Source organism: Fringilla coelebs (assembly GCF_963513975.1).
Source record: "Fringilla coelebs genome assembly, chromosome: 26".
Taxonomy (NCBI): Eukaryota; Metazoa; Chordata; class Aves; order Passeriformes; family Fringillidae; genus Fringilla; species Fringilla coelebs.
Window position 1 is genome coordinate 1774383 of NC_140052.1, and position 119231 is coordinate 1893613.

Consider the following 119231-nt stretch of genomic DNA (forward strand, 5'->3'; position numbering starts at 1 on the left):
CGGTGTGACTCCCTTGCGTGTCTTTCAGAGAGGGCATGCACCAACCACTGTGGACCCCTTGCCTTCTTGCTGCAAGCAAGGATCTCCTGAAGGGATGCTGGAGCAGGAGTCTGCTGTGCAGGTAGAAGGGGGGAAGGGGCGCGTTCGTCGTGTTGCAGCGGGCTCTAGGCCCTGCAGAGAGCCTGGAGCTGCTGTCACCAGACCTCATCTGCCACTTCAGTTCCATCTCAGCGTCCTCCATGCGGGGCTGTGCCCAGCCAAGCTCTGCAGGGTCCTGGGGACACCCTCAGGGCTGCAGCTCGCGGTCTCCAGCCCAGCTCGGTGCGGCGCAGACCGAGAGGCGCCGTGGCTCTGGCCACAGAGCTGCTTCATTTTGCTTTAAATTGCTGAAGTTCCATCTTCCCCTGAGCGATTTGGAGAGCAGGGCTCGTGCACACGGGCTCCTCCCTGCTGACAGAAGTGTTTATGGAGCGTGGCTCAGGCATGACACTCACTAAACACTGCCCAGCCTGGCAGCCCTCCCCAGCCCTGACGTGGGTTACCATAATCTCCAGACTGCAGGCAGGAGCTTCCTTGTTGTGCTGCCCTGCACAGCCAGGTGTGTGAGTGCTGATAGGGTCAGTCCAGCTGCTGATAAACCTCTTCCAGCCTGCTGATGCTGGCTTTGGCTGCAGCATTCAGCACAAGTGGGTTGATGAGAGCTGCAGACCCTCCTGTGCAGGGTGAGCTGACCTCCTCCTGCAGGGATGACATGCATGAATTGCCTGAGGGTGAGTACTTGGGCACGGTCAGGGGTTCCTTGGGCAGCAAAAGAGGAGAGGAACAGGTCAGCTGGTGTACATCAGGGAGTTTAGCTATATTCTGGCTGGGAAGATGAACTCCAGTCCAAAGAGAATGCCTCTTCTCCCCAAACAGCTGCTAACTGGACCTCAGGCCAGCAGGAAGGCTTTGCTGCCCTTCTTAGGTCATTGGGAACCTGCCTAAGGTCACCCTTGGAGCCAGTGGCATTGAAACCAGGTCCCTCTGTGCTGTATTTGCCTTGTCCTTCTCACCTCTGCTTCTCTGGGAGAAGGGAGGTGCCCCAGGTGTTGTTTTTTTGCAGTATTGAGGTGGTAAATGTCGGTTCCTGTGTGGTCACCTTCCTGCCCTGGACAGGTGCACAGGATGGTGTTTCTCTCTCAGCACAGTGCTGTGCTGGCTCTGCTGAGGAGCAGGTGGCTGTGCTGCAATGGCTTTGCTTGCATGTCCTCACCAGGGATCTGCTGGCAGAGATTTATTACCAGGCCTGTGCTTCTGGTGCTTTTCTGTCAGTGCTTTCTGCCCTGCATGGCTTCCAGAGGCTGCACCCCAAGCTCTGGCCAGGCAGAAGGCTCAGGACAGTAAATCTGGGGTAGCCACAGCAGAGGGACTGTGCTGTGCTGCCCCCAGCATGCAGATCCTGCAGAAAGCCCCTTCTGAACATTCTGTCCCTGCAGGGAAAGCAGGTGGGGACAGTCCTGCTGGAGGAGAGGTGGGGAATGAGCAGGGAATGAGTCAGAGCAGGCTGCAGGAATCAGGAGCAGTTTCCAGCAAAGAGAAGGAAGCTTCTCCACAGGGCACCAGGGCAGATCCTGATGGTGGGGTCTGGGCTGCAGCACCTCACCTGGGTGCTGGCAGAGCCCAGGTCAGGCTGAGGCTGCTCCAGAAGCTGTGTCTTAGTCCCAGGCTGGCTCAGAGCACGTCCCTGATCCCCCCCTTGCACTGTCAGCATGCTGGAGCCCTCTCAGCTCCCCAGTGTTGATTGCACAGACCTGCCTGAACCGTGTCATGGTCCAAAAAAGGCAGTGCATCAGGAAAGGAGGGGAGAGAGAGCCATTGCTCTGCTGCTGCATCTCTCTCAGCAGCTGTAAATGTTGTGATGTTATTGAAGAGGTGTAGTGCCTGAGCAAAGAGCTCTCATGTATTGTCTTCAGTCACAGCCTATATATTTTTTGATGAGGTAAAAATAGCTTTTCTTTTTCAGGATATGCAGAGAGCAGAGGCTCCTGCTAACATCAAAGGAGACTGACAGCTTTCCCCTGGGTGTGCGTGGCCTCAGCTGGCAGGAGCAGGAGCTGTGTTAATTCTTGCCTTGCTTTCACTCTGCAGGAAAGGAAAGATGTTCTGCTCTCCTTTTCCTGTTCAGGTCTCTGGACCAGCCTCTGTTTTCACTCTCCACTGCTGCTGGAGGCCCAGCACTGTGCTTCAGAGGGAAAGTGATAGTTTGCAAACGACAGAACAAGATCCTGAACGTGTTACTCAGAAAATCCATTAGGCAGCAGGCAGGGGCTGCAGGCTTTCACAGAGCTGCAGCCCTCCAGGGGATCCTTATCAGGAGCATCAGTCTGCTGGGTAGGGACATCTCCTGCTGCCCTGCTGCGTGCAGATTAAGCTGTTTGTGATATCTGCCCTGCTCACAGCTCTGAACCTGCCCCAGCTGAAGCAGCCAGCAAAGGGGACCCACGAAAGAAGGAGGCAAAGGGCGATGCAGATGTCTGGAAATGCTCAGCAGGGACTGAGTGAACCTTTACCCTGACCTGAGGCAGTCCAGAGCTGCCTCTCCTGTTAAGAGTGCACAAAATTGGGTTTTCCAAAAGCTCCTTGCTCCTGATTATGTAACGGTGGGGGATTGTGCATGGTGGAGAGGCCGGCACTGGAAATCTTGCCCTCTCTTCAGCACTGGAAAAATGCTAATTGACAGATTGCTTCCCTTCCCATAAACCTGCCAGGTGCCCTCTTTCCCTCCTTCTTTTGCTTTGGGATTTCTCCTTTGCCAGTTGTGCCAAATTCTTCTCCAGCTCAGCCCTTTGCACGGGAGTGTAAACAGATCTTTCACTTCCTGCATGCCCTGATTCACCTGCTGCAAGATGGTTGAGCTCCCCCTTTTCTTCACCCTGCTCTGGGGATCTCTGCTGGGTGTAGCAGCCACCAGCCCTCTTGGGGCTGTTGTGGAGCCTCCACTAAGCAGAAATGAGCATGGACAAAGGGTTTACTCAGGCTGGTGCATGAAATGAGAGCAAACTCACTTGGCAGATGCCTTCCAGAGATGACTTCTCGTGCCTTGACTCTCATCATGGCTCCTATTAAGATCTGCAGACCTGTGCTAAACCATGTGGGCAGAGGTGAGGGTGATGGCAGAATGGGACTTGGGCATGTGGGTTTCTCTGTCTCGAGTCATGTGGGCAGGGGTGAGGACGATGAAAGAATAGAATTTAAGTGTCTGGTTTCATCAGCTGAATTTTCCCAATGCTTTTGCTTTTCTCTTTCTCCTGGGTTCGCAGTCTCTGCCTGTTCTCTGTGTTCTGCTGGCTGAGTGCCTGAGGCTCTGCTCCCGTGGCCTCTCTGGAGATGCTGTGTTCTGCTGAATGCTGCCTTCTCCTCAGAAGGCAGAGACCTGCCAGCAGGTTTTGTTTCTGCTGCAGGGCCCGTTGAGAGCATCCAGTTTCTGTGAATACAGATAGGAGAGAAAGTTGCTGTAAGAGACAGCACAGCTTCTGCTCCTGAGCACCTGGAGCTGAATCTCCTGCCTTCCCTGACTATCCCATGGGGACCCTAAGTGTTATCCCTAACTGCTCTCAGTCTTAGCAGCTCTTTTAGTGTGTTTTGAGGACTGACAAATTCTTCTCATCTGATGAAAAAGGATTGAGGTTATCACACAATTGTGTGGATGACATCTGCAAGGCGGAGAGTTCCAAAGGAGCACTGGCTCCAGAGACATTCCTAGGCTGGACAGTTCCTTTAAACCAAACCACTACACTGATGTGAGGTTTTGGTGTTTCTGCTGGAAATGATGCCTCAAAGGTGAGGATCATGCCCACTGCTGGACACAAGCCCACATGAGGAAGGAAGTGTCCAAGCAAATGGCGAGGGCTGTTGCCCTTGGCAAGGGTTTGTGACACATCCTCAGCTGGCAGAGCTGACTTCAGGCTCCAGGACACTGGCATCAGCAGCTGGAAGTGCCTGGATGACCTCTGAGATGTCAGCTGGACCTTTCCACAGCATCTAGACAGGATGCAGTACATGGCTGGGTGCCAGGGTTAGGGTTTGCTCCTCACTGCCAGCCCTGGGGCTCCTTGGCTGTTGGCTCCTGTGTGCTGCCCAGCCTTGCTGGACCTCCGTGAGTCTGGCTCAGCTGGGCTGGAGAGACGAGTGGGCAGACAGGGTAAAGAGGATGTGTGTGTGTGTGCCAGGCTGGAGTGGTGTGGGGAGTCACTTCTTGACTGTCTCTGTGTCCCAGAAAGCACCGTGAGATCAGCACGAGCCCGTTTGTACTTGGAAATCACCGACTCACAGCATCCAGCCGCTCGTGCAGAGCGGGCTCCTGCCAAGCGTGGGCACCTCTGATGCTGAGACCCTCCCTCCTGTTATCAGGGATGAGCAGCAGGAGCTTGTGGGAGCTCCTCCCTGGGTGTGAGCGAGGAGAGATTAGAGCAGACACACAGCAGGCTCACAAACCTCTGAGTGCAGCCCTTGAACTCCAGCCTGAGCCCCTGGTTTGGCTTCTGCTTTGTTTGGCCATGGCTGCAGTGCAATGGGCTGGTGTGGTTCCAGGCTAATGGAATTATTGCTGTGAGAGAAGGAGGACACCTGGGAAAAGGGACAGAAGAAGCCTCTCCTCAGGGCCAGGAGAGGGTGTCATGAGAATAGATTGACTCTGAAACCAGGACAGAGGGAAAGGGAAAATTTAGATTGTCGGCAGATAAAGGGAGATTTTTCCTGAAGGAAAAGAAAGGGAAGGAGAGTAGAAGCACAGTCTGATGTGCTGTCCTAAGTTTTTGACTTTAGAAGGTCTTGGAGCACTTAACAAAGTCCTGATCTGAGGCTTCTCTCTTGTAGAATTGCTGGCAGCAGCCTCCTGACACTTCACAGCCAGGATGTCTGCGAGTCTGTAGAGCATGACGCCGGTGTTTGGGATTTAGCAGGCACCTAAGAGTGCAGAGGTGCACAGCAGCAAGTGAGGCAGATTATTCTCTCCCCTGGAATATCTCCTGCCTGGAAAATTGCTAGGAAGGCAAAGCAGAATGGAAAGAAACTCTGCAAAGGAAAACCAGCAGAGGCAGTTTGTGCAGCTGGGAGCAGCTGCAGTGGGGCACAGTGTGTGTGCACGAGGCAGGGCTGTGCTGAGCTCTGTGCCTGTCTGGTGGTCAGAGCTGGGAAATGTGTGTGTCTGTGCCTGGGTGAGCTGGGATGGTGCTGGCTGGGACCTGTGTGTGTCTCCTCTCTGTGTGCACACCTCCTCGTGCCCATGGGGTCTCTGCACTCCTTGCTGCTCTGAAATTCAGGAGGTGGCAGTGACCCAGCCTGTGCTCCCATTGCCCTGAGCGGTGGGCAGGCAGTCCCCTCATGCAGCCTGACATCAGAAGGACAATATGACAACTTCACCATCTGAGCAGAGCTCTCCCATCCCCTCTGGTGGGATGTGTGCTGGGATTGCTGCTGTCTGATGCCCTGCACCTCTCTGTGCATCTCTGGAAGGTACATCCTGAGCTTGGGGAGCAAGAGGCAGCACGCTCCAGCCTTGCCATGCTCTCCAAGGCCTCTCCCAGCATCCAGAGGGATGGAGGGAGCCCCAGGAGTTACCTGTGAGGTGCCAGGCTCCTGGGCATATCTGTGGGGCTGCTTTTCCTCTGCTCTTCCTGAGGTGGTACCTGCAGCTCTGACCCCCTCCCTGCGCTTGGCAGCAGCCGTTTGCTTTCCGGAGGTGGCTCGGTATTAAATATCCTGTCTGACACAATAATGGAGAGAAAATGAACAAATTCCATTAGCAGTTGGCCATCCCTGCAGGGTCTGCATTGGAGAGAGGACGGAGCCTGTATTTTTAGATAGAATGCAATGTAACTTACTGGCTCTCTCAAAGCTGGGGAGTAGATAACCAAGGAGGGAGAGAGGGGACACCAGGCTCAGGTTTCAGCTGAAGTGCCGGGCTATGGCAGCACGAAAGGGCAGGTCCTGTCCAGACGTGGCTGTGAGTATTCAACACACTTCTCCTTCATGCCCACAGAGACCCCTGCTTTGCTTTTCTGCTCGCTTTCTGCTTGTAGGCTCTGCTGCTGGGTGTGCTGGGGCTTTGGGAGCCCCTCTGCTGCAGGGCCACGTAGAGTTTTGCCATTTAATCTTCAGAGCCCCATGTGTGTCCCACGGATGACAGAGCCTGGCTGAGCTGTGCTTCGATTTTCCAAGGGTTTGCTGCCTTGTCTTCGAGCCTGACCTGAGAGGCTTCTAGCAGTGTCTGGAGCTGGAAAAGCTCTTTGCATTCAGCCTGTTGCTTGAAGCTGTCAGTGTTTCCTCACTGGACCCCAGACAGCGTGCAGAGCTCGGGGCGTGAATGCGCACTGCTGAGCACAACGCTGCTGCTGCTGCTGCTGCCTCTTGCAGCTGATCCCTCTGAGCGAGCAGACCCCGAGGTGCTGCCTCTCCTGTGCATCCACAGCCTTCCAAGGGCTCTGCTGTGAGCCTGGGGGCTCTGCTGTGATCCTGGGGGCTCTGCTCTGAGCTGGGGGCAGGCAGAGCCGGCTGGCACAGGAGCTGATGAGATCAGCACGTGTTGGCCCCGCACGGTGCTGCTGCCCTCCAGCTCTGTCCTTCTGACCCCACAGGGGCCGTGGCACCATGCCACCCTGCTGCTAGCCTGCTCTGAGCTCTGTGCCTGGCCCAGCAGCGCCAGGTCACCCTCTTTGTGGGCCTTACCTCTCCAGCAGGGAGCCTTTCTCCCTGGTAGGAGCGTCAGGCAGAAAGGATGAGCTGGGGAGGCAGATGGAGGAGACCAGAAGGCATCTGAGGTGTGCTGCTCCAAAGCCTCAATTCAACCATCTGAGACTGCAGAGAGAAGGGAAGAGAGGAGCCCTGAACCTCTGCTAATTTAGATTGTCAGCATCATCTTCCCTACTACACCTCCAGCGCTTTTATCTCTGGCTGTGTTGCTTCCAGCTCCTGTCCAGGAGCTCCCTAATCCTGGATGCTCCTCTGCAACCAGGCTGTGGGCAATACAGGACAGCTTGGGGTGGCAGAACAGAAGCTCTCCTAGCACAGGAGGTCCCTGATGTAAGTGGCACAAGAGAGGTTCTGGTTTTCTCTGGGAGCTGAAGACAGAGGAGCGTGTCCTGCCCCCGTGCCATGGATGTCTGGTGGTTCTGGGCTGCACAGAGCCCTTGGGGCTGGCACATTCCAGCTCCAGCCACCAGCTCAGACTCACAGACCCACATCACTGCATTTCCACCCTTCTCCAGCTTCCAGTGAGCCATGCCATTGTCTCCATTTGCTGCCTCACACTGCTAAGTGGTGTTGCTTAAAGTATTGCTGTGCCTTGCCTGGGCTGGCTGTGGTGTAGCGGGGAAGCACTGCCAAAAAAGAGAGTTGGGAAGCACTGCCAAAACAAGAAAGAGTTGTGACTTTCCCAGCTGTGAGAGGCTCAACTGGGGCTGTTGGTACCCAAGCTCACTGCTGCTGCTACTCAGGGGCTTCTGGAGGAGGGTAGGGGTGAGCTCACTGCAGCTCCATCAGTGCAGCCCAGGCTGCAGGGGGGTTTCCTGGGCCAAGGGAGGCTGTCATGGGGGCAGGAGTTCCCTCCATACTGTCCCCAGAGTGTGACAGGATGAGCTGCAGGCCTTCTGCCCCATCATCTGGATGCTCTTTGTTTTCAGTCCAGGTCCCAGCCCTTCTTTTTCCTGTCTGATTTGGGGCACCTCAGCCTGTCCCAGCAGTTCCCACTGTGGCTTTCCTGGCCTCTGCCTTTTCTGCCTGGTCTGTGGAGTTGTGTTCTCTGCAGCTGAAGTGAAGAGTTGACCCAGTGCTGGTGGTGGGGGAGAACAAGGGGGCTCTGAGTTTCATGCTTTCTCTTTTTGTCTCCAAGGCTGATGCTGCAACCAGTTTCTTGAGAGCTGCAAGATCTGGGAATCTGGACAAAGCCTTGGATCACCTCAGGAATGGGGTAGATATTAACACCTGTAACCAGGTAGGTGAAACACACAGGGCCTCTGGTACTATCACTGGTTCATTGAAAATGTGGCTGTTGTCTTTGGGGCCAGGAGGGCAGCAATAGCTGTAAAGGTCTGGGGAGCCTGGATGTGCTGTCTGGAGCATGGCAAAGGACACTAACAGGTAAGCAGAGAGGGCTCCTTTAGTGTGACAGGCAAATGGGACACTTGGAGGAAGCTCAGCTGCTTCTCAGAGGGCAGAGCAGATGGCTGTGAAGAGCAGCAGGGTGAAGAACATCACAGAAATGGCTTGGGGGGGTTCTTCCCCTGGCCTGCAGTGCTGCAGTGCTGAGGCTTTTGGATTCCCAGGAGCTGCAGTTTGTCACAAGCAGGGAATGTTTGCAAAGTGCCAGTTGTGCTGGTTTGGGAGGTGCTGGGCAGGGGGAGCCCTCCTCATGCTGCACAGAAATAGGTTTGCACAGGAGCAAAGAGCTGCAGGCGCTGAGGAATTGTTTGCACATCGCCATCAGAACATTTTGTGTCTGTGTGGCTGCCAAATGCGAGTGGCTGAGCCTGAACTGGGGCAGATGCTGTAGGGACAGATTCAGGGGGCTGGGGCTGAGCAGGGGGGGCAGCCAGGCTGGGCTGTCCCTGCTTTCTGGAGCTGCTGGGGAGGCTGACTCAGCAGGGAGCACCAAGGCACTCATCTGTTTCAGCACCAAGGGAAGCTCAGACCTGGTTTGTGCTGCAGCAGTTCCTGGGGACAGGGTCCCACAGGGCAGGCAGAGTGGATATTCACTCATTTCCCTTTGCAAGGCCAAGAGGAGAGGGAGGATTTCTACATCCACTGGTGCTGTGATGCTCTAGCCCAGAGGGGTGTGGGGCTCTGTAAAGAATTACAGCAGGGTGACTCATCCACAAGCTAAAGATGATGGCTTTGAACTTCTTCTTCACCAGAGAGATGGTCTGCCATCAGCTGTCTCCACTGACTAGCTTCAAGCCCTGTTTCCAACCAGATTTCTGGTGCTGCTGAGGGTATTTCACACTCTGATGGAAAGAAATGGCTACAGCAGCATGAGGCTCTTCTCTCAGTGATGTCTCTGCCATCTCCCTCTGGTTAGATGGCACTTTGGGGTTTCCTTCTGAGGAATATCAGACCTGTGGGAAAGGTCCAACCTCACATGTCCTGTATAGAATAAAGAGGGATATATGTGGTCAGACCTATCCCACAAGTCCTGTATTCTTGCTCAAGTTCAGAGACCTTGACATGCCATCTGACCTCCATCCCGCCGATCTCACCTCCTCCATCGCTGCACCCGCATCTCCATCGAGCTCCCTCCGTGTTCCCAATCCCAGCATGCTCCCATCTCATCCACGAAGAGCTGCAGGACTGAGGATGAGTGCACATTGCTGCCAGGACCCTCACCAGCATCCTGATGGCACCTGGGTGCCCAGGAGATGGTTTTTGTCGAGGTGGCCAGTCCTGATGGGCAGCCCAGAGTGGGTCCCTGCTTTGGGACAGGCTGTGTGAAGCCTCTGTGTCATTCTGTAGGGCTGCATTTGTCACATTGATAATCTCAGACTGGGATTTCTGGCAATTATTTGCAGCATTTAGTGAGGAAAATACAGCACCTTTCATATCATGCACATCCTGTGGCAGTTTTGGGTCAGGATGAGTGTCTAACAACACTCCTGTCAAGCCAAAGCAAATGTGCAGAACAGCCTGTATTGCTCCTGGAGCAGAAATACCAATGGGCCAGCAATGGAAACAGTCCTGTGTGATTGTTGCACAGCTATTTGTCACAGCTTTAGAGCATTCAAAAGGTTATTTATGAATCCTTTGCACAAAAGGGCTTATGGGCTGAGGGCAGCAGCTGAGCATCCGTGGTCTTGCTCTCCATTTGTTGGTTTGGGTGAGTATAACTGAGAAAAAGCCTGCATGCCTGTGGCCACTTATCACTCATGGGACATGTGAGGTGTTGTTATAATCAGTGATTATCTCTATGGGGTTGTGTGGTTGTGTCTCTGTCAAAGAAACAAAGATGGGCTCAGTGTAGCCAGCCCTGCCTTTCAGGGTATTACAGCACATCCCCTTCATCTCCCCTTGGCAGCAAACCTGCTGTGCTTGAGGCTTGATGGAACTGTGGGGTTGGGGTGGTGAGGAAGCCTGTGGGTTTTTAGGTTTTTGCTCTTTGTGCTGTGATCAGAGTTGAGCAAAAGAATCTGTGACTCTTCAGCTATGATCCTGAGCAACTGGTGCTTTCAGTGAGGAAGAGTGGGAAACTTTTTTGCAGTCTGACAACACTCCTGAAGCAGTTCTGAGTTTAACTGGAGTGTTGAGGGCTGGAACTGAGCCTCCCTGGGCATTTTTCTGCTCCCCTACCAATATTTGGGTGGGGATGAAGCATTTCAACTCCAGTCAGGAGTTGAAACACGTGATTGGAAGGTGGGGTACTTGGGCAGGAGCAGGTGTCCCTCTGCCATGCCCCAACACTGAGTAGGGGTGAGTAAATCCAGCAAATCCACCTGGGAGAAGAGAGGGACAAGGAGAAAAAGTGGCAGCTGAAAATGCCTGCAGGTATTTAACCTCTTCTCCAGCAAATATCCCAGCCCTTTTGTTCACAGCTGGGAAGTGAAGAGGGTGTCAGAAATAACAAAGCAGAAGCTGTCTTAGTAGCCCTGAGGATGCTGTCTGACCTGGCACCCCTCCCTCTGACAGCCTGGGGATGCTAAAGGGGCATTGGCCAGTCAGGTTCCATGTGGAGGAGAAAGGCAAGCTGAACTGGGGCAGAAATGTTCCTGAGAAATCACTTGAGCTCTTTGGGAGCTTCCTGGAGCCTGCAGAGCTTAACAGTGACCCAGCCAACAGCTTCTCTGCACTGTTTGCTGCAGCTGAGCTCTGGGGGAACAAAGCCCACCATGGGCTGCAGAGCAAGGCACTGGTGGGCAGGCTGAATGCCAGGGAGAAGCCAGCTTCTGGCCTGGAGGCTCACAAACCACTGGGAATTAAATCATTAAATTTGGCTGCTGCTTGATAAAGTCATTGTCCGAAGCAGGGCTGCTCACTGCACGTCTGTAAAAGTTTGAGGTTTGTACGTGCACTCACACAGCAGCTGGGGTGCATCCCTGCTCTGGACTGTGCACAAAGCTCAGCTCTGTGCTTCAGGTGTGAAAAACCTGACTGTGAGGAGGGGAACCCCGTGGAAAGTCACTTGAGGAGCAAAGGCAGGAGTTGACAGAAGGGATGTGCCACGAGCAGGGAGGACTGAAGCAGCTCCTGTGCCTCAAACACAAAAACACTGAGCTGTGGTGCCACCCATCCATAGGAAATTGCCTGTGTGGGAACCTCCAGCATTAGTCAGCAGCCCAGCCTTCAGCTGGGTGAAGTTTTCCTGGCAGCAGGGAGCTGCTGGTGGCACCGTGGCTGCTGTGCTGGGTGGCACAGCTCGAGGACAGGGCAGTCACCCCTGCCTGGGCCAAGTGCCCTCAGTCACGTCTCAGGAGCTCAGCTTAGGCTGCTCCCCAGAGAGCTCCATCCCCACCAGATGATGCCTAACTGCCCTTTTTCCCCTTTGCTCCCTGCAGAATGGGCTGAATGCCTTGCACCTGGCCTCCAAGGAGGGCCACGTGAAAATGGTGGTGGAGCTGCTGCACAAGGAGATCGTTCTGGAGACAACGACCAAGGTAAGGAGCAGGAAGCCTGGCCACGCTGCTCACAGCTCTGCACACTGCCTGTGCTGCCAGGCACGCCAGCAGGAGCTGAGCAGTGATCATGCTGTTTGCTGCCAGCCCCCAGAGCCACTGTGCCAGTGGCAGTGCTGCTGGGCTGGGCTCTAGGACCAGGCTCTGGTTTTAGCACAGGCTTGGCATCTCTGGGGGGGTGGGAGGAACATAAACCACAGCATGGGCTTGTCCTGCCTTACCAGCACCTCCTCCAGGCACGGGCTCTGCCCCAGGGCATGTTCCAGCACTGAGATGGCCTCGACACCATTGTCACGAGCCTGGAGAGCTCTGGTGGTGCTCTGTAAATAACATATTGTTCCCTCATGCATCACCACAGCAGGTGTGGCTTTCTCTTGATGACAACGGCACAAGCGAGCAGGGCTGACAAAGGAGCAGCCTCCAGCACTGGCTGAAGGGCTGCAAGAACAGGAGGAGGCTCAGTTGCCACCTCCCTGCTGCTCTCACAGGGCTCTGGACACAGAGCAGACTCTGGCATTCTGCCACACCACCCAAAGGCACGAGTCAGAAGAGCCTGTGTGTGCATTTTCCAGGCTGCTCATCATCCCTGCTCATCTGCTGGCATGCCTTGGCTACCAGGGTGTACACTGCAGTTTTGCCTGAGGACTGCCAGCTCAGCTCCCCCGTCCTCCCCCCTCTGCTCATCTCTCAGTGCTGAAGATGCACAGCACCTGACAGTGCATACAGCCCCTGCTGCCAGTAACTTCATGGCAGAGATGAAATCACTCTCTTCCCTGGCCAGCAAACGGGAAGGGTGGCTGGTTGGTTCACAGCAGGGATGGAACATGGAGTGAGAGCTGCACGGCCTTCTAAAGGTTTTCCTGGCCAGCTGCTCTGGTTGCATGTTTGTGAGCATGTCAGGCTCATCTTTCCCTGGCATCCTGGGTTACCTCAGCCCCTGAGGACTGTTCTGTGGTGTCTTTCAGAAGGGAAACACAGCCCTGCACATTGCTGCCTTGGCTGGACAGCAGGACGTGGTCCGGGAGCTGGTGAACTATGGGGCCAACGTCAATGCACAGTCCCAGGTAGGGTGAGCTGGTCTGGCACAGGAAGGTCTGGTCTGGCACAGGAAGGTCTGGTCTGGCATGGGAAGGCACCATCCTGTGTGGTGGTGGTGTCCTCACCCATCCTGGAGTTGCTGATGCCCTCACCCATCCTGGTTTTAGTGATGTCCTCACCCATCCTGGTTTTGGTGGTGTCCTCACCCATCGTGGTGTTGGTGGTGTCCTCACCCATCCTGGTTTTGGTGGTGTCCTCAGGGTGAGGCTGTGCCCAGCAGGGCTATTTCAGCAGCCCTTTGCAATTTCCCTTGTTCAGGAGCAAGGGCTGCTCTGCCAAACTCCTGAAAAGAGACAAGTGTGCAAATGGTGTGGAGGGAGTCTTGAGGCTCATGGGGACACCAGTGGGGTCTCTGTTGAGGGTCTCTGTCAACACATACCAGCGTGCTGAACTTATCCTGGGAGGGCTCATGGCCTCCCTGGCCGAGCTCTGAGATCTCCAGCAGCTTCTGCAGTTAAACACAACGTGCTTCCTTGGGCCTGGTAGGGCTGAAAGCTCTTCAGGTTTTGCCTGATGGGAGAATTGTCCCTGAAGCTAGGGACAGTACTGGCAGTGTCTCCTGTAAGTTGACTCTTATGAAGCACTGTTTTTTCCTGGATATGTGGAGCCTTGAGCTCCACCTCTCTGTGATTGTCCCACTGTTACCAGATGATTTTTTTTCCTTTTTCACTCCCACAATGGATGCTTCTGCCCCTGTTCACTGACCTGGGAGACTGGGAGTTGGTGGGGGCACAGGTCTTCAAAGAACTCAAGAAACACAAGGAAGAGTTGTGTTGATGTTCGTGGCCCTGTGTTTGCAGAAAGGCTTCACACCTCTCTACATGGCAGCTCAGGAGAACCACCTGGAAGTCGTGAAGTTCTTGCTGGAAAATGGAGCCAACCAGAATGTAGCCACAGAGGTGAGATCCTTGGGGAGGAGCCCACGGCCCTGCTTGTGGGGGCTGCTGAGGGATGCAGTAGCCCCATGGCTGGGTCCTGCCACGGCTCCTGGACTCCCTCCCTCCTCCCTGGCAGGATGGCTTCACTCCCCTGGCCGTGGCTCTCCAGCAAGGCCACGAGAACGTGGTTGCTCACCTTATCAATTATGGGACGAAGGGGAAGGTCCGCCTGCCCGCCCTGCACATCGCGGCGCGCAACGACGACACGCGCACGGCCGCCGTGCTGCTGCAGAACGACCCCAACGCCGACGTCCTCTCCAAGGTGGGAGCCTTCCTCTGCTGTCTCTGGGAGCTCCCCACATCCCCAGGGAGAGCAGCAGCTGAAATGCTGAAACCACCATTTATCTGTGGTTTCAGCAGGCTGGCTGATCCCTCCTTCTTTCCCTAGACTGGATTCACCCCTTTGCACATTGCAGCCCACTATGAGAATCTCAGCGTGGCCCAGTTGCTGCTGAACCGTGGAGCCAGTGTCAACTTCACACCCCAGGTGAGTGCAGGGTGGGAAGGCACTGGGGCACAGAGGAGAGTGCTGTGCCTCCTGTCCATGCAGGGTGCAGCAGCAGCTGCCAGGGCATGCTGGTGAGGTGGGACTATGCAGAAAGCAGCACAGATGCACGGGGAGTTGCAATTAATAACAGCATGAGCCTTTTCTGCTACGGCTCCCTTCTGTTAGAAGCAGCCATGCATCCCTGAAAGCTCTTGGGGACCTTGTTTCCAGGCTGAGGGAGAGCTGGTGCTGTTGCTGCAGGGCAGAGCTCGTAGAACCTGCAGTTAGGATGCCTCTTCCAGACCTGAAGGTGAAGCCCAATCCATGAGCTGCTGCTTTCCTACAAGCTGTAGCTTCTGTCTGCAGCCTGTAGCTGCGCTGCCCTGTTAAACAAGCTGTTCCCCAGTGTTGTCCCTGGGCAGAGATGCAGCTCTCCCTGCCCTCCCTCCTTTGTTTGTCCCTTGCCTTTTTGAAAGAGGAGGGAGAGCTCCTTCTGAGAGACTGTTCATTCCTCCTGACAGAATGGGATCACCCCCCTGCACATAGCTTCCCGCCGGGGCAACATCATCATGGTGCGGCTGCTGCTGGACCGTGGGGCCCAGATAGAGACAAGGACCAAGGTGAGAGCCCTGCTGAGCACAGCCCACCTTCACACAGCCACCTGCCTCCCTGAGCTCCTCGTGCCCAGTGCCTACCCTGCAAACATCCTGCTGGGAGTGGGAGAGGTCTGGTGCACTGAGGGGATGGACCAGCTTTTTTGCTGGCACATACAGAGGTGAGAGAAGGCTACAGAGGTGTGCCCTGGGAGCTGAGCTGGGCTCAGTTTTGCCTAATTTTTCAGACAAGTGCAAAGTCCCTGTTAGCCCTCTGCCTGAGGGAACCCTGCCCTTCCATGCCACACTGAGCCTTGGACCCTCCTCTCTTCCCAGGATGAGCTGACCCCTCTGCACTGCGCAGCGCGCAATGGACACGTGAGAATTGCAGAGATCCTCCTGGACCACGGGGCTCCCATTCAAGCCAAAACCAAGGTACCCAGTGACTGTGACTGGGGCCAGTGGGGCAGCACAGAGGGGTAACAAGCTGTGCACAGTTGCTGGATGGCACCCATGACTTGCTTGGGGTGTTTTTTTGGCCTGATGAGGGGTAAGAAGCTTCCTGCCCTAGCTGGAGTCCTTTGCCTGAGGGCTTCATCCCTCAAAGGGACCAGTCCTGAGAGGGGGATGGCATGGGTACAATCAGCAACTCTTCAGGCCCTTCCCTCCACTCCACAGTGCTCCTCTGTAAGCCTCAGTGAGGGATTTTGAGATTCTCTCTGGTAGCACCCTGGGGAACAAGCTGTCTCATCTGCCCTGGAGTAGTGCCTGGTGTGGCAATGCTCCTCACTCGGGGTCACTAAATGTGGGGGTGTTTGCAGGGGTTCCAGGACCAGGGAAGAGATGAGAATCTTGACCCCGTGTTTCAGAAGGCTGATTTATTATTTTATGATATATACTATATTAAAAGAAAATTATATATTAAAACCATAGTAAAGAACAGAAGAAAGGATTTCATCAGAAGGCTAGCAAGGAATGGAATAGAAAGGAATGATAAAATCTTGTGATTGGCCAAAGAGTCCGAGACAGCCGGACTGTGATTGGCCATTGATTAAAAACAACCAACATGAACCAATCACAGATGCACCGTTGCATTCCACAGCAGCAGAAAATCATTGTTTTTCTTTTCCTCTGAGGCTTCTCAGCTTCTCAGGAGAAAAAGATCCTAGCAAAAGGATTTTTCATAAAATATGTCCATGAAGAGTCTGGGGGTGCAAGGTGTGGTATTCACATGCCCTCTGAACAGAGAGAAGTTGTGAGACAAGCAGAGAAGAAGGAAAACACAATTCTCATCTCGCTTGCTGTGCTAAAGCAGAATGCAATATGGAGATGGTTTACCCACAGTGAGGATGTTTTGTTCCCTTGGCCTGTCAGGGCCAGGTGTGTGTGTGGGACTGTCACAGGACAGTCAGGAGAGAATCAGAGCTGAGTGCAGTTCTGTGCAGTGTGAGTGCAGGGCAGATTCAGTTTAGATGAAATGTACATAGTACAGTATAATAAAGTAATTCATCAGCCTTCTGATGCTGGAGTCAGCTGCACCATTCTCTCTCCCCGCGTGGAGCCACCTTAGCTTTACAGTAGCAAGGCAGGGATGCCTGGAGCCCTGGTGGCCCGGCCCTGAGGCTCTGCTCCCCGCTGCAGAACGGCCTGTCGCCCATCCACATGGCAGCGCAGGGCGACCACCTGGACTGCGTGCGCCTGCTGCTGCAGTACAGCGCCGACATCGACGACATCACGCTGGACCACCTGACGCCCCTGCACGTGGCCGCGCACTGCGGCCACCACCGCGTGGCCAAGCTGCTGCTGGAGAAGGGCGCCAAGCCCAACTCCCGAGCCCTGGTGAGGAGGGGTGGGTGGGCTGGGCTGCTCCAGGGGAGAGGGAGATTCCCTGCCAATGACTGTCTGTCCGTCTGTCTGTCTGTCTGCAGAATGGCTTCACGCCACTCCACATTGCCTGCAAGAAAAACCACATCCGCGTGATGGAGCTGCTGCTGAAGACGGGTGCCTCCATCGATGCTGTCACAGAGGTGGGTGGGCTGAGCCCATCCTCAGCTCTCTGGATTCTACACGTGCAGGGTGGGCAGCATGGCAGGATGTGAGGGCCCTGTTGCTTCTGCCATACCCCCAGCACCTTTCTTGGTGCTCTTTTGTGGCCGTGATCGCAGGGGAACCAGGATGAGGGAAGAGATGAGAAAGTTGACTCCATGTTCAGAAGGCTTGGTTTATTATTTTATGATATATATTATATAAAAAGATATACTAAAATATATATTTTATATATATATACATTAAAAAATATATACTAAAAGAATAGAAGGAAGGATGTCATCAGAAGGCTGGCTAAGAATAGAAAAGGAATTAATAACAAAGGTTCAGACTGACCGAAACAGTCCGAGACAGGTGGACTGGGATTGGCCATTAATTAGAAACAACCACATAAAACCAACCACAGACCCACCTCTTGCATCCCACAGCAGCAGACAATCATTGTTTCCATTTTGTTCCTGAGGCCTCTCAGCTTCTCAGGAGGAAAATTCCTAAGGAAAGGATTTTTCATAAAACATGTCAGTGACACTCTTTGCAGCTCAGAACCGATTTTCCAGAAGGGCAAGGAGATGCAGGGGAGACAGCAGCTCCCTGTGTTTCCTCTGCACTCACCTGCCAGACTGGGGACTCAGATTTTGCCTGTGCTGAGACTGCCCTGGGGAGAAGGAGGAGGGGACAGCAGGAGATATTGCCAAGGCCACAAGTCCCATCTTGGTTTCTGGCCCCTTTCTCTTCACAGTCCGGCCTGACCCCCCTGCATGTGGCTGCCTTCATGGGACACCTGCCCATCGTCAAGACTCTGCTGCAGCGTGGAGCCTCTCCTAATGTGTCCAACGTGGTGAGTCCCAGCCTGGCTGGGGCTTTGGGAGCTCAGCTTATTGGGGTTCAGCAGGATATCCTGCACCCTCTGCTCACCTGAGCAGTCCCTGGTGCCCTCTGCTTTGTGCTGGCACAGGGAAGCAGCAGAGGTTGCAGGCACTGCTCTCCTCTGTTCAGAGCAGAGGAATGACTGCAGGAAGGCATTTTCCCTGCTTTGACCTTACCCCTTTATCCTGTCTTTGGTGCAGAAAGTAGAGACTCCTCTACACATGGCAGCCAGAGCTGGGCACACAGATGTGGCAAAGTACCTGCTGCAGAACAAAGCCAAAGCCAACGCCAAGGCCAAGGTAGGTGCAGAGGACCTGTGTGATTATCAGCTCTGGGAACAGCTGGTGCTGGGTCTCTTTGCTGTCACGTGCCCGGGGCTGTGACACAGTGGGAGCAGGGCTGGGATCCCTTTGGCATCACAAGAAGGGGCTGGTCTGCCCAGACAGCTTCTTCGCCACCCTCACAGGATGACCAGACTCCTCTGCACTGCGCTGCACGCATCGGCCACACCGGCATGGTCAAACTCCTTCTGGAGAACAACGCCAACCCCAACCTGGCCACCACAGCAGGGCACACGCCCCTGCACATCACTGCCAGAGAGGGGCACATGGACACAGCCCTGGCCCTGCTGGAGAAGGGAGCCTCACAGACCTGCATGACCAAGGTAGGCTGCTGAGCCCACTGCTGGGGAAGGCACGGCCCAGCTGGGGCCAGGCTGGTGGCACAGTGTCCCTGTGGCAGGAGGGGCAGCCTCCTCCTGTGTTGCAGCAGGTGCCAGCACTCTCTTCATCTCTGCCACCCTGTGATGGGCTGCCTTTCTCCTCAGAAAGGATTTACCCCTCTCCACGTTGCAGCCAAGTATGGAAAGGTGGATGTGGCAGAGTTGCTGCTGGCACATGATGCTCAGCCCAATGCAGCAGGGAAGGTGAGAGTTGCTCCTGAGGGAGGAGTGGTCTTGTGTGGGGAGGGGCTCTGTCTCACCTGTCTGTACTCCCTCCCCCACTACAGAATGGCCTGACTCCACTGCACGTGGCTGTGCACCACAACAACCTGGAGATTGTCAGGCTGCTGCTTCCCAAGGGGAGCTCCCCACACAACTCAGCCTGGGTAAGTCTGGGCTGGGATGTGGGGATGGATGCGGGGATGGATGCGGGGATGGGGGGATGGATGTGAGGATGGGGGGATGGATGTGGGGATGTGAGGATGTGGGGATGGATGTGATGATGTGGAGATGGATGTGATGATGTGGAGATGGATGTGATGATGTGGAGATGGATGTGGGGATGTGGAGATGGATGTGGGGATGTGGAATGTGGGGATGGATTTGGGGATGGGGAGATGGATGTGGGGCTGTGGGAATGCAGTGTGTGTCCAGTGCCTGCCAGCCTGGGGCCAGCCCTGCCCCTCAACCCTGGCACTCAGGGAATGTATAAGGGACTGATCATCACCTTGGGATGTATAAGGGATGGATCATCCCCTCTCTCGGTGTCTGCTGCTCATGCCTGCCTGTCCTCAGAGCACGTGGAGCAGGCAGGGAGCCAGGCAGGTCCTGTTCCAGCAGATAGGCTGTGTCAGGGATGGTCCTGCTGGCAGCATGGTGGCTGCTGCGTGGGGAACGTGTTTCCATGGCAAGTCCTGCAGAGCAGCGCTGCAGTCTGGCAGTTTGGGAAAGCACAGGCAAATGTTTGCATGCAGCTATGAAGCAGTGAGTCAGAAAACCCACAAGCTTGTGAGAGTCACCCTGCTCTGCCTGAGCATGGCGAGCATCTCCCCACAGAGCCCACCAGCAGGCGCCTTGCTGTTTGCAAAAGCTGCATCCTCAAAACAGCCAAGTGGCTGCTGGTGCCAGCCCTCCCCATCTGGCACTTCCCTCTCCCCTGAGCAGACATGCTGGTGAGAGGAACGGTGGATTTGTCTTTCCAAACGAGCTGTGGGGCTGCTGGGAGATAAAACCAGCACTGGGAGAGAAAAGAAACAATGGGAAGGATTCCACTGATTGACGAATGGAAAAAGAGATTTGCTTTTACAAATAAACTTTAGGGTTGCTGAGAAATGAAATTAGACATTGAAAGATGAAAGAAAGAGTGGGAAAGAAAAACCTCTAAATTCAGTAAGAATTAAAAAGAAAAGGGATGTTTATTTTTAGTTTTCCAAAAGTGGCAGTGGGTTGGAGGGTGACAGTGCCACCTCTCCAATGACACTGGGCAAACCAACTGTCCATCAAATCTCTGTTCCTCCATAAAAGAATGCCAAGCAATCAGTTATTTACAGAAAGTGTGTGAGAAAGTTTGTTACAAGAATGTAAACATCAGAAGGCTTAGAAAATCTAAAAAAATAAGGGTGATGTCACACCCTGTTGCAAAAAATTCGCATGTAGAGAACTCCAGGACAGCCCATACCAGTCACACCTGAAGCAGGTGGTCTTTGAAACCCCCCTGCTGACTTGGCTTGAAGAGTGAGTGGGATTTGGCATCAGTGTCAGGGCTGGTTGCTGTCACAGAGATGGTGTGGGGAGGGCATCCCTGAGCTCTGCAGGCAGCTCAGAAGGGCAGGCAGAGGTGGGATGGCACCTCCTGCCCTGCCTGGCAGGGCTGAGCGCTGCAGTGAGCCCCTCTCTCCCCGCAGAACGGGTACACCCCCCTGCACATCGCTGCCAAGCAGAACCAGCTGGAGGTGGCCAGCAGCCTGCTGCAGTACGGGGCCTCTGCAAACGCCGAGTCCATGCAGGGAGTCACTCCCCTGCACCTGGCTGCCCAGGAGGGCCACGCCGACATGGTGGCGCTGCTTTTCTCCAAACAAGCCAACGGCAACCTAGGCAACAAGGTGAGCTGTCCCCGAGCATCCTGCCGGGCTGGGGGCAGACAAGCCAGCAGGGAGCAGCGGTCTGGAGGGTGCTCCAGCCCCTGTGCCTGCCTGCCTGCCTTTGGGCGGCAGTGCACTGTGCCAGACAGCTTGCCAGGAGACCCCAGAGGGTCTCTGCCAGGCTGGACCTGCAGTGGTGGCAGTGCCACCGTGCTGAGACCTCCTCTCTTTGCAGAGTGGCCTGACTCCTCTCCATCTCGTGGCCCAAGAGGGGCATGTGCTGGTTGCTGATGTCCTGGTGAAGCATGGAGTCACAGTGGATGCAGTGACCAGGGTAAAGTAGTGCATTGACCATGGCTTTGGTGGAGCAACCTCCAGGCTTGCTCAGGGAAGAGCATTTATTTTCTTTTTGTGCAAGAGACTCCCTTCTAGCAGGCATCCTTACCATTTTGCCTGTGTCCTGGGGACTTTCCCTCCTCTTTCCCCCCACCTCTCTGGAGGGGTGATTCTTGCCTGCTCGTACAGCTCACCTCTGTACCCACAGGTACAGCATGGTTTGAAGCCCTGTGCTTTGGTCTTGGGCTTTTGGGAAGCCCCCACATGTGTGCCTCATCCTTCATGCACAGAGGCACACCTGTGGGATGAGCATATCCAAGCAGAAGGGCAGTGAGCAGTGCTGAGGGCAGACAGAGACCTGGTCTTGTCTTTCAGATGGGCTATACCCCGCTGCACGTGGCCAGCCATTATGGGAACATCAAGCTGGTGAAGTTTCTGCTGCAGCACCAAGCAGATGTCAATGCCAAGACCAAGGTACAGAGGTGTCCTGAGCTCCAAGGACCCTTCTGCCATGGGAAAACGTGGTGGTGTTTGCAGGGGTCCCAGGACCGGGGAAGAGATGAGAATCTTGACTCCATGTTTCAGAAGGCTGATTTATTATTTTATGATATATGTTATATTAAAAGAAAATGATATATTAGAACTATACTAAAAGAATAAGGATTCCATCAGAAGGCTTGAAAGGAATAAAAAGGAATGATAACAAAAGCTCGTGACTCTCAGAGAGTCCAAGCCAGCTGACTGTGATTGGCCATGTATTAGAAACAACCAACATGGACCAATCAAAGATGCACCTGTTGCATTCCACAGCAGCAGATAATTATTGGTTTTCTTTTCCTCTGAGGCTTCACAGCTTCTCAGGAGAAAAATCCTGGCAAAGGGATTTTTCAGCAAATATCATGGTGACAGGGTGCAGGGTGATGGGGAAGCGGAGCTGTCCTCATGCTCCAGGCACAAAGCGCTGTGTGTGAGGCATTTCTGGGGGCAGCAGCCTTCCAGAACTGATTGCAGCATCCTTTGTCCTCCCCTGCAGCTGGGCTACACCCCCCTGCACCAAGCAGCACAGCAGGGCCACACGGACGTGGTGACGCTGCTGCTGAAGCACGGCGCGTCCCCCAACGAGATCAGCACGGTCAGTGCCGCGCTCCCCTGCGCCTCTCCACTCTGGGGCGAGCTCAGGCAGCTGCCTGAGCCGTCCCCTGGCTGCTGCTGACCTTCTTTCCTCCGTGCACAGAACGGCACCACTCCCCTGGCCATCGCAAAGCGCCTCGGCTACATTTCTGTCACAGACGTGCTCAAGATTGTCACAGAGGAAACCGACATCCCGGTGAGCCCCTGGGGGCCAGGAGCAGGATGCTGTGGAGGAGGGATGGGGCTGGGAAAGGTCTGCAGCTGGGTGCCCAGCCCAAGTGTGAGGAGTCAGCTGCAGATAGCTGTGCAGAAAATGCTGGCTTCTGAAATAGGGGTCTCCTCCAGCCAGGTCTCACAAGTTCTTGGAGGTCTATTTCTCACCCAAGATAGCTCAGCTACCTCAGAAGGCATAAAATCAGCAGGATGGCTTCTGTGGTAGAGTTGGAAACAAAAAGGTTTTAAAAAAAGACAAAATAACAAAACTCTTTGCAGAGAAAAACCGACCCAGGTGCAAAAGGTCCTTGCCCCTGGTAAAACACCTCACAAAAGCAACTAGTTTACTTATTCTCTTCTTTTTCTAGTAAATTGCTCAGGCAGGACTTTTTGGCTTCTGTCCGATTGGTCATCCTTAAGTTTGAGGGGAAGTCCCCCAGGTCCTATGAGATGTCTTTTTAGACAATTGAGGAGAGAAACTTCTGGGCTCATTTCCTCTTCAAGGGGACAAAGGACAGTTCTGTCACTCAACAGGGAGCACATTCCTAAAGGTTTCCTCTTTTCCTCTGACTCTGCTCTGCTCCCACAGACTGTTGGCGACAAGCACCGCATGAGCTTCCCAGAGACTGTGGACGAGATTCTGGACGTGTCAGAGGATGAAGGTGAGGGGTGGGAGTTGGGTCACACCATCCCAGAGATGTGCCACACGGCTGGGTCAGCGTCAAGGGGCTGGCACTGGTGTTCCTGCTGGAGCAGGGACACCCCCAGGCCAGGGAGCTGTGTGGGCCCTGCTGTGGTCTTGCAGAGAGGATGAGGGAGGCCACCAGGCTCCTGAGGTGGCACCTCCTGCCTTGGGTGCTTCCCTGCACTATGCAGGAGGGATATGTCTGGACATCTCCGTGACCCCATGCCCCAGGGGCTGTGCAGAGAGCCCTCGGGCATGCAGAGCTCCCACTGTGCCTTGCTCAGGCAAGGAGGGCACCAGCTCCCAGCCCAGCTGTAGCTGGTTTGCTCCTGCACCCTCCCACCAACACCTCACTTTTGCCTCTTCTTACTTTGCAGGCACTGCTCATGTCACAGTAATGGGTATGAAATGTGTCCCCTGCCCCAGCTCAATGGCCCATTTCACCCCATGGCCACTGACCATCCGCACGCCATGTCCATCTGCTGAGCCTTGCTGCTGCTCGGGGCCATCCCGCCCTGCCAACCCCTGTCCGTGCTGCTTGCTGTGGTGTGACTGCATGAACGGGCATCCTCCCACTCAGGAGGACCCTGACTCCCCTGTCAGACCCAGGAACCCGGGACTGTGACAATCCCTGGTGTCCCTCCACAGCTGCCCCACGCCATCCTGGCCAGAGCAGGGATTAACCCGAGAGCTCAAGGGTCTCTGTGCTGCTGAGGCCCCCTCCCCATCTCTGGGGGACTCTGTCTGCTGCAGGAAGTGCTGGCCGCCCTCCCACAGGGTGCTGGCCAGAGCCAAACCCTGATGAGCTAATTAGCAGGTATTAATGAGGCCAGTGGCCAGCATCAGCAGAGCTCCGTGCCTCTGTTAGTGTTAGGGCAGCCCCCTGCACCCCCCGTGGTGCCCATGTCCCTGTCCCAGGCATCAAAGGCATCCCCTGCAGTGTCTGCACTGCTTGGTGCTGTGAGGAGGAGGATGGTGAGCAGCCACATTTCCCAGTGGCTCCCACAGCCCCTGTGCCACTGGCCTGCCCTGCCAGCAGAGCCGTTCTGGCAGACAGCAAAGCCCTCCCAGTGTCTGGCTGAGACCCAGGGGCCAAGAGTGTGTGTGTGTGTGTGTCCAGCAGTGGGAGCAGGGATGGGAGCAAGGGCTGGATATCTGTGTTCCCTTGTCCATCTGCCTCTGCTTGCTGAGCCAACTCTTGGTTTCAGAGGAAGAGCTGATTGCACCAAAGCCCAAGACACCTGATCTCAGAGAGCAGGAAGGCAAAAGAGAGCTCCTGGAGTTCATGACCACAACGACACTGGAGCAAACGTAAGAGACACTCTGTGGTGGGGAGGGAGCTGGTGCAGGGCACAGGACCAGCCTTGTGCTGGGCAAGGGGCACATGAGGATCCGGGCAAGGAACAGATCACTGAGCCCTCAGCAGCTGGCACAGCAGGCAAAGCTGGGCAGTGCTGCTCCTGCACCAGGGCACGGGGCTGCTGCTCAGTCTGCCTTTGTCTAGTGGCCCCAGGGCTCTGAGGGGATGGGCAGGGACTGAGGGACCCTACCCCTTCCATGGCTGTCACTACCCTCTCCTGGCAGGGTGGAGTCTCCAGCTGTCCTGCAGGTCCCCTGCGTCCCACCCGAAACTGTGGTGACCAGAGCTGAGGAGACTGAGCAGGTAGGACCTGTGGAGACAGAAGCTGAGCAAGTCAGCCTGCTGCATGCACCCTCGGTGTCCCCACAGGAGGTGAGCATGAGAAACAGCCTGCCATGGCCTCCCCCAGGCATTCCCTGCTGGGGCAGCTCCCCCAGCCCCACAGAGCTCAAGTGTGTGCTGGGTAAAGGGCATTGACCCGGTGCTACAGGACTGTCCAGTGAGGACTGTGTCAGGGTGGGCACGCTCAACACCCCCAGACAGGACTCTTTGCCCACAAGATCTCTTCCCTGCCTTCCCCAGCCCTCCAAAGAGTTCGACGAGGACTCCCTGATCCCCAGCAGCCCCGCCACGGAGACCTCAGACAACATCAGCCCGGTGGCCAGCCCCGTGCACACAGGGTGAGCGCCCAGCCCGTGCGGCACACGCCTCCTCTGGCTCACCAGCTGGCTGCAAGGTGCCCACGTGCCCGTGCCTCTGTGCCCTGCAGGTTCCTGGTGAGCTTCATGGTGGATGCTCGTGGGGGCTCCATGCGGGGCAGCCGGCACCACGGCCTGCGCGTGGTCATCCCGCCCCGCGCCTGCGCCGCGCCCACCCGCATCACCTGCCGCCTGGTGAAGCCCCAAAAGCTGCCTGCACCCCCACCCCTGGCTGAGGAGGAGGGTCTGGGCAGTCGGATCATCGCTCTGGGACCTGCTGGTGCCCAGTTCCTCAGGTGAGCACAGCTGGGGAAAGGGCAGACTGCACCCACACATCTGGGTGCATCTGGAGGGCTTTACCATACAGGGCAAGACTTCTGCCTATATCTGCTTCTTGAGGTTGCCAGGGGAGGGATCCCACCTCCTGTGGGGTGCATGGGTCATTCAAGAGTAATAGAACAGAAAAGCCCTGAGTGGCCCTGTCCTCCCAGGTGCAGAGCCCTCTTTGGCAGAGAGAGGGAGGTCTGCAGTCCTCCTTCCCCAGGGCCACCTTGCTCCCTGCACACTCTTGTGGCGGTTTGTGGGTGCCAGTGGCCTTCCTGTGCTATCTGCCTGCAGCCCTGTCATCGTGGAGATCCCACACTTTGCCTCGTATGGGCGTGGAGACCGCGAGCTGGTGGTGCTGCGCAGCGAGAACGGCTCCGTGTGGAAGGAGCACCGCAACCGCTACGAGGAGAGCTACATGGACCAGCTGCTCAACGGCATGGATGAGGGTGAGGGGGCCAGGAGGGTGGGGGCTCCACACCTGACAGCTCCCTGCAGCCTGCAGGTGGCCTGGGAGGTGGCGTGGGGCTGAGTGGTGTGGTCAGTGGGGCGCGGTGGGGCACTGAGTGACAGCCATAGGCTTGGTGTGTAAGCACTGAGGGACATCCACAGGCTCGGTGTCCATCCAGTGACCACCAAGTGACAGCCAAGTGACAGCCACAGGCTCGGTGTATGAGCACTGACTGATGGCTGTGCTGCCCTTGCAGAGCTGGAGAGCCAGGAGGAGCTGGACAAGAAGAGGGTCTGCCGCATCATCACCACCGATTTCCCTCTCTACTTTGTGGTCATGTCCCGGATTTGCCAGGACTGCGACATGATTGGCCCTGAGGGAGGGTGTTTGAAAAGCACACTGGTGCCCATGGTACAGGCCACCTTCCCAGACACTGCTGTCACCAAAAGAGTGAGGCTGGCCCTGCAGGTGAGCCTCAGAGAGCCTGGCCTGGGGCCCAGACATGCTTTTGCAATTGGGGGTGGGCAGCAAGCCCATCCTGGGGAAAAGCCATCCCTGATGCCCATCCTTGTGCTACCCACAGGCACAGCCTGTGCCTGACGAGTTGGTGACCAAATTGCTGGGGAACCAAGCGACCTTCAGCCCCATTGTCACCGTGGAGCCCCGGCGGAGGAAGTTCCACCGCCCCATCGGCCTCCGGATCCCACTGCCACCGTCCTGGAAGGACAATCCCAGGGACAGTGGGGAGGGTGACACCACCAGCCTGCGCCTGCTCTGCAGTGTGATCGGTGAGGCTGCGAGCTGCTCTCCGTGGGAATGGGCTGGGCTGCCTCAGGGGGATGCAGCTCCAGGGAGCACAGCTGCGGAGAAAGCAAATGCCTAGGGGATGCAGAACCCTGGGCTTATGGAAGGACAGTATGCTCACCCTTGCTTTCTGCTGCAGGAGGGACAGCCCAAGCCCAGTGGGAAGATATAACAGGCACCACAAAGCTAGTCTACGAAAATGAGTGCGCTAATTTTACCACCAATGTGTCTGCCAGGTGAGTCCTGGGCAAAAGTGGGCCCATCTGAGGGTACCTGGTGCTCCTTGGGCCTTTCTATAGCCTTTGGCAGGAGAAACCCCTTACCCCTGGCGCTGTGCTGCCCTATTCCTACATGCAGGGTGGTTTCCTCTAGCTTTGAGACCCCCCTGCTGCCTGAGCAAACTTCAGGAAACAGTCACGACAGCTAGGTGTGCAGAAGGAAGGGGGCCATTATTTGTACTTGGCTTGGTCCCCATCCAAGATGAGGCTACACCTGTGTCCAGAACTCTTGGGCCTTCCTTTGCAGTCCAGTTGGCTGCTGAGTGGGGTATTTTCGGGGTCCCCCAGATGGAGGAGGAACGATGAATCTGACCCCATGTTCTTAGAAAGCTAATTTATTATGATATGATATGATTATATGATATGATAAAAGAATGCTATACTAAAACTCTGCTAAAGAATAGAGAAAGGATACAGACAGAAGGCTACAAAGAATGATAATGAAATCTCGTGACTCCTTCCAGAGTCCTGATGCAGCCTGACCGTGACTGGTCATTAAGTAAAAACAATTCACATGTTTGATAAACAATCTCCAAACCACATTCCAAAGCAGCAAAACACAGGAGAAGCAAATGAGATAATTATTGTTTTCCTTTTTCTCTGAGCCTTCTCAGCTTCCTAGGAGAAAAATCCTGGGCAGAGAGGATTTTTCAGAAAATATGATGGTGACATTTGAAGGGGGGTGGGGGGCAGCTGCCTGGTGCCACTGCCCAGCAGCCCCCTGACCCAGATCTCCTGCAGGTTCTGGCTGGCCGACTGCCCACGCACCGCTGAGGCCGTTCACTTTGCCACCATGCTGTACAAGGAGCTGACAGCCGTGCCCTACATGGCCAAATTCGTGGTGTTTGCCAAGATGAACGACGCGCGGGAGGGCCGGCTGCGCTGCTACTGCATGACTGATGACAAGGTCGACAAGACTTTAGAGCAGCACGAGAACTTCACGGAGGTGGCCCGCAGCAGGGACATCGAGGTTTGTCCCCTCAGCAGCAGGGAGAGGGACGGCAAAGCGAGGGGAGGCTGATACCAGTGGAAGGGGCTGGTCCTGGTCTGGCTGGGAGAGTCAGGGTTACCTGCCCTGTCCAGCTGCTCTGCACAGGGTCTGAGCATATTTTCTGCTCCCTGCCAGGTGGTAGAGGGAATGCCTTTGCACGTGGAACTCTCAGGGAACCTGGTGCCTGTCAAGAAGGCTGCTCAGCCCCGCACCTTCCTCTTCCAGTCCTTCCGCGAGAATCGTCTCGTCATTCCCATCAAGGTAACGTCAGGGTACGAGGCTGAGCGAGCAGGTTGGGCCCTTGGCTGGTGCCAAGGCACCTGACCGGGCTCTGGCACTCAGGTCCGGGACAGCAGCAGGGAGGCCAGTGGCTCCCTGTCCTTCTTGCGCAAGGCCATGAAGTACGAGGACCTCCAGCACGTGCTCTGCCACCTGAACATCAGCATCCCACCCTGCACCAAGGTCAGTGCAGGGTCTTGGCACTCTGCTAGGGGCCAGCGAGGGCCCATCCCTTCCCCAAGTGCAGGGGACAGCCCTCGCTGTCGGCTTTCTTCACCTGCTCCACGTGGCCATGTCACGCCGCTCAGGAGGTGGAGGAGAAGCAGTGGTGTCAGGGCAGAGCTGCTGCCCTCTTTCCAAGCTGCTGACCCCTTGGTTTGTCACCACTTTCACAGGGCAGTGGCAGCGATGAGCGAAGGAGGACACTGACACCGTTGTCCCTGCGGGAGCGATACAGCATCCTAAGTGAGACCAGTTTTGGTATGCAGCCTGCTGGGAGCATCCCAGCCCACTCACCACCTGCACTTGGGCTGCCCAAGGCAGTGCAAAGCTGGGATGATCCTGTCATAGTTGTACTCACAGCAACTTCCCTTTCCCTGGAGGTTCTCTTGGTCCTGCCTAGGGGTCTGTGTGACCCCCAGGGCCAGCACCCCATTCCCCTCACTGCTCTGGCACAGGGCCCTGTGCAGCTGAGCTGTGAGTCCCTCTTCTCCTCCAGGCTCTCTGAGCAGCACAGACAAGGCAGACCAGAAGATGGTTGACATAGCAGAACAGCTGGGCCTCAGCTGGGCAGGTGAGTCCCCACCTGAGGGTTCTGAGGATGCACAACACTCCTGGGAAAGCTGGCACTGCAGGAGGCTGGAAGTGTGCTGGAAGTGGCTGCTTTGCAGTGAACATTCCAGGGCACTGGAGTGACCCTTCCCGTGGCTGAGCACATATTCACATGCATGGCTACCAGCCTTTGTTATCTTGCTGCTCTTCCTTGCAGCCACACATCCAGTGAGCCCACACTTCTTAGCACGAGACCCTGCTGTGCTAGTCACAGCCAGCCTGAGCTGGGGGGCTTCAACCCCTGCCCCCTCCCAGCTCCTGCATGTTCTGCTGTGTGCAGCTGTATGTGGCAGAGGGTCTCTGCACTGGCTGAGCCCTTCCCAGCCTCCCCAGCCTCGTGGTGGGCACCACAAGGTGTGATACTGACACGGTGTTTTCCCCAGAGCTGGCCCGTGAGCTGCAGTTCGGGGTGGATGACATCAACAGGATACGTGTGGAGAACCCCAACTCCCTTCTGGAGCAGAGCATAGCCTTACTCAACCTCTGGGCCAGCCGTGAGGGCAAGAATGTCAAGAGTGAGTAGCTGTGGTGCCCTTGTACAGGCACAGAGGTGGCAGGGCGAGCTGTGTGCATCTCCAAGGACCGCTGGCTGGCTTTGCAGCCGTGGTTCATGCCTTCCCTGCCCACCTGGAGGGCGTGTGGGGCACGGCTGGTTTGCTGACACCACCTTCCCCCTGCAGTTGAGAACCTGTACACGGCGCTGAGGAACATCGACCGCAGCGAGATCGTCAACATGCTGGAGGGCTCGGGCCGGCAGAGCCGCAGCCTGAAGGGGAGCTGGCGCTACTCGGACAGAGACTACTCCCTCTCACCATCCCAGATGAATGGTGAGCCCCACCTTCGGGCAGGGAACGCAGGAGGGCTCTGGGGGCACGGTCAGTGCGGAGATTGGGGTTGGTGTCCTGCCTGACCAGGTTGAGAAGAGAGTGGGCACCAGGCACTGCAGGCAGATGTGGCCTCTTCACTGGGGCTTGTGCTGCAGAAAGCTTGGCTCTGCCATGCTGCTTTCTCAGAAACTCTCCAGGTGGGATTGACATGTGTCCCTTGTCCCAGTGTGAGAGGTGAGAGGCGTCTCTGGCCGTGCAAGCTGGTCAGTGGCCAGGGAGCTCACTGAGTCCTGGCTCTACAGCTGTGGTGGTGTGCCTGGGCTGGCTGCCAGGCAGAGTGGGCCTGGATGAGGGGACACAGCCAGAGTCAGCTGTGGCACACGCTGCTGGGGAGCCAGCACAGCAGACAGGGGCAGGGCTTTGTGCTGCTGCAGCCCTGCCCTGTGGCTCTGGCCCTGCAGCGCTGGCTCATCGCTCTCTCCCTCTCTGTCTCTCCCCTTGTTCTGTTTTCTCAAACATGCCACCTAGTGCTGCCAGGTGCGGGCACTCCTGTGGGTCACTTCTTTTCATCTTTCTCCTCTGAGCTCATCCTGGCCTCTCCTTCTCTCATCTGCCACTGCCTGTCTCCACTGTCTCCACCTCAGCTAAGCCCTCTGGGAGCCGCATCCTGCTCCAGTGACCGCATGTCACCAGGGACCACCCCTCTGGCAGCTGTCATGCTTGCAGGCAGCCATCCCAGGCCTTCTTCTGCTGCCCAGCCCCACGCTCCTTCCCTGGCTGGCACTGCCCTGCATGCCCCTGGGTGCCCATGGGTGAGGTGCCCTTCCTGTGCCAAGGCTCCCAGCTGTACCCTGTGCCTTGGCCGTGGCTGGCATTTCCTGGCTGCCAGGGGAGCAGAACAGGGTCACTGCTGATCTCCAGGGGTGAAAAAATGCCTCAAAGCTGGAAAAGGCTGAGCAAAGCCACCTGCATGGGTGGGGGTGCCTGGCTTGGTTGTGGTTAGTGGATGTGCCTGAGCTGTGCACATGACAATGGCTTGTAGCCCTGGGGACACCAGCGGGGTTGTAAGGCCCTGGCTGCCTTCTGCAGGGCCTTGGGGGTTGCATGGCATGTTCTGGGGCCATCCTTCTCTGCTCATGGTACTTCCAACCCGCTCCTCTGTGCTTTGGAGAGTGTTTGGCTTTGAGAGTTAGTGCCTGCCAGACTTGGCTCCTTGGACTCCAGGCTAGCAGCCAGCCAGCTGATGCTGGATGGGAGCTGTGGGCAGGGGCCAGGGGGTCTGATGGAGCAGGGTAGCAAAGAGGGCACTGTGTCCTGCAGTGTGGATGGAAAATCATGTGAACACCAGGCCAGTCCTCCTCACAGGGAGGAGGCAGCCCCAGGACCTGCCCAAAGCAGCCCCAGGATTTGAAGGGAGGCATGGCAGCGTTTGCAGGGACCGTGTGAAAGCTGCTGTGAGCACAGCCCTGCTCAGCCTGGCCACAGGGGGCTGGGGCATGACCATGGCTGTCCTCGGGGCTGCCATCCTCCCAGAAGCTGTTTCCCTTTTGCCCAACTGTGCTTGTGCGTGCGTGAGGTGGCTGCTGGACATGATGCCTCTGTCTGCCCATTTAGGTTACGCTTCACTGCAGGACGAGCTGCTGTCCCCTGCCTCCCTGCATTACACACTGCCATCCCCGCTGCGTGCCGACCAGTACTGGAATGAGGTGGCCATCATGGATGCTATCCCCATGGCTGCCACTGAGCAGGATGCCCTGATGGAGATGTCCGACATGCAGGTGTGGTCCTCGGGGCTCACCCCCTCGCTGGTGACTGCTGAGGACTCCTCTCTGGAGTGCAGCAAGGCTGAGGACTCGGATGCCACGAGCGAAGGCCGGTTCCCAGGGCAACTTCTAGCAGATGCTCATGGCCCAGACCACATGGGCTCTATGGACCTGGTTGAGGATGACACAGTGGACTCAGATGCCATGAATGGCCTGATTGACCTTCTAGAGCAGGAGGAGGGGCAGAGGCCAGAGGGGAAGATGCCATCTGGTGATCATCAACCAGGGACTGGGGAGCAGGACCCGGAGAGTGAAGTCTCTTTTGTTTCAGTTCAGGAGAAGGTGCAAGCCAGGATCATGACATCACCTACCTTTAGCCATGATGTGGAGAAGAGTGCAGACAGGTACTGCAGCCTGGGGCGCCAGGGTGACCGTGGTAGGGGAGCACAACTGCTTTGCCAGCTACTGCCCTGTGCTGGGCCAGCTGCAATGATCTCCCTGCTTTGCTTGCTTCCCTGCTGGTCTCCAGCCCTGGAGCCCGGGCACCTGCAGTACACAGAACCATGGCTGGGCCTCACACCTCTCTGGCAATGCTCTGGAGGGCTCCTGGAAGAGACCCCCAGTCAGCCAGGCCCTGCATGTAGGTTGCACTTAGGAGAGCTAACCCCAACCTGGGCTGCCTCCTCCCACATTCCCAGTGGCACTGGACCCCTGAAGTCCTTGGCAGCACCCAGAAATGCTCCACGGCATTAGAGTCAGAGCTAGACCCCACCTAGACCACGAGAGCACAGCATGCTCTTGCCTCAGACCCCGGCCAAGCTGTGAAGCTGTGGGATGGGCAGGGAGCATGGCATGGAGGTGGCCTGTGCCTTTTTTTGTGCATCTGTGTGTCTTGTGCTGCTTCTGCTGGGCGCCCAGCAGCGCCCGTGGGGTGCAGGCGTGCCTGCCGGAGCTCGGCTGCTGCTCGGGGTGCGGCACTCCGTGCAAAGCTGACTGCCTCTCTCTCTCTGTCTCTCTCTCCCTATCCCTGTCCCTCTCTGGTGCCCAGGCTGAGGGACTGGAATGCAGAAGGCTCCTTTATCTCCTGCCTACAGGACCTGACAGCGGGCTCCTGGCAGGAGGGAGTCACCCGAAGGCTGCTCCCAACGCACACCACAGCCTCTGGGGCACAGGGCCAGCAGCAAGAGCAGGTCCTGGTGCCAGCCACGGAGCTGATGAGGGTCAGCTCTGCAGAGGACAGCGACTGGCAGCCTCAGCACCCCACAGGAGGCTGGCAGGAGGAGGCCGACAGCCGCTTCTTTGGGCAGGTGAGAGTAGGAGCAGGGGAGTCAGCCCTGCAGGAAGTGGTGACCCTAGGAACGCCTGTCAGGCAGACCAGGTGCTAGCTCCTCAGCTCTCCTGGTGTGTTTCCTGCCCCTCGGGGTGCCTCTCAGCCCAGAATAGCCTGCTGTGCTTGACACCTGAGCTCTGGCTCTCCATTTATAACCCGGTCACCCTCCCAGACTCGTTCCTTATTGAGTATCTGCCCTGGCTGCCAGCCCAACAGCCTGCTGGAGCCAGAAATAGAGTTGGTCTAGGGGCCAGGCTGGGTGGTGGGCTTGATGCCACGGTCACACAGAGCCAGCAGGTACAAGGTGAGGGCAAGCACCTTTCCCCAGGCTGGAAAGGAGGTGGCTGCTCAGCTCTGCGTCACCTGAGTCAGGTGTGATTCCAATGACACCCCAACGCCCTGGTGTTTGCTTCATTTATCCTGTGACCGAGGACTGCCCACTGCCGTAGTCAGGGGGACAGGCTGTTGGGCAGGCTGACAGAGCAGAGGGACAGATCCGTCCTGCTCGCTGCCTGGCCGGGGTCAGGCTGTTGGGCAGGCTGACAGAGCAGAGGGACAGATCTGTCCTGCTCGCTGCCTGGCCGGGGCAGTCCCGGCCACATGACTGCCCAGGACGCTCCACCTGCCCGCTCCCTTCTCGCCGCCCACCGCCGGCGGGGCTGCGGCTGCGGCAGCTGCGGGGAGCCGGGCACGGCGCGGGCAGGCGGCGGGGCGGCATGGCCGAGCGCTGACAGCGCAGCCGGGCACGATGTGGGCTTTCCTGGCCCAGCTGCTGATCGCTCTGGTGCTCCTGGCCTTCTTGCTGGTCAGCTGCCAGAACGTCATGCACATCGTCAGGGGCTCTGTGCGCTTCCTGCTCAAACACGCCCATCGTGAGCTGGACAAGGAGCTCGGGGAGAGCCAGGGGCTGGCGGATGATGAGGAGGCTCTCTCCGCCAGAGTCGTCCGCCGGCGCGTCTTGCTGAAGGTAACGAGCGGGGCGAGCGGAGAGAGCAGCCCCGGGCACAGGCACAGGAGAGCAGGGACGGGGCAGGGCAGGGCAGGGCGGACGCGGAGGCTGCGGGGTGCATGTCAGGTGTGTTGTTCTACCAGGTAAAGCACTCGCCTCCCCGCCCTCACAAGCCCTGATCTCCCTCCTGTTCCTGCAGGGGAATGAAGCCCTTCACCTCCCTGGAGAGCAGGTGACCGAGGAGCAGTTCACAGACGATCAAGGCAATATCATCACCAAGAAGGTGAGTGAGCCATCGGCGGCAGGGGACGGGTAAGGGCACGCCGCAGCCTTTCCCTTCTCCCTCCAGCCCTGCAGCCGGGGCCATGTAGGGCATTGGTGTCCCGCTGTCTTCGGTTACACTGACGGCACTTCTCCAGCTCGCACACCACGTGCGGCTCCGGAGCCGGGTGAGGAGGGAGCCGCGGTGTCCCGGGCTGGCTGTGACACCCAGCTGTGCGGGTCTCCACAGATTATCCGGAAGGTGGTGCGTCAGCTGGGCCCTGGTGACAGGCAGGAGCAGGAGGAGCTGATTCTGGAGGGCTCCCTACAGGAGCCCCAAGACCTGGAGGCTGAGGATGATCACTTCATGAAGTACTCCATCTTGCACCGGGATGGTCTGGGCGCCAAGGTACAGTGTGGCTCATAGCCCTGCCCTGCAGGCAGCCCGCCTGGGCCAGCCCCCAGGGCTCTCAGCACTTCAGCAGGACTCTCTGGGTCAATGTCACCCTCTGTCCTTTCTTCTGCCCCGCGCTCCTCTCCTGTTTCCCCTCTAAGGCAAATCTTGCCCTCTGCGCCAGTCTTCTTGCTTGGTGTTTTCTGCCTGCCAACTGACTCTACCTTTCCCTTTCCTGTCCTTTTCTCTCTGTCTGTCTATCTGTTCACCTGGGTGATGTCCTGCTTCCTGCCCCTCCGGCTCCCTCAGGAGGAGGTGCGAGTGCGTGTCCCGAAACCAGAGGTCTCTGGGGGCAGGATGGGGGCTCAGATAGTGAAACGAGCCAGCCTGAAAAGGGGGAAGCAGTGACCCCTCAAATGGCCTCTTTTGAGGTAACCCTCCCTTTGCTCTTCCTTCTGTCCTGGCTCTCCATGCTGCTGCCTGCACTGAGCTGCTGCTCATGTCCATTCTCAGGGGAAAGTGTGGTGGGGCCGTGCCCAGCTCTTGGCCTGCACAGAGGGTTTGCTGTGCTGGTGGGTGGGCAGCAGTGTGGCCCTGCTGATGCTCCTGGGTGCAGAGATGCTGCAGCCAGCTGTGTGCACAGCACCCACTGCAGCCACAGTGCCGAGGGCTGCTCCTGCAGTGACAGCACACGGTGCTCAGGGGGATGGTCCCCAGTGACAGGGTCACAGAGTGGTTACTCCTGGGCTACAGACAGAGGGATGTCTTTGTCCAAGTCACTCCAGGGACTAAATTTCAGAACTGCCCCCTTCGTGCATGAGCACTGAATGTGCAGCCTTGTGGAGATGAGACCAGCCCTTGGAGCTGGTGCCTCGGAGTGCCCCTTCCCAGGGGTGCAGCTGAGCCCTGGCAGAGCTGTGGGTCACATGCAGGGTGTCCTGGTTCTGTGGGTTCTGTGCCCCTGCCCACAGCACTTGCAGCCATGTGGAGGAAAGCACTGAGGTCTGCTGAAGGCAGGGTGGGGGCAGGCCTTGGCAGGGTGCTGCTGGGGAATTTCTGGGCAGTCGGGATGCAGGAGTGGCAAGTGCAGGAACGTGACCCACCTTTGACCTGGGACATTTCTTCCATTGATCCTCAGCGAGCTCAGAATGACCCCTGAAGTCTTGTGCATTCCCTGATTCCCCTGTAGAGTGGGACCAGGCCAGGTTGAAGGCAGGGTGCTTGGCACAGCACATTTGAGCCTAGCTGCACCATTTTCCTCTGCACACTCACTGCTGGGCTGGCTGCAGCACTGGGGGAAGGTGTTGCATGTGTGCTCCCCAGCTGCCCAGCACTGCCTCCTGCCAGGAGGCTGCCAACTGGGGGCAGTTGGTTCTCTGGCCTCTGTTGTACATGCATGACTCACTCTGTCCTCCCTTTTCTCTCCACTGTGTTAGTGAGCTCTCTGTGGGTGTATGAAAGTCAAGAGGCTTATGCTTGTGGGCACGTGTTCATGCAGACTCTGTTCCCCTCTGCCTGCCCCACTGCCCAGACAGCCCCTGGCTCTGCCTGTTTCTGGGGCACCACTCCTGTTGCTTTGCTTTTGCAGTTTTCCACTGTGTGAAAGTGGCCCTGGGTGTGCACTGGGGAAGGTCTTCCTCACTGCTGGGAGAGTGGGGTGCAGTCAGTCATCCTAGCTGAAGGCTCAAGGCCTCCTCCATCCCATTTCCTGGAGCAGCCCTCCCAGCTGCACTCCCATTGCAGTTGGTGCAGCTCAGCTGCTGCTTGCTGCTCTGAGCAGATGGGGCAGCACCATCAGTGCCATCGATGTCATTAGAGGTGCTCTGTCACTCTCTGACACCCCCCAAAACTTGTCTTATGGCTGCCTGGCAGCGTGGGTGCATGTGGGACAAGCACAGAAGGGGCTCCCCATCCATGTAGCTGGCTGCCCCCACCATTCATCCTGGATGTGCCACCATGAATGCCTGGTAACCCCATTTCTGTGTCTCTCCAGGATCGCACCTCAACACCAAACCACTGAACTTCACACACGTTCTGACACATACCTGAGAGGAGAGGAGAGGAGAGAAGAGCAGAGAGTGGAGGGGAGCAGGGCTGGCTGTACATGTTTCTATAGGCTAATGGCATGATTCCTGTATGAGATATACTTACCGTCCTATCCGCATGACTGACTGACTGCAAGACGCATGAGCTACAGTACTTCAAACAGATGAGGGGCCTCCATCCTTGCCCCGCTGCTGCCAGGAGCCCAGAGACAGCACCACACACCAGGGGCATGCTCTCAGCTCCTTGGGGAGGCAAGAGCTGGAGCAGAAGAAGAGGAGAGGGAAGGAGATTGCACCTCTGTGTGTAGATGCATCCCCAGGTGTGAGCTCCAGCTGCAGGAGGAAAGCTGGGGCAGCATGGCGCTGCTCACCGTGGAAGGAGAGGTGCTTGGCCCCCCTGCAAATGCCTGTGCTGCCTCTGCTGGACTTGCTTCTCATCCCTCCCTGTGAGTGTTGGGTTTTGGGGAGGGCAGCAGTGGCCAGAGGGTGCAAGGGGAGGCTGCAGGGAGCGCGGCTGCCCTGGGCAGAGGGACTGGTGCAGGGCTGCCCTTCCTCTCCCCAGCACGTGCAAAGTCTCCCATCAGGGCAGAGCACTGAGCTCGTTGCTTATGTTGAAAGTGTAAACTGTACAGCAATCAGCCTTGTGTATATGAACCAATAAATACTATGCAAACCCCTAGGGACACTCTAGCAGTATGTACAAAGCACTGACAGCTCTGCTCTCATATACCTCTTCAGGCTGCAGGATGGGCAAAGCCTTTGGAATATGTGAGCAGCTCTGGTGAATGGAGCAGGAAGGCTCTAGGAGTGAGAGGGCAGCAGCCTGCCCCTGTCCTGTGCCCCTCTGCCTGAGCCTGGCCCCTTCCTGGCCTGAAGAGGGGGGGGCTAGAGGTGCAGTCCCACAGTCCAGCCCCAGTTTGTGTTGGCTCCAGCTGGGTTGAAGCTGTAGGCCTGCGCCGAGGTGCTTGGGGCCCAGGGAGGATGTGCAGTGAGAGAGAGCAGGAGGTGCTTGTGCCACAACGTGGGGTTGTGCCTAGCTCTACTCAGCACAATATCTGCTCAGGAGATGAGCCAGGAGCTAGCAATAGCCAGCAGCCGTGCAATACGCACCCCAGGCAAGGGCTTTGCAGGGACCCTGGCCTCCCTGCAAGGGGGGTAACAGCCCTGGATACTGACTCTCCCGGGACCAAACCCAGAGCCACGGGAGCTGCTGCTGCTCCGGTGGCTGCATTTTCTCCAGGTGGAATCTGCCTGAGCCCTGGGGGCCGGGGCAGCCTCCAGGCTGCTCTAGCAGGAGAGCCGTGCTGGGCAGCTCAGAGCTGGGCAGGACGTTGACCCTGTTGTAATACTTGACCCCAGGAGAGCAGGGAGAAGGCAGTGGCACTTGGTCCCAGGTCCCTGACCCTGTGCTTTACCCAGCTGATGTGGGGACCTGGCCTTTGTAGCACAGTGATGTGGGGACCCCCTGCTCTTTCTCCTGGGAGCGGCCACGGCCCCGCTTTGCAGAGTCTGAGTTTGTTCTCTGTGGCCAGGTGCAGAACAAGCGCCCCTCCAGCTTCAGGCTATGTGCTGGTGGCCTTGGCAGGGCAGCCCTGCCTTTCAGTGGGTGCACATCTGCTGGGAGAGCCCCTGGCTGCCCCGCAGCCACGAAGAAGCCTCGCTGCAGCGAAGCGACTGACCCAGCTTAGCCTCGGAGAGCAAAGCAGCCCCTTCCCCGCCCCAAAGTTGAGCCATATAGGCACAGACTCTCCATCCATCACCCTTGCTGCGTACAATAACCTCCCTAGACCCACTGCAACAGCTGACTCCGTAGCATCACCCTAGAGTTGTGTGTGGGTCCAGTGCTTTGGCCTTGTGTATGCCGTAGGGAATGTGCTGTGCTGCAACCGTGCCAGGCACCTGCAGTGACATTGCTTCGCGCTCAGATTGCTTGTAGGGCTGGTAGGGGGAGGCTGCACCCGACATTGAGCCTAGAGAATGCTGCAGTCTGCACACTAGAAGCTTTTTAGAAGTTTTAAAGATTACTTTTATTTTCTTTTTTTAATTGTTATGGAAACAAGCCTTTTGGATCTCCCTGTCTTAGGCCCCGATGTATAGATCATTTCCCTGTACACCAGCTATCAGAATATGAATTAATAAATAAATCAACACAAACAGTGTCTCGTCTCTGCTTTTCCAAACGTGGGGAAGACGGAGAGCCCGGGGCCGGGTCCCCTCTTGCCGGGAGGGCGGGGGCGGCCGTGTTTCTGCCGTTCCTGGAGCAGCGGAAGCGAGCAGGAACCCCCGGGGGGCTGCGGCGGCCTCTCCGGGGGTGGGCGAGGGGGGAAGCGTCCGTGCCACCCCTGCGGGGGCTGGCCCGGGGCTGCGGCGCTGCTGAGACCGCACCGGAGAGCCCCGGCCCGCCCGGCGCTGTCCAGGGTCCGCGCCGCCCCGCGCTCCGGCCCCGGATCCCACCCATCCCGACCCGTCCCTTCCCATCCCATCCCATTCATCCCGACCCATTCCCAGGTCCCTGAATGGTGTCTGTCGTGTCTGTCGTGTCGTGCCCCATCCCATCCCTTCCCTTCCCATCCGGACCAGTCCCTTCCCATCCATCCCGACCCATTCCCGTGTCCCGTCGTGTTCTGTCCTGTCCTGTCCCGACCTGTCCCTTCCCATCCCGTCCCATCCCGTCCCTTCCCGTCCCATCCCATCCCGACCCATTCCCATGCCCCTGTCCCCATGTCCCATCCCATCCCATGGATCCCATCCCATCCCACCCATCCCTACCCATCCCTACCCATTCCCGTGTCGTGTCATGTCGTGTCCTGTCCTGTCCTGTCCTGTCCTGTCCTGTCCTGTCCTGTCCTGTCCTGTCCTGTCCTGTCCTGTCCTGTCCTGTCCCGTCCCGTCCCGTCCCGTCCCCGCCGCCGCCGCCGCCGTTCAAAGCGCAATTTGTCTGGGCCGGACCAATCCCGCGCTGCCGCCGCGCCTCAGCCAATGGGCGCGCCGCCCGCAGCCGCACGGCCAATGGGAGCGCGTTATTCTAATGAGCCCGGCTTTATCAGAGAAATGTTGGCGCTGCCCGAGCCCGAGTTTTGGGGCCGGGGCCGGAGCCCCCCGAGGTCACCGGGCGCTTCCCGGGCTGCCCGGGCCCCCCGTGCCAGCCCGCACCCCAGTGCCAGCCAGGACTCCGGGGCTCTGCCGCCCCCAGGCCGGCGGTAATGGGCCAGCCGTCGCACCTCCGGGGTTGCGGGCTTTGAGGGCCGCCTCGGTGCTGGAGCCATGGATGCCAACCTGCCGGGCACCTTTCTGCTCAACGGCCCCTCGCTGGGCCCCTTCCCCGAGGCCAAGGCGCCCGTTTGCCAGTATTCAGTGCAGAGCTCCTTCTACAAGCTGGGACCCCCCGGGCTGGGTGCCCAGCTGGCTGCTGGCACCCCCCACGGCATCTCCGACATCCTCGGCCGGCCCGCGGCGGCGCCCAACAGCAGCCTCCTCCCCGGCTACCCCCACGCGGGCGGATTTAACGGACTGAGCTCGCCGGGCGTCTATTACGGGCCCCAGGTGGGCGCCCTCCCCAAGGCTGGTGGCGAGTACCTGCCGCGGGGCCGGAGCTGCTGGGCGGAGGCGGCCCCGGAGTGGCGGGGCGGCCGGCAGTGCGGCGGCCGTAAGTACGGGGGGCTCGGAGCGGCTGCGGGCCGGGTGGGTGCGTGGGTGCCGCAGGGGACGGGCACCGTGCGGCTACACACGGAGCGCAGCAGGGCACCTCGCGGAGGGCATGGGCCAGGCTGCGTCTTTTCCATCGCCCCGCACGAGGTTGGCCAGCGGGCTCGCCCAGGACAGCGGGAAGGAGCCCAGTGCTGGAGCTGCTGGACCTCAAATGGTCACAGAACTTTTTGGCTCAAGGGCAGGGGTAGTTCTAATGACAAATAGTAATTCTTTTCCCCCAGGCAGCCGCAGCTGGCAAGGACAGGCAGAGCCCTCTGGCTCACAGGATCTCCCTGTTTTTCAAGCAGTCTCACTGGGGGTCAGTGCCTGGGTGGTTCATGGCAGAGACGGGCAGGACAGCCAGCCCCGGAGCCCCAGGCTGGCAGCACTGCCTTCCTGCTGGGGAGCTGTCAGGGGAATTGCAGAGTATGCTGCTGCTGTCCCAGAGGGTAGGTGGGATGGGTGCATCCGCTGTCCCGTGGGAAGCCCCAGGAGGCTTCGTCCAGCTGTTCAGAACCTGCAGCTCTGGTCCCCTTTACCCCTTTGCAGGTGATGATTTTGGAGCAGATGGGTTAGGCAGTTTGGCCATCTGCTCCTGGCACAGCTACGAGCCAATGACCAGCTATGTCTGTCTTCTGTCCCGCATGGGACACGGGGGCACAGTGCTCCCACTGCCACAGGGCTCTGGGGTCAAGCACTGTTGATAGCGACCCTTACCCTCTCAGCACAACCACTTAGCACTGTCCTTGACCAGGAGGTGCCTCTGCTGGCTTATCCTGGCTCTTGCTCTGTGGGACCTCCACAGTGGGCAGCTCAGCCCTCCTGGGATGGGGCTGAAGCCCTGAAGTAGGAATAAAGTTTTAATTTGGAGAGGAGCAGGTGCGGAGCAGCTCTTTGGTAACTGAGGGCTGGTGAGTGCAGACAAAGGGAAAGCTGCCCAGAGCTCACCCACTTCTCCCTTCCTCTCCTGTAGCCCCCGCTCACTTGGCTGACAGCATCCACAAGAAGAAGCACACGCGCCCAACCTTCACGGGACACCAGATCTTTGCTCTGGAGAAGACGTTTGAGCAGACCAAGTACCTGGCGGGTCCGGAGAGAGCGCGGCTGGCCTATTCTCTGGGCATGACTGAGTCTCAGGTGAAGGTGAGTGCGGCTTCCTGCGCGGCACGGGGCGCGCAGCGTGCTGGCTGCTAACTGAGCTGGGCCCGTGGGGCGCCAGGTCTGGTTCCAGAACCGACGGACCAAATGGAGGAAGAAGAGTGCCCTGGAGCCTTCCTCATCCTCGCAGCGGGCGGGGGGCTCTGGCGGAGAGCGGGCGGCCTCCGAGACCGAGGACGATGAGTACAACAAGCCCCTGGACCCGGACTCGGATGACGAGAAGATCCGGCTGCTGCTGAGGAAGCACCGTGCAGCCTTCTCCATGCTGGGCTTGGGCACGCACAGCGGCTGAGCACGGGCACAGCCTGCCCCTCTGCCCCCCTGCCTGGCTGCTGGGACGGGCTGGCTGACAGCTGCACGGCTCACAGGGCTGCGAGCAGCGCACGTGGTAGTGTCAGGTGCAGCCGTGCTGTCCTGCACGGCTTTTATTGATGAAATAAAGGTCCCAGTCAAGTCCCAGCACTTGTTTCGTGGGCTTGTGGTCCAGGGTAGCCTCGTGAGGCTGGGCTAGAGAAGGGTTGGGGATAGGATGGACGGGGTAGGGTCTGCATGCCAGGCAGGGTGGTGCTGCATGTGGGACAGGAGGTGCCCACAGAAGCAGGGGAGCCCTGGAGATTTTCCCAGGGTTTTCCCTGGTTTGGGCATGTACCAGCAGCAAGAGCTGCTGGTTCAAAAGTCACTCACTGGGGCCTCTTATTGGAAGCTCTTAGCAGCAAATAAATATCATTTATCTTAACAGTGTGAGTGAGAGCCCATTCACCTGTCGGGGCTGCAGGATTGATGTGGCATCAATAGCCCCAGTGTGTTTGCCTGCCAACCTGTTGGGTCCCCCCCTGCTCCGTGCTGCACCCCTGTGCGACGGGGGCTGCACTTACAGACGTGTGTGTGCACATGGCTCTGCACACCCCCTGTTCTGGCTCCCCGTGGCTCACCAGTGGCATGCCAGCTGTGGGTGCCAGCTGTCTTTACCTGCTTAGGACACCAGAGGAGCTCCAGCTGGCACAGACACGGCGCTGAAGGCCGGGCAAGCTTGGCAGTTGTTCAGCCAAGAGCCAGCTAAGTGCCAGCCAGGTGTGAGCAAACACGTGGGCTGTGTCTTGGAAGGAAATCGATAGCAGATAAGGTGCTGCCGGCCCATCAGGCACTGATTAGCAGCGTGGCAGAGGCACGGAAGGGGTCGGAGCGGGGCTGGGGAAGGGCTGCCCCTCCCTGTGGCTGAGTGCACGTTTGGGCCAGCTGGAGCTCCCGAGCCACTGGGACCTTCCAGTGGCCTGAGCACCAGCCTTGAGTGGGATCATTGCTGTGCAACCTGCCAAGGCCCACACTTGGAAAGTCCTCTTCAATCTCTCCCTGGGCTCTGGGCACTTTGCAAAGTGCTCAGTGCCACTTTTCCAGAGCTCAGGGGACTGCTGTCCCTGCACAGGTCCCTGTCCAGTGAGCACAGGGGCTTGTAATGCTCCCCCCTCAGCCATGCAGCCTCTGTGGGACGGGTGCTGGGCCAGCACAGAGCTGATGGAGCCTTTGCAAGGACGTGGGATGGCAGGGAGCACGGTGGCAGTGCCACCAGAAGAGACACATCACTGCCTGTGGACAGAGGCAGCGCTCGGCAGGAGCAGGTTCCACATGGTGGGAGAAGTGAGGGGTTGCTGGTGGGATATTTTTTTAACATTTTCTAAGCTGCCCAGCTTGGCTGACAATTTTTAATGTACTAACTGCCTGGTCCAGTGAGCTGATTAATTGGTGCTGTGGAGATCAATACAAAACAGAAAATTAAAACAATTTTAAAGTGATTAAGTAGTTTAACACCTGTCTGATGCCACGTCAGGGCTGGGAGACAAATAAAGCAGGTGGCAAAGGGCCTGCTGTAGCCAGGGAGAGTGACAAATGGCTGCTGCAGCCTGGCTGCCCTGTGCATCCCCACGCTGAGACAGGACCCCAAAGAGTGCTGATCCACGCAGGGCTCAGCCTGGTGGCCAGCACTGCCCCCCTCTCCTCGCTGTGCTGCCCACCACGGCTCCCCCTTGGAGCGCTTGCTGCTGCAGCAGAGCAGTGCCCCGTCAGTGCTGCGGGCTCAGGAGCAGCCAGCAGCCAGCAGCAGCTCTGCCCAGCCCGTGCCTGGTGCCAGGCAGCCTCAGGCTGTGTGGGCAGAGCCAGGAGCCGTGGGGGAGCAGCACAGGCAGGCCAGCCTGGCAGGCAGATGGATGGCAGCTCCGCTTCAATTCTGCATCCCTTTTCTCCCAGACAAACCCCGTCGGATTTTCATAAATCAAAGCGCCACACTGTTTAATAAAAATTTATTGACTTACAAGTGATTATTTATCAAAAGGCCATTAATAGCAGCTCCGGGAATGATGTGCTACTGGGTGGTGCGTGGAGACTAATAGCAAATCAATGCCAGCATCCGGGCAGAATGCATATGAGGGCTCCTGGCCCCAGTGGGGTGCACGGCTGCTGCAGCCAGAGCCAGCAGCCCCTACCCCGTGGGCTGCCCAGTGCTCCCCCCCCAGTTATTTATGGCTTACAAATGAAATGATCGATACTTTTAATCTAGAGCTAAATTTATTAACTTTCTCATCGGAGAGAGACATATTGACTGGGGGCATGGGGTGGGAGAGCCGAGGAAAGATGGATGTGTGCCTCCTAACCTGTCCAGCCAGCTCCTTGCCTGCTGTGGAGTGTCCTGAATGCTGCTGGGGACGGTCCCCGAGCACAGCAGGGTGGCTGGGCATCCTGCAAAGCTGAGGAGGGCTCTGGGTGTCAGGGACAGGGCACCCAGCTGCAGGCAGGAGATTTGTGGGCACCTGCAGCTGGATCCAAGTGCCTGAGGACATGGCAAGGGGGTGGAGGAGACTTGTGGCCTTCAGCAGTGCCTGAAGGAAATGTCTGTCCCACCCCCAGAGAGGAGAGCTCTGGGGACACAGCCCTTGGTAGGGCTCAGGAGGGGTTGCTGAATGGGGAGCAGGGAAGGAGAGCTTGGAGACCCTGCCTGGGCAGCAGGGACCAGCAGGCAGCAGTGTCCACGTCCCCAGCAGGTGTGTCCCCAGCTGCAGCCATCCACAGCACTGCCTCAGCAACCCACAACTCACTGTGGCTCCCCCCAGCGCTCCCCAGACCACAGCACGGTGCAGGGCTCTTCATCCAAATGGTCCCTGAGCTGGCAGCCAGAGCAACAAAGTTCCATCAGGGAAATAAAAAAGTGCAGGAAAATTCAGATTTAAGGCCACTTACACAGAGCAGCTGTCCTCACCTGGCATGGCAGGTGCCCTTCCCAACAAACAACACTCGAGGTACAAAGGAGGCACTTAGGTAACTGCCTTCTCCAGAGCACTAGAAAATGCAAGCAGGTTTCAGCAGGGAGCAGAGAAACAGCTCTTGCTTGTAAGAGCAGAGAGGCCAGTGTAAGTGCTCAAGTTTGTAGGAATGTAAGGAAAATGGGAAAGTACATGGAGAAATGCTCAAATGCAAGTTGTTTTACCAAATAATTTACTTGCAGAGCAGAAAGGGGCACCACCTTTCACAAGATTTCAGTTCTCGTGCGTGCATGACAAGGTCAGATGCCACTGTTTCCCTCAGGAGACATTTGAAAAGGGATTTGCTGCCCTAGCCATGAAGTCCTGGGCTCTCCTACGCACTCTAGGCTCCCACTACAGCACGTACAGATTCCTCAGGAGCCCCACCTGCCACTCCAGTGACACCTGGCACACCACAGCCCCAGGTGACAGAGGGAGATTTCCAAGGATTATGATCCTTACTGCATCAGGAGCAGTGAAGAGGCTGTTGCTCAGACACTGTAGAATCAACAGTCTGGGTCAAGCTGACAGGAAGGTGGCAAAAGAAAAAGATTTCTCCTGGAAGTGGATCTGAAAATGGCCTGAGACTCACATCCTGCTCCTAAGGGCTTTATGCCTCACACATGAGTGGGACAGGCTCATGAGGATTCCCTTGGTTGTCAAGGCAGCCAATTTCAGCACAGCTCCCCAGCTGTTGTGTCGTGAGAGACTTGTGACTGACACACATGCACATCCCACCAGTCCTTCCCTGGGGCTGCACACACCAGATGGAAGCACATGACACCATAAGAGTTTCATTTAATACTGCCCCTGCAAGGGGCTTCACTGTAACAGTAACAAGAAGGCATCTTTGCCATGAGCTGCCAAAGGCCTAAAGACTCCAGGCAGCAGTAGTGCCTCTGCAAAACAACAGCCAGAGGATGAAAAAGAGTCCATGCAGCTCTGGAGGAGCCCAAGTCCAAAGATTGAGAGTTGCTCCAGACAAGCCCTGGTTGGTGCTGGAGGCAGGGGCTCTGGCCAGCCCCAGTGGCAGTGCTGGAGGCAGCAGACTCAGGAGCGGCTCCGGTCCTCATGGCTGCCTACAATCATTTTGCTGTAGAGTTTCTGTTGCTCCTCCTTGAACGCATCTTTCACCTTCTCCCTTTTCAGTCCTCCATCCCTGGGGAGAGAGTCATATCAGAGAGGCTGCAGGTAGGCACCATCTTCATCTGGGACTGTTCAGGGCAAGTCAGAATTCCAGCGAGTGCTGACAGCTGCCCCGGTGCCACATGCTGCCAGGACACACTGAAAACCTCCTGTCCCCAAAGGGCATCACTTTCTTACCTGGCTCTGCCAGGAGCTGCCCCCATGGCCCTGCACTGTGCTCAAAATAGCAACTCTGCCAGAAACATGAGCTACTCTAGTACAGCTACAGGAGACTGCCTGCCTGCCTCCTGAGCTCTGAGACCTCAGTGCCAAGGAAAGCGAGTTCCCAAGCTGAGCACACCTTGCTGAGTAGAAACAAGTCAAACCCAGGGCATCCCAATGCAGGCTGCAATCACAGAATGAAGCTCTGATGCCCAGCATACAGAAGAAGCAAAGACTTTGGTCCCTTCTACAGAAGGACATTCCTCCAGAGGCCTGCAAGACTGTCTAGAGCTCTACCCTACCCTGCTCTACCCTAAGCAAGAAACAAATGGAGCTCTACAGCCCATGAGCACATCCCAGGACAAGGAACTCAGGCATCAGGAAGAGAAAAGCCTGCTTGCACTCACCAGAGCAGATCCACAAGGCCCCCCTGCCTGGCAATGGCTGACTTCACTCGATTGGCAAACTGCACTGCGTCCTCTTCAGGCTGTGGCAAGACAAGACTGTTCAGCAGGAGCAAAAGGCCACACAGGAAAGTGATCAGACAGGCTGGTTCACCTTACCTGCCTGGTCATTGGGGGCAAGTACCAGACACTGCAGACAATGGCCCAGCTGGTCATCATCCTGAGGAGGTAGGTCACCATGCCATATTTGCTGCTGTTCCAAAAGGCATCTCCAAACTGGGGGTCATACTAGAAAGGCAGAAGAGTTCAGGGAAGTCAGGTAGGGGCTGCACCCTCTCTGAGGCTCCAGCTTCCACCCCAAACTGAGCTAAAGGTCAGCTCTCCCAGAGCACTACATGGAGTGACCTCAGCTTGCTTGTGCCCTCAGACCAGGCTGGACTGGGCTGCCAAGACAGAGATACAGAGGGACAGACAGACTTGTGCCTTGTTGCCTTGTCATACCTTGATGGCTACAGGGTAAACTGTAGCTCCAATTTCGAAGCTCCCCTTTTTGAACATCATCACAGATGTGTTGTTGATGCATGTTCCTGCAGGAGACAAGCACAATCTTAACTTTCCTCTGCAAGTCAAGCACAATCTTAACTTTCCTCTGCAAGTCAGTTCAGAAGTCCAAGCTACAGGCTTAAGGGCAGGGCAACAGGAACCCAGCAACCCTCCCCAACTCTCAGTCCAAGCTCTGTGTGCACAGAATAGGTCACTGGCACATCATGTGCATCTCCTGCATTCTGGGCTCACTCAGTTCTAAAGACACAATGTCCCTTTGTCTCAGGGGAGGGTCTCGAGCCCTTGGCTATGTAAGAAGGAAAGGAACAGAGATGTGGTGCTATCTCAAGGTGCCTTCTCCACCCGGTGCTTCTCTGGCCTTGTTACACTCACCTTCTGGAAAAATAAGAATGGGCAGTTTGCTTTTGTCCTGGACATGTTCTGTGAGCCTAAACAGAAGAGTGTCAAAAATTAGCAGAAGGGACAAACAGTCTCAGCAGCAATCCACACAGCACATAATCCGTACCCTGCAGTCACCAGGGACTATCAGGGTGCCAACAACAGGGGCACAATCTCCCAGCACTTATGAGGCCATGCAGTGTCCTCATCCAAGGGAGCTGAGCAGCCCTCTACCTCCCCAGCCTTCAGCCCCACCCCTGCAGCCAGCTGTCACACACTGTCACACCTTCTGGCGACGAGGTGACGATCTTTGACCTCGGAGCGTTCGAACCAGACATGGGGACAAGCTTTCACCATGGCTCTCTGTATCACACCCATGAGCCCTCCATGGATCTGACCCACCTGAACAGGGCAAGAAGACACAAGTTACAAGACCTGGGCACACATGAAAGTCAAGGCTGCACCCACTTGCACAGCCAAACTGAGGTTCATCTTCCTGCCCCTACCCTGGAAAGGCTAAGAGGAAAAGTCCCAGGCTCTGATTTGAAAGACAGATGCAGCAAACCCCAAGTGCTTTCCCCATGGCAGGAGGTCCAGCTGGGGAAGCACTTTGCTCTTCCAGCAACAAAGCCTAGAGCTTTCTTGCAAAGCTGCACCCACAGACCCCTGGTGCTCTGAGTTCCTGGCTGAGCCTGCACACCACCCTGACAGTGCCCCACTGTGTCAAGCAGGGTCAGTAGTTCCTGCCCCTGTCTCTGCCCACTTCCTGCCCCACATCAAGCTCTGCTGCTCCCTCCATGCAGGTGGCCTGGTACCTTACCATGGCATAGTAGCCATCACTGGCCAGGATGATCACATCAATGGGGGAGGTGTGATTGGCCACACAGATGCCTCCATTTCGGGGTCTGTTTTCTCTAGATGCAAAACAAAGGTAGAGGTGAAGAAAGAGGAAGGAAACATGAGAGCTACATAATGCCCAGCATGGAGCACCCCCTGGGCAGGGACAGCCTGGAGCAGACAGGCCTTACCTGTCGTGGTAGGTGATGATGGCTGTGAGGGCCCGCACGCAGATCCGGTAGCACATCAGGTGCACGTGTTTGCTCAGGAAGTCCTTACACCTGCAGCCCAGGACAGAGAGCATCACTCCCCAGTCCTACAATATCCCCTGTAACAGTGCCACTCAGCCCAGCTGCCCCCAACTGTGAAATCCAGCCAAGCCTTCACATCTCTCCTACAGAAACACAGCATGTCCTGAGCTTTGCAGTCAGCTTATGAGCACTGATTCTTAACTCATGAGAATAAAATTTTGGCCTTTTTTCTCTTCTGCTATTACTCCTTTCAGAGGCCAGGGCTGAGTGCTCTGCCAGCATCTCAGTGCTCTCATGTAAGCCCCTTGTTGAAAATTACAGGGTGTCCATTCCTGAGAGACCACAGCTGCCAGGACCACCTGCTGTGCCTACAGGTGGTAGAACAGAAAGCTTTGTAAGGAAATTTTAGGATTATAAGGCCTCAAACTACACAAAGTGCTCCTCATCTGCTTCTCCCTCAAAGATGCACTCACCTTCCATTTGGCAAATATCCCACCACTGTGGTACCAGTCACCAACAAGCTGATGCCAGTAAATGCCAGGGCTATCCTGCAGAAAGAGGGAAACTACATGCTAGCCAAAGCAGGCCACCAGCACCTTCTTGGCAGGCAGGTCCCAGCAGCAGGACTCACCGGAGGGGCAGAAGGAAGCAGTAGCGGATGAGCACACCGAGTCCCCAGAGCACAGTGAGGCGCAGGCTGATGTACTGGAAGTTGTAGTTGGTCCTGCTGAGCAGGTTCCAGGACTCCAGCTCTTCAGCTGAGAATCTCTTGGTCACTTCATCATCCATGATGGTCTCGATGCCTTTGCGGCAGAAATAGAAGATATCTGAGAGCTCAAACTCGGGGGTGTCCAGGGCTTTGCCGCTGCCGCTCCGGCGCATCTCCTTGATCTCCTCCTCCAGTGACGTTGGCTCCTTTGCAATGATACCTGCAACACACCACAGGCAGCTCTGAGCAAACTGGGACTTGCCCACTCAAAGAGAGACAAAAGCCAAGACCCCTCCTCCCCAGCCCTCCTCAGGATCCCCTTCCTTTCTCCAGTCCAGACAGGCATAAACCTCCCCACTATGCAGAAATGAAGCACTCCCAGGGTGCTTCCCTGCCCTCCCTCATGAAACAGAGCTCTCTAGAACTCCCTCCTACATGGAAAAGACTCCCCAGCAGACCTCAGCTGCTCAGAGACACCCCATTTACCCCACCTCCCCACAAGAATTTTGAACTCCATGTACCCATGCAGGGCAGGATCTCACCATTGACATAGGGCTTGTACAACGGATGGTTCTTCTCCTTGGCACCACGCTCTATTCTCAGAGTTGCCCACTGCAAGACAGGACAACCAAGATTGGCAAGGCTTTAACTCGACACTACTGCCCATTTTAGAGCTGACTTTCAGGAAGGACCATAGTGCAGGGGGGAAGATGGGCTAAAGTAGGAGGCTTCCAAACAGAACAGAAAGAGGGAGTGATGAACCCAGCTGAACTGAGGTGGAAGCAGAGGCTGGCCTGGGAAACAGGGAGTGCCAGAGGCAAGAAGAGTGCTCAGTGGTGAGATGGCACAGCAAGGTTTTCTGCAGTTTCTGTGACCTCTCAGCTCTGCTGCACCTTGCATGTGGTTGCCAACTTGCATGTGGTTGCCAACCTGCTGGGGTGTCTGCACCACAGTGTAGGAAGCTGGTCAGGGGACCAGTGCTACTCTTCAACCCTCCTTTCCTCCAAATTCAAAGCAGAGACTGTGTTTTCAGGTTGCTGCTGACACATCAGGCTGATGATGGGATGGGATCCTTCCCCCTCTGATTCAGCTGATGGCTGCTGCTGCTTCTCAGCTCAGCAATCTGCCCAAAACAGCAGCAGCAAGCACCCTCAGACAGCTGGTTGCCAAATCCTGTGCCAGGACTACTTGTTCTATCAGCTAATTTTCAAGGGCACCAGCACAAACTGCAGGCTTTATTTCTGTGCAGTTTTCCTGCCTGCCCTCCAAATAACCTTCACAGCCTGTAATTCATACAGGTCTGGAAGGAGAAGCTCCTGAAGAAGAAGGACTTGTGTACAGCGTGCTTCTCTGTGAAGAGGGGAAGCTGCTGTGAACTCTGGCAGCGCAATCTCAGCCCATACCAGCAGCAGATCAGGAGGCAGCAATGAGGGAATGCTAACTGCATACAGAGCATCCTGCTCACCTTGCAGCAGCCTCTGCCAGCAGCCACAACTCCAGCACTGCACAAGATTGCCTAGATGCTGCCAGCCCAGCAGTCAGGAGAGGAGCTCTGACCTCAGAGGAGCTAAGCAGGCTATGGAGAGGGCAGTGCTTGCAAGGCCAGCACATCTCCATCCTGCCTGTGGCAGCAGCAAACCCAGCCCCGCAGCTCGGGCTGTGTCCCACAAGCTTCCAGACTGCTAAACTCCCAGGTGCTGCCTCTCTGGGTTCCCAACATTGGCCTTGAGTGCTGGGAAGTGTTTTGAGTAAATAATAGCCCTCCAAAATATAATTCTAAATGGTCAAACTTAATGAGTGACCAGTTGTGCATGAGTGCTCCTCTATCCTACCACTAAGATCCTTTAATAAAAGCTGGAATAGACTTCCCAGTCTTTTCAGAAAAATATTTTCAAACATCAGTATAGGTGGTGAGAGTAAATGTTCCTGAATCGAAGAAAGAGGAGAAAAAAAGAGAAAACATTGTGAAAAGTTCCATTTAAAACTTTTTTTCTGCCCACTTCAGTCAGTAAATTTGTAGTCAGGTCTTCCAATATCTGTGTTAATTAAGGCCCTAACAAAGCCCAGGGTCTTCCCATTTATACCTCAGGCTTTTGAGAGGACTCAAGAGTTTAAAGAGCTGAACACTGTGAGCTCCAGGGCTGTCTTCCCAAGCCAGCCAGTACAGGGATACTCTGGGGACAATCAGCCCTGCTCCAACAGCAGTAGCTATACCATACATCCTTTAGCAGCATGAACTCCATATTTAAGAGCCTAAAACCTCCCTAGCAAACACTATGCCTTTCACCTGGGCTGCCAGGGTAGGTTGGTATAGGCTTTACCTACTACTCCCAGTAGATAAAAAATTCTGGTCTGGTCAGGAACTTGCTTCAAGAGGTGTTGGCTCAGAGACAGCCCATAAAATTAGTCCACCAAAGGCAGGCAAGGGAACAGCATGACAACAAGCTGGAAAATTCCACTTGGCCTCTCTGTGCCAAGACGGTGGGCAAGGGCTGCTGGTTGTCCTCCAAGGCGGCAGGTCCAGACACAGCTCAGTAGGTGACACTCCAGGACAGAAGCATGTTGAGAGCTCTGAGTTCTGGCCACACACCACTCAGGGCTTGCAGCACAAATGTCCTGCCTTACCTCCTCTGCTCTTGCTTCGTCCAAATGTGCCCTGGAGAGGAGCACCCCGCTGGCTGCAGCCTGGTCCCTCCCCACCACACCTGACACCACTGCAGCAGCACCCTGCCCTGCCTGGGACACCAACCCCTCCGAGCTCCCCCTCAGATCCTGCTGCACTCCTGCTGACTGTAAAGCCTTGCCAGACTATTGCTTTGCTGGAAGACTTCCTAGATTAATTACAGGGGGAAACAGCCCACAAACAAAGGTCTCATAAACGGCATTTGGCTGAGATGAGTCAAAGAGGTCAACTGGCAGCAGCACGACGTCCACAGCCCTATCTTCCACTCTAGTCACCCAAAATCCCCTCCTGAGGCAAAAGTCTCTCTTCCATGCTTGGACAAACCTCTGCAAACACAGAGAGCACTCTGAAAACATGACTTACCTGAAAAATCTTTAATAGAGTTTTCATGTAAACCTTGCGGATGCCAAAGGAGACTCCAAAAATTGCTGGCACGATGATGAACACCAGAAGCAGAGTGAAGAGGACAGTTATGGAAATCCCCAAGAGATTAACCACTAGGCTGTCAAAGGGGAGCAGGAGGAACATGGTGAAGGGCCCAGGCAAGGCTGGTGCCCTGCAGCCAGACAGAAGGGCTGCCCGCAGCAATGAACCAGTCCTCCTGTTACTCAGCAGCAGTCTCACACATGCACTGAGTCTGCAGCGTGCTCAGAGACCCCATTCCAAAGTTCACATCCTTTCAGGGCTCTGAGAGAGGGAATGCAACAGGATCAGAGAGAGCACTTGGGAAAACAAGCCAAGAGTGTGCCAGGAGCTCAGGTGAGTTCAGACGATGCAGGCCAAAGAGCTCAGAGCAGACGGTGCACACACAAGGGTTTGTCCACGGGCAGGGCAGCAACACGAGTGCAGGAACGGATCCCCTCCCAGGCTGCCACTGAGCAAGTCCTGCTGCGGGGCAGCTCGTGGAGAACCTGGCAGCAAAATCCCCTCCTGGCTGCTGAGAGCATGCAGAGTCTCTTCAGAGGGACAAGGTGGAGTCCATCCCTGAGCCTGCATTGGAGGAGATCGAGGGAGTTGGCACTCACAGCAGCCTACCGTGTGTGGAGCTATTATTGTTCTGGCCACGAGGGCATGCGCACCAGCACGGGTCCTCGCATGACGCCTGGAACAAGTTCAGTTCTGGAGGCCCCTGGCATCCACTCACGCTGAAGGGTCATTACAGACACCAATGAAAGCTTCTGCTCCTGGAAACCTTTAAACAGCAAGTCGGCTTCTTGGCAGATGTGGCACTCACATGCCACCAGCAGCAGAGGAGGAGAGCAGCTGGAGTCAGCAGATCGGAGAGATGTCAACGCAGAGAGCGTGGCAGAGGCCAGAGACAGTGGGCTCTGAAACCTGGAAGGCAGTACTTGGGCTGAGGTCACACCATGCACAGCAGCTCCCGAGAACAGCGAGACTGAGACTCTATATCAGCAACTCTGATACTCTAGCAACTGCCTGTCACTGTCACAGCCTCAGGAGTCACCTCCTGCTGCCATTCATCCTGTATTTTCATACCATACACACCTCAGATGGAGCACACTCATCCAGAATCATGCCTACAGCACAGGATGCTGCAATCAGGTCTCAAGTACAGGAAAGGAGTAACAGAAAACCATTCCTCATGACAAAGACCTTATCATGTCTCTCATTTCAGGGGCATCTGAGAGAACTGAGGAAGCCAGGTACCCAGATTCCTGGGTAGGCATCACTTCCTCTGCTCCCCTATGTCTCACCCCAGTGACAAAGGGCAGATTTACAGAGAGCTCAGGACAGGAAGTTAGCCTGAGGGGAGAATTACAGCTGATGATTAGTCAAAGAAGAACTTGCTGGGGCACAGGGACCAGTCAAAGGTCACACACTCATAGGCCCAAGGGTGGCTTATGATAAAAAATTAGTCTGCTGGGGGAGACTGCCCACTGGAGACCACCTTCACCTGGCTAGAGAACCTCAACCTGAGGATGGGATTTAACAGGTACCTGATTTAACAAGTACACAGGGCAAAGGAGAGTCTGTAAAGATCCTCTTGCTCCCCTGTATGCTATGTTCCAGCTGCTGGTTAAACACTGCTGTAACAGTAAAGCTAAGAACAGTGTTAGTGTTTCACAGGCATACACACAGAGTACTGGGAGAGGCAGCTCGTCAGCCACACGTGCCCATTATGCCACAGCTGTCACCCATCAGAAGCAGGACTGGTCACACTGAGCCGGCAGCCGCTCCGTGAGGAGCTCAGCCGTGACTCCCCTGCCCCGAGTCACCGCCACGGCAGAGCCCACGTGTGCTGCGGCCCTGCCCGCGGGCTCCCGGCGCTGGCAGCCGCCCGTCCGGCCCCGCCGCGGCCCCGCCCCGGGGCTGAGGCACGGCCGGGCGGGCCCGGCAGGCACACAGCCCGCAGCCCGCTCCGCTGTGCCGGGGCTGCACTGACCGCCGCTGGGCAGGCCAGCCTAACGGCCCGCCCGGCACCGGGGGCGAGCGTCGATCGCAGCTCCGTTCCCCGGGAGCGCGGCGGATCGCGGCAGGGCCGGGCCCGGCCCTCCCGACGCCCTTCGGTGTGCGCGGGGCGGGGACGCGCGGGGGCGGCGGGGCCAGCGCGGGGGCAATGCGGCGCGGCCGCAACGCCTGAGGGAGGCCGCGCTCCCGGGGATAACGGCGAGCGGGCGGGCCGGGCCGGGCCCTGTCCGCGGGGCGGCGGTGCCGGGCCCGTGCGGGGCGGGAGGGGGCGCGGAGGCCGCCGCGGGCGGTCCCTCACTCACCTACTGCTGCCGCCGCCGCCGCCGCCGGGCCCCGCTCCGCCCCGCCACGTGCCGTGCGCGCCCCCGCACCGCGCTGCGTGCGTGACGTCAGCGCGCCGCCCGCGGGGCCGCGCCCGTAGCGCCGCGCCGCTCTCCCCGCCGCCGCCAGGGGGCGGCCGCGCGTCCCTCCCGCCGCCCGCTCGCTGAGGGCCCGGCCCCGCCCCAGCCCCGGGAGGCGGACAGGAGGCAGGAGTCGCGAAACGCCGTCACTTTATTAACTCCCCGTTACAGCACCGACCACCGGAGGCACCCCGCGGTGAGCCGTTCTCGGGAGCGCGGTTTGGAGCGCCAGGATCGTGCTCCCTCCACACAAGGCACTTGGGCAGCACCGGCCACCGCGGCTCCCGGCCTGGCTCAGAGCGGGCCGCGAGTCCCGCAGCCCTGCCCCTGTCACTCCCCTACTCTCGTGTTGCCCTGAGAACCTACACGCAGGAGTTGCCTCAAGCAGCAGCTTCCAGCCTCTGTAGCAGCAACAAGTAGTGAAGAAGCTTCTGCAGCGACTGGCAGCTGCTCATAGAGCAGCAGGCCATGAAGGAGCTAACAAAACCATGAGCAGCATTTTCTGCAGCTGACCCCTCCCCAAGGGACAGGGAGGGCACCTACATGTCTGCCCACGCTGCCTTCCTACCAATAAGGAGCCTGGGTCTCTGAATGCCGCCAGGTCTGCAGGTGAGAAAGGACTAGAGCAGCAGCCCCAGAGGTGCCGAGATGCTCCCAGGCCCTGCTGGCACTCTTCACAGCGCAGGAGGCAGGGCGGATCATGCCCACGTGGCAGATCTTGTAGTTCTTCCCGTGGTTGTTGTCCCAGTGGGTCTTTTGTCCACACTGGAAGGAGATGCAGAACTCTGCGCCCCTATGGGAAAAGGATGGCTTGGGCAGGGTAAGCTCAAAAGAGAAGATGTCCGTGTCGGCTGAGCCGTACGTGCTGTGCATGTACTGGCAAGAGATGTCCCGGAAGCTCTTCCAGCCATCAAAGGTGATGCGGACCATCACTTTCTTCTCGTACTCGATGTTTCGAACCTTCACCGTCCCTGACAGAGCACGGCCCTGGATCACACAGCTCTCCAGGCACACAAAGTTGCTGTGCAGGCTGTTGCGGAAAGCCACGTAGTTCGCAGACGGCTGTGGGAAGTCCAGCACGTACCTGCCTGCTTCCCACAGGGGGCTTTTCCTCGGTCGGAAACAGGCAAGGTCTGACAGGGCGTGCTGCAGATCACAGAGGTCCTCCTCAATCTTGGAGAAGAAGCGGACAGCTGTCAGTGAGAGCCCTTTCATATCAGCAAACACGACCTGCTTCTTCTTCTGGCCCTTGGAGCCCTTGTCTCGCCGCTCCGGCTCAGGTTCTGCGCTCGGCTTCTGGTTGAGACAGGATCGGAGGGGTTTGCGGCCTCGGTTGCCCCGCAGCTCCTCGTAGGAGTTCAGCAGTTTTCGGATGGGGGGCGAATGGCTCAGGCAGAGCCGCACGGCCAGGTCCACGGGCATGGCTGGGGGGGCGACAGCCCGCCCACTGCACACCTGGAAAAGCCTAGAGACGAAGAGGGGGGGTCAGGCGGCGCAGCCCCGGCCGCGGGCCCTGGCGAGCCCCCCGCCCCACCGCCCCGGCCCCGCTCACTCGCCGCAGCTCATCGCGTCCCGCCCGCTCCGCTCCGCTCCCGCCGCGGAGGCTCCGCATCAATGGAGCCGTGGGAGCGCCCGCGGCCGGGACACCCCGCCCCGGCCAATCAGCGCCGCCCCGCGCTCCCGGGCAGCCAATAGGAGCGGGCTGCGCCGCCTCGCCCCGCCCCCCCACGGGACCGCGCTCCTCCCGGGCCGGCGGCGGCGGCAGCGCGTCCCGGAGAGCCGCCGGTACCGGGCCCGGCCCGGGGAGAGGGCACAGCGCGGCTCCTACTGCGCCAGGCAGGGGCCAGCAGGGGGAACGGCACGGAAATGGGTCCTGGTGCCAGAAAAACAAGAGTGCTTTTGGAGGAGCAGCAGCTGTGCAACTATCAACACTGGGAGGGAGCTCTAGGAGAAAGGGGGGCATGTTCCTCTAACCTAGGCTTTAATGGGGGGGGGGGGGTAATTGGTTTCATACGCCCCTTTTCAGATGCTTCTCCAAAGACAGCTATTTCCAGGGTGTCTAAGCACAGAAAACCCCAGACCCCTGGCTCATGTTCTACCAGCTCAGAAGCTTCTCACCTGAGATGTGTGCACTGAGGAGGATATTTGCTCACACCCAAGCACGCAAGAGACACTGTGGTGTCCCTCACATCTATAATCAAAATCACCCTCACTGTTCAGGTCACATGTGACTCCTTGACAGTAAAGACTGTCACTTAAATCAGATCACCCCTGCCTTGTTCTCCTTGCTAATCTCCCCAGAGCTGTCTAGCCATTTATGTTAAGCAGCCCTGATTGTTCCTGCTGACAGCACAGATTTTCATCAGCTCATGACACAGCTGACTGACCTACCAATATTTCTATATGGCTCTCCATCACCACCATGTCTGAATGTCTGCAGCACAATGCAAGACACCTCTCACAGGATGGCCAAAGTGAGCTTGAACCCAGTGCCCAGCAGGCAAAAATATGATGTAAAAACACCATCTTAGTGCAAAACCCCCAACTTCAGCCACCTGCAGTAGCCAACACAAACATGAGTCTTCCTAGCAATGAAAGTTGTCCCACCTTTCTCTTGCCCCCACGAGAGCAGCTGCAGCTCACCATCAGCGCCCTCCCTGTGACCTCTTCCACCATGTACCTACTTTGTGTTCAGAGCTAACCACAAAGTCAGCCCAAGCTATTTACACCCGGGGGACTGCAGAGAACAAGGAATGTATTTGACATCAAGTTCAACAGCAGAACCCAGGGACACTGGAAAAGCTGCCCCTACTCTACCCATTCTCTCCCAGCAGCACAGATTGAGGTGGATGCCCTGCTGTGTCTTCTCCTCCATTTAAAGGACAAGCCAAACCCACCATTTTCTCAATAAAGTTGTGGACACTTCTCCTTCCCCCAGCACACAGAGCAGAGGTGCAGGGTTACACAGATGTCCCTGTATTTAGTCATGGAAGGACACAAAAGCAGGTAGCATTTTCAGGTGTGCCACAACTGACTCTCACCTGGAGCCTGACTGATCTCAGCCTAGCCATGAAGACACAGCCACGTGCCAGCTGCAAGCTGCAGAGATGAGCTACACCAAAGGCACTCTGGAACCATCAGGTCAGGTAAAGTTCAGGCACCAGGAGGGGACAGATGCCCCTCACGCTCACGCTGCCATGTGACAAGTACAAGCTGTCTGGACAAGCATTCAGTCAAACTGAACAGGGCCAAGGAGAAAGGCTGCAGACGTGCCACCTGCACACTCCTCAGGCAGATCCTGTGGAGCACGCTTCCACAGCAGCAGATTAACAAGGATTTTGTCTGGAAGCTTCAGTCACCTCTGTGAAGTCGTCTGGCTGTAAATACAGGCAGGGCACAGTTCACAAGCCCTTCCTGGAGGGCTGTCCAGAGGAACATGCTACTGATTCCTCAGGATTAAACCCAGCCCCCTCTTAATGTCTATACTTGAAAGAATCTTCTTTACCTAAATGGATTAATTAGGAAGACTATAAACCACACATGCAAAGCCACTCACACTACAGGATGCCCTGTGTCACCCCCAGCCTTGCAGAGGAAGATGCTGCCCAGACACTCCTCATGCAGGGAAGAGAAACTCTGCCCTGATGAGCCCTTGTCTGCCCACAGGTTCAGAGCTGAGGCACCACACAACACCCTGGCTTCTCCTCCAACTAGAAGAGGCCTGCATGGGGCAGCACTGCCAGAGGAGCTTTTGCTTTGTGTGACCAGCAAAAATGAACTGTGTGAACTTCCCTTAGCAGTGGCTTCTGCACAAGGGAGTCTGACAGTGTCTACTCTCACAAATGCAACCTGAAGGTGTACCAGAGCCCCTCACCCTCTGCAGGGAGGGTATTCAGATGACACACAGCAGAAACTGCTTTCTCCTGAGTCCACGACCACAGTTGTTCCATTTTAGTGATGCCACCTGCCACTGCTCCCTAAATAAGGCATTGCAGCAGCTTCACACTGAGGCTTTCCAGACACAGGAATGCCACAGTAAGGGCTGCATGGCTGTATGCTGGGCATGTCACAAGCAATCAGGAGCTTGATGAGCTGTGGGGGTAGTGAATGCCTCTGCAGTACAACACTGTGCTACTCACCTCCAGTGCCTCTGAGCTCTGCCTGCCATGGCCCTGGAAGGGGACCCAGCCCCCAGGCAGCCCCACTGTGGTGGGGTGGGCAGGGGAGGAGGTGCTGTAGCTGCTCCTCCCAGCAGGTGCTTACCTCTCCCCTCAGATGAGCTGCACAGCTCCCGAGGCCACCAGAGGGGCCACGGTTCTGTAGCGGATCAGGTGCTGCGAGCCCTCCTCCAGGTCGATGGCATATTCCCTGCAGAGACAGGGGGTGTGAGCTGCAGCCCACAGTGACACTGACACAGGGACACCCACTGACACCACTGCCCCACGCAGAAATGCCCACCTACCTCTGCTCATCTGTCTCTGGCTCCACTAGGATGTTCTCCTGCCGCTCCAGCACCCTCAGGAACACAAAGGAGTCCAGGTTGGGCTTTGGAACTGCAGACAACACATTGAGAGCACAAGCTCAGCCCTCACTTATGTTCCTCTGCAGAGCACTGAGGGCTCTGACAGGTAACAAACAAAGTGACAGGTAAACAAACTCCCCAGCAAAGGGAACATCAGACCCTTCTAAGCAGATGTGTGTGCTCAGCCTCAGTGCAAGACAGGACTTGGCAGCAGGGGCCAGCAGGATCCCCTGGCAGCAGCATGGATCCATGTGACAACATCACCATCACCTCACCTCTGCTCAACTGAGCAGCAAGTGAAGGACTAGCCCTTGCATTTGGGGCTCCCTGGAGCTTTCCCCACACTTCCACCTGCTTCTGGATTTTCAGATTACCCTGGAGTCTGGATAGACTCACCTGACTTTAGGAGAGACACTTTCTGCAGGTTAGGTGGCATGTGTTTCAGGGCCACATTTTTCAGGTAAGCCTCTGTGTTTGCCATATACCTGAAACAAACCATTGAAGTACTGAGTTGGTTAATCAAATACAAATCTGCAGGGAGAGTATAGACTCAAAACAAGAGTAAGAGACAGCTCCCCATGCCATGGGCACAGCCAAAGACAGGCCCTTGGCCTACCCTGGTAACTGACTCAAAGTCACCAGAGTTATTTTCAGTTCCTTTCTTGCCCACAAGGGAATCTCCTGGGAAGACACACTGATTTTTACTTCAAACCTGTCTGCTCACAGTCCCAAGAACTTCAGCAAAAACACACATATAAGTTTCTATAATCTATGAAAGGGGAGGAAGATACATTGAAAATCTACTCACTCTTTAGCAAAAGCAAACTCCTCTGGTGATAAAATGGAGGGCTCCCCTTCAGCTCGAGACTTCTCCTTCTCCAGGATGTGGGGAAAAAACTTCTCTATCTGATATTGGAACACAACCCAAGAGAATGACACAGACCTCTCCCACCAGTTCAGTGCTTCAACCCCCACTCTCCACTGGATTCCCTACGAGCTGCAGGAGCAGCTCAGATCCCTGCTCCTGAAGTAACTGTGCCACCAGGTGGGATCACCAAGCCACACAACCAGCAGGACACAGGCACAGCAGGACACAGGCAGGACGGGACAGCACTCGGCTGTGCCAGCCCAGGCTCAGATGAAGCCAGCAGCACTCACAACATTGTCATCCACACTGCTGAGATCCTCCTTCACTGCAACACCAAAGTGTGTCCAAGAAATTAACGTGAGTTACATTTCAGAGCAGAGAGAGAGAACATGCTTTAATTAAACGCTGTGCTGAGGCAGGAAGCCCTGTGGAGGTAAAAATCCCCCCTGAAATGAGCCTTTTTCCCCTGTGGGCTGCACAGCAGGCGTTACCTTCACCAGCCGACACCTCAGGTAGCTGCTGAGCACAAAACGGATCCTTTCGATCTCCATGTGATGAACACTGACCTTCAGGTCTCCTCTCTTCGCCCGTTTCAGGTTTGCTTCCTGCAAGAAAAAACAACCAGAAATTAAATGGTTGAAACATCAAACAAGAAGCAACAGAGGAAGTTTTGTATATAGAACCCACAAAACCAGACTACTGCTGCTTTTGATGACCCAAAGCACACACTGCCTCCTTGCACTGGAGCCCCTTTCCAAGCCAGCTGAAAGAAGAGACTCAGAGCAGCTCTGTCTCACAGACAGGCCCGGCACCCCCAAAGAGCCTCAGGCAAGCAGGGCTGCCCGCACCACACCCGGCCCAGGAGCACCTACCATATGGTCCAGCTGCTCCACAACGCACTCGATGATCTCAGGTTTACTCTCCAGCAGCTCCGGAGCGAACTTCTCATTCAGCCAGGCCTGAAAGAAGGCACGCCGTCAGTGAGAGCGAGGAAAACCTCAGAGCGAGGAAAACCTCCACAGCCCCACCAGCCAGAGGGGAAACACGGCCACGGCCCAGCCCGGTACCTGCTCTAGGCTGTGGATCAGCTGTGCCGGGGTCAGCACCAGCTCCTCGCTGTCGCCGTCCGAGTCGCCCCCGGTCGCGGCCGCCATCGCTCCCGCCAAGCGACCCGGCCAGCCCGCGCCACGGCGCATGCGCGGCAGCCCGCGACCGGGGATGGGGAACCGCGCAGCGGCCGCTTGGCCAATCGGGAGTCGGACTGGGGCCGCCGCTCCTCCCTCCGACCAATCAGGAAGCGGATTGAAAATAACGCATCTTCTTCAGCCAATCAGAAAGCGGGTTGAAGCTGCTGGGCCAATCGGGAATCGGACTGGGGCCGCCGCTCCTCCCTCCGGCCAATCAGGAAGCGGATTGAAAATGAGGCATCTTCTTCAGCCAATCAGAAAGCGGACTGAAGCTGCTGGGCCAATCGGGAATCGGACTGGGGCCGCCTCTCCTCCCTCCGACCAATCAGGAAGCGGATTGAAAATGAGGCATCTTCTTCAGCCAATCAGAAAGCGGACTGAAGCTGCTGGGCCAATCGGGAATCGGACTAGGGCCGCCGCTCCTCCCTCTGACCAATCAGGAAGAGGATTGAAAATAACGCGTCTTCTTCAGCCAATCAGGAAGCGGGTTGAAGCTGCTGGGCCAATCGGGAATCGGACTGGGGCCACCGCCCCTCCCGCCGACCAATCAGGAAGCGGCTTGAAAATAACGCATCTTTTTCAGCCAATCAGAAGGCGGGTTGAAGCTGCTGGGCCAATCGGGAGGCGGATTGAAATGAAGCCTTCTCGGCCAATCACGGTGCGGCTCCTGGCTGCAAGCTTTTTCAGCCAATCAGGAAGCGAGTTGAAGCTAGCCAATCAGAAGGCGGAGGCAGCTCTTTTTGGAAGTCAGGTGACTCGGGCTGCAGCCGCCTCCACCAATCAGAGAGCGGCATCAAGCTGCAACTTCTGGGCCAATGAGGAGGCGCAGTGAAGCTGCAGCTGCTTCAGCCAATCAGAGCTCAGCAAATTTGACACTCCCGCCCCCCGCCATCCCCCGGCCCCGGGGCCAGGCACCAGGTGGGCACCGGGCACGATGGAGCCAGAGCCACGGACACAGGGACACAGCCAGGCACCAGGTAGGCACCGGCCATGATGGAGCCAGAGCCACGGGCACAGGGACACTGCCCAGGTACAGAACACATCCCCAGCCCTGGCACAGGGACACTGCCCAGGTACAGAACACATCCCCAGCTCTGGCACAGGGACACATCCCCAGCCCTGGCACAGGGACACTGCCCAGGTACAGAACACATCCCCAGCCCTGGCACAGGGACACTGCCCTGGCACAGGGACACTGCCCTGGCACAGGGACACTGCCCCCAGCCCTGGCACAGGGACACATCCCTGGCACAGGGGCACATCCCCAGCCCTGGCACAGGGACACTGCCCCCAGCCCAGGCACTGCCCCCAGCCCAGAGCTCCAGAGTCACCCCCGGCCCCGCAGCACGGCGCTGCCAGAACACACCTGCACACAGTTTAAGAAAAGGTTTACTGATCCATCAGTACTTCTGCCAATATTGCAACAGCTGTGAAAGGCAAACACTGTTACAGTTTAGAAAAAACAAATTTATACAATGAAAATATTAATCAAATCTCAACCCCCCCAGTGGCTGAGGAATGAGCCTGGAGTTCCATATCCAGTATTAGCACCTGCAGCACCACCACCAAGCAAGCCAGCCCCTCACCCCTGCAAAGCATCTCCTCTGAACTCCTGAGTTCCTTCCACAACTGGACACTGACACTCGGCCCCTACAGCAGGACACCTGGGCTCTGACACGGGAAAAGGATGGAAGGGAAGGGATTCAGCCAGCTTGGATTGTGGGGAGCTGCACTCGTGCAGGTTCTGCTGAGCAATGCACGGGGATGCTGAGGAATGCACAGCTCAACTCCTCAATGTGTGCCAGAAACAGAACTAAGAAATCCATCTTACACAGTATCTTACAGTTGGTCAAATCAATGTTTTCCTATAAATTATATATAAGAAATCCATAAAGAAAACAGTTTTACACTTCACATATTAATCAGAGAAGGGCGGGAATCATTATTTTTATTGGCTCAGCATCCACTTTACTGTGCTCACTGTTTGGTGGCTGACCAGGCCCCTCTTGGTGAGCTCTGATGGGGCCAACAACAGCACAGACACAGGGGCAGAAAAACCAGCAGGGCTAAAGTCTGGCTACAGCCCCCTCCCCCAGGGATAACCAAGACCTTAACTCAAGGAACACTCTGCCTTCTGGTTTTCCACAAGGATCAGCACAAGAGACGCTGCCTTGAGTCACTCCTCACTGGGAAGAGGCACTGTGTAACTCTGCACTCTTAGACTGAACTGGAGGGAAATTCCCAACTTTGAGCTGGAGCTTTCCAAAGCCCAACTGAAACACAGAAGGGTTTAAGAACCAGGGACAAACAGCACTGCACTTACAGGACTAAAACTAAACCTCTGTTGGGCTGAGAGCCCCATTTCTTTCAGGAGAGAACACAGCTTAACCACTTCTGCCTTCTCTTGAGAAAAACAAAAACCCAAACCAAACAAAAACTAAAAAGTGATCCTCTTGCTTCCAAATCTACTGCAAAGTGGATGCTGACCAGCTAGGTCACCCCCTGGGGAGCAGTTTGAGGAAGTTAGTCCTTGTAGTAGATGGCACTGTGGATCTGGCAGCAGAGAAAGGAATGATGCTCTAAAGTAGGAGGTAGGGGAACCTTGGTACAGCAAGTCCACCGGTGAGCTAGCATCTAGGAAAGAAGTTTCACATGGTTAGAAACTCCTCCCAAGTCAAACCAAGAGCTCCCCTACACAAACCTTTCTACAGTGCTGTGGTGGGCAGTATGAGCAGAACTCTCGATTCCATTTGTCCAAACAAAAAATAAAGACCTTTACTGTTTGCTTCTTTTGGCATAACAGGCATAAATATTTCCCACTCTTTTCTGCATATGCTGCCAACAATCTGGACTTGACACTCCCATCCCAGGGCCAGTCCCAATGTCAGCTTTCCAAAAGCAAAGGCACAGACAGTAATTGTGGTGGTCTGTATTGGATACAATTAGCATGAGCCCCTGTTACTGTTCTATTTTCTGAAAAATCTCTTTGCCCAGGACTTTGCTCCTGGGAGGCTGAGAAGCCTCAGAGAAAAATGAAGACAATAATTATATGATTTGCTTTTCCTGTGTTTTGCTGCTTTGGAATATGTTTGGACATTGTGTTTCATTGGTTTCATGTGAATTGTTTTTACTTAATGACCAACCACGGTCAGGCTGTGCCGGGACTCTGGAAGGAGTCAGGAGTTTTTAATTAGGATACTTATAGAAGGCTAAAAGATACTTTCTCTAGTCTTTAGTATAGTTTAGTATAGAATTCTTTTAAATAATATAAATCATAAAATAATAAATTAGCCTTCTAAAAACATGAAGTCAAATTCCTCATTCCTCCCTTCGATGGGGGACCCCAAAAAATACCACAAGCCCCAGTCCTGCAAACACCCCTCACTTTGTGAGGTGCCCAAGAGCATCAAGAGAGCTGAGAGCCTCTCAGCAGAGCTTCTCAAGGCTGCTGGGCCCTCTCACCCAAAAGCATCACAAATAAAGACATCAGCATGATAACCAGAACTGCAAAACTGCAGCAAAAAGGCTCTGTATGCTGAGAGCACCCAGTGACAGAGCCCATTTCACTGACCTGAGAGGAATTTTGGACATAACACAGCACAAGTTTGCTATTTACACAATCAAGACTCAAATTTCTCCAAGGTAATCTCCAGCAACATCCTGCCCAGTAGTGATATTTGTACTTTCAAGAAGAGCTGGTCCACACAGGATTTATGTGAACAGTCTTTGGTTACATGCAAGGGTGGGATAAACTCTCAGCATGACAGCACCCAATCCTCTGAGCACAGAAAGATGTTGAGACTGATCTAAGGGTAACATGTACCTGAGACTCCACAGTTTTATCTTCCACTGGTCAAACCTCTGTCTTCATAAATGGTAATTTCAATCTGCACAGAAAAGCTGTTAGGGAAATACACTAGAAAGAGACTATGAAAACATACCCAGAAAAAGGCAGGAAAACATTAAGATGATGGGACTTTGAATATCTTAGCTGTTTAAAGGCAGGTCCCAGAGCTCCAAAGCAAAGGGAACAGTCTCTGTGAGATGCCTCATCAGGTACTGGCTCCCAGCCCAGGGCCTGCACAGGAACTCAGTGTGGGTTTGAGCCTTGCCCCCCTGTTCAATTCTGGGGAAGGCTGTGCACCAAGCAAAAAAGTTAACACTGCTAAAAAGTCACCTACCAAACTGAAAATGTTGAATGCTGAAGGTGTATGCACAATGCAAAACACACTGAGAAAAAAAAAGTCATGTAGGTGACTGCTCTGAGCTATTTGGACAAGGACACAGAAAACCCAAGTACAAGGAATTAACCTTATCATACATTCAATTGGCACTGGCTTCCAAGTTGCTGTGGTTTCAGAATTTTTAAAGAAAGATGTGTTACTCATTATTCTTCCCCATTTGCTATGAGAGGTCTTTGCAACTTCAGGCAATAACCACATAAAATGTCTGGTACAGCAAGTGCACTGGTGAGCTATCATCTACAAAAGAAGTTTCATATGGTCAGAAACTCCTCCTAAGTCAAACCAAAAGCTCCCCTACACAAACCTTTCTAGGCAGGACTTGCCTTGCCTTGCAGGCATTTCTCTTAACAAGTTTTTATTCAGAAAAGCACTTAAATGAGACCTGAACTTTGAGGATTCTACAGCAGAATTTGAGCATAGGTGGATGCTGTACCTGGTGGTGAGGGGTGGCAATGAGAAGTGGGGCAAGTTCTTCCCCCAGAGGGGGAAGTGTGGCTCAGCAGCTGAAGAACAAGGGTTGAAATAAACCACACTGGAAGCAAGAGCAAGTGCTGGCTTGCAGTGATGTTGTATGTCAAAATCTTCACCAGAACCTGAGCTGAGGGTTGCACATTAACTAACAGCCAGGTCTTGTTCTCACAACATCAATTTCTGTCCTACCAAAACAGCATTTCTGGAGGTTACTGGAATAGAGGAAGGATCTTGAGTCACAGAGGTTGGGTTCCACATCTTCATGGGCTCTCCACATACCAAACCTTAACACACCAAAACCTGACAGGGGACCAGGATACAACAGAGAACAACAAGACCAATCACTGATTCTCTATCCCAGATCAAGCAGGAGCAGAGGTGCCTCACTGAGACAAACCAGGAGATAACACCAGAAGGCACAGAAGGATACAACTCTTAATCCTCTTTCAATGGGGTCTGTCAGCAGAAGGCCCTGAGGAGCATAGATCTTCTCATTCTGTTCCTGAATGAACTTTGCAATTTTCTTTAGAACCTGGCAATGAAACAGCACAGAAGTGACAGATATGGCAATGTGAGAACTGGCACAACTGCTCTGGTGGCTCCACAGTGATTCAGGGTGACCCAAACTGAGCAGCACCAGCATGTCTGAGGTACATTAATACATAATATTATATTAAAGAATGCTATACTAAAACTTCCTGAATAAATTTAGCATTTTAATTTGGAACCTGGCAATGAAACAGCACAAAAGTCACAGCTGTGGCAATGTGAGAACTGGCACAACTGCTCTGGTGGCTCCACAGTGATTCAGGGTGACCCAAACTGAGCAGAACCAGCATGTCTGAGGTACCTCTGCACAGAACCTGCACCAAAACACTGCAAGTCACAGGAATCCCACCAAGAACCAAGAACTTGCCTGCAGGATGAAGGAGGAAAGAAGCTCCTACCTTTTCATAGTGTGTCTCCATGCACAGGAAGATGGTGTAGGCAGTCAGGCAGGCGAGACAACCCTCAAGGTAAGATTGGCCCCCAAGTTTTTCAGCTTCTGCATAGAGGTTGTTCAGTGTTCGGACTGTCTCCTCAAACTGCTGCCTGTCAATCTGCAGGAAAAGCAAGTGGGGCTGTCAGGAGCCACTTCAGAACCCACCAGCACCCCTGGACATCCACTCCACTCAGGGATCACCTGCACTGTGCTCAGAGCCTGGAACACACAGAGTTACAGACCTGCAGCTCTTTGTTAGACCCTGTCCTGTGCTCAGGCTGACTCTGAATTCAAACACAGCAGGAACACAAAACTCTGCTGTTTGTGAGGCCTTCAGGATGAGGTGAGAGATGAGAATCTGCCTCCATGTTCTCAGAAGGTTGATTTATTATTGTATGATATTATATTAAAGAATGCTATATTAAAACTATACTAAAGAAAGAGAAGGATACAGACAGAAGGCTTAACAAGAATGAATAACAAAAACTGGTGACTGACTCTTCACAGCTGATGGTGATTGGTCATTAAGTAAAAACAATTCACATGAAACAAATCAAACAATCTCCAGACCACACTCCAAAGCAGCCAAACACAGGAGAAGCAATCAGATAATTATAATTTACATTTTTCTCTGAAGCTTCTCATCTTCCCAGGAGAAGAAATCCTGGTGAAGGAATTTTTCAGAAAACATGACACAAAACGGTTCAGAGCAACACCCCTGAGCAAATGTGCAATTCAACTGGGAAAAAAACGGAATTCACACACATTAAAATGAATGTGTTAAATGGTTGAACCACATTAAAATGGTTAAAACGAACAGGCACAGAGTGGAGGGACACTCCACACCCGCAGTGCCTCGGTGCTGCTGCAGTGCTGACCAAACACACCCACAAAACAGGAACGGGGAAGACAAAAAAGCCGAGGCAGAGAAAGAAAACGGGGTGGGAAGGCGTGTTTGTTTGACTGTCACCGTAAGATACCAAAAGGAGCGACCAAAGGAAAGTGCTCGGGACAGCTCTGGTCAGGCCTCTGAGCGGCTCGGGCAGGATTTCAAGGGAGAGGACAATTCTGTCAGCTGGGAGCACAGGGCAGGCTCCGCTCTCACACACAACGAGCGCGTTCTGCCCTCCTGCTGCACTCCAGCCGCCGTCCCCGGGACCGCCCGCAGCCCCGGGACGGGGGGGCAGAACCGCGTCCGCTCCCACACCCGAACGGCCCCGGGCAGAGATCGCGCAGGAGCTGCCACCCCGCCCACGGGGAACCGGCTCCGACCGAGGCAGGGCACCTGCGAACCCCCCCGGGCGCAGACCCGACCCGGTCCGGTGTGCGGGCCCCGTGCGCCGCGCTCGCCGCCAGCCCCGGGCCGGCCCCGCCTCGCCTCACCCGGTTCTCCAGCTCGGCCGGGAACTTGCTCTGGAACTGGCAGCGCGTCCCACCGCTGTAGTCGCGCTGGATGAACACCTTGCCCGACACAGGCGCCTGCTGCGGCCTCATCGCGCCGCCGCCCCGGTCCCGTCCCGTCCGGTCCCGTCCGGTCCCTCCGCCCGCCCCGCGCACTTACGGCTGTCGCAAAACCGCCGCGGCTCCGGCTGAGGGCGGAAGTGCCGCTAGGCGCCGCCAGGCGCGGCAGTGCGCAGGCGCAGCCTCGGAGGCCGCAGACCGTCAGGAGCGCGCATGCGCAAAAGTGCCCGCATCGGATTGGGCGTACCGCTCACCTCGAGCGCGGTCAGCCCACGTGACACCACCCCCCATACCACCCCTCCCCGGCCGTACTTGGTACTGCCCAGGCTCGCAGGCACTAGTGCCCGGCGCTATCCCGGGACAAGGCGGTGTCCCGGGCTAAGGCGGTGTCCCGGCCTAAGGCGGTGTCCCGGGGCAAGGCGGTGTCCCGGGGCAAGGGGCTATCCCGGGGCAAGGCGCTGTCCCGGGGCCCGGCGCTATCCCGGCGCCCCCCCCCCCCCCCCCGGCCGTACTTGGTACCGCCCGGCCCCACAGGCACCGGCCCCCGGCGCTGTCCCGGGGCCCACAGGCACCGGCGCTATCCCGGGGCCCACAGGCACCGGCGCTATCCCGGGGCTCGGCGCTATCCCGGGGCCCACAGACACCGGCGCTATCCCGGGGCTCGGCGCTATCCCGGCGCTATCCCATCCCGCTAACGCCGGCGCTGCTCCATCCTCGACGGGAACGCTCCTGCTCAGCCCGGCCCCCTTGCTTTGGGCCTTTCTGTTATTGTAATAAATGCTGAAATCACTTCAGTACCGGGAGCCTGCTCTCCTGATACCAGCCTGGGGGCCTGTCTGGGAAGAGTTCCCTGTCTGGGAAGTTTTTACCAGCCTGGGGACCTGCCCGGGAGGAACCCGGGACCTCCCCAGCAAAACGAGCCAGCCTGGACAGAGCTGTCATGGCCAATCCCAGCCTTAAACCTTCATGCAAATGAAGGATCCAAACAGAAACCAACCCAAAGGGACAAAAAAGAGGATAAAAAGGGGCTCCTGACCCACTGAATGGTGCTGCTCCACCTGGGCCATCGGGGCCATCGCTGCTGAGCAGCCCCAGCGCTGGACGGGAACGCTCCTGCTCAGCCCGGGCCCCCTTGCTTTGGGCCTTTCTTTTATTATAATAAATGCTGAAATCACTTTAGCACCGGGAGCCTGCTCTCGTTTTTATCAGAGTCACAGGCAAATCCAAGGTGTTGAGCAGCCACTGACCCTCGCTCTGCATGGGCACAGTGCTTTCCGGCCTGACCAAGCACAGGCACTTGGAAACAGAGGCTTTCAGGCCACCTAATGCAGTAGAGGTGCCAGAGGACAAATCAAATTTACAGACGTGGCTTAGATTGGGAGATAGACTTGCAAAGCCAATTTGTGTCATTTTATGGGCTTGAAATATTCTAAGTCAGAGGTCCCTCTATGGTTTGAATTAGGTTGGGACAGGGGTATTCTGGAAAGCCAGATCTGGAGAAATTTTTATTCAGGGCATTTGAAATTGTGTAGGGGCCATCCAGCCTTTCTGTAATGCTCTCAAATAAAATATTCCAGAACACAAGCTTCCACATGACAAAGAAAATGATGAATACCTGAAAACGGATATATCTGTCTTGTAGTAAATATTCAGGAATAAGATTTCATATGTGTATCAACAGAGAAAGTGAGAATTTCAAAGGGTGCTGCTTTAAAAGAAAAACTAAAAAAAAAAAAACCAGAAGGAAGCTCTAAGTTGCACAAAAAAATGAAGTTGTTTTTTTTTCTCTACCAGTTTGTGCTATGAACAAGGTTATTGGTTTTACTGTCTGAACAGGAGCAAGATATAGTTTGTGCCATCAACAATTTATAGTTTGTGCCATCAACAATTTATAGTTTGTGCCATCAACAAGGTTATCAGTTTTATTGTCTGAACAGGAGCTTGGAAATGGCAGGCCCCTCAGGTGACCCCACTGGGATGCTCCCAGCACCCTGCCATGTGTGGGGCTCCTCAGGCACCCCAGCTTGTGCTGACTGCACACGTGAATCAGGCAAGCAGCAGCTTCTTCCTGGGCTGCCTGGACTCCTGACACCCTTCCTCCAGCACAAGGAGCCCCTGTGACCCAAGGCAAGGGCTCTGCAATGCCTTTTGTGCCCTGCAAGCCAAAAGCAGCAAGAAGGCCTTGGCAGCAGTGGTTGGACTCAGTGATCCTAGAGGTCTTTTCCAACCTTAGTGATTGTGTGATTCTAAGGCTATTTCAGCAGAGGGATAAGCCCCTGGCTCCCACTGCTGAGCTCAGCTGCCAGAAAAGTTCCCCGGGAAGTAGCACAATCTTTGTTTGGTCATTAAAGCAGAAAAAGAGAGAGGGAATCTTAGGAAATGCTTGAAATGATTAGGTGATCTTAACTCTAAGGAGCTAAACAAATGCAAAGCAATTCCCCCCTCAGCCCCTCGTGCTGCTGTAGAATGTAATCTCATTTCTAAACACACAATTACAGAAAATAAAAAGAAAAGAAAAGAATAATTAATTTCTGCTTCCTCATGCAAATCCTCTGACCAATCATTTAGGGATCAGGGGCAATTCAGCTTCTTGTGCAAATTCCAAACTGAAGGCCTGAAAAAAAACAAGTGAATGGATTTACTTTTCTAAGAACCAGAATTAACAAAGGTTCCATTTTCCATGGTTATGTGCCTGGCCAGACAGCCCTTGCTGACAAGCTCTCAAAAAACATGTGTTGGCCTGTTGAAAAGGCCCCAGTGTTGACTGACAGACAATTGAAGTGACAAATTGTTTCATTGTACTTGGCAGGGAGAGCGCTGTATTAGATAATTATGGCGAGGAGGGAAGCGACAGGTCACAGGTCAGAAGACACGTCTGACCCTGTTTTCTGAAAGCCCTGAAAGGAGCCCATGCCCTTCAGGGAGAGCAGCGTGGTGCTGCTGGCTGCTTCTCCTTCCGCCGTGCTGATTAGGAGCAAACAGAGATGGGGTGGGGATGAGCTGGCTCTGTGCTTGCCCCAGTCACGCCTCCCAGGACGGGTGTGTGCCCCCAGGATGGGTTTGTGGCTCCCAGGATGGGTTTGTGGCTTCCAGGATGGGCTCCCAGGATGGATGTGTGGCTCCCAGATTGGATGTGTGGCTCCCAGGATGGGTGTGTGGCTCCCAGGATGAGCTCCCAGGATGGGTTTGTGGTTCCCAGGATGGGCTCCCAGGACAATTGCGTGGCTCCCAGGATGGGTTTGTGGCTCCCAGGATGAATGTCTGGCTCCCATGATGGGTTTGTGGCCTCCAGGATGGGCTCCCAGGACAATTGTGTGGCTCCCAGAATGGGTTTGTGGCTCCCAGGATGGGTTTGTGGCTTCCAGGATGGGCTCCCAGGACAATTGTGTGGCTCCCAGAATGGGTTTGTGGCTCCCAGAATGGGTTTGTGGCTCCCAGGATGAATGTCTGGCTCCCAGGATGGGTTTGTGGCTCCCAGGATGAATGTCTGGCTCCCAGGATGGGCTTGTGGCTCCTAGGATGGGCTCCCAGGACAAATGTGTGGCTCCCAGGACAGGAGAGTGGCTCCCAGGATGAGCTCCCAGGATGGGTTTGTGGCTCCCAGGACAATTGTGTGGCTCCCAGGACAGGAGTGTGGCTCCCAGGATGAGCTCCCAGGATGGATGTCTGGCTCCCAGGATGGGTGTGTGGCTCCCTGGATGGTTGTGTGGCTCCCCAGCAGCACCCACCACACCTTAATAAATAAAAATTATAAATAAATGATAAATAAACCCACCACACCTTAATTATAAAATGGCTCCAGGGGCCCAGGAGCATGGGCAGCTGCCTTCAGCAGAACATTGGGACACTCCCACCTTCACAAGCAGCACCAGACCCCTGGGAGCACACCTCAGCAGTCCAGGTTCTGAACTGGCAGGAAAAAGCACCATGAAAAGGCCCTGAGTCCTGTCCCAGGCACTTGGGCACCTTCCTTTGCCAGCCCTGCCCCTCTGGGACTGGGTTTTTTTGCAGGCTACAACAGAGTACAACTAATAGTTATTGCAGCTTCTCTCCTGCCACAGAAATAAAATATGGCATGGAATCACAGCACAGCTACTCCATTGAGAGCAATGCTACACTGAGTAATACCAATAATTCAAAACAGATGAGCCAAAGGCTGGAGCACTATGGGCTCAGTATCCCAGTCTGCCCTGACCCCTGGAATTCGCTGAAAGTTACCTTGAGACTCGCCAGAACTCTTTTGTAACTTCTGTGAGGGTTATTTATTGCAAAGTCATAAATATTTGCTATGGATTTTCTCCATCAATCTACAAAATGAATTAGGTTAGAAAAAATGTATGTACTTGGATTTTGGGCATGTGTTTCCCAGGCAGGGGAGAAAGCATTGGATCTCCATTGTGTAGAAGACAGGCTGCTGCAGAGCTTTGGGCTCTGCTGCCTGCACTAATTAATTCCCTTCCACAAACAGTTTAAAATGCACAGTACAGTTGAGAAAGGGGGAAGGGAGGAAAGAGATTCTTCTTTAAATCTCTTTTAAAATCTTTCATAAAATTATTTATGGGGAAAGGAAAATTCTGTTTCCCTCTCTCCCTTCCCAGACACCCTGACAGTCCATTAAAACCCTGAAATTGAGAGGCAGCATATTGTGCCCAAGGGAATCAGCCTTAAGTCAAAGTCTGCCTCAGAAGCCAGCACTGGCAGCTGGATGTGGGGATGGAAGGGAGAGTGCCCAGGCTCCTCTCTTTCCATCCCAAGGCAAAACTGTCTTGGGGCAAAGCCACCCCATTTTCTCATTGTTAAAAAGAGGAGGGAGAGCAGGACTTGCCTTGCCTTGCAGGCATTTCTCTTACCAAGTTTTTATTCAGAAAAGCACTTAAATGAGACCTGAACTTTGAGGATACTACAGTAGAATTTAAGCATAGGTGGGTGCTGTACCTGGTGGTGAGGGGTGACAATGAGAAGTGGGGCAAGTTCTTCCCCCAGAGGTTGCTCAGGCACTGAACAGGCTCCCCAGAGCAGTGGTCCCAAGCCTGCCAGAGCTCAAGTGTTTGGACAATGCTCTCAGCCACAGGCTGGGATCCTCAGGCACGTGAGCAGGGCCAGGAGTTGGACTTTGATGATCCTTGTGAGTCCCTTCTAATGAAGCCTCCAGGATCCTGCACCTTTTCAACCACTGTCAGGTGACTGCATGGGACCTGGCAGCCTGTGTGACCAGACAGCAATTCACACACAGGCAGCGAGTCCTGCACTCCCCTGGCTGGTCCTCCTGCCACCAAAAGCTCCTGAAAAGCTTTGCATGAATGAGCTGATCTAGCTTTGTTTCTGCTCCCATGGTTTGCCCTTTACCCTTTGGCCTTTGCCCAGCTCTGTGGCCACAAGAGCAGGGGTCTGGCCACAGATGACTGCACAGCTGCCCAGATGCTTATTGTGCATGGCACAATGAGCCATGGTGGGGGCTCACCAGCAGCAGCTCCTGCTGCTCCTCAGCCCCAGCCACTGCCCTGCTCGGTAGAACAACAAACCCAGCAGTTTTTCCTGGGAGCTGGGGCTGTTTAGCCTGGAGAAGAGTAGGCTCAGAGGTGACCTTATTGCTCTCTACAACTTCCTGAAGGGAGCTTGCAGACAGGTGGGGTCGGTCTCTGACAGAACCACAGGACACAGTCTGCAGCTACATCAGGGAAGGCGTAGGTTGGATATTAGGAAGAAATTTTTCACCAAAAGAATAATAAAGCACTGGAATGCTCTTCCCAGGGAGGTGGTGGAATCACCATCTCTGGATGTGTTTAAAACAGACTGGCCATGGCACTGGGTGCTGTAGTCTGGGTGAGGTGTCGGGGCACAGGTTGGACTCGATGATCTCAGAGGTCTCTTCCAATCTCATCATTCTGGGATTCTGTGGTTCTGGGATTCCTGTTGCAGGGAAGGCTCCAGTGCAGTTCATTGTGTGGGCTGTGCTCAATGCTTCCTGGTGCCAGGAAAAAGGGGTTTTGTTTTTTGTGTACTTGGAGCTGTGCCCTGTTTCCATTCTGTTTTTCTTTCACTGTACCTGTGCAGCAAACCCAAGCCCCGCCAGCCCTGGCTTTCCCCCCTTGGTGAGAGCCCTTGGTGCTGGGGGGAGTCAGCCTGCAGGCAGCCAGGGCTCTGCTCAGTGCTGAGGAGCTGTGCACGGCCCATGCCAGCCAGCTGGCTCACTGAAGGCAGCTGACTGGTTGGCAAAGGCCCTCAACTTCCTTCTCTTCTCTCCTGAGCGTCCCAGGAAGGAACAGATGCCTCTCTTGCTCATTGTGTACCCACCTGGGACTCTGCCCTGTGCAGGTGATTGGTCTGGCCAGGCTCTAGAGCAATGTGAGCAAGAGCACTAGTGGATCTGAATACATGCTAGCAAGAATACCTGCAAGAATATCAGCAAGAATACCTCTCACTGCACGTAGGTAAGGTCAGATCAGCTCACCTTCATGCTGAGGTTCTGCATGGGGCTTCTTGTGTAGGTGTGTGTCCAACAGCATCTCCAACAGCATCTAGGTGTCAGTGCCACATGTGCAGGTGCAGATAGGTGTGTCTGCCAGCTTGGGTACCACATGCACACCACCACTGCACACAGGCTCCGGGCTGGCTACCAGAGCAGTAGGAAAAGTTGAGAGAGGGAGTATGGCAGGAGGAGGTATTTGTTCAGTCAATGATTTACCAGATGTGTACACTGTACTAAAGACTTGTAAACATACTTTAATGGCCAGCTGTAAATCCAGGCAGTAGCAGTGCCAGCTTCATCCCCATCAGATGTGTCTTAAGAACAGCAGAGGAAGGGCTCTGAATCACTTTGTGGCAGGCTCTGTCAGCTCTGCAGTTATGCATGTAAATAAAAGAACCAATGTCCTCAGGTCAAAATTATTTGAGTGACAAGAAAGGTTTTATGACCAGCAACTTCTCCTTTGCTGGGTTCCCTGCAGCCTTCCACAGAGGGCACCTCCAGAACGTCGGGTTTCCGTCCCAGTGCCCCGAGTGCGTGGCTGTGTTTTCACTGACTGTGCTGGAAGTCTCTTTTGTTAATCACTGAAGCACAGCGTCATTAGTGAGAAGTGCAGAGTGTACACAAAGAGGAACTTGCCAAATTACTAATAAGCAGAAACTCCATCCATCTTAATGAGACAGGGTTAAGAAAATAGCAACCTAGAATATACACAATGGAGCCTTTCCAATCTGCTTATTTACTCCTGTTAGAAAGTAGTTCTGAATTCCATCTCTGGTCCAGCTTGGAGACTATCACATGGTTTCCAAACCACAGGTATCTTATGCTCTTGCAAATCATTTAGCATGAGAAGGATAAATAAATAAGATGGCTCAAAAATTTTTAGAGGGAAGCGAGCAGATAGGATTGCTGAAGAGCAAGAAGCACGAGGAGATGTTTCCTCATGGTGGGCTCCTGTTCCCTTCCTTTGGGGTCCTCACAAAAGCAGCTGAGGGTCCCCATGTTCTCAGGCAGCACGGGGCCACTCTTGGGCTGAAACTTCCATCAGGCCAGCCCAGCAGTGTGATTTATACCTCCCCAGTGCCTTGCAGCACTTCCCCAGGTTACTCTGGCAAGCCAGCAGGGGTTTGCACCCACACCAACGTGCCTGCACACCTGTGCTCCCCAGCCACATTTTTCTTTCGTTGGGTAAGGAATGACTTGCAGTGCCTTTCACGCGTGCAGCTCGGCTGCTGCTGTTTTATTGAACACCAGCACTTGCTGTATGTTATTCAGGCAAACTTTATATGTGCCACAGACCCTCTCAGCAGCCTGCACCTGGTCCAGGGCAAAGCTGAGCCTTGTGAAGAAGAATGTGCTGTAATGCAGCAAGTTATTACAGGATAAATATTTATAAGCCCCTGTAAACATTTGCCATCGGTTCCCTCCTGGGACTAGGGGCAGACGGTCAAGAGTTTCACCAGTGCTGAAGGCATTAGCTCTTGCAGTCCTTTATATGTCAGCTAGTAAATCTGTTGTTGGTCATGTACAGTTATAGCATTTATTGGTGCTAATTTCACACAAACAGGAGACATCAGCTGGAATTGTTGCGTGCCTTGATCCCGGCCCTGCTGCCGGCCAGCCTTTGGTGAAAGTGTCTCCTGCAGCCCCAGGGGCACTGGGCACCTGGCTGAGGCATCACACCAGGTCCCCACAGCTGCAAAACCTCCCAGTGCAGATTCCCTTATCATGGGGTCTTGGAACAATCTGCTGAGAAAACCAGAAAACAAACATGGCAAAACTAACATCCTCCTGAGGGCCTGACCCTGGCAGGGGCTATCAGCTCTCGGTGGGCTGAGGGGGGTCTAACCTAAAGCAAACATATCCCTGGGGGTGTCCAGTAGCTGTCCTGCTGCAGGGGTGGCATGGTGGGCTCTCCATGTAGGGACATGGTAGGTGGGCTGCCTCTGCTGGTGCATCCCATCTGCCATGGGCACCAAGGGACAGTGTGAGCACTGGGACAGGGACTGTGGGGATCCCTATCCCTGAGTTTGTCTCATCTCCCCGTCACTGCTGCCTCTGCTGGGGCTGAGATGGGGCTAATGCAGTGGTGGGAAACTAGAGAAGAAATGCCAGGGCAGGCAAGGCCGTGACTCCTCCATGCCCTCAAGTGCAGGCGTAAAACAATGAGCCCTGGGCAACAGTGCTTGTTGCATGGGAGTCTTTGGGGGCTCCACTTTGCTGCTCATGCACGAAAGCCAGTCATTTGGCAAAAATCAGCTCAGTTAGCAGGCTTTGTTCATAAAGAGCCAGGGCCTGAATGGACTCAGGGCTAATATATTCTATTATCCCATCCATGCCTGCCTGTTTCCCCAGGGCAGCATGCAGGGAAAGGCGCATTCCAGCACCAGGTGGCCAGGGCAGAGTGTGCCCAGTGTGGGCAGGGAGGATGGGACAGGTGGGACAACACGGCTGCCAGCAGCACGGGGACGTGTCACCTGCCACCTGCCCTGTCACCCCTGAGCACACAGTGCAGTGGACACGGAGCAGAGTGGGATGCTGAGCCGCAGATGAGGGCAGAGTGCCTGGTCCTGCAGGCTGCTGGGATGAACAATGGAGCCAGAAATAGGCACGGTTAATTGGGCTGGGCTTTTCACAGGGCAGGAGAGGTCTTGGGACAGCCAGAATGGTGTGTGGTGCAAAGCATCTCATTATTCAATAAGAAAATGTTAGCCCTTGTGGGAAAGGCAGCAATAAATGGCTATGACATTAGAGACAAGGCAGAGATTTAAGAAGCAGTGGGCTACATAATTATGAAGGGAAATGGCTGCACAGGCTTCACTCAGAAATGTTCATGTGCAGTCTGGAAGAGGTCTGTTGGAAGAGCAGCCCTTCTTGGGCAGCTGCTTTCTAAGAGGTCTTATATCATATATTAAGCAATTTAGTGGCCTAGACTAGAGTTGGCATTTTCATTTGGTTTAGGTTTTTTCCTCCTTCTCCCTGACTTCTTATATTTTTTAAATAAAAAAGGGTTTGCCAGCAATTGTATTTGCTGGTCAATTGTATTTCAGTTTAAAATTCACTCTTGATTTCCCATTCAGGCGCTGTTGTCATGAATGTGGATGTCAGCCACAGAAGAGAGAAGGGAGCCAGCAAAGACCTTCCCTGAGCCAAGTTCAGGAACTGTCCAGACCATGCATGTGGTCAGATTTAGCAGCCAAGGCGTGCTGAACTGTAGCTTTCCTGCTTGGATCAAGAGCTGTGAACTGTGGCAGGCTCAGCAGCTACTGTGCAGTGAAACCCACTAACCAGCGTGGGCTGCTCCAGGACACACATCCCTGGGGTGGCCATGGCAGCACATTTACCTGGTGCCATCTGCTAATTGCTGACCTGCAGATAACTGCAACCCTGACTGCAGTTTTGTTGCAGTGTTACTGCTGTTGCCTTTGGAGAGCTCTCCAACTTTTGAACAAGTTTCCCAAGAGCTCACCTTGCCCGCCTGTGATATTCCTATTGCACCCATCCTGGAACAGGAGGATCATAGAGCACTGCCAAAGTCAAACACACCCATTGCTGCTTTGCAAATAGAGAGGCTCTGAGACTTTCCTATGATCTTGCCATGGAAAATGAAGAGGCACTGGCACAGTTTGGTTCCCAAGCAGAGACTTGTGCCCATGGATGTAACACCTGGATGCCTGAATAAATCTTTCAGCAGATCAGTGCCCTGTTCCACATTACACGTGTTTCCTGGGACACAGCACTATTTTATAAATTCTCAAAATGAGATGTTTCAATGTTTCTAAACTACTTTTGGTAAAAGCAGATTCTGTTCTGTCCGAATTTCTCAAGGAATGAGAAGTCCATTTTGCAGCTGTTTCTTGGTACAAGCGGTGATCAGTGCTTTGCCATCATTTCCTGAGCCCAAGCAGCAGGAGAGGGCTCCATCCAACTGCCTCTTTTGCTCCGGGTCCCTTGTTTACCGCTAAATTCTTCACTTCATTAGTGCTGCTAACTGGCTGCTCTGTTCTGCTGGCCCTCAGGTGAAAGTGCCTCTTTCAGCCTTCCAGGCTGCAGAGCCTCTTCCATTTACCTCTCAATGAGGTGTAGTTCCTGTTTTAAGTAACACAAGTTGTTTGAGCCGAAGGCAGCAGCAGGAAGGGGAGCTTTGGAGGATCCCAGAGGAGAGAGCTCAGTGCCCTGTAGATACACAGGGGCAGAGCTGCTCAATGTTGTGCACAGGGACGAGACAGCTTCTCCTGCCTGGCCCGCACCAAGGGGCAGCTCTGCTTGTGCTGGCACCTGGGCAGCCCCGCGGCTCCATCCTCCTCCTCCCGGCTTTGGAGGGCAGCGAGTCCTTGCAAACCCTGAGGAGCACAGCAAGGTAAGGGTGGAGGAACAGGGAATGCAGCTCCTGCTCCTCCGGCACATCTGGAACAGGGCACCCGTTACAGAACAGGGCCCCTTGCTCTCTCCTGATTTTTGTTTTGTTTGGTTGTTGGGTTTTTTTTCCTTCTTTGAATGTCATGGTTTCTGTGGGAATTTGTTCCGCACGGTCCAGTACAGGTTCACAGAAATATCTGCAAGCTCGGAACAGCCGCTCAGGAGCGCCGCGACCTCCCAGAGCCGCCCCGGCTTCAGAGACCGGGAACGGCTCCGGGGGGTTCGGGCAGCCCACCGGGGCTGCAGCCGAGCGGAGCTACGGGCGGGGGTCTCTGGCTACCCCCGAGCTTCCCCGGCTGCGCTCCGTCGGGCCGGGCCGAGCCGAGCCGGGCCGAGCCGGGCCGGGCCGAGCGGGCCCTCAGCCGCTGCAGGTGGCGCCGGGCCGTGCCGAGCCGAGCCGGGCCGGGCCGGGCGGGCCCTCAGCCGCTACAGGTGACGCCGGGCCGGGCCGAGCCGGGCGGGCCCTCAGCCGCCGCAGGTGGCGCGGAGCCGAGCTGGGCCGGGCCGGGCCGGGCCGGGCTGCGGGGCCGTCGGGGCCGCGCTGGGCAGGGCGGGGCGGGGCGGGGCGGGATTGGCTCCTGCTGTCGCTGATTGACAGCGGCGGGCGAGCGCGCGGCGGGCGGCGCGGCGCTGATTGGCTGCCGCGGGCTCACAAACCCGCGGCGCGGCCGGAGCGCGGCCAGAGCGGGGCCGGGGCTGGGGCGGCGGGAGGGCGGCGGGGCTGTGTGGGGCTCGGCGGGCGGCGAGCGCGGGGCAGCGGAGGGGCCGTCGGCGGGGCTGCGAGGAGAGTCCCCGGGGGCGGCCGCCGGCAGCGGGGCGCCCGGAGGGGAGCGGCGTGCGGTGCTGTCGAGGCCGCCGTCGGCGGGTGGCGGCGATGGGCAGCGTGAGGGGCCCCGGTGGGGCCGCCCTGCGTGCGGTGCTGTCGGTGGCCGCCGGGCTGCTGGCCTGCGGCGTGGCCAGCGAGTACGACTATGTCAGCTACCAGTCAGACCTGGGCCCTTACCCTGGCGGGCGCTTCTACGCCAAACCCCACCAGTGCGTGGCCATCCCCGCCGACCTGCGGCTTTGCCACAGCGTGGGCTACGACAAGATGGTGCTGCCCAACCTGCTGGACCACGAGACCATGGCCGAGGTGAAGCACCAGGCGAGCAGCTGGGTGCCACTGCTCAACAAGAATTGCCATATGGGTACCCAGGTCTTCCTCTGCTCCCTCTTTGCCCCCGTCTGCCTGGACCGGCCGGTCTACCCCTGCCGCTGGCTCTGCGAGGCCGTGCGTGACTCCTGTGAGCCTGTCATGCAGTTCTTTGGCTTCTTCTGGCCAGAGATGCTCAAGTGTGACCAGTTTCCCCAGGATGACGTCTGCATTGCTATGACAGCTCCCAATGCCACCGAGGTCTCCAGGCCCAAAGGTAAGGCATGGCTCGTGCTGCAGCCTTGCTCCTGGCACTCCTCTCTGAGCTGGCAGAGTAGGCGTTAGCCCAGGAGGGCCCACACGGGACTGAAGGGGTTCTTGTGGCAGGAGGAGGCTCACCTGAACTCTTCTTGGCAGCAGCCCTCCTCTAGCCTCTGAGCACTCTCCTTGCCCTCCTGTCCCAAAGGAAGTGGGATGCCCTGCCAGCTCCTCGTTCCTATCCCGGTGCCTTGGGACAGGCTGTGTGGAACACAGGGGCTGTGCCTGTTCTGATCCCTGCACAGGCACTGGGGCTGGGCTCCAGCCCTGATGGATCAAGGTGTGACCCTCCATCCTCAGATACTGCACTCTCCTGGTTCTGCTCCCGAGCAGGGCTCCTGCAGGGCTGCTCTGGGCAGCAGGAGGATGTATGGTGTCCACGGCAGAAAGTGCTGGCTGAGCACAGAGTGTCACAGAGCCAACAGTGACAGCAGTCCTGGCTGGGTCCCCCACGTCCAGTGCAGTCCTAGGGCAAGAGGCTGGGCAGCTGGGGCTGGGCGTGCAGTGGAGATCCAGCCCTGCCCTCGGGTGGGCTGTGGGCTGGAGAGGGAGCAAGGAGCCTGCCCAAAAACGAGAGGGGAAAGTGAACGTGGTTCGTGTTTATTTCCATTGCGTGCAGCATGTTTCTGTGGTGCCAGACTGGCTTGTTCGAGTTGTAGTGAGTCTGGCTTGTTGCTGGAAAGTTAAAAATAAATAAATATCCCGGTGTCACTTCGGTGTTTGCTATTGGAACGCTGTGAAAGGCTGGCAGGCAGAATGTTTGTCGAGGGAGATCGCAGAGGGCTGTAAGAGCAGTGCTTTTTGGGCTCTGAAAGGGAATTGAAGGGAATTGTCACTCCTGATTCCACGGGGGCATAGTGCCGGTGCTCGGGAGGAGCTCGGGCACGGGCGGGGAGGGGGCTGAGTGCTTTCTGTGGCTTCTGTGTTGTGTCAAACTCATCTACGCTTTGTAGTTACCTGTACAGACAAAAGCTGCATGTGGTACTCGACTGGGAGAGTACTCGACTCCCCAGCCGATGGGGACTGTGCAATGTCATCCTGCCCATCTTGAAGGTACTTCAGAGAGCCCCTCTGATAGAGGGCAGGAGAGGAGTGCATCCTGCAGCAGAGGGGTGACCCCCTGAGGGGTCTCCAGGAGCTGTGGAGGGCAGTGCAGAGCGGTGGCACGGTGACTGTGGCAGGGCAGGCACAGGGGACACCCAAGCTCAGTGCCCAGAGGAGCTGTGTGCAGGAGCCTGTGTCACATCTCAGTGACATCCAGAGGCAGGTGGAATGTAAAGTTTGTTCCAGTGCCAGGGGGGAACTGGGGGCCTGGGCTCTGGCTGATCTCCTTGCCAGGGCCCAGCCTCTCCCCACAGTGATGGCAGCACAGGCATACCAATTTCCTTGTCATGGCTTGCCCTTCCTGGTGTGACTGCTGGAGAAACCTCCTTGTTTTCCAGGAGTGCTCTAAATTAATATGTCTTGTGTGAACCTGGACCCTTGGTCAAGACCACAGCCGTGTTCCGTGTTGCAGGTCCAAAGGTTGCTTTTATTTCCCCAGGGACTTGCAGCCAAGCATGCTCCTGGGACAGCTGGGTGTGAGCTGCCCCTTCCTGGGTCTGAAAGAGAGTCTGAGCTGTGTGCAGGTCATTCATTTTACAGACATTAATGAGCCAAGACCTGGGAACAGTCTCCTAAATGAGCAGCATCTGCCAGGTTTTCCGCTGAGTAGTTTAATGACTTTCTCTTCACCTTTTGGACCTGTCTTGAAGGCAGCAGTGGGGTGGGACACTGCTGCTTTCTTGTGGTGCCTCAAACAGTTTGGAGTGAAAAAAAAAAAAAAAAAAAAGCAAACTCCAAGTTAATTGCAGCCACTGGTGTGATGTGAACCAGCACCCCTGGATGCCCTGCATGCCACAGAGGCTCTGTTAGTGGCCCATAAGGCACCCAATTATTCAGCTCTGGTACTGCCACCTCCTGCAGATGCCATGTCATCCTGGGTGACCTGCAGCTCAGTCCTTGTCCCTGTGCTGGCTGGGTACTTGGCTGCCCAGGTTCTGCTATGTGCACCCTGTCCATGGTTTGTCTGTGTTTTCTGTCAGCACCAGCTCCTGGAGTCCCTTTGCTCTTGGGCACAGGGGTGTTTCCTGTTGATTCAAAGAGGGTCAGAATCAAGCAGTGTCCCCCCTTTTCTCTTGGTACTAATAAGAACAAACCCTTTCAGTATTTTTCCCCATTAACACCTTGAAATTGGAATTTGTTTCTGCCTCTCAAAGAGCTGACCTGCTGAATTCCTTTCTCCTTAAGCACAGGCAGTAAAGCCTGCAGGCCCACAGGATGCATCAGGGGAGTTGCAGATTAATACAGCATTACACATTCCTTCTCTTGCCCCTGGAGTAAGCTGGCTCTACAGTCAGGCATTGGAAAATGGTCAGCAGGGAACAAGTGGGCTGGAGGCAGGCTGAGATTGTGCTTGGAGTTAGCAGATGGGCCCCAGCCAAGCTGCAGTGGGCCCCGAGGGTGGGCTGGGGATGTCTGCTCTAGTGCCTCAGGAGGGGTGGGAGGGCTTGCAGGTTTGGGGTAGCTGTGGCTCCACAGAACAGCTTTCCTGGGGAGCAGGCTGGGCCCCCAGCATTTGTGTTCCTGACTGTAGTGTGATGTGGTGGTCCAGAGCAGAGGACAATTTTTCCTCCCATTGCCAGTAGTTCTGTTGTGCTGCGAAAGGCTGCAGGAGGCAGGACTGGAGGATGGGTTGATTTAGATTGGATAGAAGGAGGAAGTTTTTTGCAGTGAGGGTTGTAAAACGCTGGCACAGATTATCTAGGAACATGGTGGATGCCCCATCCTTGGAAACATGGTGAGGTACTCTCAGCAACCTGATCAAGGTTGTTGGTTAGGGCAGGGGGATTGTGCATAAGTGAAGCTGCTGCCTGTGGAAGGGGCTGTCCAGGGGGTCCCAGGTCCAGCCCACAGGATGGCTGTTGGCTCCTGGTGCAGCAAGGCAGGGCTCTCTGCCACCTTGGGTGTGTTACAGCCTGTTCAGGGGCTGCTGGAGCATAGCTAGAACAGAGCTTGCATTTGCACCAGGGAACAATGAGTCTTATTTTCCATTTTTGTTTGCTTTTTTTTTCTATTTTAATTGGTTGCCTGGAAAGCTCATAGAGTGGATGCAGCGGTGGCTTTCATGTTTGTCTGGCTGGGGTAGGCTTGGCCAGCCTCCTCATGTGCATTTGGGCCACTGAGGCAGATTGAAGTGCTCGGCATGGCAGGTACCCCTGCTTGTCCCCCAGCAGAGTGATAAACTCCTGGCTCTGCAGCTGATGGAGGGCTGGGCCTGTGTCACCTTCCTGTGAGCACAGTAAATGTGCAGCCTGGAAAGAAATATTCTGACTGCAGATGTCATCCTATCTCCAAAGGCTGGCTCCTGACTGTGTCACTGAGTGAGATGTTGATAGTGGCAGTTGCATGTTAGGGCTCTGGAAGAAGAGGTTTCCCAGGGGATGGGCAGCTCTCAGAGGTACAGAGAGTGTGGATGTTGCTGCTGTGAAGGCTGACTCGTGACTTGCACATAGGAGCGAGCAGAAGGCCAGTTGCTCTGCATGTGTGATTAATAAAGTCATGGTGCACGTCCCCAGGAATTAGCATTTGGCACAGAAGAGATTTGGGGGTGGCAACAGGGAAAGAACAAGCCACGGAAAACAAATGTCTGGCCTGAATCCCCGTGGGGCATCTGTGGCTGAGGAGACACGACACCATGGGCATGGATGTTCCTCCCGGCCAGCTGTGCTGGCTCTGCACCCCTCTTTCTCAGACACCTCTCTGCTTTTTCAGTCCAGCAATGCTGTGGGTTTGCTGGCCTGGCTGAGGGCTGGAAGGCCATGAGTGCTCTGTTTACTGGCAGATGTTTTGCTGCAGTGTTGTCCCTGAGAATAACTCCCTTGTGTGGGAAGAGCCCTCCGTCTTGCTGGACCAGGAACAAGCAGCATCTCCCAGCTCAATAAATTAATCTGCCAGTAGCTCAAATCTATGTCTGTGCTGCTGGGTGGTCTGCCCCAACTGCAGATGGGGACTTGGAAACAGATTCTTATTCTCTGGGTGAAGTGAGATTTCCTCCCAGGACAGCTCCCAGTGAAATCCCCTGGGCTGGCATTTCCCAAGAGGCAGATGTTGACCACTGCCAGCGGCTGACAAGCAGAGGTGGCTCTGCTCTGCTGGAGCCATGAGGCTGCCCTGGGCTCAAAACAAGAGAGGATGACCACTCTTGGTGGTGGCAGCATCCACAAGAGCTGTGCTGGTCCATCCCCAACCAGTGCAATTCTGGGACAGGGCAGGAGGGAGGGTAGTGAGGGTCTTGCTGAGCACTGCCTGGGCAGTCTGTGGCGTGGTCCCCAGTACTGAGGGGAGCACTCAGCTGAACTGGGCTGTCCCAGTCCTGAACCCCTTGCCTGGCACCAGAGTAGCACCTTGAGCCATCTCTGGGCAGCATCCTCCTGCTGTGCTGGGGTTCAGGCATTGTGTGCCTGCCTTGGCATGCAGTAGGGAGGAAATGTCAGCAGGCCATGGGCCATGCCCCTTGGCAAGCGTCTTCCCTCAGCTGAGTGCCTGGCCCTGAGAACTCCTTTCTTTGCCAGTGCTGTCCTTTTGCTCCTAGCAGCTGCCTGTGCCTGGCCTTGGGGCCACTGACAGCATTGTGGTGGGGCTGGCAGCGGGCTGTCTATGGCCAGTGCTGCCTCATAAGCCAGTGGATGGCTCCTTACACCCAGCAGGGTGTTGTCCCACACCTCTGGGAGCTGGGAGCCCGTGGCAGGGTGTATGGGCATGGATCCCCCTCGAGGGTGACAGTCTGACAGCATGGGCAGTCTGGCTCTGTGGTGCTACTTCTGCTGGCTTCTTGCTGCTTCTCAACTGTCTTCACTTCTTTTCTCTTGCCAGGAACGACTGTGTGTCCCCCTTGTGACAATGAGATGAAGTCAGAGGCCATTGTGGAGCACCTGTGTGCCAGCGAGTTTGGTAAGAAGGAGCACTCTAGGCACGGGGAGGCTTCCCAGCTGGTCACAGGCAGCTGGGCTCCTGTGTGGCTGGATTGGAGCTGCCACCTTTCCCTGCCCACCGTGGTGCTGTGTGTCCTGCAATCTGTCCCCAATGCCAGGCACGTGTGCCTCTAGATGTCACTGTGGGTATGCAGAGGTGGACTGCTGTTCAAAAATGCAAAGCTACTTGAAGGCTTTGTCCTAAATGAGTGAGTGAGTGAGTGAGACAATCAGTGGTAAACTGAACTTCATTTAGAAAAAAAGATTATCACGAGGAAATATATTAGCTTTCTCAGATCAAACCCAGAATTAACTGGTTTTGACATCCTTGCTGGTGTATGTAACCTTCCCGGAAGATTATTAAAGGCATATTGAACAAGGTGTGCATTCCTGGGGGATTAGCACTTGAATGTGCCCTGTACCAGAGCGTGCTTATGCAAACCCAAACCTGCTCTGCATGCTGGTGTGTTACCCTTTCTGCTGGAAATGAATTCTCAACTGTCCTGCAGATTTGGTATGCCAGAAGTCTTAAGTTCAGCACAGACTTTTTCTAACAGGGAAAAGCATCAACAGGAACACCCATGTAATAGTTTCCCAGGAATGTGCATACTTCTGGCTTGGCTGGGGAATGGAAGCAGACATTCAGTGCTTGGCCTGGCTGGGGAGTGGGAGGTGCTCAGAGCTCTGTTCTGGGCAGGCCATGGGAGCTGAATCAGAGCTGCCCCTGCCTCATCACACATACAGGGAGAGATGGTGGGGAGGGAGAAACAGCACACCTGGTTTGGATAGGAGATCCCTGCCTGGGCTTGCAGTGATGCAGAGGCATTGCCCCAGTCCAGGGGCTTGGGGACCTTTGTCCCAGAGAAGGAGAGAGGGGATCTGGTGCTGGGGTCACTGCAATACCTGTCCTCTTGCCAGAGGTGTGCAAGGAGTGAGCCCAGGGGGTGTCCTTCCTGCTGGGAAGGGAAATACAAACTTAACTGCATGCTTGTCATCAGCTTCTGCTGCTAAATATCCTCCTGTGCTCTGGGACAGTTATACAGCAGGGAGCAGAGGCCAAACCAGAGGAATTCCCTGCAGCTTGGGACACTGACTTGCCCACAGTGTTGTTACTGGGAAAGACAGTGGTGACAGTGTCCAAAGGATGGAATTATTTCCTGGCAGATGTGGCCATCTGTAGCCAGCTGGGGAGCAGGAACACGGCATAGGATGGTCCTACCTGTGCCCTGTGAGGGAAGGCAATGCAGGGGTGAGAAGGATGTCTCAGAGGAGGGAGTGGCTAGTGGAGGAGGCATCAGCTTCAGGAAGTTTTCCCAAAGCACAGTGTATGGCCCTTGGGTCTCTGTTTAGTCTTGGGGGTTACTGTCATGGGGTGATTTCTCAAGGAGAGCTGTTTATCTGGCGCTATTATAAACTCCCAAACCGTCAGACTGAGGTTTCTCATGCACGTCCACCAAGGTAAACACTGGCAGCTGACAGGTTACAGATCCTCATCAAAGCCAGACATGTACAATAAATGTTTAAACTAACATGTGCTGCATGGGGCAGCTGTTGGTAGGTCTTGCACTGATTCCTGCTGTTACTGCAGGTTTTCTCTTGCATCCCAGCAGCTTGGTACAGAAAAGAGGTGAGGACCACTTTGCCCACCAGAGATGTGTGGCTGTGCCAGTTAGGAAGTGGCTGTGTAGCCTAGAGTACAGAGCCAAGATGGGATAACACCAAGGGGGATGAAGGAGGCTGACCAGGGGTGCAAATAGTTTGTGTCAGGCTCTGCTCTTCCCAGCAGTGCAGGAAGAGAGCTGCAGTGAGCTGTGAACACAAACTGTAAAGACAAGGCAGGAGAGCATCTTGGACAAGATGCTGGGGGTCAGAGGGGTGCCAGGAGACTGCCAGCCTCGTGGTGCAGCAGAACTCTGGCTTTGCCTTTGTTTGAGCAAGGATGAATGTGGACTCTGGGATGGTCCTTTGAGGCAGCTGGGCAGTTCCTCTGAGAATAAGACAGCTTTGGGGTGGATGTGAGTGAGGGGTGCAGAACCCTGAGCACAGAGCAGCAGAGGGGGCTGGGTCAGGTACATGGGGGTGACTGCAGTGCAGATTTCAGTGTGGTGCTGGTGTGCTGAGGCAGCAATGGAAGCGAGAGGAAGCAGAGATGGGGCTCCAGTGCCCCCACAGCCGCCTCCCCCAGCTGCCCTGGGCTGCAGCCAGCGCTTGTTTCTTACTCCAGGAGTTCATTCCACGCTCTGTTTCTCTTAGTGATTTTATTTATTGTTTCTGCCCTTTCTCTGGGGTCTGAGGGGATCCTGCTGAACGGGCTCTGTGGCACTGGGGACTGCAGAACAATCAATACATGCTGTTTATTTTTTCTCTGTGACTGACGGGTCCTTGCCTGCAGCCTTCTCCTGTTACAGCCCTAATGTGTCTTCTGGCAGGTTTCTTCCTTCTCAGTGATTTCTAAAGGAAGGAAAAATGAGGCTGAAGGAACAGTGGAGCTTTCCCTTCTCTCACATTCCCTTTCCTGCACATGAGGTGCTGGAGTGGGGCCCCTGCCCGTGCAGGCAGGAGAGCAGCAGGGACAGCATCCTAGTCCTGTGCTGAGAGAGAGGGCTGGAGGTGCTGGTGGAGAACAGGAATGGTGGGTGGTAGTGGCTTGTGAACAGGGCACAGGGGCTTCTGCCCTCAGCTGCTGACTACCCTGCTGCAGTGCTGTCCTAGGAGAAGGTTGTGCTGGAGCTGTGTGTGTCCCATGAAAGCAAATGGTAAGAAAGGCTTGTGGGTGGCATGTTGATCCTCTTGGGCTGCTGTGGTAGGGCTGATGCTGCCACCAGTGCCACAGCTGATGCTGCAGCAGCCTGTGGTCACAGTGCAGCTGCTGGACTGGAAAGGTGGCACATGCTCCTGCTGTGGATAACTCTCCTGGGGTCAGCTCCTGCCTGGCAGCCACAGCTGAAGATGAAGTCTGAGCAAGCATGTCCTGGGATCTCAGGGGCAATTCTGGCCCTTCTCCCACTTGGTGCTGAGACAGATTTGGTGTGGCATGGCGGGAGTGGGAATGCCAAGGCTCCCAGTGAGGAAGCTGTTTGCTTTGGCAGCTCAGCAGGGTCTTGGAGCCAAGACTCAAAGCATCCTGCTCGAGCCTTTTGCCTGCCATTCCCAGGGCTGGGGAGATGCCAGGAGAGCTGCTGCAGCGCCAGGGTCCCCCAACAAATGTTCTAGGAAAGCCAGAAGTTGGAGGCTGCCTCCTTCTAGAAGTTGGAGGCTGCCTCCCACTGCGTGGTGGTGGTGAGCTCTTGGAGTGGGATGAGCCCTGAAATGTGTACAGGCACCACTTTCCTGGTGTTCATGGAGCATGCCAAAGCTGTGTGTCTGACCTGCCACTATGGAACCCAGCTCTCATTCCTGGGAATCTCACCTGGAATGTGGGTTGGAACTTAGGGAATGTGGCCCAGTTAAGTGAGCAAGGGGAATTTGGGGAGCCAGGTCACTGCAGAGGAATGAGGGCTGAGCAGAGATCATCGTGCCTGTGTGCCTGCTCAGCCTGCAGCACCAAAGGCAGGTGAAGCTTGGTGGTCCATGAGCCAGGCTGTGTTTACCTGGGCAGCACTGCAGGCTCTTGCTGCTCACGAGGACATTGCTGCTGGGAAGAGCAGAGCCTGACACAAACTGTTTGCACCCCTGGTCAGCCTCCTCCTTCATCCCCCTTGGCCTTATCCCATCTTGGCTCTGTGTGCTGCTCTGCACGAGCAAGGTTTGGATGAGGTTTTGGTTTACATCTGGATTCATGGTTCCCCTGGGCAGCTCCCATGAACCTGCATTGCTGGCTCACAAACTGCTGTGTGCAGGGAAGGGAGCAGCTGGGAGCTCCCCCAGCACAGGATTACCAGGCCTTCTTTGTCTTCCATGCTGTGTGATACTTGGACTAGATCAGCACCTCCACTAGCTGGCACATCCTTTTCCTCTAGCAAAAAGGATCAAATTTTGCAGTGATCTCAGCAAAACAAAAAAGCCATTTTTTTAAAGTCTCTTATTGTGCTGTTGTAATGGTGTTTTACCATCCCTCCTGCCCTGGCCACCTCTGTGCTTAGTGCAAGGGCTCCAGTCAGCATGAATAAAGGAAGTGAGACTGACACTGAGGGGAGTTGCTGCTACTGCTGCCCAGTTGATGTCATGAAGCTTAGAGCTGCTTGAAAACTACTTGCTTCATTTTTCAGATTTGTTGCAAACTGATCTGGTTCAGCATCTTTAGCTCCTTAAAACTGGAGTTTCTTTAGCTCCTGAACTTGGAAAACAGATGGAATGAAAATTTCACTTAGGTTTCCAGTCCTAGATTACTTTCTTATACAATAGCAGTGTAACATGACAAGGCTCTTGGCAAACCTAAGGGATGTTTTTGGCACAGGGGCAGACAAATACCATTGCTCCTGTTGTCAGGGTAGTGACACTGAATCTCTGCTGCCTGCTCAGGATTGTCATCATGCTGTCCTGCTGCCATCTGTGTCTGGAACAGCGAGCAGTGCTCCTGTCCAGGAAGCAACACGTGTTCACTGCTGCGTGTTCCAGCAGTGCAGGACTTCAAGGAATGATGCTGTGAGGACCCATCTCCCTGCCAGAGCCAGAGGTTCTTGTGGACTGCCTGCAACTGCCCTGGGACTCTAATGAGAAGGGACAGCAGCCAACCAATCACCTCTCTGAGCACTAGTTATCTGCAGCGCTGAAGTAAACTCCCAAATGATGAAAATATGTTAGCAATTTTGGTCCATATGTGCTTTTCCCCAAAAATGAGGCAGAGCCAAATGGCACTGAAATGATGTTTTAATGTACAACACATTTTCATCATTTTTCCCATGTATGCAAAATTCCTCTTCATGGTCATGGCAAAAAACCTTTTTTTTTTCTTTTTTTTGGGGCAGGGGGTATTGTGATTAACTCAGGAAAATGCTGAACCTGAAGAGGGGAGAGTATTCGCCATGGCAGCTGTATCAGACCAACTTCCCTTCTCCCAGGGAAGGTGCAGGCAATGACTGCATGCTGGGATCTCCACAGCTCTGATTGCAGGGACATCCAGTGCTTGGAAAGTTGTTTCACAGGCACCTGAGGGCCAGTGAGACTGCAAACAAATGCTTGAGAAGCCAAATTGACCTTTTAAATGATCCTTTCAAGAGTCTCACCATCCCTCTAGAGCAGGGAAGTCACCTAATTTACTCAGTTAACATTTGTGCTTGGCAGCTGAACAAGTCCCCTCTCAAATGGAAAGTGCTGGGTGCTTTGCTGCAGGAAGGGGAATAAAGATGTCAGTGTTTGACCTTGGTGCTCTCCTGGGCATGGGGCAGCTCCCCTGTGGAATTTGCAGGCACTCCCAACATGGGAAGAGATGAGAATCCTGACTCCATGTTTCAGAAGGCTGATTTATTATTTTATGATATATATTATATTAAAAGAAGATGATATATTAAAACTATACTAAAGAATAGAAGAAAGGATTTCATCAGAAGGCTGGCAAAGGAAAGGAATGGAGTGATAATGAAATCTTGTGACTGCTCATAGCCTTGAGACAGGGGGCTGTCATTGGTCATCAAGTAAAAACAATTTCACATGCTGGGTAAACAATTCTCCAAATCACATTTTGAAGCAGCAAAATGTGGAGAAGCTGAAACTTCCCAGCTTCTCAGGAGAAAAGATCCGGCAAAAGGATTTTTCATAAAATATGTCCGTGACGCTCCCCCTCAGGTACAAGGGTATGGGTGTCACACTGGGCCAATCATGGCCAGGGAGATGCTGCCCTGGAGCAGGCGGATTCAGGAGCAGAGGGAGGAGAAGGGGAATGCAGGAGTGGAGCAGGGCACTGTGTGTCTGCAGTGGGACAGGGCACTGCTGCCCCCTCAGCCTCACGGAGCAGAGGCTTTGTGCTGGTGAAGCCTGCTTAAGAGTTTTGGTTTTTTTTCCCCCTCTCCCATCTTGTTTTGCAGCTCTTAAGATGACCATAAAGGAAGTGAAGAAGGAGAATGGGGACAAGATGATCATTCCACGGAAGAGGAAGGCACTGAAGCTGGGGCCCATCCGGAAGAAGAACCTGAAGAAGCTGGTGCTGTTCCTAAAAAACGGGGCAGACTGTCCCTGCCATCAGCTGGACAACCTCAGCCACTATTTCCTCATCATGGGCCGCCAGGTGAAGACCCAGTACCTGTTGACAGCCATCTACAAGTGGGACAAGAAGAACAAAGAGTTCAAGAAGTTTATGAAGAAGATGAAATCGCCCGACTGCCCCACGTTCCCGTCCGTGTTCAAGTGATGCGGTGGCTGGCGGGAGAGCCGCTCCCTGGACCTGCTCAGGTGGGCACAGCGGCTCCTTCTCGCTGCTCTGCAGCAGGGATGCTGGAGCCCAGCCCTCCTGCTCCTCCATCCTCCTCCTCACTGATCTCAGCCCTCCCAAAGCTTGCTCTGCTCTCCTGGGCACGTGCTGCAAGCAGCGGCTGAGGTCACACACCGTTTCTGTCTGCATTGTCTAAAGAGCTGTTCTTGTACAGATGTGTGCAACCATTGAAATAGCAGCTGTCAGGTAAAGAGGGCAAGCAGAGGGCTGTGAGGTGATGTTAAGAGCTTGCATGCTTGCAGAAAGGACCCTCGTGACCACGTCACTCCCGTCTTCATGGCTGCAGGATTGCCCTGAATTCCTCTAGGAACCAGAGCTGGCTGATTAGACAGAGATCCTACCTTCATGATCAAAGTTAATAAATGAGTAGTGGAGAACCCATTACAACCTCTGATAAGAATTCCTCATAGCTAATTGCCCTCACTGTAAAAATATCCCATTATAGTCTTAACCTGCTTAGTTTAAGCCTTAACCCTGGTTCCTTGTGGTGCCTTGTTGGGCTGGAGCCCTCCCTTACCAGCATCTCTTGTGATGTCTCCCTGGGTGCCTGCCTTGGCCTCTGCTGTGCCAGCTGAGCCCCTGTGCTGACCCAGGCAGCCTTGGAGTCTCCCCAGTGCGTGCAGTGTGTTGGTGCACTGGCTTGGGGAGCAGGGGCAGAGGGGGCTCTCTGCCTCCACCTGTGCCTTTGGCCTCAGCAGTGTCCAGCTGAGATCCCCTCCCTGGCCTGAGATCCCCTCCTGGCTGGGGCCGTTCCCCTGAGCTGCTGGTGCCCAGAGCTGTCACTCCATTTTAAGCCCGAGCAAAGGTTCAGTTGCTGGCCTGCCTAGGGCTTAGGCTGGGAGGAGCTCATGGCCAGCTCCTCCAGCTTGTGACACTCCCTCACTTCACCAGTGATGTTTTTATAGTTCCTTTAGGCTGCTGGCAAAGCACCAGAGTGCAGAAGGCCAAGGACCTTTCCCTGTGGAGCACTGCAGGGAATGTATCGTCTCTGTCTCCCCCTCTTTGCTGTGGGACCCATCAGTCTGGGGTTTTGTCTGTTTGATCTATGACAACTTGGCTCTCTGTCTTATGTCTTTTTTGCCCTAATTGAAATGTCATGTTTGTATGATTTCAAATAGTTTATGAAAGACAAAGAATGTCTTACCCAAATGATTACATTTATCGACCAAGCTGAAATTCATTATTCTGTTAATTGGACTAGTTCTCTTTTTCATAGACCTATACCACTCTGTATTCATTATCCTTCCTCCTTCCATTTAGTATTCTCATCCATCACCAGTACTCTAAGAGAATGAATATCTGATGTCTGAGCTAATCCTGTTGTATCACAGTTAAGTGAAATAACAAATCCTCATTTTTGAGGTTTGAACCAAACCCCCCTCAAAACTGGTAAATTAATTATTCCTTAGCTTGGGAGTGGTGCTTATTTCCCACATGGGGACAGAGCCATGGACTTGGTTGTAGAAGAATTCCATTAACAAGCCAAATACTCTGAGGAATGATGTTTCACAGCTAACAGAGAGATGGATTTAGGATGTGAACTTTGTAGAGTCCCCTTAGGTTGTCTTAGACCACCATTTGTAGTAGTGTTGTTTCTTTATTGCAAAATTAATCATTGTAGATAATGTGCTTTATTAGTGAAGTAAAGAAATAAATAAACCATGGGCTTTAACATCACAGATTGATGAGGTGAAATGATGGAGAGGGCTGACAAATCCAGCCATGTGGGGAATGGAGTCAGGATGTGATGAGCTGAAAGTGTGGCTCTCTGTGAGTGCCCCAAAAAGCCCCACTGGGACAGGGCAGGGACCCTCTGTCCCCTGTGCCTCACCTTCCTCAGCACAGCACAACAGAGGGCTGGCTGTGGCAGAGAGAACGCTGCTGCTGCTGCTGGAATTGCCAAATTAATCCATTAAATGTGATTCCCCCAACCTCCCTTTTTATAGAGATGCTGTTTCACACCCCTTTGGGGCTGGTGTGGGTGTGCTGGGGGAGCCTGGCCTGGAGGCTGTGCAGGGAAGTGTGGAGTCACCATCCCTGGAATGCTACAAGAAATGACTAGATGTGGTTTAGTTGACGTGGTGGTGTTCAGCCAAGGCTTGGACTCAATGATCTTGGAGGTCTTTTCCAAGCTCATTGATTCCATGGTTCTGTGACTGCATGGCCCCTGGCATGCAGCAGCTGCAGCAGGTTGCAGGGAGAGCAGATGCCCTTCTTGGGAAGCTCCTGCTGCTTCAGCTGCACCTGGCTGCAGCTCACAGGTGCTTTTAATCAAAGTGATTTTTTATCCACCTGTTGGCTGAGGAGCTGCTGAGAATGGGCTGGGTCTTTAGTGCAGGGAAGCTTTAAGAGCTTGGGGTAAGCAACAATTCTTCCTGCAATGCCCTTGGAGGCACCTGAGACATCAACTGCAGAGGTGTTGCCAGCACAGGAGCAGGTAAGGTCAGTGCTGTGGAGCTGCTGCTCGGGGTCTCCTTCTCTCAGAGCTGACTTGGGGCAGTTCAGGGCTGAATTTGGCTCTGCTTTATGTGTCCCTGCCTTGGGTCAGGTTGAAACGATGCAGGAAGCCAGGCAGTGTCTTTCTGAAAATTTGCAGAATCTATTCCTCTACTGGCTTCTTGTAACTGGCAACTCCTGAAGTATTTTTTTTGGTCATGTAAAAAGTGAGACTTGCAGTCAAACTGCTGCATGTGAGTGCCTTTGCTGTCTTTAGATTTCCTATACTGATCTCCAACAAGAAAAGTTTACTAAAAACCTGAAGTGGGCTAAGTATAAACTATGGAGAAAGTGCCTGAGATCCTGGATTGTGCTTGTGTGGAGTCATGTGGAGTAAATAGATGTTTACTGAAATGAGGAAGCACAAAATCTCCTGAAATCAGGCACCATGTGTCTGGCATAGTGTTCCCAGAACAGAGAGATGGGTGTTTGTGCAGTTCATGGCTACACTTTGCATTTTAAAATGTCAGATGCTGATTGTTACAATGAGTCTGGTTTAAGTTACAAGCGTGTTACTTTGTGCTGGGAGACACCCTCAGTTTTGCCCTGCTGTGGGGTGTCTGTGGGACACTGATGTGCCACCTCTGGGACACTCAGGCTTGCTACAGCCTGGGCTTGTCTGAACTATGAACTTTAAATCCTAAAATAAAATATCATCCTTTTGTGACTCAGTTTATCCTCCCAATAATGTTTATCTTCTTTGCTCCAGCACTCCTTCTGTTGAGTTCCACCTGCCTGGCCTCCAGTTTGCAGTTCAGTGACAAACTAAATACAGTTTCCTTCCATGCTATACAAAAATTCACCTACCATCCCTCAATTGGTTTTATTTTAATATTGCTGGCAGTGTGTTCTGCTTTGGAAGAACACCTGAGCACTGGGGGGATTTGTTCTGGAGAAGAGAGGACACCAGCCTGGTGTGGAACTCTCTGGATGCTGTGCAGGATGAGGGGTGATGCACTGCAGCTGTGCCAGGCTGAAGCTGGCTCATCACTGGCTCACAGCCAGCAGGTCTGGGGTCATCAGCTGAACATCTGCAGCTGGCTCCTGCTTTAATCAGCTGTTCATAAACAGGCAGCCCAGGTGTGATGTAGCACAAATAACTGGAAAATAATGGAGTAAGAATGGAAATAACCAGCTCCTTCCCTCTGGGGGCAGATGGAGCTGCCTTGACTGAGCTCCCTGCTCTGTGCAGGGCCAGGGGAGCAGGGGACAGACCCCTGAACTCCCTGGGGCTCTGGATGGGGCCAGCAGTGAGGGCTTGCTGGCTGAACATGCAAGGTCTCAGCTGAAACATTCTCTGAAGCCACATTGAAACTCTCCTTTCCCCTCCCCAATGCTGGAAACCTTGCAGAGAAAATGCTCTGGTGTTTCAGGGGCTGCTCCTGCTTTCTCCCTGCATCATGCTGGATGACCCCTGAAAAGGACACACATACAGCCCTAATTAAAGCCACCCTCCACCCCAGGGCCAGAGCTGTCTTTGGAAACTGCTGTTCCCTGGCTCAGAGGCTCTTTTTTCCATCCCAGCCAGGCTTGCACCACCAAAGAGAAAGAGCTCCCTCAGACCTGTGAGGAAAAGCAACTTCCAGTGTCTTTAGCTTTTAAAATCCCAGTTTTCCAAAGGAACAGACATTTTTTTATTGCTGTTTCTTCCCCAGTGATCCCATCTGAGCGTGCAGCCTGTGGGGAAAGCTTCTCCCTTTGAGCAGCATGTAGGGGTCAAAGCCATGCTTGAACATCTTCCTTGGAAGGGGAGTGGGGCAGGCTGGCAGCTCCTCTGCTCTTGGGAGCTTCTCAGTGCAGACAGACCCCCGTGCAGGGTGCAGGAGCTCTGCAGCACACAGATTCCCAAAGCAGAGCCCCATCCTGGAGAGCCTTGAGGGAGGGAGTGCGGGTCAACCTGTCAGGGTGGCCTCCCAGCCTTGAAACAAATGAGGGCTTTGTTGGAAGAGCTTCCCATCAGAGCTGGAATCTCCTGTGGGCACGGCAGGAGCAGGGTCTGCTGTGCTCAGCCCCTGGCAGAGAGGCTGGCAGCACCAGGGGAGCCCTGGCTCTGTCTCCTCCAGGCACATCAGAGTGATGAATCTGTCTCCACTTGCCAGTGAGAGGGCACGGGCATGCTGCAGCACAGCAGGCTCCTCTCACAGCCTGCCAAGCTCCCAGGAGCCACCAGCAGTCAGCAAACAGTCCCTCTTTTCTGAGGAAGTGTGCTAGGCTGGGGAATTCACTGCTTTCCTTTAGAGACAAGCAGGAGGTGTTCCCATGTGGGGAGGAGGGAAGCCAGGATGTGGCTGGGGGATCCACACCTGGTGCAGTCAGTACAGAATCCTTGGGGATCCAGCTCTCTGCTCTTGTTCTGGGGTGCAGGAACAGCTCCAGAGCTTTTTCTTTAGCTCAGGCTGGGGCTCACTGTGCTATTGGCAACTTTTACTATTGGCATTCACTGCCTCAATCTGACTTTCTCCAAACTCTTGAGTCAGTGATGTGGCAGAGAGGCTAATTTACTGGGAGGTGTATTGTATATACATAAATGATGGCCCCAGGAGGATGGTGGAGTGTATCTCTGCTGTTACTTGGGAAGAAATGAGGAGATCAGGGCATGTGTGCAGCCTCTCCTGTATGATGTACATTAAACCCTGAAAATAACAAACTGCACCCCTTGAGACAGATGTGGCATCTTTAGATTGGTCATCCTCAAGTGGGGCTGAGCACCCCCAGCCCAGAGAACCTTCCCAGTTACTGTACAGCAAAGGGAAATATGGATTTGGAGAAGATTGAGCTATTTGTGGAAGCTCTTGAGGTAATTTAACATGTGTGAGGCCATGTGTCTTCTTGCAGGGCTTGTGGAACATTGGCCTGGCCAGACTGATGGTGCTGGCTGGCACCATGTCCAGATTTGGATGTTAAATCTTTCATAAAATGTTAATATCAGGCTGAAGTTTTATCAAAGTCCCACTCCTGGATTAACACTTGCCAAGAGTTGAGGCATGGCTGTGTGTGACACCACAGAAATGATTAAACACCGTCCTGCACAGCTGAATCTCTGCAGCCCCAACTGCCTGCTCCAGAGTGTTTGCAATCTCTTCACCATTTCATAGTCTTTCATTCATCCTAAATGTTTATTTAATAATCCTGGAAGACCTTTTAAGCTTCCTGGGTTTAATGTTTGCTAAACAGCCTGTCACTTCCACTTGTATTGATAATTGCAGCCCCTGTGCTCTGCAGGACAGTGCAGCTCTGAGCTAACACAGCCAGTGTCCCTGGGAGCTGAGGTGTGTCTGAAAATCCCTTTGCCAGGATTTTTCTCCTGAGAAGCCTCGAGAGGAAAAGAAAAAACAATAATTATCAGCTGCTGTGGAATGCAACAGGTGCATCTTTTTGGTCTCATGTGGTTGTTTTTAATTTATGGCCAATCACAGTCCAGCTGTCTCAGACTCTCTGGTCAGTCACAAGATTTTATCATTCTTTCCTTGCCAGCCTTCTGATGAAATCCTTTCTCTATTCTTTTAGCATAGTTTTAATATATCATATTCTTTTAAGATATATCATAAAATAATAAATCAGCCTTCTGAAACCTGGAGTCAAGATTCTCATCTCTCCCCTGCTCCTGGGACCCCTGTGAACACCACCCCAGTGGGTGTTTGTCAGCTGGATCATCTCCCCCTTGCATTGCTCACCCCTGTGCTCTCTGTAGGCCCTGGCAGTATTAGTTTCACAAATTCATTTTCCTGCACAAAAGCTTTTGGTTACTTTGGAATTAGGGACTGTTTAGAGTTCATTGTTTTTCTGAGCTGCCTTGTTTTGCTGTAATGCTGAGATGCCTGGGCTGCAGGAACCTAATCCCCCTCCTCCTCCTCCTCCTCCAGCAGCCCTGCTCTGTGAAAATCTGTTCTCTGCTTAAGTGCAAATTGTTGATGGGAGATAGCAGCAGGTCTTTCTGCTTCCATTTAATGTGTCAGCAGAGAAAGACATCTGCTTGCAATTATGGGCATGGCCTTGCTGAAGGATTGGCCTGGTAGATTTTAAAAGGTAATAGGAAATCTTTATCAATTCATAATTCCTGGTGTCAAAGAAGGGAATACGTTTCATTTAAATGTTTCACCTTTTATTTTAGAAAATCAATGATCTGTGCTCAGGAATACTCCCAGGAGTAGTTGGAATTGCACTCAGCGCCTTCCAGCTAAGAAAGCTCCTTACACTTCAGCTTTGGGAGACTCACAGGGACAGCATCCCTGGCTCTGGGAACTTTCTGGGCTCTTTTGTCCAGCAGCACCAATTCCTGTCCCTTGCTGCACACTTCTGTCCAATTCCTGTCCAATTCCTGTCCAATTCCTGTTCCCTGCTGCACACTTCTGTCCAGTTCCTGTCCAATTCCTGTCCAATTCCTGTTCCCTGCTATACATTTCTCTGCTTGCATGTGGAGCTTCCCTCTGGGGAGAGGCTCAGAAGTGCACAGACAGACATTTCCCCAGTGAAGGTGGACAGATGCCCGTTGTCCAGAGAGGTTCCAGGTTCTGCCAGCTGGTCTCCTTGTGATATGGAGATGCTGTCCCTTGTCACAAGGTCACTGAGGTTTGGCATTGTTCTGCCACCACAACTGACCTGCTCTGGGGATGGGAAACATCCTGGGCTAATGGCACTGCCTGCACACCAGTGTGTGAAGCATGCACATGCTGCCACCAGCCCCTGAGCATTCTCCAGCCCAGGGAAATCCAGAGAAGCACCATGAGATTCAGACAAACTTGAGAACAAAACAAAGAAAATAAGAAGGGTGGAGAAAATTCTGGGCTAATTTCTAAAATGCCATGAATTTCTGGGGGCAGCTTGAGTGGCCAAATCTTTGTTAGGACAAGGAGAAAACATCTGGCCAGGGAAGCAGTGTCCCACAGCAGGAGTTCTGTTTGGGCTCCTGTAGTCTGAGCAGCCCTGGGCCCAGCTGTGTGTGCCAGGGGCTGCTGCCTACCCAGCCTGAGGACGTGCCTGTTCCTTGCAGAGACACAGTCTGGTTTAATTTTTAGCTCCCAGATGCTTGATGCATCACCAGCATTTCTTTTTACTGAAGTAAATTCCAACTAAATTCATCTTTAAGTTCTCAGACATGAGACATGGGGAGGTTTGTTTCTCTCCAGCTCCCAGCTGAGCCCTGGCCTGGTGGGATGTGCTGTGGCATCCCACTGAGGACAGACCACCTCCCCTGGAGCATCTGCAGGGTCTCCACATCCAGGTGCCCCCAGTGTGGGTTGGTGACTCTTGATGCCACAGCTGTGTCCCCAGTGCTGCCCTGGTGTGCAGCTCCCCAAATACCCTCAGGGCTGGGCACCTGCAGCTTGGAGCTTGGCTTGCAAGCAGGGTCTGGATGTGTCTGGAGCTGTTTCCAGGCTCCAGGGTCTCCCCAGCATCCCTGTCCTCCAGGAGTGGGAGGAGAAGCCCTGTGGGGTGGCACTGGTGTGGCACTGCCCTGTCACCTCAGCACTGCTCTGGTGGAAATTCTGTCTCAGTCATACAGTGGGAAAACATCCCAAGAGCTCTGGGCTTTGCATCTTGTGGCAGTTCTGGGGATGCTGCTGGTGACAGAGGCACAGCAGAATCTTCCAGAGCCCCCAGGGTAGGCTGGGCTGGCAGCCTCCACCTGAGCTCTGCAGGTGATGCACCCAGGGAAGGTGCAGGCTGGTGGGCTTGCTGGCCCTCTCCTGCTGATCTGGAGCATTGTACTATGCAGCATTGAGTTTGATCTCTTCCCCTCTCCCCAGTTTTTTAGTAGCTGACAGTTGTTACCAGCGTGAGGTACTAACTTTTTATTTTGAAGGCATGAGTTCAGGCTCGTTAATCACTTCCAAATGTCCCCGTCTAAGGGCGATATTGTTTCAGCTTTCAGCCACTAATTTTTTGAAATCTCTGAAATAAGACTCTGCTCTTGAACATGTGCTGGAGAGTTGTTCCTTTCCGCTGTATTTTAAAACTATACATGTGGTTTAATTCAACAAGAGGGCTAGAGGGGACATTTTTCCTCCAGTTTTTTTCCCCCCTCTTTTTCTTTAGAGCCATGACTGCCAAACCACCCAGCTCTGTGCCAGCAGCAGCCCCTGGATGATCCCAAATGCATTTGGGGGCTAAGAAATGTTTCTGGGCAAGCTCAGCTCTGCTGCCCTGCAGTGCAGGCTGAGATGTGCCCAGGGTCAAGGGCAGCTGTGAGTGCCAGACATGAGAGAAGGGCTGAGCCTCCAGCCCTGGAGTTGTGCTCCTCACTCCTCAGCCAGGAGGGCTGTGCTTGCTTTGTGGACAAGACAAAGCCCAGCTGTGATGGGGATTCAGGCTGCTGGGCTTGGAAAGTCAGTGAGTTTTTGCAAAGCTGGAGGAGAAATGGCAGGGAACGCTCGTGGCTCCAGCAGACACCGAAAATCTGTGGATGTATCAAAACAATGGGAGATGGATGTTCAAAAATGTGAACTGCAGGAAGGAGTCCTGCCAGGCCTAAAGCCCTCGAGGAACTTGGTTGTGTCTGGGCTCAGGGATCCCAAGGAAACATTCATTTCTGGGACTAAATTGGCTTTTATGTGTCTTGGTTTTGGTAGGACTCTGGAAGAGATTTGGGTGCTCCACAGGGTCTGGCAGTTCCAGGAGCTGCTCCTAAGCCAGACATCAGTCAGGGACCTCTGGCTTCAGGGAGAAAGAGATATTTTTAAATTATTTCCACTTGATTTGTAAAGAAGAAAAGTGCTGGGGGAGGCAGATAGGGAAAAGCTGGTGGTGCAGTATCCAGCAGAGTCAGGCCAGGGAGGCCCTGGTGAGGGCTGAGCCGGGCTGTGTTTCACCTGGGCAGCACCCTGGCTCCCTCCTGGCCAGCTCTGCAGCCCCAGAGCCGTGCCCCTGTGCCAGGGCCGTGCCCTGGGAGTCCTCCCAGCCCAGCTGGGGCCACCGTGGTGCCGGGGCTGAGCCAGGTCTGTGCCTCCACCGCAGTCTCAGCCACAAAGCTCTCTTGCTTTGCTGGAGAATTGCTGCTGGTGGAAACCCTCCTCTGTCTGCAGCTCTTGGAAGCTTCTGAGCCTGCTGAAGCTGTTATGTCCTGTGGTTTTGTTGATATTATAAATAGATGCTGTAAGTGAACATGAAAGAATTTGTGCTGACCAAGGGTTGTTTTTATGAGGTGCAATGAGTGAGAAGGGGATAATTCCTGTCAGGCCCAGTCTCTTATGTCATGGTGAGCTCTGATGGCTCTCACAGCTGCTGGGATGCTCCCTGCACAATCAGGGTGGCAGGTCTTCCTTGCAGGGCCGTGGGATGCTGGGCTGTGCACCCATGGCATTTCTGTGCTCAGACAAAGATGAGGAGACACATTCAGTTTGAGGCTTGGGTGTCAGTGGAGCCTCCAACAGAGCAGAGAGGAGCTTTGAGCTTTGTGTGAAGAGCCCGTCCAGGAGCCAGAACACGCAGCTCCCGCTGGCTGCGACCGGAGGAACAATGAACAAAGGCACCGGGGGCTCCGCGTGGGACGGGCTCGGAGCCACCGGCGGCTGCCCGGGGAGGCTCGGCCGAGACAGCGCCGGCGAATGTGGAGCGGCGGGGTGGGCTCCGGGGGGATGCACGGAGGATGCCCGAGGGGCCGGGGTGATGTTCAGGGGGAATGCCCTAGGGGCGATGCCGATGCCCGGGGGGATGCCCGGGGGCCGGGGACATGCCCGGGATTGATGCCGGGGGGATGTCCGGGGAGGTGGCAGGGGGCGATCCCGAGGGCCTGGGGCGATGCTCGGGGGTTGATGCCCGAGGGGATTCCCGGGGGTTGATGCCCGGGGGGATGCCCGAGAGGCTGGGACGATGCCCAGGGGTTGATGCCCGTGGGGATGCCCAGGCAATGCCCGGGGGATGATGCCCGGGGGGATGCCCGGGGGGATGCCCCCGCAATGCCCGGGAGGATGCCCGAGGGCCGGGTGTCATCTCACGGTGGCAGAGAGGATCGGGCCGGGAGCGGGGACGGACCCCGAGCGCTGCCCTGCCCCAGCTCTGCAGCCGCCTCCGGTTCTCCCCCGAGCCGAACTCTCCGTGGCTGCCCGACAGAAGCAAATGGGCGCAGAATCCCAGAGGAGTTTGGGCTGAAAGGGGCCCTAAAGACCATCCACGTGCTGCTAGATCAGGCTGCTCATAATCCGTACCTGGAACACCTCCAGCGATGGGGCAGCCACGATTGTCCCTCGAGGGTGGAGATGTGCCCGACAGCCAGGGAGGGATTCTGTGGATGTGAGCCCCGAGGGCTTGGGTCATAGCCTTGTCTAGCAGCTGATCTGAAAGGTGCAGCCTACAGCAACTGTGAGTAATTTAACTGCAATGCCAAGACAACCAAAGGGTTAATACAAAAATCTCCTCCATATCCATTCCTTGGAAATGACCTCTGCAGGGCCCTCCCAGCTATCTGTGTGCATGCAGGAGACAGTGCTTATCCTGAGCCTGACAGCGTGCTGCTGTCTCCAGACGTTTCCTTAGCAGTTGACTTTGATCACCCTCGCTCTCTGGTACCTCACCTGCCCCTGCAGACTGGGCACCACGGGCTGCTGAGACTCACAGAGCATCCCCAGGTGTGCCCAGTGGTGTCACCATGGGAGGCTCACTCTCATCAGCTCCTCTGGGCATTGCTTTGACTTGTGCCAGGTCGAGGTTTGGCCCAGGGAAGGAGAAACACCTGCAGGAGATGCTCTCTTTCCCTTCTGCACCTCTAGAAGTGCACAGCTCACTCTGGTGGATTTTGGGGCTGTTTGTGCAGCTCAGCTGGGCAAGACTCTGCTTCAGATGAGGCAGGGAAAGGCCTGAGGGGCACACACAGCTCTGTCCCTGTGCTCACCTTCCCTCCATCCCTGGGCTTCTGCAGGCCAGGAGGCACAGCTGGCCAGGTGCTTTCTGCACTGGTTTCCCAGGTGAGCCCAAATGGGATGTGCAGTCCAGAACTCTGCTTTTCAGAGCTCTGCTTTTCCCCCAGGCAGATTCTGGGGCTGTTATGGGGACACAAGTGCAGCCCAGAGCTCTGCTTTTCCCCCCAGGCAGATTCTGGGGCTGTTGTGGGGACACAGAGGAATCCTGGCTGTGACAGGAGTGCAGTCCAGAGCTCTGCTTTTCAGAACTCTGCTTTTCCCCCCAGGCAGGTGCTGGGGCTGTTATGGGGACACAGAGGAATCCTGGCTGTGATCACTGTGGAGAGGCTCAAGAACTGTGTGTACAGGACACAGGCACTGCTGTCTGCTTGCACTTTTCACAATGTGTGTTTACAGCGAGCTGTCAGTTAATAACAGCCTTTTGAGATAAAGCAAAAGCAATCCCAAGGAGAGAAGAAAAGAACCCCTTCAGTGAACAGGTTGGTTCTGCTCCCTGGAAAAGAAACAAAGCCCCAAGCCACAACCAGGGCACTCAGAGGCTCCTGGTGACAGACTCCAGATCACGTTTCTTTTGGAGGAGAAAACCTACAGAGAGGTTAAAAAAAGTATTGCCTGAATGAAACTGCTGGGAGTTTCTTTACAGTGCTGAGAGCACTCTTCTGTCTTGGAGTCCTACACTGGAAAAAGGACTTTTTTGGTGTGCTGCAGGCTCTGATCACCTGAAGTGCATGGGGTCGACCCCACTGCACAGATCTTGCATGAGCAGCCCCAATGGCACCCTCTGAGCTCTGTCCCAGGGCTCCTGCTCTGGCTGTTCTCACTAGCAAGTCCTGCCAGTCTTACCCCTACCTGCAAGAAAAGGGGCATTGGTGTGTGTCTCCAACCCAATTCCTTTTTTCTGGCCCCAGAGAGCAGCCAGTGAAGCAGCCTTCCCACCCCCATGCCCCGGGGCTGTAGCTGGAAAGGGCCCTGCTGTCCAAGTGAAAGCTGGATGCAAGCTGAGGGAAAACAGATGGTTTCAAGATCAAGCCCATCATGTGAACGAGAAGCCAAGCTGCTGATGGATGAGGCTGTGTTTAGCTCAGGCACGGAGCCAGATGCACTGCTGTCCTTCCCAAACTGTGGCTCTGCTGCTGACCAGGAGCAGGGACCCCTGGAAGGGTCCAGAAGAGCCTGGCTGGAGCTTGTGCTGCATCCCGACTTCTGGGGCTCTGGCTGGGCCCTCCCAGGGGGCTCCCCAGTCAGGGGAGACCCTCCTGGAGTGGTCTTGTGTCAGGGAAGAGAGACCCACTGGATTTTTTTCGGTCTTGTTTATTGTTATCTTATCTAGAGTTTTGCACGCTGTCCTCACCAGGCTCAGCAGGCTGGAAAAGCCCTGCAAAAATGGCCAACAATCTTTCATCCCAAGGTCTTTTAAAGCTAAACTATCCAATTAAGAACTGACACCTAGATTATTTTCCTTTTTAACCCAATAACTGATCCCAAAGAGCCCAAAATGCAGATTTTTCTGCATCTTCAGCATCCCCCCAGGCAGATGCTGGAGCATGTGAATTGTTTTTAATTAATGAGCAACCACCATCAACTGTGTCAGGCTCTCTGAGACCAATGGGTTTTTATTATTCATTCTTGTTGAGCTTTCTGATGTATCCTTTCTCTTTCTTTAGTATAGTTTTAGTATAGCATTTTTATATATATAATAGATATATATAAAAATATATATCATATATATATAAAATATATATAATATATTATATATATAATATATTTATATATGTGATATATATAATATATATCATATAATAAATGCTATATATCATATATATTATATGAGATATCATTTTATAATGCTATATATCATATATATGATCTAAAACATGTATATATATCATAATATAGTATAGCATTTATATAGATCTATAATATAATGTAAGATTATAATATAATATAATTAATGTAATGTAATGCAATGTAATGCAATGCAATGTAATGCTATATATATTATATTATATTATATTATATTATATTATATTATATTATATTATATTATATTATATTATATTATATTATATTATATTATATTATATTATATTATATTATATTATATTATATTATATTATATTATATTATATTATATTATATTATATTATATTATATTATATTATATTATATTATATTATATTATATTATATATTCTTATCAGCCTTCTGAGACATGGAGTCAGATTAAACTCTTCCCTTGTCCTGGGGATCCTCACAAGCTCCACAGGCTGGAATTTGCAATGGCAGCAGGAGTGCCACTCGTGCCTGGCCATCTGATGTGGTGACAGACACTTGGAAGAGGCAGCAGGGCTGCAGCAGGGAGCTGGGACTTGTGCTGTCTCAACAGAGCGCTTTCCCCCCAGGCTCAGAAAATCCCTAGGAGGAAATTGGATTTGAAATGGTTCTTCCTGACTCCCCGAAGGGCCGGGAGTGAAGAAGGGTCACTCATCACCAGCTCATTAAAGGCAGAAACCCAAAACCCCAGGGAAGGAGGTGCCCCGAGGCAGCCCTGACACGGGTCACTGGCACGGGCTGCTCCACGCTGGGCTCCGGCAGCTGGGAATGCCAAACCTCCAAACGGGGATGGCTTTGTTATTTTTAGCATGACACACAAACTGGTCCCTCTCTTCTTGCCACAAATCCAAGGTGCTGTTGACTCTTGGGCACGTAGATGTTTTGTTTCTGTAGGATCTTTGGGTTGAGTTGTGTTGTACTTTCATTTGCTTTTCTCTCTATAACGCGATAATCGAGTTTTGTGTTGTGGCCTGGGGGAGGAAGGTCCCTCAGCACTGTGGCCTCAGTGGGATCACAGGGGACTGGGAGAGCAGCTGGGGAGGCTGAGGGATGGCTGCTGCATGGCACCTGTCCTGCTGCCCGCTCCAGGGAAGAGCAGAGCACACTCTGGCAGTTTTCCATGGCTGTGTGTCCGTCCTGCCCCTGGGGAGGCTGCCAGCTGAGGAGCTGCCTCTGAAGAAGGATTTCCCCTTCTCACCAGGAGCACCACATCCCTCTGCACTGCCACACGGTGCAACTGCACTTTCTGAGAAGGAAGAGGGAAGGAGCCACCAGCATCCCTTCTCCCCCATCACCATCTCCACATCAATGTCCTCTCTTTTATGGGGTGAAATCAGAAAAAAACACATTTTCACTTGAATACCCAGCTAACATCTGGGCCAGCAGTTGATGTCTCACTCCATCTCCAAGGCTCACTTCGCTTTACCCCTGCCCAGATGTGCCTGTTCTCTGTGCTGTTCAGAAAGGCAAAAATTGCACAGGGTGGAATGTGTTGGAATTGGCACTTTGGAAAATGCACGCTCTGCTGGAATGTGCTAACATCCAGCTCACACAGAAGGGCAATTAACTCTATTTATGTTCATGAGCCTGAATCTAAAACTGGCTTCAGAAAGCAGCTCTCTCACATTAAAGGGCTTTATAATCATTATGCTAAAGTATTTCTTTTGAAAACATTTTCCGTTTCTTAAACAGTTAGGATATTTATAAAATATGGCATCAATTACTACATATTTCTTTATTCTCACTGATTAAACAACCTATAATTATATTTAAGCCTCTTATTTGTGTATCATGGCAGCATTAAGAAAAGCTCTGTGATTTGTCTGCATGGTTTTTTTTTTTTTTTTCCAAATAGCAGAGGGCTGTGCTCTCTCTCCTCCTTTGGAGCATCCCTGTGGTGGAGCTGCCCAAACAGCAGCAGCCAGGCGCCTGCAGCCCCAGCCAGCTCCTGGCAGACGGGCAGGATGGGGCTGGCAGTGTGTTGTGACAGGTAACATTCAGCTCTGTGTTTCTTGGACTCTGAGTGCAGTGTTTACAGCAGCTCCTCACAGTCATTTACTCACAGAAAAAAAACAAAAAACACATTTGCTTGCTGTGAAACAGTCGGGCTCATTCTCCTGCAGGGATCCTGGGCTCCCAGAGGATCATCCTGGGCTCCTTCTCCTGCAGGGATCTGCAGGGATCCTGGGCTCCCAGTGGGTCATACTGGGCTCCTTCTCCTGCAGGGATCCTGCGCTCCCAGGGGATCATCCTGGGCTCCTTCTCCTGCAGGGATCTGCAGGGATCCTGGGCTCCTTTTCCTGCAGGGATCCTGTGCTCCCAGCAAATCAGCCTGGGCTCATTCTCTGCAGGGATCTGCAGGGATCCTGGGCTCCCAGCAGATCATCCTGAGCTCCTTTTCCTGCATGGATCCTGGGCTCCTTTTCCTGCATGGATCCTGGGCTCTCAGAGGATCATCCTGGGCTCCTTCTTCTTCATGGATCCTGGACTTCTTCTGCAGGGATCTGCATGGATCACCTTGGGCTCCTTCTCCTGCTGGGAGCTTGGGCTCCCAGAGGATCAGCTTGGGCTCCTTTTCCTGCAGGGATCTGAAGGGATCCTGGGCTCCTTTTCCTGCAGGGATCTGCAGGGATCCTGGGCTCCCAGCAAATCAGCCTGGGCTCCTTCTCCTGCAGGGATCTGCATAGATCCTGGGCTCCCAGCAGATCATCCTGAGCTCCTAGAGGATCAGCTTGGGCTCCTTCTGCTGTATGTCCTGGGCTCCTTCTCCTACAAGGATCCTGGGCTCCTTCTCCTGCAGGGATCCTGGGCTCACAGAGGATCATCCTGGGCTCCTTCTTCTTCATGGATCCTGGACTTCTTCTGCAGGGATCTGCAGGGATCCCATGCTCCTAGCAGATCATCCTGGGCTCCTTCTCCTGCATGGATCCTGGGCTCCCAGCAGATCATCCTGGGCTCCTACAGAGTCAGCTTGGGCTCCTTTTCTTTCATGGATCCTGGGCTCCTTTTCCTGCAGGGATCCCGTGCTCCCAGCAAATCATCCTGGGCTCATTCTCCTGCAGGGATCCTGGTCTCCCAGCAGATCATCCTGAGCTCCCAGAGGATCAGCTTGGGCTCCTTCTGCTGCATGTCCTGGGCTCCTTCTCCTGCAGGGATCCCGTGCTCCCAGCAGATCATCCTGGGCTCCTCCTGCAGGGATCCTGGGTTCATTCTCCTGCATGGATCCTGTGCTCCCAGCAGATCATCCTGGGCTCATTCTCCTGCAGGGATCCTGGGCTCAATCTCCTGCAGGGATCCTGGGCTCCCAGCAGACCAGCCTGGCTCCGTGCTCAGCAGCTGGCAGCACAGGGAATGGCAGTCTGGAATTCCCAGGGGCAGTCTGGAATTTGTGCTGTGCTGGCGAGGTACGAGCCATTGTTTCTCTCTTGGCAGAGCGGCTGAGAGAGTCCCAGCACAGTGGGGCCAGGGGCTCTCGCTCTGTTTATGGCTCTGACGTTTTGCATTGTTTCTCCTGACCTTTGTGTCCCAAACAATTCCCCTTTCTTGTGAAACTGGGGCTTTCTGCCTTAGAAAATCTTCGATGTGGAGAAGTCTGTACAGTGAAACATTTTCCCACCCTGTTTTTCCTCAGTGGCCCTTCTGTTCCCTCCGAGATGGAAGTGATACAGTTATCAAACAGACTGGGCCAACTGAGAACTTGAGTCACTTCCAAAATCCCTAGACAATATTTCACAGGCCACATCTGATCCTTGAAAGCTCCTTGTTTGCTCTGAGTACACCTTCTCTGTTGTCTTTAGTCATCCTGTCTTCCCTGGTGCTCCTTCTAAGTGCCCTTGTGTCACTCTAGGACATGAAACAACACGAGCACACACCACTGCCCTCAAGGTGGAGAAAAGAGAAGTTTATTTTCTGACTCCAACATTTACAGATTTCCAAAAGTGGCAGTGGGTTGGAGGGTGACAGTGCCACCTCTCCAATGACACTGCACAAACCAACAGCCCATCAAATTTCTCTTCTTCTATAAAAGAATGCCAAACAATGAGTTATTTACAGAAAGCGTGTGAGAAAGTTTGCTACAAGAATGTAAACATCAGAAGGCTCAGAAAATCTTAAAAAATCAGGGTGACACCCTTGTACTGGTCACTTGGCTCCTGCTGTACAGGCTGGTACTTCTGGGAAGGAGAAGGGCATCCTCAGCTTATCCAGGTGGGCACACGTGCTTTTCCCCAAGCAGCTCCTTCTCCTTGAAGCAGGATAGCTCAGCTCCAGCTGGGACCACAGAGCTCCTGCTCTTTGATAAGCATCTCTCAATACCTGAACTGTTTCCTCAGAGTAAAAAGGATTCAATGGCAAGAGACTTGTATCACTTTTGTGCCAATATCAGATTACAGCATAGAAACCAGATTGTCTGCAATTAGATGACTGAATTAATAGGAATACAGACATAATCCTGTAGAATGTGAAAGAGGTTCATTGTTTGCCTGCAGATACTGAAATTTCTTCAGTTCACTCTCAGAAAAGCACTGTTGTGTTTTCCAGAGTGGCACAGAATTTGATCTGCTCTTTCTTTCAGCTTTGGGATGGGGTCCAAAGTTAATTCCCTGCAGATCACCTTACTTTATGAATAAGAGGAGTTCCTCCTGCAGTACCTGTGCTGGGCAGAACCAGCTGTGAATGCTGCTGTAGCTCCAGCTACATCTGGGAAGGTGTAGGTTGGATATGAGGAAGAAATTTTTCACCCAAAGAATAATAAAGCCCTGGAATGCTCTTCCCAGGGAGGTGGTGGAATCACCATCTCTGGATGTGTTTAAAACAGACTGGCCATGGCACTGGGTGCTGTAGTCTGGGTGAGGTGTTGGGGCACAGGTTGGACTCGATGATCTCAGAGGTCTCTTCCAACCTCATCATTCTGGGATTCTGGGATTCCTTCCCTGCTGTAGCTGCAGACTGTGCCCTCTGGTTCTGTCAGAGAGACCGATCCCACCTGTCTGCAAGCTCCCCTCAGGGAGTTGTAGAGAGCAATAAAGGCACCTCTGAGCCTCCTCTGCTCCAGGCTAAACAGCCCCAGCTCCTCCAAACGTTCCTCAAAGGGCTATTGTAAATCAAAGGCGACTCCAGCGAAGGGGAGAGAGAAGGATGCAGCTGACTCCATGGATATCAGAAGGCTGATGAATTACTTTATTATACTGTGCTATATGCATTGCATCTAAACTGAATCTGCCAAGCACTCACCTGCTCACACTGCCCAGAATCTCGTGCCTGTCCCAACAGTCCTGACACACACACCTGGCCCTGACAGGCCAAGGAACCAAACTCCATCACTGTGGGTAAACAATCTCCACATTGCATTCTGCTTTGGCACAACACAGGCACAGCGAGTGATAAGAATTGTGATTTCCCTTTCTCTGAGGTTCAGAGAATGTGAATCTCAGAAATATTCTTGGGCAGAATTGTGCCTTGCTTTGCTCTATGAAGAGAACCAAGCCCTTCACCAGCCTTGCTGCCTCCTCCGGACTCGCTCAGGCATCTCCACATCCCTCCCAAACGGAGGGGCCGGGACGGGACGCAAGGAGCTCGGGGGAAATCCTGCCCATTCCCCGCTCGGTGGGGATCGGGACTCTCGGATTTCCCCTTCCTTGGCTCGTGGTGCCTCCTGCTGCCGGCCGCGGGCTCTCCGCGTCCCCGGAGCCGCGCGGGGGCGCGTTCGGCCCGGGAACGGCGCTCGGAGCGCTCCGGGACCCCGCGGCCGCCCCGGCTCCCCGTCCCTGCCCAGCCTCATCGCTCTCGGTATTTGTCACGCGTTCAGGTATTATCTGTACCGCGTCTTTTATTATTGGCTTTTCACTAATATTAAATATTATGTTCGAAAGTGATGCTGTATTAGAAATAGGATCTTACAGAAGTAGACTAGAATAGAAAAATAGAATAGTATAGAGTAATAGAAAATAGAATAGTTAGAATAGAACTATTCTATTCTTACTATGCTATGTGAGATACTTTTTAAAAAGAAAGATAGCAGCCACAGGACATCTAAATATTTCAGAGAAAAATAATTTATTGCCCCATTATCAGGAGAAACGAACTTTTTCCCACCTTGCTCATCCCTGCAGATGCCATCAGGATTCAGAGGAAGAAGCTGACACTGCCCAGACAGAATCCTGTGTGTGAATGGAATTGATGCACCATGGATCAGGTGTGTGAATATGCAACAGGCTGGTGCTTTAAGGGTTAATCCTCTGTTACCGTGGGTCCTTTTTGGGTTTATTTTGCCCAGAAAGAGGAACAGGACTGTCTGTAACTCTTTGTTTCTATTGTCTCCTATTGTCCTAAATCCTAATTGTCCAAATTATAATTATATTATAAATAATATATAATTCTATTCTATATTATTACATTATATATGTCTAATTATATTACTACTTTTATAACCATTTAATTACTATTAAACTTTTAAATTTCCAAAAACAAGTGATTGGCATTTTTCCCATGTATACATATACACTGCCTGTATAATATATTTCATTATTTTTAATTGCCACTCTGGAATGAATCTTGGCAAGATCCCTTTGCCCTAAATGCTGTATTTTTAAAAGAATAATCCTAAAGAGCAGCAGCAGCAGCGCTTTGCTTCTCCTCTGCCCAGGTAATAACCAATACCACAATTTGTGCCAGTGAAAGAGCTGCTGAATTCTGCACCTGTCCTGGTTTCTGGGATTGAGCACAGCTGTCAGAGTTCCCAGTCTGGCCTAATGAGGTCGGTGCCTCTCTGTGGCATAACTAATCTGGACACCCGAGCTGCTGCTTTACTCCTTTCACTAATTGCTTGTGGCTGTTAAAAGCTTTGCATGCTTTAAAAAAAAAGTGAAAGTCAATCCCCAGAAAATTCAGGAAATGATAACAGTCTCTGGGCTGGGTGGAGTGGAGATGAGAAAACTTTTGATTTGTAATTTGTGGTCTAACTAATTAAGAAGGAACAAAACATAACGGAAGCTTTGTTGATTTTATTTAACAGAAAATGCAAGCTGGTTAATTTTTGCTACATGGATTTAAATGCAGAATGTGGGGTACCTGAGACCTCCCCAGCCTCACTAGGGAGAGGGTGAGGAGCTCCCCTAAAAGCCATAATTAGAAAGGCAGCGATTTCCCCATGAGTTTTTATTTCTGAAGTGTTTGAAATGGCCTGGTCTCCTGCACAGAGCTCCCTCCCTCTCTCCTTCTCTGCTTTCTTCCCTCCCCAGCCTCTCTAATGTGGGTCATGCCTCCATGTTTGCAGGTGGCACAGTACAGAATCTGCATTTTTCTCTTTCAAAGTTAAAGTGTCTTTGAAATATGGTTTTGCATCTAATGCCGAATGTAATAAAAAGACTTTAAAGAGCTGCTGACGCCTCATGGAAAAGTGAAAAACATTCTGTTGAGAAACAATCCTGCTAGGCTGTCTTATCTGCTGTTCCCTTTGCTCATTTTTGATAGCAAGGGGCACTATAAATATATGTAACTATACATAAAAATGAGAAACCTTGGCAACCAGAGAGAAGGTTGGCTGTTTTCTCGTGTTCCCTCTCTGTGGGCAGGTGGGTGAGGGTAGGCAGAGTTCAGGGGTCTCCTTTCATCCTTGCAGCTCCTGTGCTGATGCTGTGGCCCTTTGCTGAGTGTTGGGCTGAAAGGGAGTCACGTACCAGCGGATTATTTTTTTCCTAGAGGTATTTGTTAACCCTCTAAAAATAGCAGCAGTGGTTTCTGGGGCACTCTGACAAGGCTGGCAGTGGAACAGAGAGGAAGTGAGAGGACAGGAGCTGCCAGATGGCCATGGGGGTCAGGCTGTGCTGCCTGGGGAGAGGGGCAGGGAAGGCAGGCAGGGATGGCTCCAGGGCAGAGCAGTCACCCTGTCCTGTGTCACCTGGGGCTGCTGGCTCACCCTGAGGGTGCTGGGGGCAATCCCTGAGAGACCTGGGCTGTTGGATCTGTGGGGTACCCAGATGAAGGGAGGAATGATGAGTCTGACTCCATGTTCTCAGAAGGCTGATTTATTATTTTATGATCTATATTATATTAAAGAACTATACTAAAGAAGAACTATACTATTATAGAAGAACTATACTATTATATTAAAGAACTATACTAAAGAATGCAGAAAGCATACAGACAGAAGGCTGAAAAGATAATAATGAAAATTCATTACTCCTTCCAGAGTCTGACACAGCTGGAGGGTGATTAAGTCAAATGTTGAGTTAAAACAATTCACATGAAAGCAACGAAACAATCACCTGTTGGATAAACAACCTCCAAACACACTCCCAAGCAGCAAAACACAGGAGAAGCAAATGGGATAATTATTGTTTTCCTTTTTCTCTGAGGCTTCTCAGCTTCCCAGGAGAAGAATCCTGGGCAAAGGGGATTTTTCCAGAAAATCTGACGGTGACACCAGGCACACACACCTCAGGGACTGCTGCCTGTGACCATGTCAGACACCCAGGACAGCTCTGCAGAACACAGGCACTGCTTTGTGGAACCAATAGAATTGTTATTGTCCTAGCTGGGACCCCACACAGGCTGCAAGGAGTGACTCTGATTGTTCCCAAGGACCTGCTTGATCCCCCCCCTTCTGACAGCCCCCACAAAGAACCTCTCTGTCTGCTGAGAGGGGCTCAGCCCCTGCAGAGTGGATGGAAAATCCAGATCTTGGAGCCTGGGCTCCAGAGAGGAGCTCATGGCTGGGGTCCTGCAGATGGAACCTGCAGTGCTGCAGAGCTGAGCTGAGTGCTCCTTGGCTGTTCAGCTTTCCAGTAATTTTCCCAGGCAAATGATGCACCTGCCATAGCCTCAGGAGAAAATGTTTATTGCCATATCCAAGCATTGTTCAGAAAAACAGAGTTGTTTTGGCACTGAAATGCTGTACTCCCCTCCAAAACTGCACCTTGTTGGTGCTGTTATAAATGGTAAAAGTGAAATCACAGAAGGTGGGCTGGAACCTCCCCAAGGTGTTGTGAGAGGTGCTTTCCTGTCATTAGCATTTTCTGGAGTAAGAGCCCTTCTACAGAAATTCCTGAGTGCATGATTAGCAGGTGACATGGAAAAGAGCTGTTTGGACAAAGCTGGTTTCCAGCTTGGGTCTGCCAGGGCTGAATGATGTGTGCAGGCATCCTGGCAGGGCAGGCCAGGTGGAAAATGCCCCTTTGCAGGAGGGCAAAGCAAGCAGTTGCCTGGTGAATAAGGCAATCCCATTTGGAATCAAGGGTCAGTCAGGAAGGCAGCATGAAGCAGGTCAGTACACTCCAGAGTGGTGCTGGGAGAGGCTACAAATCACAGGTAATGGAAATTGCAGCTCTGTGAGATGCCACCCAAGGCTGATGGGATTCCTTTGAGGAACTTGGAGCACTTATGGTTTCCAGACATCTCTTATTTAATGCTGAGAATGACAGAATGACCCTTTTTTTTTTTCTTTTTTTAATTTCTTTCCTGCAGTTGTGCCTTGGTGTTCTCTGAAATGATGAGGTGACATGCAGGTATGTTCTGCACAGAGCAATCCAGCCGTGCTGGCTGAGTGGGCTCAGACATCTGCACAGTATCATTCCTCTGTCACCAGCTAATGGTGGTATAATTAGAAAAGTCATTAATCCTTGCTCAGCAGTGCTAGAAACTATTTATAGCAAGGTAGAAAACCCTGCACATGAGGCTAGGGTGGGTATGGAAATTGTTTCTGATGCCAGGTGTGTTGTGGGGCCCAAATGAAGAGGGAAGTGGTTTGCTTCCAGGAGGGATCTTCCCTTTCTGACCCTGTGGAGACAGTGCAAACCCTCTGAGAAATGGGGAATCCCTTCTGACATCCCCTGCAGACTGTCCCCATCACAGGCTGGGGGGTCCTGGGGGGAGCTGCTCTGCATCTCCCACTGCTGTGGGCTGTCCTGGCAGACCCCTGACAGCCCCTGGGCCGATTGTCACAGCCCTCCCCTGTGCTGGCAGCAGCAGAGGGCGGGCAGAGCAAACTGGGGGCACAGCTCTGTGTCTGCCCTGCTGCTCAGGGCTGGCAGATTGCAGCCGCTCCTCACACCTGGGCTCAGCCACCAGGGAGCTTCTGAGCTGCTTTGGCTGGTGAGAGCCCTTCACTCAGCTCTCTTGCCACCCAGCAGCAGCAGCTGTACCTGTGCATCGGTGTGACACTGCTCTCTGTCCCCAGACTGATGCTGGCAGCACAGGCACAGGTGGCTCCCTGGGTCCCTGAGAAATTGGGGCAGTGGCAATGCTCAGCGAGAAACTGCTGGTTACAGGCTTCCAGGACACAGCTCAGCTTGGGCTGAAGTGTTTTTGCTGTGCAAGAGTCAATATTTCTGCTTGAGGGGTTCAATCATCTCACCATGGCTGGGCTTCGCCCTGGTGCCCACCCTTGGTGCAGGGTGGGAGGGTCTTGGGAGTTTCTGAAGCAGCCAAAGAGGCTACAGTGCAGCATTGATGAGATTTTCACCCCTAACGAGGGCAGAGAGAATGATGCATCTGAGTCCATCTTATCAGAAGGCTAATTAATTACTTTATTATACTATATTATTCTGTACTATATTACATTATATCTAAACTGAATCTGCCAAGCACTCAACCACACAGGATCTCGTGACTGTCCCGACAGTCCCGACACACACCAAGGAACCAAACACCATCACTGTGGGGAAACACTCCCCATAGTGCATCCTGCTTTGGCACAAACACAGGCACAGCAAATGATAAAAGAATATTCTTGGGAAGAATTGTGCCTTGCTTTTCTCTGTGAAGAGAAATGTGGGGTACACACTTGGCCCTGACAGGCCAAGGAACCAAACACCATCACTGTGGGTAAACACTCTCCATATTGCATTCTGCTTTGGCACAAACACAGGCACAGAAAATAGGATAAGAACTGTTTTTCCTTTCTCTGAGGTTCAGAGAATGTGGAACCCAGAAATATTCTTGGCAAGAATCGTGCTTTTCTCTATGAAGAGAAATGTGGTTACAGTGGAGAACTGCTGGATGCTGGGCAGCAAGGAGAGCTGCAGGAGCGGGTGCTGCTGAGGTGCTGGGGGAGCTGTGGAGCTGTGCTGGGGTCAGCTGAGGTGGCAGCGTTCAGAGGAACGCTCCCGTTGTCAAGTTAAACACTTCACTGGGCTCTGCCTAGCGAGGCACAAACAGCCTGTCTGTGCTCTGGCAGTCGGGCAGCAGCATAACCACAAGGGAAATATGTTTCTGTCTGGGCTCGCTGCATCTCCCAGGCTTTGCTGGAACGATTTCTCAAAGAAAGCATAAAATTGTTTTAGCCTCTGAGATTAGTGGACCAAGCCTTGCTCCCCTTGGGAACGAGACTGAAATCCCTCAGAGAGAGAACTGGTGTGGTGGGGCAGGGGAGGGAGAGAGGACCTGTTGGGGATGGGCTGTTAACTGCTGGAAACCCACTGCTTCAGCGTTGTGGAAGTGCCAGCGCCGGCTTTGGCTGTCAGAAGGAGCACTCAGGCTCTGTGGTGTGCCTGCATCATAAAAGGTGACCTCGGAAATTGCATTTCCAAACATCTTCCCCTCTCTGGGAACGGTGGCATTGTTCCCAGTGTTTCAGGCTGGGACTGCCTGGGGCTCTTTGTTCAAACTCCCTGGGTGCTGCAATTCTAGCAGAGAGCAAACGACGCTCTGCCAGAGCCCGGGATCCTGGGAGGCGGCTGCGGATCAGCCTTTTGTTATCCCAGGATTAAAAACTGCAGCTGGGGATGAGCTGAAGAAATCAAAGTAACTTATCTAGAGACATCCCGCGGGCATATTTAGCGGTGTGATGGAGCCAGGGTCAGCCACTCCTTCAGGCTGTTTCAAGCAGCACCAGCCGGCAGGAGGACCCACAAACCTCGCTGAAGAGGCACAGGTTTCAAACAGAAAACTTGCAAAGGACCTGCTCTGATTTCAGGAAAGGAGAAGTCCAAAGGGCCTCGTGGAGCAGGAGAGAATCTGCACGGTGGCTGTCACGAAGGAGGGAGAGAAATAGAAAATGCCATCGGGAACAGCAGATGTTGCTGTATGGCACGGTGGAGCATCATTCCTCCTCTCCTCAAAATTCACCCTGAATCCACAGGCTGACACCAGATTGTTCCAGGGGAAGGCCTGGAACGGCGTCCCCTGCAGTATGTGGCACACCACATGTCAGTTGTTTACTGACACGTAAATGGGATGGAAAGAAGGATTTTTCCAGTGCAAGATGCAGCTCCTTGCAGCAATCCCCCTCTGTCCAACAAGGTGAGCTGCTCCCCTCCTTGGGCAGGTTTTGCAGCGTCCTTTGGTGGGCTCTGATGTGCAGGCACTGAGCTGTGAGTGTGCACAGGAGCTGGGCACACAGCAGCTCCAGAGCCTTTCCAGGAAGGAATCAGCTGCAGTTTATGATCTGCTTTGTTCCATGTCTGTGGTAACCCCTCCTTCTTTGGAGAATAAGATGTTAAAGAGCTTATGAAAATGATCAAACCCTTCAGCTTCACTACTGTGATTAATCAATCACAGCTGCTGCTTTACAGCTCCTTGTTTTGATGTCTTTTGGCTTGTTCCAAAGTTAGCCCAGCACAGGGCCAGGAAATATATTCCTGAGCCCTGCAGGGTTCTGGGATAGAGCAAAAGCTGAGTTTTCAACATTATTTCCAACATTTCTCGTGCCTATGCTGCCATTTATTGCTAGTGAGCATAGGATGCTCCTGGGAATTACACAACCCCCAAAGAAATGTGAGGAAAGGATTTAAGAACCAGCTCTTCCCTGAAGGGTAGCTGCATCATTGCAAATATTGTCTGATCTGCCCTTCTTAGCACTGAAGTATCTGAGACTCCAGGTGGCACCTCCAAAGAGTTTGTGTCAATTTTAGAGGCTTAGTTTCATGGCTTAAATGCTCCTTAACACTTATTTTTTTACAGCTAAAGAGCCAAGCAGGATCACAAAGCTCAGATAGTTTGTAAAACTGCTGTCAAGCAGATTAAGCTGGAAATGGAAAATCTGCTGGTGAAGTGTTTTCTTTCTAATGTTTGTGTGCTAGAGGGTGATTTAAAGTCCATTTCAGCACTGAGGTGAGGCCCCAGGTATCTGGTAGCAAAGGGACAGTGGGATGGCTCAGCCTGCTGCATGGCACAGACAAAATCCTTGCGACTGTCTGCAAGGTGCATTTCTTAGCAACAAATTAAACTGCACAGACTCAGCTCTTGGAGGTCCTGACAACACCCCAGTAGTGCCCTGGCTGGGCTGTGGGTGCCTGCAGAACTCTCTCAGGCCCCAGTCCCATTCTGCTATGGCTCTGATGTGTCACAAACAGGGATTGCTGAGGGGGCAGCATTCTGTCAGACCCTGGCAAAGCTGGCACCTGGACAGCAGAGCAGCTTGATGAGAAAAGGGGCAGGCATGTAACCACCCTGATGAGCCAAATGTTCAGGAGGGGAACGATGCAAGCTTAGTTTCACCTGGCTTTGGAAGTGAAGGCACAAAGGAGCCTTTCCACATATTGACATGTTCCTCTGGGGTGAAACTACCAACTGCCTTGAGCTGCAAAGCCTTTAAGCCATCTCCCCTGCCCTGTGGAGACCCAACCACCTCATCCCTGCTGAGGGATTTTATGGGCACTGAGGGAGGTGGAGCAGAGCCAGATTAACCGCCTTTGTCCTGGCTGTTTGCACAGCCTTACACCTGCAGGGACAGGGCTTCAGGTACATCTCTCTGCTCCATCACATCCCCATCCTCCTGTCCTCACCTCACCTGCTGGCAAATGAGGCACCAGCCAGTTCAGCAGGGCTGGGACAGAAAGCAGCCAGTCCTCACCCTCCTCCCCACCACAGGCAGAAAGGAGGGCAGCAAGCTGGCATTGCCATGCAGGTGTGCATTGGCAGAGGGATGGTGCATGGGCTGTGCTCACCCACAGGACTGTCAGTCTGCCTCCTGAAGTGGCTTTGCCTGGCGATAGTGTGCACAAAGATAAGAAAAATCCATCTTCTCTCCAGATTCAGGCATTACAGGATTTTAGGGCGAGGAGAGAGCTTGGTTTGACTTTGCATCACAGACTCCCAGGCATGTGTGCC

At 54.2% G+C, this 119231-nt stretch overlaps 7 protein-coding genes across 11 annotated transcripts; 3 read left to right on the plus strand and 4 right to left on the minus strand.

Moving 5' to 3' along the window:
* The first annotated feature begins 656 nt into the window (after positions 1–656).
* Positions 657–38557, plus strand: ANK1 (ankyrin 1). 5 transcript variants are annotated; one of them, XM_084221771.1, is made up of 44 exons: positions 657–770; positions 7868–7969; positions 11517–11615; positions 12599–12697; positions 13532–13630; positions 13746–13931; positions 14058–14156; positions 14678–14776; positions 15086–15184; positions 16391–16588; positions 16678–16776; positions 17535–17633; positions 17863–17961; positions 18129–18326; positions 18489–18587; positions 18671–18769; positions 20288–20485; positions 20700–20798; positions 21176–21274; positions 21834–21932; positions 22035–22127; positions 22734–22806; positions 23207–23230; positions 24038–24140; positions 24414–24561; positions 24772–24869; positions 24959–25183; positions 25506–25660; positions 25919–26130; positions 26246–26450; positions 26606–26702; positions 27486–27714; positions 27871–27996; positions 28078–28197; positions 28410–28494; positions 28733–28807; positions 29229–29360; positions 29526–29672; positions 31287–31839; positions 32484–32742; positions 33914–33997; positions 34226–34384; positions 34679–34800; positions 36363–38557. In XM_084221771.1, the coding sequence occupies exons 1-43, from the start codon at positions 747–749 to the stop codon at positions 34775–34777; spliced, it is 5793 nt and encodes a 1930-aa protein (XP_084077897.1). In that variant the 5' UTR covers positions 657–746; the 3' UTR covers positions 34778–34800; positions 36363–38557. The 5 variants fall into 5 exon arrangements, with proteins under 5 accessions (XP_084077897.1, XP_084077898.1, XP_084077899.1 ...); XM_084221772.1 differs by lacking the exon at positions 34679–34800; XM_084221773.1 differs by lacking the exons at positions 33914–33997; positions 34226–34384; positions 34679–34800; positions 36363–38557 and having other exon boundaries at positions 32530–32666.
* A 1121-nt stretch (positions 38558–39678) lies between these two features.
* On the plus strand, positions 39679–41551 carry NKX6-3 (NK6 homeobox 3; the record flags this gene model as incomplete). Its single annotated transcript, XM_084221708.1, has 3 exons — positions 39679–40060; positions 41075–41244; positions 41321–41551. The coding sequence occupies 3 exons, from the start codon at positions 39679–39681 to the stop codon at positions 41549–41551; spliced, it is 783 nt and encodes a 260-aa protein (XP_084077834.1).
* A 3778-nt stretch (positions 41552–45329) lies between these two features.
* Positions 45330–54521, minus strand: GPAT4 (glycerol-3-phosphate acyltransferase 4). The gene is made up of 13 exons (XM_084221823.1): positions 54455–54521; positions 52086–53057; positions 49582–49651; positions 48962–49259; positions 48804–48878; positions 48271–48360; positions 48063–48156; positions 47529–47644; positions 47237–47292; positions 46802–46887; positions 46460–46588; positions 46304–46383; positions 45330–45708 (listed from the first exon to the last, which is right to left on the minus strand). Exons 2-13 carry the CDS (start codon positions 52248–52250, stop codon positions 45600–45602), a joined length of 1368 nt encoding a protein of 455 aa, XP_084077949.1. The 5' UTR covers positions 52251–53057; positions 54455–54521; the 3' UTR covers positions 45330–45599.
* A 198-nt stretch (positions 54522–54719) lies between these two features.
* LOC311163094 (protein phosphatase 1 regulatory subunit 3C-B-like) lies at positions 54720–55975 on the minus strand (the record flags this gene model as incomplete). The annotated part of the gene is made up of 1 exon (XM_084221804.1): positions 54720–55975. The coding sequence occupies one exon, from the start codon at positions 55973–55975 to the stop codon at positions 55118–55120; it is 858 nt and encodes a 285-aa protein (XP_084077930.1). The 3' UTR covers positions 54720–55117.
* A 9-nt stretch (positions 55976–55984) lies between these two features.
* On the minus strand, positions 55985–61124 carry GINS4 (GINS complex subunit 4). The gene is made up of 8 exons (XM_084221805.1): positions 61011–61124; positions 60816–60902; positions 60435–60548; positions 59884–59981; positions 59472–59560; positions 59016–59106; positions 58817–58921; positions 55985–56018 (listed from the first exon to the last, which is right to left on the minus strand). The coding sequence occupies exons 1-7, from the start codon at positions 61095–61097 to the stop codon at positions 58825–58827; spliced, it is 663 nt and encodes a 220-aa protein (XP_084077931.1). The 5' UTR covers positions 61098–61124; the 3' UTR covers positions 55985–56018; positions 58817–58824.
* A 1383-nt stretch (positions 61125–62507) lies between these two features.
* Positions 62508–68372, minus strand: GOLGA7 (golgin A7). Its single transcript, XM_084221861.1, has 5 exons — positions 68211–68372; positions 66793–66945; positions 66276–66377; positions 64954–65017; positions 62508–63764 (listed from the first exon to the last, which is right to left on the minus strand). Exons 1-4 carry the CDS (start codon positions 68319–68321, stop codon positions 64970–64972), a joined length of 414 nt encoding a protein of 137 aa, XP_084077987.1. The 5' UTR covers positions 68322–68372; the 3' UTR covers positions 62508–63764; positions 64954–64969.
* An 11599-nt stretch (positions 68373–79971) lies between these two features.
* Positions 79972–93568, plus strand: SFRP1 (secreted frizzled related protein 1). The gene is made up of 3 exons (XM_084221843.1): positions 79972–80582; positions 85538–85615; positions 91599–93568. The coding sequence occupies exons 1-3, from the start codon at positions 80048–80050 to the stop codon at positions 91919–91921; spliced, it is 936 nt and encodes a 311-aa protein (XP_084077969.1). The 5' UTR covers positions 79972–80047; the 3' UTR covers positions 91922–93568.
* The last annotated feature ends 25663 nt before the right edge of the window (positions 93569–119231 follow it).

Bases quoted from the DNA above. Each gene is read 5' to 3' on its own strand.
- ANK1 (XM_084221771.1), top strand. From the start codon at position 747: ATGACATGCATGAATTGCCTGAGG. The intron at 18,327-18,488 runs GTAGGCTGCTGA...CTTTCTCCTCAG, and splicing joins CACAGACCTGCATGACCAAG to AAAGGATTTACCCCTCTCCA. The intron at 25,184-25,505 runs GTGAGCACAGCT...ATCTGCCTGCAG, and splicing joins GCTGGTGCCCAGTTCCTCAG to CCCTGTCATCGTGGAGATCC.
- SFRP1 (XM_084221843.1), top strand. From the start codon at position 80,048: ATGGGCAGCGTGAGGGGCCCCGGTGGGGCCGCCCTGCGTGCGGTGCTG. The intron at 80,583-85,537 runs GTAAGGCATGGC...TTCTCTTGCCAG, and splicing joins CGAGGTCTCCAGGCCCAAAG to GAACGACTGTGTGTCCCCCT. The intron at 85,616-91,598 runs GTAAGAAGGAGC...CTTGTTTTGCAG, and splicing joins CCTGTGTGCCAGCGAGTTTG to CTCTTAAGATGACCATAAAG.
- GINS4 (XM_084221805.1), bottom strand. From the start codon at position 61,097: ATGGCGGCCGCGACCGGGGGCGACTCGGACGGCGACAGCGAGGAGCTG. The intron at 60,549-60,815 runs GTAGGTGCTCCT...TTTTTCTTGCAG, and splicing joins TGGAGCAGCTGGACCATATG to GAAGCAAACCTGAAACGGGC. The intron at 59,107-59,471 runs GTGAGTCTATCC...TGTTGTCTGCAG, and splicing joins AGTGTCTCTCCTAAAGTCAG to TTCCAAAGCCCAACCTGGAC.
- GOLGA7 (XM_084221861.1), bottom strand. From the start codon at position 68,321: ATGAGGCCGCAGCAGGCGCCTGTGTCGGGCAAGGTGTTCATCCAGCGC. The intron at 66,946-68,210 runs GTGAGGCGAGGC...CTTTTCCTGCAG, and splicing joins CGGCCGAGCTGGAGAACCGG to ATTGACAGGCAGCAGTTTGA. The intron at 66,378-66,792 runs GTAGGAGCTTCT...TTTCATTGCCAG, and splicing joins TGGAGACACACTATGAAAAG to GTTCTAAAGAAAATTGCAAA.
- GPAT4 (XM_084221823.1), bottom strand. From the start codon at position 52,250: ATGTTCCTCCTGCTCCCCTTTGACAGCCTAGTGGTTAATCTCTTGGGG. The intron at 48,157-48,270 runs GTAAGGCCTGTC...TTTTGCATCTAG, and splicing joins ATCATCACCTACCACGACAG to AGAAAACAGACCCCGAAATG. The intron at 46,888-47,236 runs GTGAGTGTAACA...TGTCTCCTGCAG, and splicing joins CATTCTTATTTTTCCAGAAG to GAACATGCATCAACAACACA.